General features: G+C 32.4%; 6 protein-coding genes across 13 annotated transcripts in view; 2 read left to right on the forward strand and 4 right to left on the reverse strand.

The window, feature by feature from the left end:
• Nucleotides 1-10,008: 10,008 nt before the first annotated feature.
• LOC119600814 (tyrosine-protein kinase Drl) lies at nt 10,009-66,577 on the reverse strand. Its single transcript, XM_037951370.1, is given in 5 exon segments — nt 10,009-11,160; nt 13,584-13,647; nt 13,650-13,879; nt 14,239-15,652; nt 65,890-66,577. Coding segments are annotated over 5 exon segments (1,932 nt in total). The 5' UTR covers nt 66,002-66,577; the 3' UTR covers nt 10,009-11,048.
• A 28,041-nt stretch (nt 66,578-94,618) lies between these two features.
• On the reverse strand, nt 94,619-100,392 carry LOC119600802 (protein pigeon). Of its 2 annotated transcripts, XM_037951355.1 has the most exons (9): nt 100,187-100,392; nt 99,677-100,117; nt 99,313-99,614; nt 97,988-99,250; nt 97,696-97,928; nt 97,422-97,636; nt 97,114-97,335; nt 95,371-95,524; nt 94,639-95,137 (listed from the first exon to the last, which is right to left on the reverse strand). In XM_037951355.1, exons 1-8 carry the CDS (start codon nt 100,248-100,250, stop codon nt 95,394-95,396), a joined length of 2,871 nt encoding a protein of 956 aa, XP_037807283.1. In that variant the 5' UTR covers nt 100,251-100,392; the 3' UTR covers nt 94,639-95,137; nt 95,371-95,393. The 2 variants fall into 2 exon arrangements, with proteins under 2 accessions (XP_037807282.1, XP_037807283.1); XM_037951354.1 differs by lacking the exon at nt 95,371-95,524 and having other exon boundaries at nt 94,619-95,137; nt 100,187-100,388.
• Nucleotides 100,393-100,692: 300 nt separating this feature from the next.
• Nucleotides 100,693-101,508, reverse strand: LOC119600804 (bis(5'-nucleosyl)-tetraphosphatase [asymmetrical]). The gene is made up of 2 exons (XM_037951358.1): nt 101,216-101,508; nt 100,693-101,005 (listed from the first exon to the last, which is right to left on the reverse strand). The coding sequence occupies exons 1-2, from the start codon at nt 101,386-101,388 to the stop codon at nt 100,750-100,752; spliced, it is 429 nt and encodes a 142-aa protein (XP_037807286.1). The 5' UTR covers nt 101,389-101,508; the 3' UTR covers nt 100,693-100,749.
• Nucleotides 101,509-101,552: 44 nt separating this feature from the next.
• LOC119600803 (alpha-(1,3)-fucosyltransferase B) lies at nt 101,553-103,327 on the forward strand. The gene is made up of 4 exons (XM_037951356.1): nt 101,553-102,032; nt 102,090-102,490; nt 102,549-102,735; nt 102,795-103,327. The coding sequence occupies exons 1-4, from the start codon at nt 101,781-101,783 to the stop codon at nt 103,281-103,283; spliced, it is 1,329 nt and encodes a 442-aa protein (XP_037807284.1). The 5' UTR covers nt 101,553-101,780; the 3' UTR covers nt 103,284-103,327.
• Nucleotides 103,328-109,137: 5,810 nt separating this feature from the next.
• LOC119600805 lies at nt 109,138-111,224 on the forward strand. The gene is made up of 2 exons (XM_037951359.1): nt 109,138-110,941; nt 111,007-111,224. Exons 1-2 carry the CDS (start codon nt 109,277-109,279, stop codon nt 111,115-111,117), a joined length of 1,776 nt encoding a protein of 591 aa, XP_037807287.1. The 5' UTR covers nt 109,138-109,276; the 3' UTR covers nt 111,118-111,224.
• A 1,024-nt stretch (nt 111,225-112,248) lies between these two features.
• LOC119600800 (ATP-binding cassette sub-family G member 4) overlaps nt 112,249-117,500 on the reverse strand; it is a 20,543-nt gene continuing 15,291 nt past the window's right edge. For 6 of the 7 annotated variants that reach the window (XM_037951349.1, XM_037951348.1, XM_037951351.1 and 3 more), the window contains exons 2-10: nt 117,159-117,500; nt 114,698-114,868; nt 114,489-114,625; nt 114,274-114,419; nt 113,971-114,209; nt 113,495-113,905; nt 113,324-113,424; nt 112,896-113,257; nt 112,252-112,825 (exon numbers count right to left, since the gene is read on the reverse strand). The exon at nt 117,159-117,500 is cut by the window's right edge and continues 82 nt beyond it. In XM_037951349.1, the coding sequence (XP_037807277.1) occupies nt 112,684-112,825; nt 112,896-113,257; nt 113,324-113,424; nt 113,495-113,905; nt 113,971-114,209; nt 114,274-114,419; nt 114,489-114,625; nt 114,698-114,868; nt 117,159-117,477 (2,028 nt within the window). In that variant the 5' untranslated portion in view covers nt 117,478-117,500 and the 3' untranslated portion in view covers nt 112,252-112,683. Of the gene's footprint in view, nt 112,826-112,895; nt 113,258-113,323; nt 113,425-113,494; nt 113,906-113,970; nt 114,210-114,273; nt 114,420-114,488; nt 114,626-114,697; nt 114,869-117,158 lie in introns of all 7 variants that reach the window. The other variant, XM_037951347.1, reaches the window with a different exon arrangement.

Consider the following 117,500-nt stretch of genomic DNA (forward strand, 5'->3'; position numbering starts at 1 on the left):
GTTAGTTAGTTAGTTAGTTAGTTAGTTAGTTAGTTAGTTAGTTAGTTAGTTAGTTAGTTAGTTAGTTAGTTAGTTAGTAGTTAGTTAGTTAGTTAGTTAGTTAGTTAGTTAGTTAGTTAGTTAGTTAGTTAGTTAGTTAGTTAGTTAGTTAGTTAGTTAGTTAGTTAGTTAGTTAGTTAGTTAGTTAGTTAGTAGTTAGTTAGTTAGTTAGTTAGTTAGTAGTTAGTTAGTTAGTTAGTTAGTTAGTTAGTTAGTTAGTTAGTTAGTTAGTTAGTTAGTTAGTTAGTTAGTTAGTTAGTTAGTTAGTTAGTTAGTTAGTTAGTTAGTTAGTTAGTTAGTTAGTTAGTTAGTTAGTTAGTTAGTTAGTTAGTTAGTTAGTTAGTTAGTTAGTTAGTTAGTTAGTTAGTTAGTTAGTTAGTTAGTTAGTTAGTTAGTTAGTTAGTTAGTTAGTTAGTTAGTTAGTTAGTTAGTTAGTTAGTTAGTTAGTTAGTTAGTTAGTTAGTTAGTTAGTTAGTTAGTTAGTTAGTTAGTAGTTAGTTAGTTAGTTAGTTAGTTAGTTAGTTAGTTAGTTAGCTAGTTAGTTAGTTAGTTAGTTAGTTAGTTAGTTAGTTAGTTAGTTAGTTAGTTAGTTAGTTAGTTAGTTAGTTAGTTAGTTAGTTAGTTACTTAATTTCTTTTCCGTACAAATGTTCAATCCTTTGTAAGCAAACTTCGGACTATGGATGCTTCTTGTAGCCTGTTTGTAAACATTGTTACACATTATATTCTCAACTGTTGACTAATTAAACACTTTACTTTCAATTTTAATTAATATAGATGACCATTTTGTTGCTTAAATTACATCATTATGGCAAATTTTTTCTTCTAGGAAACTAAATGCATTTCATTTAAAATTACATGTTGTTTATAGTTGCAATTTCAACGAACTGAACGTGTTATTTCTATGACATAAATACGACTCTTTTCTAGAATTGAAACATATAAACGCAAGTAAAAAATCCAGAAATAGAAACTAAAATGCATACAAATATTTGTAACGTGGTTAGGATTTCAACTACGTGCTCTTTCTTACTATATTCCAAATTCTGTTCCACATCAAAACAATTAATTGTAAAATCGTATTATTTTTTTCTACTTTTACAACTTTAAGCTACGTATAATATACATACATACGTCGTATATGACTAAAACGGAGTAACATACTCATCGTACATGGTTGGTATTGTTAAAATATGATGAAAGAATTGAGTTGAATTGAGTTTTCTAATACAAAAACAATACAAAAATTTTAATTAGTTTGTGAACGAAAATTGTACATTCATACTGTCATTGAAAGTCACGTTTCGCAAACAACAACTGAAAAGGAAAAGGAAAAAAAACGAAAACAGAAGGAAACTAAAGTAGAAGGAAGACAGAAAAAGTAAATAAATAGAATAATCCGAACAAAATCAACATTTGTGGTTTAATGAAATGAGACAAAATATGAGGACAATGACTTGACAAATGAAATTGCTCGAGGCATATTAAGTTGTAAAATATTCTGAAATTCATTTAAAACTCTTTCTTGTATTTGCAACGATGAATAATGTTACGAGTTTTATTAAAGCTAATTAATCTTAGTTTTAAAGCATATACTAGAGTACAAACTAAAATATATACACTTGCAATTTGCATCGTTAGCGAGGTCACTTTTAATAACTTACAAACAGACACTCTTATTCAAGCTTTTGATCAGTACAAGGTTGACCTGGCGCTCCGAAAATCAACCATATGTTAACAAATAAGTGGAAAAACAGCGAAATGTACGATAAATAATCTACTAAGGCCTTAACCATTGACTTTTACCTAGAAGCTAGTATTGTGGTTAGGTAAACGGTAGAAAATGTTATTTTGTCTTTCTTGTGAAAAGACATTAGATTAATTAGGTCGATATTATCTCATATAGTTAAATTTAAACTGTATTGGAAATTAGATCCAAATATCAAGAGGGTAGAGAATTACGTAATATAAATAAATATCTGCTTATGTAGAACGTCGGTTCATGGACAGTACTAAAATCTTCCATTCGAACTATAGGTTAGTTGGTTGGTTAGTTCACTGCGAACAAATAGTCAAGTAGAGCTGAAAGGACTTTGTTTTGAAAGAACCACTTCACTCTTCAGATATAGTATTATATAGTATTAGATTCAACCCGCAGCCGTTAGAAATGTAAGAAGTCACTGAGTTTTAATCCAGATAACTCATCGAGGATTTATATGTAGTAATTGCCAAGGAATCTGTTTCTCTTAGCGTCATTCACCGATAAGATGAAATACTGTTTCTTTTCCCAGTTTTTGCATTATTATTAGTTGTTTAGTGCGTTTCACATTGAAAGAAGGCCACATTACCTGGGTTCCTCTACATTATGCCTTGTAAAGAAAGAACCTTGTGATACTACTTTAGAGAAAACCCAATGGATTTGCTACTGAAACGGCTTTGGAGATATTCAAAACGGATCCCCTTCTAGGCCCATCTGCCTGCTGATTGCCAAAATAGTATCATCTTCTTCGTAAAATACACCAACACCACAGTTAATTTTAAAACCCTCTGTAAAGATCCTTGTGGAATATTCATTCGGTAAGTTGCCCATGCACCACTCATTCCTTTAAGGAACTCTGACTTAGAAAACTCTATCAAAGTCCGTATGCAGGATAATATAGTGGTATGATTGGCTTAAGATTGGAGGCAGTAGATTTAGAATCCTGGCATATTCATACGTTTTTGATTTACAGCAGCGATAAATTAAAGCAGCGATAAATTAAAACTCGTTGCATCCTGCGACAGGTGTAGTAGGCAACCAATGCTTTGCTGACTCTGTGTAGGATGTTTAGTTTCTATGAAAATGTTTACTCTAGGAAAATTCCTAAATAAGGAAGTTTATCTGAAATTCTAACCAGGAAGGTGATATTGCTGTTGATTTCTGATTGAGTTCCTCTTTCATTCACTATTTCCGTGACAACATCTGTGCAGATAGGGAAATGTGTATTCAGTAGGATATCAAGAGATTCTGCTGACGATTCCGACCAAGTCTCCAATACAGTTTAAGTTAAATCATAAACTGTATTGGACTTTGGATTTAAAAAGACGATGTCCCGTTAGTTATTCTAAACTGATGATACTAATATCCAAAACCGTTAAGAAATGCCAAGAATAGACATAGATATTGGATACCTAAGTCTTACTAAGCTGATTCTTGCTTGCTGATGTAAGACTGATGCACGATGAAATCTATATTTCGGGATAAGTTCGGTGCTGTTGCCGAATGACAACATGGTGATGGATGAAAGGTATCTTATACAAATGATACTATTGAATTTTCCTTCCTTTTCCAGGTATGTTCAGGGTAAACTATGTTCATACCAAATTTACCACAGTGACAAAAATCACCCAGTGGTTGAAAAAAACCACCGTGAAACAAGGCCGACAAGGCAGGTGTTCACGTAAAGCATTTCGACATTCGTGTCGCTTATGTGTGAACAGTTTTGGATACGTCAAGTTAACTTCCTCGTGCACCCTTTTACCCCTAGTGCCCTTTATCTCCTAGTTCCTATATGATGCCTTGAAGAGTATTCGATTATATTTATCTTACAGTTCAATATGGTTATATATTTAACATATATTTAACATTATCAGCTTATAGCACCTTCATTGCCTTCATACTGTCGGAAAATATGTTAATATCTGTTGTAACCACATTTAATCTAATCCATTTTACAGATTGCAGATCGCATAAACTTCCTCCTGGAAAATAACTAATAGACGATAATGAGTTCTGGGTTGTCAATGTAGATCCCCAATACCCGTTTAATCTCTCAGTTTAGATAGACTTGTGTAACAACAGATATTAGTTTCCGACAATTTCTGTATAGTAACTTAGTAACTCCATATAATATCTTTAACCTTCAATGTACAAAGTGCCTTAGACTTGTATAAAGTGCGGCTAAGACTTTAAATAATAACATATGAAAAAAGTCGAAACCCAGATACTAAAGTGTACATATTTAAGGTATTGAGCAGTGCTGGACTCAGAACTTCTACATCACATCAGGTTTTGGAGATATAATGTCGTTTTTGGTCATATATGAGGGCTTATAACAGGAGTCTTCCCTGTCCAATCTAGCGACTTTAAAATAAAGGTTTAACTTTTGTCATATCTTTATCATTCTTCGAGATATCTGATTTTATATCTTAAAATAACTGTAAATACCAGAAGATTTGGTATTGCCTTGATTTTAAAGAAAAAACTTTATCGGACGATATCTCCACAAATATTATTACAATTATATTTACAATATTTCGGGGATCACAAATAATTTCGTATATATAATCAAAATTTGTAACCACATTACTCAAAATATTAACCTATACCTTTCTAATATTCCAAATTTATTCAAATTTTCAAAAATACGTAAGAAAATAACTTAGTATTCCAAACTGAATTTAATTTCATGTCAATTAAATATTTAGTTCAGTTTTTTTACCCAATCTCTTCCGTTTCCTTTACTTTTTAAATTTCCGCGTGTCTTAAATCCCACGAATTAGTGAAATAAATCACGTACATTAAATTTCTTGACCTCACGTGCCATTGGTGTGCCGCCATACTTTTATTTACAAGCTGCTGCTATTGTTCTTAATATTTATTGTACATTTTGTCCAAAAGTACTGGAGACTGGACAGACTCCTTCTAATACAAGGTCAACTAATAAAATAAAATGTTATAAAAAAAGAAAGAAAGAGAAAACAAATAAAACAAACTTTACGTGGTATGTGTTATAAGTTGACTTAAATTTGCTCTTGATGGGATTAAAAACAAATCCGTGGGTATTAAAGTTATTTTGAAAAACTAAATCTAAACATGAAGATGTTAGTACAACAAGTTTACATATTTAAATACATTTCTATATAAATATTCATATATGTACATACATATGTATGTATTTGCTTAAGGATATACATATGTATTTACACACATATGTTTGTTTGTGTTTGGATTTTGTAAACATTTACACTCACAATGACATCAGCCATTGGAATATTGTTTATGACAGCATTTTAGGTTGAAGGACAAACCACATACACTTAAATATTATTTTATTTTTATGCTTAAAGTAGGAGACAAAAGTATTCCTACAAATTTTGCATAAAATTGTAATAATGGGAATTTGAATTTTTACTGCTGTTCCAAATAAGTTTTGCAAAGTAATGTAATTTAAGGATTTTTACTAATAACTTATACCAAAATGTTTTTGTCAAACGACTTTCTCGTAACACTGTAGTTTATATATATTTACTCATAAACATATTTATTTATTTATCTATCTTTTTATTGTACTTTGTGGTATTTGAAAATGTATATTTGTACTATTTGTCTGTAGATTTCTTTGAATATTGTATGTAAATACATTTTAAATATGTTTATTTATGTAAAATTTATTTTAATAAATTCACTTATTCAAATGTCACAGGATAATAATATAGTAAAGAGGATTGATATTATTCAACCACCTCCAAACGCAATGGAAGCTGGATTATTTTATGTATGTTTATTTTTTTAAATATTTAGTATATGTTTATGAAATTAAATACTTATTTGTCACTATATTATCAATTTCCATTAGTAAATCTGATTTGCTTTTATAAATGATCTCAGAATCGTTTAATTTATCATATACCTAAAGGCTTGAACAGTTGCAATCATTGGTTTAAATTTCAGTCCTAAACATCACTCCAGTCGAGCCGACAGTTTCAACGTTTTTGAGCACAGAACTTACACCCATCAAAAGTAAGCAGATTACCAAAGCTTTAGAAAATTCCCTAAACTTCAATGATCTTCCTTCTCCCTCTAAACTTTTCCAATAAAGAATGAAATTTTTCAAAAGTATAATCGCGCTATTCTCAGCAGCAAGAAGAGCAAACGATCGCATTGGCATCTTACGAAAAAGCTGCAGCAAACGATCGCTTTAATTTCCGTGGTAGAAAAGTTCGAGCTTCGGTCCAACCTGACGAAGATAGATGACGCGTTAAAGTTTGGAAACACCATACCCATTCCACCAGCGAATGATAAGAAGAATAGTTTATCGCAATTTCTCAAACTTTGCATCACAACTCAACACTCCATACTAAAATTAAAACACCTTAGCGAGCAAAATGTCGAAGACTGGACGCAGTCGTTGGAAACCGCCTGAACAAAGGTTGAAATTCATAATGATGGATGATTTGTTAAAGTTAGTAAACACCCACCATTCCACCAGCGAGTGATCGAAAATTTAGCAAACTTCATATCAAAACTCAACACTCCTTCTGAAATCAATGAGATTTAACCAAAAGTATATCGAAACTAAAACAAATTAGCGACCGAAAAGTCGAAGACTAGGCGCAATCTTTGGAAAACGCCTGAACAAAGGAGGAAATTCATAATATTATCTTCGTTGTCGACGAAACTCCATTTCCGACTTCACATTTCATAAAGTCACATTTTAAAGTCACTCTTGATGCAGCGGCAAGAACAGCAAACGAATACTCTGACATCTTGGGAGAAACGTTTGAGTTTCACTACAAACTGACGATGAAGGCGTTAAAGTTTTAAGACACCACCATATCTACCCTGTCAGCTTTTTATTGCGCTATAATAACAGCAATAATTCATCACAAATTTCACAAACTTCATATCAAAACTCAAAACTCCTTCTGAAAGCAACCAGTTTTTCCCAACAGTATATCTACACTAGAGCTAAACACTTTCACGAGGCGGAAATCGCCACCGATCCTCAAGTTGGTAATAACAAGTATTTAACCAGTATGGATAACAGTAAAGCCACAACACCAGCACATTATTAACCGCCATTGGCATACAGATCTCGCATGTCTTTAGAGAGGACGATCATAGAGCTTGGGTGTTTCCTATCCATTTTTCCAGTTTTTTATTGAACTGCCAGCAAGTTATAACAGCAATAATTCATCACAAATTTCACATCAGAACTCAACACTCCCTCTGAAACCAAACAGATTTACCGAACACTATAAAGCTAAAACGCCTTAACGAGCAGAAGGTCGTCTACAGATCCTCGAGTCCAAAGTCACAACACCAGCACAACAGATATCGCAAGTCTTTAGAAAAGACGATCATAGTGACTCTGTTGTTTTCAAAAGCCACCAACGCAGTTAGCCATACCACACTTTACCAAGATATCCTACTGCACAAAATACCCAAAAATATAAAGAGATCTTTAACTATTAGATAAAGAGATCTTTAACTTTAACTATTAGAGCACTTCCAAAACCACATAGAGTTTAAAAAGGTGTTTATTTTTTCCACCGCAAACTCCTATATCCACTTCCATTCAGTTTCTAACTCTCTAAGCTTTCCAGGTATTCATAAAAACTGGATTCAGTCTTTGGATACAATCTTTACTGCCTGAACAAAGAAGGAAAATGTTAATCTTATCATCGCTGTCGATGGAACTCAACTTTCGACTACAAACAACTGCAATCAAACAAAAATTGCAAAGTAGAAAGTTACTAAAGAGTTAGGCAGCTCTTGGGGAGTGGATTAGATATTTAAACTTGAGATTCGGACAAAAAGCGTAATATAACACAATTACAGGAACTCCGTACTAGTTGCTTGGGTATCAGAGGCAGTATTGAACCAAGATCTTGAAACATTGTCGGATGTTCTCCCAATCGAAACGTATGTAAGATATGAGGCGGCTCATGTAAATCGAGGATCATGGTTATAACATTAAAACTAACCTTAATGAGAATCTGCAGCTACATCGACGGCTCTACATTGGAAACTCACGTAACATGACGAGAAGTCTGTTGGTCTAATACAATGTTGCCGAAAATCGCGATTCCCTATCACGCGAGATAGGGCATGAAATTTCTGCTGACGTTGCGTTGACTCACCTACACTATAAGCTTACTTGTGTATTTTCTTATTTGAGCATGTGTTAGTTGATTATCTCTCAACTTGCAAAACAAAATCAACTCAGTTGCTGATCAGCATTTGTCGAAGTAAGATCTGTACGCAACTTTTTTAAAATCCACACAGAAATACAACAACAAAATTTTGAGAAAGCCGAATTTATGTAGATGAATAAGAGAGCACAGCTGATAGTTTTTTATATATGAACTTTAATGTACGCTGTCCGTCAAAATCCATAATATCAATTTGACAGTTAGAATATACTTTTTAGTTTGCAGTCATTTTATTAGTACAGTTTTATTTTGGGTTACATTTTGTTCTCTGCTGCTTTACCAATACAAATTAATGTGTAACAGTATGTGTATGGGCAGCACTGGTCTAATAGTACATATCCTAAAGGAAATACAGGTCTACAAGCGAATGCAGAGCATATTGTGAGGGTAAGCGCGATGTTCGTCTAATAGTGCGTACATACATATGTATCCTAATGTGTATCCTAATAAAAAAATGAAACATTTTTGGGTCGCCACCTATGGTTTTCGATAGATCATTTGCTGATCAAACTTGGTGTCAAAAAAATGCTCATCAAGTTGGTTCACAGTTCAAACAAATAAATGGTGAAATGGATGCGGGTATTTGTGGCCCCAACTTTCAATGAATTAGGCAGACACAACAAACTGGAAACGTTGGATATCTGCCCATGGGGGCTCTTTGTTAAATATGGGAGTTATTTTTCAATTTATTGACCCTGATACCTAAGATATACCAAAGCTAAATGCCAGGGCTCAGACAAACAAAGCGTTTTATAACACTGTCTCAGCGTACTAACGGGATTACTTACTAGACATTGTGGCTCCCCCCGGGGGCATGTTACCTTGATGAATCTTTCCCCATCTTGGTGTTATTGCAATCCCGGGGAAAGTGGTGCTAAAAGTACCTCTAGTCTGCCGGCCTTTCCTTGGAATGATTTGACATGGAGTTGAACCACAGATTCACAAAATCTGGTACCAAGGGAAACCGGCAGCCCAGAGACAGAGTTTCGGACTTTGTATGTGGCTGGACTTTGTATGTCGCGGGAAGAAAATTTTGGTTAAAGAAAGTCTATATGGCCGAGATAACAGATTCCCCGCAGAGGAGTGAATGTGCGACTATGCGTTGGAAATGAGCTTGCGTAAATTGCATATGATACGGGAGTGAGTATGTCGGATGTTTTTATCAATGAGTGTATTGGATGAATGAAAAATGTGCTAGTTTGATGGATGTAAGATATCTTATACAAGCGATACCATTGAATATTCCATCCTTGTATGTTCAGGGTTTACTCTGTTTATACCAGATTTACCACTGTGGGATGGATTCTTGTTTCGAGTACGTTAACACAGGCCATCCCATCGGCGTGGTTGTAAACAGAAGTGATGTTATTGCTTCTCGGAAGTTAATCAACGGGGTAGCAATGGTCAGAGATTATATAGCTCGAGTACTTGAGCAAAGTGCAGAATACATTCTATGTATGTAACTGCCCATTATTAGGGTCCCGCCGAGCTAAGATTTCGGATGCTGCTTACTATCCCCTAAAGACATCTTCAATATCTCACCAACTAAACCAGTTACCTCTTCATGAGTGAACTGAAATTGTTATGGTGAATCAACGGGCCGCACAAAAGATCCAAACATGGGTCGCAATACTTTAATCGGATCTTCTCTGCCAACGCATTAGCAAGCTTTTGTCGATATTAGACCTAAATACTTGACACTACGCCTATAAAGCCGTTTTAAGTCCTTGGCAGACAAAGCCTCGCCGTTTTCCGATTTGACTACTTTAGATTTTTTGTAAGGTTCTCCGATTTTGTTTTATTTAATTAACGAAAGCGTTTTGAATGATTGAAAGATCATTGCCATAGTTTAATACTTACCGCCAAAATTTCCCATCGACTTTAATATAAAGAAAACTCATTAGATGTATTTGTCGGACGTTAAAATGTTTTATTTTTTTATTTTGTTCATTTTAATTATTCTTATTACTTTTTCATATGTATTTATGTGAGTGTGTATTTTAAAGAAGTTTTTTCTTCTTTCTTTTCATCATTAAATACTATTTTTTACAAGAAGGATACACATTCAGTGGGAACTTAATTAACTATTTTAAAGAATTTAAAATTAAACATAAATTAATAAAACAAAAAAAATATATATATATATATATTTATAAAATAATTAAGAAAGAAATAAAGAAAATAAATGCATAAATTATTACAAATATTTACTACTACCGAGGAGGACAGCTACACCTGAGTAGGGGTGGGAGTGGGAAAACATAAAACGTAGGCCCAGCTCTACCTCTAACATTTAATATATGTATGTATGTATGTATATGTATGTATAATTTAACGCTTTAAATTGTCTTTAGGTTGCAGTTGTGTGAAAATGTTTTATAAGACTTTAGGATCTTAAACTACTAAAGTGGAACATAAAAATTTTGTTTTAGAATAGTTAAAATTTTAGGAGAAATTTTTGTATGTACAACTTAATTAAAATTAAATTAAATTTATAGTAATAAATGCAGTTAAATACAAAATTTAATTAAATTTTAAAAATTTATTAGTAGAAATTTTTAAGTTTTTAAGTATGTACGTATGGCAGTTTAAATATAATCTTTCTCTTATACTTTTCACTTCTTAAGGAGTTAATAGGTTTTCTTAAGTTACTTTAAACATAAATCGTTTTCAAGGAAGAGAGGGACGTCAGGGGGGTTTGTTTGAATACTATCTACAAACTACAAAAATAATTTATTTTATTTATTTGTTGCAATTAACCTTATTTCCACAGAACTTTTTCTTTTTTTGCTTTTTCTTACTTTTGTCTTTAATTATTTAAATTTTAACTTTTTTTTTTGATAATTATTTACACAAGTTATTATGCTTAGTTTAAGATTATTTAACTGAAAATGTTTATCGAAATTAACATAATTAAAGAATAAACTTAAAAATTACATATTATTTATATATATATAAACTTTGTATACACAAAAACTGAAATAAATTTAAACATAAAATAGTTTAACAGTAAAGGGCAAAACTGGTGGTGGTTTACACATAACGAGTTATTTGTGTATGGAATTCTGATAGACATACTTGCAGTTGACTGAACGAGGGTCGTTCTGTGGGTAGTGAGGCCCAACAATAAGCCATTATGGTAAATCTGTAAAGAAAGAGAAGAAGGGGAAACAACGATTTAATTAAAAAGAAAATTAAATAAAATTAAAAATTTATTTATTGAAACTACCTTAAAAAGTAAGATTTGTTTTCAAAACCTCTAATTAAACATAAATCAAGTTTGTAGATTGACCTTTTGGTCAACTGCTAAATTAACCTATGCTTTAAACTGTAAAAAAGTTTATTTCTATTACAGTTCTAGTTCAGTTCTAGATCAGTTCTAGTTCTGTTCTAGTTCAGTTCTAGTTCAGTTCTAGTTCAGTTCTAGTTCAGTTCCAGTTCAGTTCTAGTTCAGTTCTAGTTCAGTTCTAGTTCAGTTCTAGTTCAGTTCTAGTTCAGTTCTAGTTCAGTTCTAGTTCAGTTCTAGTTCAGTTCTAGTTCAGTTCTAGTTCAGTTCTAGTTCAGTTCTAGTTCAGTTCTAGTTCAGTTCTAGTTCAGTTCTAGTTCAGTTCTAGTTCAGTTCTAGTTCAGTTCTAGTTCAGTTCTAGTTCAGTTCTAGTTCAGTTCTAGTTCAGTTCTAGTTCAGTTCTAGTTCAGTTCTAGTTCAGTTCTAGTTCAGTTCTAGTCAAGTTCTCGTTCAGTTCTAGTTCAGTTCTAGTTCAGTTCTAGTTCAGTTCTAGTTCAGTTCTAGTTCAGTTCTAGTTCAGTTCTAGTTCAGTTCTAGTTCAGTTCTAGTTCAGTTCTAGTTCAGTTCTAGTTCAGTTCTAGTTCAGTTCTAGTTCAGTTCTAGTTCAGTTCTAGTTCAGTTCTAGTTCAGTTCTAGTCAGTTCTCGTTCAGTTCTAGTTCAGTTCTAGTTCAGTTCTAGTTCAGTTCTAGTTCAGTTCTAGTTCAGTTCTAGTTCAGTTCTAGTTCAGTTCTAGTTCAGTTCTAGTTCAGTTCTAGTTCAGTTCTAGTTCAGTTCTAGTTCAGTTCTAGTTCAGTTCTAGTTCAGTTCTAGTTCAGTTCTAGTTCAGTTCTAGTTCAGTTCTAGTTCAGTTCTAGTTCAGTTCTAGTTCAGTTCTAGTTCAGTTCTAGTTCAGTTCTAGTTCAGTTCTAGTTCAGTTCTACTTCAGTTCTAGTTCAGTTCTAGTTCAGTTCTAGTTCAGTTCTAGTTCAGTTCTAGTTCAGTTCTAGTTCAGTTCTAGTTCAGTTCTAGTTCAGTTCTAGTTCAGTTCTAGTTCAGTTCTAGTTCAGTTCTAGTTCAGTTCTAGTTCAGTTCTAGTTCAGTTCTAGTTCAGTTCTAGTTCAGTTCTAGTTCAGTTAGTTCAGTTCTAGTTCAGTTCTAGTTCAGTTCTAGTTCAGTTCTAGTTCAGTTCTAGTTCAGTTCTAGTTCAGTTTTACTTCAGTTCTACTTCAGTTCTACTTCAGTTCTAGTTCAGTTCTAGTTCAGTTCTAGTTCAGTTCTAGTTCAGTTCTAGTTCAGTTCTAGTTCAGTTCTAGTTCAGTTCTAGTTCAGTTCTAGTTCAGTTCTAGTTCAGTTCTAGTTCAGTTCTAGTTCAGTTCTAGTTCAGTTCTAGTTCAGTTCTAGTTCAGTTCTAGTTCAGTTCTAGTTCAGTTCTAGTTCAGTTCTAGTTCAGTTCTAGTTCAGTTTAGTTCAGTTCTAGTTCAGTTCTAGTTCAGTTCTAGTTCAGTTCTAGTTCAGTTCTAGTTCAGTTCTAGTTCAGTTCTAGTTCAGTTCTAGTTCAGTTCTAGTTCAGTTCTAGTTCAGTTCTAGTTCAGTTCTAGTTCAGTTCTAGTTCAGTTCTAGTTCAGTTCTAGTTCAGTTCTAGTTCAGTTCTAGTTCAGTTCTAGTTCAGTTCTAGTTCAGTTCTAGTTCAGTTCTAGTTCAGTTCTAGTTCAGTTCTAGTTCAGTTCTAGTTCTAGTTCAGTTCTAGTTCAGTTCTAGTTCAGTTCTAGTTCAGTTTAGTAGTTCAGTTCTAGTTCAGTTCTAGTTCAGTTCTAGTTCAGTTTAGTTCAGTTCTAGTTCAGTTCTAGTTCAGTTCTAGTTCAGTTCTAGTTCAGTTCTAGTTCAGTTCTAGTTCAGTTCTAGTTCTAGTTCAGTTATAGTTCAGTTCTAGTTCAGTTCTAGTCAAGTTCTAGTTCAATTCTAGTTCAGTTCTACTTCAGTTCTAGTTCAGTTCTAGTTTAGTTCTAGTTCAGTTCTAGTTCAGTTCTAGTTCAGTTATAGTCAGTTCTAGTTCGTTCTAGTTCAGTCTAGTTCAGGTCTATTTCAGTTCTAGTTTTCAGTTTAGTTCAGTTCTATTTGCAGTTCTATTTCAGTTTCTAGTTCAGTTCTTAGTTCAGTTCTAGTTTCAGTTCTAGTCAGTTCTAGTTCAGTTCTAGTTCAGTTCTAGTTCAGTTCTAGTTCAGTCCTTTCTTGGACTTATCCCTTAGCTTCATTTACAATTAAATTCCCTTAAATTTGTAAAAAAAAAACTTATTCTACTTACAATTCATCGGGACAATTGAAAGGTTGTGCCAATCGATAACCGTCCTTAAGATAATGTTCCATTCATATGGATCAATTTCAGCATAAGGCATTTTTGCTAACGTACACATCTCCCACATAAGAACACCAAACGACCACACATCGCTGCCCTCGTTGAAATGTTTCTTTTGTATCGCTTCGAGTGACATCCATTTAATCGGACGATTTTCACCATCGCCCAGACAATGATAGTCACCGGGGAATAGATCACGGCTCAAGGAACTGTCACACAGTTTAACACGTAGCTGATCATCAATGCTGTAAAGGAAAGAAGATGGAAAAACAAATATTGATTAAGAAAGTCATCAAATTGGGGATGTAGTATGAGGAGAAGTTTAAGGTGGACTTAAATACCCAATTTTTTAAAATTTATTGAAAAATTTAAGTTCCCCCAAAGAAAGAAAACTGATATACAACGCGTCTTCTAATTGGTTCCTTTTGGATAAAAACCCATTTTTAACAAAAATATCTGAGGCGAAATTTCGATTTGAAGAAGTATATATGTACACGGACAGAAAAACCTCTCGTAAACCCACATTCTTGTAAAATATTAATTCCATTTCCGATTACAAAAATCAATAATACACACAAACAAAACAAAACAAATAAATACTTACACACAATTCCTAGCAGCAATATCTTTATGTATCACACCATGATTATGCAAATGTTCCATGGCCATGGCCAATTGCGAAGACATTAAAACCGTCTGTATGGTGGTCACACTGCGCGCATACGTGGGCTCTTGTAAAAACAATTTCAAATTCCTTGTATTATTGCCCGCTGTATACAGGACAAATGGTGTAGTATAATCCTCAATCGAAACACCCAATATGGAGAGAACATTGGGATGTGAAGCCTCATACAACATCATACCCTCTTGCAGTAGTAGAGTAACTTGCATTTGATTGGCATGCTGGGCCACAGTTTTAACTAGAACTTCTTGACAATCATTGTAAGTGCCACGATAAATACGACCATAAGTGCCTTCCTGTACCAGACACGATAAACGGACACGACACTTTTGCACGTTCAGTTCGTTGAGACGGCGATTAAACTCCTCTGGTTCGTGTTCATACTCGCGGAAAGGTCTGGTCAGGGTGGCATAGGTGGGTGTTATGGTGGAAGGACAGGCATATATGGAATTGTGAGCTGTCGATGATATGGTGGGTAGACGCTGGAAACTGGCTGTTTTTATAAGATGTACACCATGATTGGGACGTTTGGTGGGTCCCTTGGCACAGTAGGCAATCAATATGAGTGTAGTGACTAAGATTAAAGCCAAAATGACACCAATTATTAATGTTATCAGGCCACCAGTAGGTGGAGCTATTGTCTCCTTTAACATGGGATCGAATTCATTCATAATACCTACTGCCATTTCTTCTTTATTGTGTCTGTTGTTGTTGTTGTTATTTTGGTTTATGATACTATTCCGGTTACGTGGATGATTATGATTATTTTCTTCAGCCGAGTGTTCTTCAATGCGATTCTGTTCATGTGCTGTGTCAACCACAGATGATGTGTCATGCATAAAACCATTATTGCTAATGCCACCAACACCCATGCCAGCGAATTTCTGTTCATGTTCTCCCGTACTATAGGGTTCATTGTTAACCTGGTGATTGCTGTTGACTGTATTACCATTGCCATCCTCTTGTAAACCGGCTAAACAAATTTTCTTACGTCTAAATACTAAATCTGTAACGTTGTTGGTCTGCTGGTCGAGTATGATTTCAACGGCAATGGTCACCTCTACTTCAGCATCACGCACCCCCGAACACTTCATGCCAATGGCAAATGTCTGCGGTTCCAATGGTATCTCGCCAATACGTGATATGTTCACTGTGGGACGCGGCAATACAGACGGATCCGAAGTGATTACGTTGAGACTGTAAGGCAGGGGATTATGTGCCAGGCTTTGCCATGTAAATGAGATTTCGTTAATGTTTGCCGGCACCGGTACCGCAAAGTTTAAAGCATAATCATTGACTTGTCCTTCTCGTACATAATATAATTCCGCCGAAACACCTGCAAAACAAAATAAACAGACAAAAAACAGAAATGGTTAAAGAAAATGAGACAAACATGAGGAGACGCATAAAAAATGTGTAGTATTAATAAAATGTCAGTCAGCCACTCACTGGCAGTTGGGTTTTGAAAAAATAAAATTCCAAAATATAACTCTAGATGAAAAGGAAGCAAATAACTGTCTACTGTATTTAGTAGACAGTGGATAAATCCTCTGCTGCAGCAACAAAGAAATTGTAGTATTAGTTTAACTAAATTTTTTAGTTCTTTGGGGAGGAAAAAAAGTGGAATTTTCAGACAAGGATTTACATGGTATCCTTTTTTATTTATTTTTTTATAGAACATAAATAAATTAGAAAAACAAAGAAACGGAAAATTTTGTTACACGTAAAGGCAAAAAATTCAATTTTATTTTGTAAAAGTGAAATTAAATTTTAAAAAAATAACGGAAGTTGTAAGAAATAATAGAAAAAATTGGAGCGTTTTTGGAAAGGGAGATTTGATTAAAGATGAAGGTATTTCAACTGAGGAAAATTTGAATTAAAGGACTGAAAGTGTTTGCTTTTAACCATGATAATAAGAAATATTCCTATTTTTAACGGGTTTATATTGATCCGATTGGTTGAATTGAACTAGAACTAAACTAGTACTAGAATAGAACAGAACTAGAACTGAACTACAACTGAACTAGCTCTGAACTAGAAACGAACTTTAACTAAACTAGAACTAAACTACAACTGAACTAGCACTGAACTATAACTGAACTATAACTGAACTAGAACTGAACTAGAACTGAACTAGAACTGACTAGAACTAGAACTGAACTAGAACTGAACTAGAACTGAACTAGAACTGAACTAGAACTGAACTAGAACTGAACTAGAACTGAACTAGAACTGAACTAGAACTGAACTAGAACTGAACTAGAACTGAACTAGAACTGAACTAGAACTGAACTAGAACTGAACTAGAACTGAACTAGAACTGAACTAGAACTGAACTAGAACTGAACTAGAACTGAACTAGAACTGAACTAGAACTGAACTAGAACTGAACTAGAACTGAACTAGAACTGAACTAGAACTGAACTAGAACTGAACTAGAACTGAACTAGAACTGAACTAGAACTGAACTAGAACTGAACTAGAACTGAACTAGAACTGAACTAGAACTGAACTAGAACTGAACTAGAACTGAACTAGAACTGAACTAGAACTGAACTAGAACTGAACTAGAACTGAACTAGAACTGAACTAGAACTGAACTAGAACTGAACTAGAACTGAACTAGAACTGAACTAGAACTGAACTAGAACTGAAGTAGAACTGAACTAGAACTGAACTAGAACTGAACTACAACTGAACTAGAACTGAACTAGAACTGATCTAAAACTGAACTAGAACTGCTTAAGCAGAACTGAACAAGATTTGTTCTAGTTCTGCCTTAAATTTAATAATTTGTAAATTAACATTGTTCTTAAGTGCTTCAGAATCTGAAAAAAACACATTTCATTTGCAACATATTGCTGGTTACATAAATTAAAGTTTAAATTGCTTTTTTCGTCCCTTAATGGGCTTTTCAGATTAACTACCTTAAAATAAACAAAACTTTGGACATTTTCAAGCTTTAGTAATAATTTAAAAAAGTTTGTTAATACTTCAAACGAAATAAAAAGTAACAATACCTGAGACTAGGATAACAACTTCCTTCCTGGTCTTTTATGTTTATTTTTTATAATAAATCTCTAAACATACTTTAATCATTGTCATTCATTAATCGTTGACTTTAAAGTTTTATTATTTTTTCTTTGTTTAAAACTTCCCCCTACCAAATTCAATTAGATCGAAATGGTAAACAAAATAAAAATCTCAAAAAAAGAAAAAACGAAAACTTTACTGGTGTTGAAGCTTTTTTTATAAGGCTGTTATTATTTTTGTTGTTGGTATTATTATCAGCAAACAACAACAAACAAATTTTCAAATAAAAAGAGGAAAAGGAAACAAAACAGAAATTGTAAAAAAGTTTTTTTTATAGAGCAAACGTTTAAACATCCATCATTTTTCCACAACAGTAAAAGAGAAATAAAAGGACATCATGTATCTCTAAAATGGATAATAAAATTGGTAGTAAGCAAAGCATATTTTCCATAACAAATCCCCCCTAAAGACAAATTTAACCATAACTTCCAAAAAGACAGAAATGTATAGAAATTTGTGTGTGTGTGTAAAATTTAGGTGTTTGTTGTTATTGTTTGGTTTTGTTACACTTATTGTAAATGTTTAACCATTGGAAAGACTGTTCGGGTTGTTAACCAAGGAGTGTTAGTAGGGGGGGTGGCGGATACACAATTTTTTTCTTTTACAAGCCGCCTCTTGATAAATTTGATTACACTTCCATTATATGTCTGTATGAAATTTTGTTGTAAAAAAATCTTGCTGGTTTCTTTTGTTGGTTTAGTGGCAAAATTCTTATAGTGGTTAAAGCTTTTGACTGCTTCTGTTTTTTTTTTTATTTTGCTCCTATTGGGCACGCTTGAATGATGGACAAATGTTTGCATTTTAAGGATTTATTACTTTATTTTGCTAACATTTTATTGTGTGTTTATTATATGCCAACATTACAGTTTATTTCTCCGTTTGTCCTCTATTTTTCTCCTTCTACCAGGAAATGTTTACTTTTATAAATTGAAAAACTTTTAAACTGAGTTTACTGTGTTTTTGTTTTCAGTTTAACGTTAAATAAATTATTAAAAAATGATTGTTGTTTTTTTACAGTGTAATAAATACATTTCTAGGGACATTAATAACAGCAAAGGTGTAAGCAATAACAATAAAAATAAGAAAATATATTAAACTGTTATAAGTTAATTTAATTTGTTGTAATAATGGAGGATATTGAAAGAAAAATTTATTTACTTTTTTAAAAGAAATACTAACGGATTACTTTTATTAAATGAAATGAAAGTTGTTAATGACCAGTTCTAGATTAGTTCTAGTTCAGTTCTAGATCAGTTCTAGTTCAGTTCTAGTTCAGTTCTAGTTCAGTTCTAGTTCAGTTCTAGTTCAGTTCTAGTTCAGTTCTAGTTCAGTTCTAGTTCAGTTCTAGTTCAGTTCTAGTTCAGTTCTAGTTCAGTTCTAGTTCAGTTCTAGTTCAGTTCTAGTTCAGTTCTAGTTCAGTTCTAGTTCAGTTCTAGTTCAGTTCTAGTTCAGTTCTAGTTCAGTTCTAGTTCAGTTCTAGTTCAGTTCCAGTCAGTTCTAGTTCAGTTCTAGTTCAGTTCTAGTTTCTAGTTCTAGTTCAGTTCAGTTCTAGTTCAGTTCTAGTTCAGTTCTAGTTCAGTTCCTAGTTCAGTTCTAGTTCAGTTCTAGTTCAGTTCTAGTTCAGTTCTAGTTCAGTTCTAGTTCAGTTCTAGTTCAGTTCTAGTTCAGTTCTAGTTCAGTTCTAGTTCAGTTCTAGTTCAGTTCTAGTTCAGTTTCTAGTTCAGTTCTAGTTCAGTTCTAGTTCAGTTCTAGTTCAGTTCTAGTTCAGTTCTAGTTCAGTTCTAGTTCAGTTCTAGTTCAGTTCTAGTTCATCTAGTCAGTTCTAGTTCAGTTCTAGTTCAGTTCTAGTTCAGTTCTAGTTCTAGTTCAGTTCTAGTTCAGTTCTAGTTCAGTTCTAGTTCAGTTCTAGTTCAGTTCTAGTTCAGTTCTAGTTCAGTTCTAGTTCAGTTCTAGTTCAGTTCTAGTTCAGTTCTAGTTCAGTTCTAGTTCAGTTCTAGTTCAGTTCTAGTTCAGTTCTAGTTCAGTTCTAGTTCAGTTCTAGTTCAGTTCTAGTTCAGTTCTAGTTCAGTTCTAGTTCAGTTCTAGTTCAGTTCTAGTTCAGTTCTAATTCAGTTCTAGTTCAGTTCTAGTTCAGTTCTAGTTTAGTTCTAGTTAGTTCTTCTAGTTCAGTTCTAGTTCAGTTCTAGTTCAGTTCTAGTTCAGTTCTAGTTCAGTTCTAGTTCAGTTCTAGTTCAGTTCTAGTTCAGTTCTAGTTCTAGTTCCAGTTCAGTTCTAGTTCAGTTCTAGTTCAGTTCTAGTTCAGTTCAGTTCAGTTCTAGTTCAGTTCTAGTTCAGTTCTCAGTTAGTTCAGTTCTAGTTCAGTTCTAGTTCAGTTCTAGTTCAGTTCTAGTTCAGTTCTAGTTCAGTTCTAGTTTCAGTTCTAGTTCAGTTCTAGTTCAGTTCTAGTTCAGTTCTAGTTCAGTTCTAGTTCAGTTCTAGTTCAGTTCTAGTTCAGTTCTAGTTCAGTCTAGTTCAGTTCTAGTTCAGTTCTAGTTCAGTTCTAGTTCAGTTCTAGTTCAGTAGTTCTAGTTCAGTTTAGTTCAGTTCTAGTTCAGTTCTAGTTCAGTTCTAGTCAGTTCTAGTTCAGTTCTAGTTCAGTTCTAGTTCAGTTCTAGTTCAGTTTCTAGTTCAGTTCTAGTTCAGTTCTAGTTCAGTTCTAGTTCAGTTCTAGTTCAGTTCTAGTCAGTTCTAGGTTCAGTTCTAGTTCAGTTCTAGTTCAGTTCTAGTTCAGTTCTAGTTCAGTTCTAGTCAGTTCTAGTTCAGTTCTAGTTCAGTTCTAGTTCAGTTCTAGTTCAGTTCTAGTTCAGTTCTAGTTCAGTTCTAGTTCAGTTCTAGTTCAGTTCTAGTTCAGTTCTAGTTCAGTTCTAGTTCAGTTCTAGTTCAGTTCTAGTTCAGTCTAGTTCAGTTCTAGTTCAGTTCTAGTTCAGTTCTAGTCAGTTCTAGTTCAGTTCTAGTTCAGTTCTAGTTCAGTTCTAGTTCAGTTCTAGTTCAGTTCTAGTTCAGTTCTAGTTCAGTTCTAGTTCAGTTCTAGTTCAGTTCTAGTTCAGTTCTAGTTCAGTTCTAGTTCAGTTCTAGTTCAGTTCTAGTTCAGTTCTAGTTCAGTTCTAGTTCAGTTCTAGTTCAGTAGTTCAGTTCTAGTTCAGTTCTAGTTCAGTTTAGTTCAGTTCTAGTTCAGTTTTAGTTCAGTTCTAGTTCTATTTCAAATCTGCTTCAGTTCAAGTTTAATTCTAATTCACTTCACCAAACACTAAACTAATTTATTTTAAATAAATCCAAAGATAAAACCAATAACCATATTGCTTTTTATTAAAATTTTTTTCCTAAGAATTTGTTACATTCCATCAAGCCTTATCAAAAACAAAAGCAAAAAAATCATAGAAAACAAACAATAAGAATTTAATAGATTTATAGAAGACAAAGTTTATTTTTCCAATTAAAAACGCTTCACCTTAAATGACACAAAAAAATCCATAAACAGGGAGACAAACAAACTAAAAGACGAACCAAATACAGACGGACATACAGACATACGGATGAATATGAAAAAAGTAGCTAGAGCTGAGGAAAGAAAGACGACATTGATGCTTTAAGCCTCAACACTTAAATTATTCTACCACATTCAATAGCCAAAAACAACCATACAAGTTCAAACCATATGTAGTCATATGAAAATGCCATGAATGATGATGAGGCTTCATCAATATGTTGGTTTATAGGTTTGGTTGTTTGGATATCTATGATGCTGATGATGATAATAATGTTGATGATGATTATAATGCCATAAGGCTTCTTTCCTTCAATCTTTTTATCTTTGTGCTTTTACAGCACAAACATTGCTGCCAAAGAAAATTTACACTTCAATGGTCATTATGGCTGCAAGAAAAACAACAGCAATAGCAACATAAACATCAACATCAACAACACCCATCATACACCAACACACTCTGTCAAACACTCTTTTGCTAACACCAAGCCCAATGTTTCTAAAAAAAGTAAAACTTTAGGCCAAATATGTTGTATGTGTCTGCCAAGAGAAAAAAACCTCTAGCAAAAGACTAAAATTCCTTTACACATTGACATTAACTTTTGCAACCAATATTTCTTTTTATGGACAAAACCAATGATGTGCTTGCTGCTAGCTGCTCATGTCATGGAAAGTTTTTCTCCTATCGGGTTCTGTTTTGTTTTAGGTTTTGCGTCTAAAAATCATCAATCCATCTATGTGCATAGAACATAGTTTTGATGTGAAAAGTTAACCAAATATTACAACAATAAAAATGGTTTTAATACCCAATATGTCGGAGGAAAAAACTACTTGTGATACTAAGGATTAGTTTAAACATGAACACACATGAAAATGGTAAAATTTTTTTAGCAGAGTTTTGAAAGGATAATGTTTTGTAGGTGAATTTCTTTGAAAAAGTTTAAATTATTATATGGACTGGACTATTATTTGGAGTCTATGAAGTCTATGGTCCAGACTGTTGACTAATATATGGACGAAACTGTTAACGTTTCTTTGTAATAGTTTAAAGTCTAGCTATAGATAAGTTTATGGACCAGGCTAGTCTATTAAGTAGTATATAGAACAGTCTACTGAGCAGTCTATTGAACAGTCTATAACTAGTATATGGACCTATCTATTGACCAGTCGAAAGCAAGAAATCTTATGAAAACTCTTTTCAGTGCGTTCCGTAGAGCTTCAAAGATCAGTCAAAACATAAGCTCTTGTTCCTTATCTAGCGGATGTCCATACGTATTCTGAAGATGTGCAAGTTTATCGGAAATCTTTTAATAAAATGTAATGTTTTTCAATGGTATGGAGTTGTCTACTGACGAGTTGAAAGCAGGAGATCATATAAGACCTCATAAGAGAACTCTTTGCCGTTAACTCTTTTAAATCGTGCGATCCTAAGACTTCATAGATCAGTCAAAACATAAGCACATGTTCCTTATCTAACGGATATCCTAACGAATTCTAATGAAATACAAGTTTATCGGAAACCTTTTACTCATGAGAGAACTTTTTGCCGAGTGCTAGAAATCTTATGAGAACTCATAAGAGAACTCTTTGCCGTTAATTCATTTAAATCGTGCGATCGTACAGTATCATAGTTCAGTCAAAACAAAAACTCATGTTCTTTATCTAACGGTTGTCCATAAGAATTCTAAAGAAATGCTAGTTAATCAGGAAACTTTTTATCAAATAGTTAAGCTATTCGATTGCCGAAAATTTCGGTTCTATTCCAACTATTGATCACATTCCTTTCAACTCCCTATATTGTTCTTTTCCAGTTAGTTTAAACATTTTATTGGCTTATTTCGTTTAATATCAAGTACAAAAACTGAGAAGAAGGTTGGTTGGTTTTCTGTAAATTCCAAAAAAAATAACAACAACAACAACTTTGTAATAATACAGATTTTGAAATTAAAAACAACATCAAGCCAACAACTGATTTCATATGCACACAAATAAGACAACAAATACCACATGCCAACAACACCGATGTTCAAGAATACCCTGAAATACGTGGTGCCAATTCTCAAACTAGTGACTTTATGGTTTAACACCTGCTTATAGAATTAGCTATGGCAACAAATGGTTAAAGCTTTTGTACCTATAGGAAGTCTATTGATCGTAGGTACATAGATAATGATCATCACAGTTTCCTCGATATCTAAAAAGACCCATTTCTAAGATACAGTTCTGAAAGAAAGATTTAAAGTTTCCTCTTCCAGACTTACGTGGGGAATCTAAAGCGCCCAATATCTAGCTCTCTGCATTAAATGGGGAGACTGAAGGAAAGCCTGATTTCCACTCTTCATTTTTTGAAATAACAAAGCGATGGATTGTCTATTTGAGGATTCACTTTCTCGCTGTATTACTACCACGATCGAGTTACTCTTTACATTACTTTGGAACACTAAAGTGGCGATTCATTTCAAAATTTGGGACAATTAGACTTTTGGCCTGATTTCCACTCCACATTTCTTGAGAAAGTAAAGGGATGAATGTGTTCAAAGTTTAACTCTAACATGAGGACTCACTTTCTAGCTGTATTACGGACACTAATATGAAGATTAATTACTGTTTACATTACTTTGGGACACTAAAATAACTACTCATTTTAAAATTTTAGACAACGACTCTTGGCCTTTATACTGCCTAAACGGAATGCAATAACTCCTTGCAAAATTGCGCGTAAAATAATCGACAAACTTAAGAGTAATCTGATTTCAACTCTTCTATTCAGGAGAAACTTTATCGATCCTCTCTATATTTAGGAACTCTAAAGAGAGGATTAATGTTCTCGCTGTATTACTTGCGAACACTAATATAGCACCTCTCTGCATTACTAAGGAGCACAAAAGTGGCGATTCCAGCAGTTCAGCCTGACAGACCTGAGAAAGTCAATCGTCTTTCCATAGTTTACGAAGAGACAGCCAGAAACCTAGTCCAAGGGAGTCTAAGCACGTTTATGAACATTTTTGCTAAAATTTGAGTCCACTCTGTAGATTACTTAGGGATTGTAAAGAAGCGACTGCCTCCGCTCTCGCCTACAAAGAGGACACTGAAGTGATGATTGTCTTCACTCTCATTTACCAAGAGTACTTTCTAAACACGAATTAGAGACAACCAAATGGCTAGAAGTTAGGGGAAATTACTCTTTATGGAAACGGAGAACACATTGACTCCTTTTAAAACTACCGGGAAAACTGCTCAACAACCGTCCAACCAAATTTGTATATGTGGTAAATAGTTATAAGTCTGTATGTAGCAGTAGATTTTGCCTTAAACCAAAAGTCGATAAAAGGCAAACAGAATGCCAACAACAACATCTAACACTCATCGTCAACATCTTCCAAAGAATATGAAATAGACAAGCTGATGCTAAAGCTCACAAAAGCTTAAAATGGTAAATTGCAAAATATGTAGTTTCTACGTAAAACATGGTTGCATATTAAATTCTATGCCACATTGAATTTAAAAAGATGTTGACTGCAGCAGAACCTAAAAGAAAATCCTTAGTAACAACATTACAATAAGAACAACAACAACAAAGATACTGTATGAGGAAAACATCATGATGCATCATGCATAATAATTATTACATATTGTACAATGATGATAATAATGGTTCAATGTTCAGGTAACAAAGCTGTTGAGAGTATGTATCGTTTATAGATAGAGAAGATACACCTATGTTGGTTGGCTTTGTTAAGTGCAACAGAAATCGTAGCAGTTAAGACAACAAATGGTAGTAACAATCAGGTAATAACCAAGAGGTAAATCTTTGATAGACTAACTAAACAGACCAAGGCTTAAATGAATATAAATGTGATCAGTTTTAAGCAGAAGAGAACAAATTATTATTAAGCTTCAGCTGTAATAGAATACACTGAGAGAAATTCTTACAAAAAATCTTAAATATGTGGCACTCTTATTATAATCCCATTGCAGTTACTTTTCTCTTTTACAATAGTCAACATGCGTATGTTTTCCACAAACATGTATTTGTTTCTTTTTGGTTCATTTTAACATTTTTAACTTTATTTGTACAGTTATAGCTTAAACAAAACTGTGGCATGAATTTTAAGCTGCAACAACTATGACTACTCTAACTGCAGTTGTCTTTGCTACCGGAACAACAACAACAAACGATAACAATACATATTTTACAAGTTATATTAAAAGAAGATTCCTAGATGCCACAATATGTGGCATGTTATGTTTTAATGTTGCAACTAGCTATTACTATGCCATTATTACTAACTTTATGTGATTTTACTGTAATATTTTCTTATTATGGAAATTAGTTTTACCGTATTTAGTAAGTTTAACATTTTAGTTTTACTTTACTGCAATGTTGCATAAAGATAATTGTCGTGTGTGTGTGTAAAACATATTTCTGTTGCAAGTGCTACATAGCTACCTTTTGTTGTTTGTTTTAGCTTTAAGCCTCTTATTTATTGTTTAACAATTAATTTAGCAAAAAGGAAATAAATTCATTTAAAACAAAATGTTAAAGCCAATTGAAGGGAATTTCAATATTGCATACTTTTAGGAAAACTAAACAAAGTGTAAATCGGGTTTACATGGCAAGTAGTTTGGAAATGTTCATTAGAATGAAATTTTTTATATTTCGAGAATTATTGGTTATTTAAGGACGTCATTGGTTCTTAAGTTACTCATTCTTTCTTGAACTGTAACAGATAACAATTGCATATCTTGAGGGGAACTTAATAAAGGGTGGCATATTTATTGGAGTATCATTTAGCTAATGTATGGCTGTGTATTTGGTGGCAAGTAGTTCGTTATTAAATGTTTATACTTCGAAAATATTTATTGTTTACCCAAGGATTCTTTTTTGAATCAAATAACAATTACATATCTTTAGGAAAACTAAATAAACGATTGCATATTTATTGGGATATATAAAAATATTGCAAAGGGGTTGGAAATCGATATCAAATCATTATATACTTCATACAATTATTGATTACATAAGGACGTTATAAGACCCCATGCTATCCAGGGATCGTATTACATGTCAATCGATTAATATTCTTTTAGAAAACTTCTCCAAAAAGAATAGGTTGTTGTTGTATATTGGCCGTGACTGGACGTTCTTCCCTGGGGAAAAAACTTCCGGTTGATTCAGCTGTTGCTGACTGGACAATCTTTGGCCGATTGAGAATCGGGTCTTTCCGGAGCGGAGAGCCAATTGTCGTGGGAATGTATAGGTTAACATATGAAATATCAGGAATTAAGAAGTTTACAACTGGGTCGTTGTATCTCTATTTAAAGTAAAAATTCCAGAGATCGCACAATCAAAAACTTGTCTGAATATGTTCCATTGATTTCAACATGCGGGAGATGTTTCGGAAGTGGAGATTTTGTCTTCAGCCAAAAAGTCTGAAGACCAAGAATTTGAAGGCATTAGACCACGAGTATTATTACCAAACTTGACAATCTCGTTTAGAGATACTCAATCAGCAACTGTAAAGGGTTTGCGATCTGCTGGATTGATCCAAAATCAGGGAAATTGAAGTTGAAAGATCTTGAACAACGATTTTGCGACATTTGGATTCAACTCTATAAATGAAAATCACTTTTGCAACGAATAGTTTCTTGCAATGAAAAATGGATCCATTATAATAATTCGAAGCTTAAGAGATCGTATGTGAAGCACGGCTTACCAACTGAATCTACGCTAAAGCCAAATATCTGGGACATTAAGGTTATATTCTGTATTTGGTGGGAACAAAAGGGTCTTCTAATATAAGCTAATGAAATCGGACGGTAACATTACAGGGACTCTGTGCTAGTGCAACTAATCCATTTTGAGGTGAGCAGCGGTCGAAAAACATATATGGAAGCTCGTAGCACACTCGGTCACATGATGCAATACCTATTGAAAACTATATAGAAAGAGGAGATTGTACAAGTTTTATTGTTAACCGATTTATAGTCCACACCTTGCCCCGTCCTACGTAATCTTATGACGGTCAATGAAGAACTCTATCTACCTCTTTCTCTCTCTACCTCTCTGGGGTATGCTTCACTTCAGAATATCCCAGAGAGAGAGAGAAAGATCTTCATCGATCGACACAGACTATAGTCGGAGAAGGAAAGGTTCGAATTACTCCGGAACCTTACCCCGTCTGACTATAGTTTGTGTCGATCTCTGGAACCTTACCCCGTCCGACTATAGTTTGTGTCAATCGATGAGGAACTTTCTCTCTCTTTCTCTGGGATATGCTTCACCATCCGACTTAAGTTTGTGACGATCGGTGAAGAACTTTCTCTCTCCCTCTTTGGGATATTCTGAAGTGAAGCATATCCCAAAGAGATAGAGAGAGATAGAGAGAGAAAAAGAGTGAGCTCTTCATCGATCGACACAAACTATAGTCGGACGGGGAAAGGTTCGAATTACTCTTCAACCTTACCCCGTTCGACTATAGTTTGTGTCGATCGATGAAGAACTTTCTCTCTCTCTCTCTAGGATATGCTTCACCATCTGACTAAAGTTTGAGACGATCGGTGAAGATTTTTCTCTCTCTCTCTCTCTCTCTCTCTCTGGGATATTCTGAAGTGAAGCATATCCTAGAGAGATAGAGAGAGAGAGACAAACAAGTTCTATATGAGTTGTATATCGATCGACACAAACTATAGTCGGACGTCCGAGGATATAGTTTGTGTCGATCGATGAGGAACTTTCTCTCTCTCTCTGGGATATGCTCCACCATCTGACTAAACTTTGTGGCGATCGGTGAAGAACTTTCTCTCTCTCTTTGATATATACTTCACGTCTGAACAGGTTACTCGAAGTGGGCTTAATTATCTCTAGGACTCAAAAAATAAACAGTTCTTCCATTGATGGGAATTTCTTATTTAATTTTCTTTTTCTCAATTTTAATCATCTTTATTTTTTTCTCATAATTAAATTTACACTCTTCTTAATTCCTTTTCATTTATTTTCCAACTTGCCACTCTTTATTAATTAAACATTTTATTTTTGTTCAAATTTTTTTTTTTTTTATTTCTTTTTTCATTTTTTTATTTGAAGTTTTAGTTCATTCATTTAATGCTATTTTATTGTTGTAATTAAGTTTTGTCCATCTTTTTTTTTCAAATAGAAAAAAAAACGAAATAAATGAAATTATGAAATATACTCATAATAATGATTCATATTTTTCAAACATTTATCCGCTGGATGTCTGTTAATTTCGTTAGAGTTTTTTTTTTCATATAATTTCTTCAATTTATTTTGTTGATTAATTTATATTTTTTTAGGCTACATTGTTGGTTTGTATTAAATTTTATATTTTAACAACAACATCATCAAATTGATTTAATTAGATTTGTACGTTTTGGAAAATGGTTAGAAAATGTGTTAAAATACTTTTTTAAATGATTACCCTCATAAAAAAATGTTGTATTTAGTATTTATAGGTTTTGGTTGTTAGTAGTTAGCGTTGAGGAGAGTAGATTGTAGTTTTTATTTTTGAAAGGTCTTATGGGAACAATTAAGTTAAATATTTTTATATAAAAGACTTTGATCGAAGTTGGAAAAAGGAGAAGATAAGAAAATAACAAGTTTATCGTTCACACAGAACAACTAATTTAGTTGTGACAACAGAATTATAACTTTAACAAACGAAACTCTTAGTTGCGCTAGCAAAGTTTTAGGTACAGTGACAAAAATTTGATTGCTGCTAAGGAAATTTGTTTTTTAAAAACAACTTTTCTGTTAGAAATGAATAATTTTTAACTTTAAAATATTTACAGCCTCATAAAGGAGTATGTAAACTTTCCGTAATATTTTTAATAACCTCAATCCTCTTAAAGCAATTTCTGGCTTTAGCCAATAAACATTTTTCCAGGTTTTATTTAATAAACAACAATTAGTTTTAAAAGACCCCATTAAATAAAATTGTTTCAAATAAAAGCAAAATTTGTTAAAACCCTTATCTACACACCCCTAAATTTTAGTTCTGTCCAAATCTTTAAATAGATTTTAAAACTATGGCAAAAAAAGGAAACTGTAGTTTTAAAAATAACAATGACATTCTATATAAAAAAACACTTTTACCCACAAAAAAAAGGATCTTAAGTTATTTTGAAACTATTTTAAAACTCATCTACCGTATGTATACACAAAAAAAAAACTGACCTTAATTGTTTGAGTATGTGTTGGTAAAGAATGAGTATGTGTGTATATTTCTTCAATATCCTGCAGTTTTAAAAGTGACAGTGGATACCTTTATACTGCGCAGAAATGATAACTGTACACTTTATTTATTCCTGGTAATGTATGGTAGAAACAATTCTTTATAACGTGTCTCTTTGTAGTCCGAAATGTAATTTTATTTCGATGAATGTGTTTCATCGGTTTCAACATCGAGAGAGATTTCAAGAGATTGTTCAGAAGTAATGATTTTGACATGGAAGATAAAGTTCCAAGATCCGTCCAAATAAGTTTTAAGACCAAAAATTGAAAGCATTGATTCATGAAGATGATTCACCATAATCAAATAGAAGTTTTAGAATCATTGGGAGCTACTCAAGAAGAAGCTTTAAAACGTTTGCGAGCAACTGGATTCAGTCAAAAGAGTATCATACAGATTGGAGCCGTGAGACCTTGAAAGACGATTTTTAATATCCGAAATGCAGCTTGAATGCTATAAAAGAAATGTATCCATTACGATAACCCGAAGCCTAAGAGATCGTATGAGAAGTCCGACTTAAAAGGCAAATCAGCAACAAAGCCAAATATCTAAGTTGTTAAAGTAATGCTTTGTATTTTTTGGGTCCAAAAGGGTTCTACCTATAATGAGCTGCTGAAATACGGCCAGACCATGACTAGATATAAGCCAGATGTTGCAATTCTAGAACTATTTATAGTCCAGACCTTGTTCCATCTGACTAACGTTTGTTACAATCTATACAGAACGCTCTCTGTCTGGGATAAGCATCACTTCAGAACACAGTATCGGATATTTGCCTCAAAAGAGATACTTTTTCTAATTTCCTAAAGAACGCGTCTCTAGGTTGCTGTTAGGAAGGGATTATGGAAAATGCTTTCACGTCAGGTAAGGGAGGGCTAAATGTACGCAGTATCCGATATTTGTATGATAATACTTGGTCTCAAAAGAGGCACTTTTTCAAATTTCCTAAAGAACGCGTCTCCAGGTTGATGATAGGAAGAGAATATGGAAAATGATTTCACCTCAGGCGAGGGAGGCCAAAATGTCCACCATACATTCCTACAGGATCAAAATTGCATTAAGAATATGTTCCTCTAAAACAAAAACCAATTAAGCAAGTGCTGGTCGACTGGCGGGTATGTATCGTTGGCATTCTGGTTACCCTGGTCTCTGTGGAGGACAGTGCGTCAATGTAGAGCTGATAAAAAGTATGTATTCTTAAGGAGAAAGAGAAGAGGTGAATGACAGCATAGCTATGCCATCGACCATGAAGTTGAAGAAGATGCTTCAGAAGATTATATTGCGAGTTATTCCAGAACACTCCGAAGGGTATATAAGGTACTTCTTCCAGTTCTGAGAAAAAACTCGAGGAGATAATGTGTTTTAGACAACTTTTCCGTAGGAAAAGAATCCTCTACCAACATGGATACGATAGTTATGCCTTTTCAATTTGGTCCTATCACTTATTAGAAGTGAAAAGAAGTGCATAATCTTAAGAACCTCTACCTTTGGTTTGAAGTTCTGACTCTGAATCCTCGAATGATTACAACAACACCATTATACTTAATCCCAATAAGAATGAAGTATAACGAATGGTGGAGAAGGTGAATCGACCAGGAAGTTGAAGAATATGCTTCAGAAGATTGTATCGAGAGTAGTTCCAGAAGACCTCCGAAGGATATATCGAGTTCGCTTTCACCCTCTGAGGCAAAGAGAAAGAAATCTTCCGAGAAGCTTAACACTGAGAAAAACTCAAGGAGTAAAAGTGTTTCAGACAACTTTCCCGAATGAAACATGGATTCATCTTCGATACGATGTTGATGCCTTTTCGTGACCTTTTAGAGGTGAAAATAATTATGTACTCTTAAGGAGCTTCGAGCAACCTCTGACTTTTAATATGGTGGTAGAGATGATGGACACCATAGCTAAACTATCGACCAGGAAATTGGAGAAGTTGCTTTGGATCATATTGCAAGTAACTTCAGAATACTCCGAAGGCTGTCTCTTTCTACCTCAGAGGGAGCTTGCTAGAAGCTACACTTTGAGAATAAGACTCTGAAGACTGCCTCTTTCTACCTCAGAGGGAGCTTCAAACAAGCTAGACACTGAGAATAAGCCCTAAAAGAAGAAGAGAATAAAAGCCTCCACCAACGTGAATACAATACTAATGCCTCTTTATTTCCTTTCGAACCTATTAACCAAACATTATCTACTTTGCACTAACTACTACACTAACCCCTTGTAATCTATATAAAGTCCTATGACTTTGCTTTACTACTTATATAACCGGTTCTTTACCTACGATTACCCTCAAAACTGTTGGGTTTTAATACCAACAACTTTGTAAAACTATGCAAGAGTGAGATTATGTAGTATTTTTTCAGTAAAGAGCCCTTCTTAATTTCTCTTAATTTGACATGTGAAGATAATCAAATTAAAAGTGTGAAATTTTGTTGTTGTTGCTATACTGCTGCTGAGGACAACAACAATGACACTTTAAAATAAAAAGGACGTACCATAATAATAATTAGTTTAATTTTAATCGGATTATATGGTATTTTCACTTCATTCAGTTTTAGACACACACTTAGTTTTTTGTTTTGTTTTGGGGCGGAAAAGGATGATTATAAGGTTTTTGTTTACTTCCGGTTAACTGTCTTTCCCTTTTATATATAACATATTTTCATCACTTAAACACTTATCAATGTTTAATTATAAATGTTAAGTGATTATAAAATGTATTTGTTAATACTTTTATGATTAATAAGGGGTTTATTAAGGGTTTTTATTGCTCTAAATAATTAATTTTCAATATGTTTTGTTTTATTAAAACATGATTGTTTAATTTTCAACACTTTAGTTAAATGATTTTATGGAAAATTTTTATTAAAATGTCATTAACAAATTTGTGTTTATATATTATTTGATGATTTAACAAAGTTTGAAGAGGGTTTTTAAACAAAAAAGTTTTTCTTTTATTTTAAATGAAAAACTAATCAAATTTTGTTTAATTAGGATATTTTTTAAACAAGTTTTTTTTTTTAAAGTTATTGATATGTTTTAATGGACAATTAAGCAAAAAAAACTAAAGTTATATTCATATATTTGTGAACAATTTTTTTATATTTTTTAACTTTGATTAATTAAAATTCTTTTATAAACAATATTCATATATTCTTCTTTAAAATTATTAAAAAAATCTTTTAAAAATCATTAAAATTTAAATTTTTCTTTATCAAAAAATGCTGTAGATACTTTAAAATATTGTCCCTGATATAAGAGCTCAAACAATATTGATTTTCTTTACTACATATAACAATTTATACAATTTCCTACATATTTCTTTATACCACTTCACAAATTTACCCACATTACCAGCCATAAAACAACAACAACAGCAATTGACAACAATATAAAAATATTTTAAAAATATGCATAAAATTTAAATTGTTTTTATTTAGTTTATTGTTAAAGAAAACCTACAATTGCAAATAAAAACATATGAAAAGGACCTCAACTACAACAAAAGAAAGGAAACCCCAACTTATTAACAAGAGGAGTGAGGAGACAATAACAACAATAAGCATTAAATTGCCAAAACAAATTTATTTATGATTATTAAATAGAAAAACAACTGAATTTACTTATAACAACATTTCTTTTTTTTCCAAAGAAATTCTAAATAAATACATAAGAAATAAAATACAAAGTAAGAAATCCAATACCATTACATTATTTAACAAACAAACAAACAAAAAAAATACATAAATAAATAGCAAAAATTCAATTGTTTCTTTTAGGGGTTTTTAAGAAAGGGCGAGAGAGAGAGAGTAAAAGAAATAGTATCACAGGAAAGTAATTTATTATGATGGTATTTGTATGACATAAACAAAATATAAATAATATACAACAACATGTAGTTAGATTGTTGTTAGAGGAGTAGGAAAACTCAACAACATGCTATCTAAACAACAACAACATTAAAATGACAGTTATTCATAAGGTATTTCCTTTTTTCAGTTTTTGTTTTGGCCACAGAATTTCAAAATATTTTTAATAAATTTATGAAAAAGTGCATTAGCCTAGTAGTTCTAATGATACGCATCAAACTATACTGGTTACCCAACTAGTTACCTAAGAACATTTTGACCAAAGTATACGAAGAAGATAGGAGAGTGGGAACATTTCTTTTCTGCTCTAGCTATCTAGATAAATAGATTCCTTAGCAAATACTTTATATCCAAACTAGAAAAAGAAATATACACGCCTGGTACCAAATTGACACCAAACCGTTTATAGTTTTTCAATATCATCCGTTGTCAAAGTATATAAATATGTACGACAACACTATGTAATGTAGACAACATTGCAACAATTCGTTGTCGAAAGCTAAATTTTATACACATCCGTTGTCTAAATGTTAACAAACGTGGTAAGCACACTATTGACAAACAATCCATTGCCAATAGTGAGCTAAACACATTTGTTAACATTTAGACAACGGATGTGTATAAAAATTAGATTTCGAATTGTTGCACATAGTGTTGTCGTACGTATTTATATATTTTGACAACGGATTTTATTGAAACATTATAAACTCTTTGATGTCAATTTGGTACCAGGCGTGTATATTTCCTTTTCCCTCTGTATACTCAACGACAAATTGGGATATCCCGCATAAATATATACAGCTGACAAGGGATGTGCAGCTCTTATGACTCAACTAAGGTTAACTACTACTAAGAATGTTTTTGCGTCCAGTTTTTCAAAATGATTGAAACCTAATTTCTCTGCTTCCAAAATTGGCACTTCTAGAAATATTTTGTGATCCATTGCTGCTTTCTACACTACTCAGGGTCTATGTGGTAATGGGTTCAACTTAATCAAGTTAATGAGTTAGTTTGCTTATTTAACTAGTCTCCGAAATATTTTAAGTTTTTGCAATGTCAAAATTAACACTTCCAAGAACTTTTTGTGATCAATTGTCTCTTTCTGCATTACTAAGGGTCTATGCGGTGATGTGTACATCGTTATAAACTTAAGAAATCAGTTTACTTTCGTGTCAGTTAACTTGTTATTGATCTATGGCCGTTACTCATCTTTCTAGCAACATATGGATTCCACGACAAAAGGCTTGACACTTCTAAGAAATTTTTGTGATCAATTGTCACTTTCTGCATTACTGAGGGCCTATGTAGTGAAGAGTTCAATGTTAAAAACTTCAAGAAACAGTTGACTTATCAATCAGTTAACTAGTTATTGATCTATGATCTTTTCCCATTTTTCTAGCAAGAAATGAAATCAATTTCGGATACCCTGTTCTGAAGTTAAGCTCATCCCAGAAAAAGAGTTCTATATCGATCGAAACAAATAGTAGTCAAACAGGACAAGGTGTGAACTAAAGAGGTAATCACTTATTATTTAATATTCCAACATTTCGCCAAGCGTTGACATGATGAAATATTACGCTTTTATGTCTAGCCGCATATTCCGAACGTTTTACGGCCAATGTTTACTTAAAAGGGAACAATTGCATTCGTTACAGGTTCCCTGTGGTGATCTGATCAGATTTCAGCAGCTAATAAAGATTGAAACCTTTTGGTACCACCAATTATACAGCGTTCGCTAAGCTCCATGGATATCTGGATTTTGGTTTCGTTTCGGCAGGGCTTTCCATACGATCTCTAACGCCTTGAGTTATAGTAATGATTCGGTGGAAAAATAAGTTCCTTTAATAGCGTTCAAGCGGAATTTAGTGAATGGAAAATCGTCTATCAAGGTCTCTCGGCTTCAATTCGTCTAGAATTTGTTTTGGTTGAATCTAATGTTTTGAAATTGCTGTTTGAGTAACTTCTAACGGGTTTGCAAGTTCTTCTTGAGTATTGACAATACTCCCGACTATATTCTTCACTATATTCTGGACTATAATCTTGACTATAATGGTCCCGACTATACATAGTCTTGATTATTGTCTCGACTATGATCTTGACTATAATCCTAACAAAAGTCCAGACTATAGCCCTGACTACTATCTAGATTATAGTCTAATATTTATTGCTGAGTAAACTATAGTCTTAACTATTATCTAGATTATAGTCTAAGCTATAGTGCTGAGTATTGTCTAAACTATAGTCTTGACTATTATCAAGATTATAGTATAAACTACAGTCCTGAGTATTATCTAGACTATAGACCTGACTATTGCCTAGATTATAGTCTAAACTATAGTCCTGAGTATTGTCTAGACTATAGTCCTGACTTTTCTCAAGATTATAGTCTTAACTATAGACCTGAGTATTGTCTAGTTTATACTTTAAACTATTGTACTGACCATCGTCTAGATTATAGTCCAGCCTATTGTTTGTATTATATTCCTGACTATGGTTTAGACTTTAATCCTGACTAATATCTAGACTATAGTTCTGACTATTGTCTAGATTATAGTCTTAACTATAATGCTGAGTATTGTCTAGACCATAGCCCTGTCTAATGTCAAGATTATAGTCTTAACTATAGACCTGAGTATTGTCTAGTTTATAGTCTAAACTATTGTCCTGACCATTGTCTAGATTATAGTCCAGCCTATTGTTTGTATTATATTCCTGACTATGGTCTAGACTTTAATCCTGACTAGTATCTAGACTATAGTTCTGACTATTGTCTAGATTATAGTCTTAACTATAATGCTGAGTATTGTCTAGACCATAGTCCTGTCTAATGTCAAGATTATCGTCTAAACTATAGACCTGAGTATTGTCTAGTCTAGTTTATAGTCCTGACCATTGTCTAGATTATAGTCCAGACTATTGTTTGGACTATATTCATCCTGACTAATAGGTAGACTAGTCTACAGTCCTGACTATTGTGTAGACTATAGCCCTGCCTATTATGTGCACTATTGAAAAGAGTATGTATATATATTTCATCATACCCGAAAGATATACCTAAGCCGGGTCTGTTGTAAACACCTTTTCATTGAAGTAAAAACTTATTATGAAAGGAATTTTGCAGAAAAGCAACATCTTAGTAATATACATACATTATCCTTTCAACCTAACCTTGCCTAAAGAAGAGATATTTAAATTTAAGACTGCCACTGTTATAGGCACAATATTTCACTATAGAAGTCGCCTAATGTAGAGTCTTTTTCGGAAAATTGAAACGATAGCAAACTGTTGGATTTAATTAAGTCAATTAATAATTTTGTTACTACTATGAATTACATATTTGGAACTATTTATGAGGCATTTCAATTTGAATAACAAAAGTACCTATTAGGGAACCAAAACTTTCCCTATAAGGAATTTTTGAAAAAATGTTCAGCTATTATTCTTAAAAATTTCAATGTGAAATGTTTTACAGACTCTTAAGGAAAATAATATAAAAAACAAACAAAATGACAAAATACAATAACAAGAAATTAGATAAATAATACCAGATGTGTCACCATAGATGTCATATACTTACTATATACATACTTAGTATAAATACTTGCAACTGTATGTTGCACAAAAGGGCATACATAGTGTTAGTATATACAAGATGTACAAACATAATAATGACAATCATAATAATGATTGTGCTGTAGTCAAGCAATTGAAGTTGGTTTTCTATTGCTGTTTGCTGCAGTTGCTATGTATTTGTTTTTTTTACCTAAAAATTGTTGTGTTTTTTTATATTATTTACTGCATTTGTTTATTTTGCCAGCTACTATCTATCTATATAACTGTTAGTCCATCTATTTGTTTGTTTTATGCCCCTGATTTCTACTAGATTTCATTTCCTGTAAATTGTAACTGTTTTGTTTACTTTTTTTTTGGAATTTCTTGTTCCTGGTTTTGTGCAGAGTGTGCAACCCATATTAAATTTCTTTTCATGTTTAGCTGTATGTGTGTGTGTGTCCATATGATGATGATGACTTAAGTGCAATTTAGTTCAAGCTGTGACATTTTAGTAGTTAAATGACGTTTGTTTATTAATAATGCGGGTGACATTATGGTTTTTGAAAAATCTTTTCTCTTTTCATTTCTTTGTTTACTGACTATTGTTGTTAAATAAACAACAAATACTATGTTTTTTCTGTATTTTTTGGAACGTGCTGTTCATAAAAATTTCTTTTGTCAATTGAATTTAATTTTTATATAGTTTTAGCAAAAGATACTAACATTTTTAGTCAGGGACCACACATTTATTATGCAAATGTTTTCAGTTCTTTTAAGTCAAGGTAGTTAAGAAGATAAGAATATGGCAACAGAAAGCTAATAACATTAACTAAAGGAAATAGTAACAAAAACTGATCTCTGAGAACTCAGAAAATAATATTCTGAAATCTTAAAGATTTGAAATATCCATTTTCGAAATCAATAAACTGAAAGCTTTACTTCTGCTATATCAATATTTGAAGCTTAACTTTCTTCACTCTCTCCCTCTCTCTTATCTTATAAGATCATTTATAGAAAATAGTCCTACAAATATCCTTTAACTTTCAATCATTAACATATTCCTTTAAAATTTATATTTTCTAATAAACTTTCTACTTTAAATACCTTCAACCAGACTCTATCCACATTTAAATTCCTTAATTTACTTGCCTCCAAAGACACACAACGCAACATGTCATTAGAATTTCAATTTGCAACAAAACTGAAAACTGTATTGTCAACTAAAATGTCTAATCAAATTAACATCTGCATAAATAATTTCACAACAACAACAACTGAAGCAACAAATGAAGATAGACAATATTGCAATTTAAATCAAATTGACACTTATTAAAGTGGAATGTTGCAACAACGTTACGGAATATTAACAAACAAATAAATGAAATTTCGAATCGAATAGAGAAGAGAAGAGTGAATAAAAATGTCGCAGACAGAGGGTTAACAAAGACAGTTTATTACGCTATATCATCACGTTCCTAAGTCATACGATTCAGAATGACTCGATTAACAATCGATCATTGTTGGCAACTTAGCAACAGTCATTTATGAGAGAGTTTTTCGAATGTTAAAGAAATGTTAAGATCTTGATCAATAAACAGACCAAATGTGTAAGAACAGACGGAAGGACAAACTCCAAAGTTCTAGGAGAATCTGACTAGATTTAAGGGAATAAAAACCCCCCTTTTGAATTTCAAATCACAAACATTACCACTCCATTGTGCCTACAGGTTGGTGTAGGGCATAAAATCAAAGTAAGACAGACAGCCACACACACACTGCTATAAAACAACAAAGTGTAAGCAAGTCTGATGGAGGTCAATGCAGAAGGGGGCGTATTGGGGTTATTTAGTCTAATGGCTTCTAAAACACGTATAAGACAGCTAGAGGACAATAGAAAACAAAAAAATATATATAGAATGTGACACGTGCAAGTCGTTTATTTAAAAGCATACGGACGAGAATACATATTGTCCATGAATGTTTAATCAAAAAAAGGTATAAAATGATTATTTTGCAGCATGCAACAATGACAATGTATGTTGTTAAACGAACTCTTGCATATAAGCAATAAATAAGTAGTAGGTGTAGAAGTAGTATGTGGTAGTATGCGGTAGTATGTGGTAGTTGTTGTTGGCAGTGTTTAAACGTAAGTACAAATAATTGTTTTCTAGTGGCAACATATAAACGTATAATTATTAACAGTGATAATATTGCAACACGTATGTATATTTAAATGTTAATAGCCCAACAGTTTTAGAAGGAGTTAATGTGTTCCTTTACGACAGAATTCTTTCCTATAGTCAAAACTATAGTGAAGTCGATAGTCAAAATTAAAGTTAGACTAAATATAGTCAGAACTATAGTCTAGTCTATAGTCAGGACATTAGTCTAGATATTAGTAAGAACAAAAGTCACTAATGTAGTCCAGGAAATATTCAGAACTATAGTCGGGACTATAGACGAAACAATAGTCAGAACTACACATTACATAGGACTATAGTTTAGACTATAGTCAGGACAATAGTCAAGACAATATTTAGGACTATATTCTAGGTAATAGTCTGAATTATAGTCTAGACATTAGTCAGAACTAAAGTCTAGACCTTAGTCAAGAATATAGTTAAGAAAATAATCAGGACTATAGTCTATACTATTGTTAGAATTATAGTCAAGATCATTGTCAGAACAGTCAAGACATTAGTCAGAACTAAAGTCTAGACTCTAGACAATAATCAGGAATATAGTCCAAACCATAGGCTATAGACTTGTGTTAAGATTATAGTTGAGATAATAGTTTGGACTGTAGTCAGGACTGAAGTCTAAACAATAATCAAGACTACAGTCTACACAAGATTCAAGACAATAGTCTTGACATTAGTCAAAACTAAAGTCTAGACAATAGTCAAGAATATAGATCAGAGAATAGTCTAGACAATTGTTAGGATTATAGTCAAGCTCATAGTCGGAACTATAGTCGACGCATTAGTCATTAGTATAGTCTAGACAATAATCAGGACTATAGTCTACACAAGAATCAGGACAATAGTCTAGACGTTATTCAGAACAAAAGTCTAGATACTAGTCTGGAATATAGATCAGACAATAGTCAAGACAATTGTTATGATTATAATCAAGATCATAGTCTGGACTATAGATGGGACTATAGTGTAGACTATAGTTGGGACTATAGTCTGGACTTTAGTTGGGACTTTATTTGGGACTATAGTTGGGACTATAGTTGGGACTATAGTTGAGACTATAGTCTGGACTATAGTAGGGACTTAGTCTGGACTATAGTGGGGATTATAGTCTGGACTATAATTGGGACTATAGTCTGGACTATAGTCAGGACTATAGTTAGGACTATAGTCTGGACTATAGTTGGGGCTATAGTCTGTACTATAGTTGGGGCTATAGTCTGGACTATAGTTGGGACTATAGTCTGGACTATAGTTGGGACTATAGCCTGGACTATAGTTGGGACTATAGCCTGGACTGTAGTCTGGATTATAGTTGGGACTATAGCCTGGACTATAGTTGGGACTATAGTTGGGACTATAGTTGGGACTATAGTCAGGACTATAGTTAGGACTATAGTCTGGACTATAGTTGGGACTAAGTCCAGACTATTGTTAGGATCATAGTCTACACTATAGTAGGGACTATAGTCAAGACCTTAGTCCAATTTGTAGCTAATTACATAGCCAGGATTATAGTTAATACTATAGGCGGGTCTATGATTAACTAGGACTATAGTCAAATCTATTATTAGAATTAAGTCTTACTAAATAATATAATGAAGAACTGCGGGGTTATTCAATTGACCATTTACAAGGGGATAGATATTGCGAATATCTCTGTAGGTAATTTTAACAATTACCAACAAATCTGTAATCATTGATCATCAACATTAATGTAATTGAAACATATGGACTATAAACAACACAATGAAGAGGACTTAGTGAAAAATGCAGAGGGGGAGGTCAGTGCTCTCAAGGTATCAATTACACCGGTCATACTGACAAGGAAAATCTAGTAGAAATCGAACTTGTAGGCCCCTAGATTCAACTAGTCCAGAGATTCTCAGCGGTTTTTGTTTCACGCACTTCATAAGATCTTTTGATAATGTTGGGATAATGTTGCAAGATACCTTCGATATTTAGCTTGAATTTAAGGAACAATTCTTGACTTTCTTTTAAACATAATTTCTTAAGAAAGACGTTTTATTTATTCATATTTAAATATAAATTAATTCTTTACAAAAAAATCTCTACAAAACTTTGTTAATTTATTTCAAGTGTTAGAGAGTTTCAACAGTTTATACATGTATGTATATAAAAGTATTTATGTATGGGTGTTAGCGGAAAAGGAAATGCATTTAAACACATATGCGTCACTTAACGATATATGATGTTAAGTTTTATTATAACAGTATGAGTGTGATATATACATATGTATGTGTGTAATTATTGTTGCTGTATTTTATACAGTGTTTATTTAATGGTTACACCCACCATCCGCCTTCTAAATTAATCACAAACAAAATGCATCATCAGTTGGTTAAAGTGTTTTATAATGCAACAAAAACAACAGCAGTGGCAACAATACCAACACTCATGTGTTTTGTATTTATTCATTTAAGTGTTAAAAAAATTCTCTATGAATGTATGCATGTTATAAAAGTGTTGGTTGGGTGGTAAAGGCGAAGAGTATGAAGAATCTTCACACTAAAAATTGATTCATTTATCCAACAACTACAACAACAAGTTTCGCACTCATGAGTGCAGTTATTTGTTTGTTTGTTGGTATGTTTGTAATTTGTTTACATTTAAGCTTTTAGTTTATTTAAATGTGTGTGGGTGTGTCTATGCGTGTGTCGTTCTCTCTTTCGGTTAGTGTACGTTTAATGGCTGTAATTAAGTTTTTTGTTGTTGTTGTTGTTGCTTTCGCCTGTGCAATTTCATAACAGAGGGGAGTTATTTTTAATGCTCTACTACAAGTTAAATTTCATAAAAATTTGCTTTATTGTTGTGCTGTTAAAAACACACACATACACACTAATGTTTTTGTAGTTGTTAGTTGTTGTTTGTAACAGTTTTTCTCTCATTTATTTTTTAATTTAGCTCTAGAACTTTAAGTGCCTGAAAGTTTTGTGTGTGAGTCCTGTAAATCGTTTTAACAGTCCCAAAGTGTTGATATTTTCTTTAAAAACAAAGCTGTTTACTAAATTAGTTATATGGCAGATTTGAAAACGCTTGCAATTAGCCAATTAACTCTGTTATAGATTACCTATGGTGGGTTAAGTAACTACCTACTTTATAAGGTAAAGTGCAGAAAGTATGGGCAATGAGCTAACTCATGAAGTCGTTTGTTTTCAAATCTTTATCTTAAAACTACTTCTCTGTCTCTCTATCTAACTCATTACTTAGACATTATTTACTGCATTACATGGACACACTAAAGAGGTAATTCAATTCACTCTGCATTACATACTAAGCAAAAGTCACTTCTCTTTCAATTATCTAGGGAAACGTAAGAGATGATATATGTATATACTCTCTGCATTACTTAGAGACACCAAGTGATGATTTCCTTTAGCATTCAAGAAAGAGTTACGTATAGTCCTTCTAAAACTACCGGGTACAGATCATGATGCATCATGTATTTATGTGTAAAGTATCCCATGTTGCACATTTATTTTGTATATGAAAAAGAGAACAGAATTTCGACAAGGATGTTGCTAGTTTGTTTCTGGTTGCCATAGTTGTTATTTAATAGTTTTTTTTTTCTACATTTGCATGGCAATAAATGTAAATGTGTGTTGAAAACATAAAAGAATAATTGAAAAGAAATTTACAAAATTTAAAATGTTTAAAAGTTTCAAACAAAAAACTCGCGATTTATTCGCGAATCAAAAGTTTTGAAGAATGTATTAAAAAGGAACTAAAATTTTGCAAAAGTGTTAAAAATTTTTGCTTCTTAATCTTAAAAAATATTGCAAAATTTTTAATTTTTCCTAAGGAAAAACTCGCGATTCTTTCGCGATATAAATATCATCAAGAAATGTGCTAAGAAAATGTTAATTTAACGAGGATTTGTTTAACTTTTAAAATGTTTTAAAGGAAATATTTAAAGAAATCATAAAGATTTTGGAAAATTTTCATATTAAACTCTCTCTTAACACTCTCTCTTATCGCAAGTTTTGAAAAACTCGCGAATTTATTCACCTTTAACTAAACAATAAGAAAATAATAAGTACTACTACTACTATTAATCTATTATTTCCTATTCAATTTACCCTCGTTAGTGAGTGTTATGGGCATAAACATGCACACTTAAATGTATTTCTGTGGGTGTGTGCGTAAAAAGCGGAAACGGAAAAATTTGTGCTGTGTAGCACTAGTTTTGCACTTTTAAACGAAAGTTTATGCGAATATGTTTGTAATTGCATTTTAATTATTAAATTTAAAACTTTTTTGTTTTGTTTTTGTTTAACTTGATGTCAGCAACAACCAACAACAACAACAGCAACAGAAAATCTGTTACGCTCTAATGTAAGTCAAGAGGTTTATAGGAATTTTAAATGAAAACTTTTTGAAACAAATTGAAGATTAAATTTGATTAATTAATTTTAAATTATAATAAATCATTTTTTATACAAAAAAATTTAAAAACTTTTTTAAAGCAGTCTGTTATTAAACAAATAACAACACAAGGTACATAAACATTAAAAAAAAAAACTATATAAAAAAAACCTGGGAAAAAATCTACTTTAAACCAGGGATAATTAAAAATTTATTAATCCCCGAGCCAGTATAACAATAAAAGATACTGTTGCATTTTTCCTTTAGCAATAGCAGGAGAAAAACCACCCCCTTAAAATACACATTGAAATGCAGTTCTTTTTTAAAGGTTAATTCTATCATAGAGTTGCAATGTTTACAATGTCATTTCTTCCTGACAGTTTTCAAAAGGAAGAAAATAACAACAACAAAAAGGAAATGTGCGTAAGTTCATTGGTATTGGGGTAGAACACTAGCACCCACCACCAACAACCACAGGACAGTAGTGGTAGTAGCTGGTAGCAAAAGTGTGAGTTTGTTTCCGGATTTTGTTTGCATTCCTGCTTGCAATTGTTGTTTTAAATAAATGTTTATTTTTTCTCTTTAATGTCACTGGTACAAAGGTATATTTATATAACCCAGCAAACATTGTGAAACCATTTAGAAACTTTGTGCCTTATAATAGTTTTACTAATAAAAAGAAGTTGATAAATTGTTTTACTTAACAATTTTAGTTTGCTTTCAAACCAAAATGTTTGCTGGGTTTATAATTTATAACATTCTGTTATGTATTTGTTAGCTTGCATATCTACGTATGTATGAATTTGCCAAAGTGTGTATGAGTAATGCAGACATTTTTGTATTATTTGCACACACACCAACATACTTACGAGGCCTGAATCTTAAAGTTTCTTTGTGCCGGAAACTTTTGTTGTGCAACTTTTTCTCTTTATTCTTTTAAAGTTGCCCTAATGTTCACACAGAGAAACTTTTGTTTCAGCAATTCCACATTGATTGCATTGATTTGTTGTTGCCGGTACAAGCAACTCTGTACCGCTAGAGAGAAGAATGATATTTCTATCTCTTTCTCTTTCACATAAAATCAAAAGTTGCACAACAATAATTGCTCAGTTTGAAGAACCACTTTGAAATCAAAAACTTCCGACCAAGATCCTTTAAAATTGTAATTTTTTCTATCAATTTATCTTTTCAAAGTTATCTCTCTCTCTAAGGCAACATTTCTTTATAAGGAAACTCTAGATAAAAGTTGCCCTTTTTAAAGAAACTTTCTATTGAAAAGTTGTCCAGTTTTAAGGCAACTTTCTGTAGAAAAGTTGTCTCGTTTTAAGGCAACTTTCCATTGAAAAGTTGTCTCATATAGTTGTCTTTTTAATGGCAACTATTCTATGGAATGGTAGAGTTCTTTTAATGGCAACTTTTGTATAGAAAAGTTTCCTTCTTTTGATGGCAATTTTTCGATAGAAAAGTTTCTTTCTTTGAATGGCAACTTTTCTATAGAAAAGTTTTCTTCTTTTCGTAGAAAACTGCCTTCTTCTAAAGGCAACTTTTCTATAAAAAAGTTGTCTTAATTTAAAGCATCTTTTCTATAAAAAATTTTTCTTATTTAAAGCATCTTTTCTATAAAAAATTTTTCTTATTTTAAGGCAACTTTTCTCTAGAAAATTTGACTTATTTTAAGGCAACTTCTCTACAAAAAAGTTGTCTTCATTTAAACAACATTTCCATAGAAACTTTTTGTTATTCTAAGAGCACTTTTTTATAAAGTTATATCATATTAAGGCAACTTTCCTGTCTCATTATGGAAAAGTTGTCTTTAAAATAAAGTTGTCTTGTTTTAAAGCAACTTTTTCATATAAAATTGTTCTTACTTTAAGGCAACTTTTCTATAAAAAATTTTTCCTATTTAAAGGAAACTAGCCTAACAGAAAAGTTGTCCTGTTTTCAAGCAACTTTACTATAGAATGAATGTCTTATTTTAGGGCAATAAGCTTTTAAAAGTAACGGTCTTACCCTAAGGCAACTTTTGTCTTTTTCTAAGCAACTTTTCTCTAGAAAAGTTATCTTTTTCTAAGACAACCTTTCTAAAGAAAATCTGTTTAATTTCAAGACGACTTTTCTTTCTAAGCTGCTTATCAATGTAAATTGTTACCAGCAGGGCAACTTTTCAAAGTAAGAATTCAAGGCAACTTTTCAAATCTTTCAACAACTGCTTTTTCCTAAAAGAAAGTTGTCTCTTTTCACGGCAACTCTCTCGGAAAGTAGCCTCTTTTCTAAGACAACTTTTTATTCTAAGCTGCTTTTTTAAAGTAAATTGTCACCAGCAACACAACTTTTCAAAGTGACAATTCAAGGCAACTTTTCATCTCTTTCAAAAACAAATTTTTCCTTCAAAAAAGTTGTTTTTTTTCACGGCAACTCTCTGAGAAAATAGCCTCTTATCAAAACAACTTTTCTGCAAGTAAATTGTTTCTTTAACGGGCAACTTTCTGTAAAAATGTTATCTCTAGAAAAGTATTCATCGGAAAGTAACAGATTTCTCTATTGAAAACGCTCTTCTAAAAGACTTTTCCGTTGAACCTCGTACAAAATACATGTGTTTATTTACGTACTTTTGTATCAATATTCATTTTATCTAGTGTTCGTTTCAAGTCTGCCAGTATATTTGTAACACTCTGTGCTATAACTGTCTGTCTGACTGACATTCTCTGTATTTTTCCGTTTCTGTTTACACTGGGTATTCTGCTCGATTAAGCAGAGTAAGATTGGCAAAAATGTTGTCAAAGTTGTCAGACCATAGACAACTTTTCTCACTTTATTGTTAGAAAAAAAACATCATTTACATATGTACATATGTATGCATATAAGAACATACGAGTACATAAAAAGTACTTTAAAAGGAAGGATTTTGTTATAAGAAAAAATATAATAAATACTTTAATTTACTTAAAACTCATACTCTCTCCCTGTATTTGTTTTATTGCTTATCGAGAGTAAATCTTATATTGAGCTTAAATGAAATTTAGAAAAAAAGAGAAAAATTCTATTTAAAATCTTGTGACAACTTGTCACATATTATTTGTCAACTCAAATGACACATTTTGCAATTGTAGTCACTTTTTTGTTTGTTTGTTTTCTAAGCTTTTAGGAAAGGTTAGTTGTTTTTGGCAAAATACTAATTGAAATGGAAAGATGTTGTATGTGTGTTAGTAAGTGGAGGCGTTGACTTTAATTGGTGTTATTGAAAAGATTGAATTAAAATTGCCTTAGAAGGAGGCAAAAGTTGCCTTAGAAAGAGTCAAAGTTTTTTAGGCAAAAACTATTTTTGAAATGTTGCTTAAAAATAAAATAGCTTTTGACAACTTTTTGGAAAAAAAGTAGCTTTGGAAAAGTTACAACTTTGCTTTGTATAAAGACAGCGTTTCTAGATGAAAGTTGCTTTGAAGAACAGTCAACGTTTTTAGAGAAAAATTGCTTTGAAAATGCTAAAATTTTCTAGAGAAAATGCTTTCAAAGAAAAGAACTTTTTTAAAGAAAATAGAGGAGTTGTCTTTCGCAAACTCTTTTAGAGAAAAGTTGCTTTGTGAAAACTAAACTTTTTCCAGAGAAGAGTTCTCTTTGGTAGAGAAAAGTTGCTTTGAGAAAGTAACTTTTGTTGCTTTGGAAATGCAACTGTTTTAGAGACAATTTACGTGGAAAATACAACTTATTTTAAAAGAAAAGTTGTCTTTTAGGCAGAGAAAATGAAACTTTCCCAGAGAAATGTTGCTTTAAGAAGGCAACTTTTGTTGCTTAGTAAAGTTGCTTAGGAAAAAACTAATGCAACTTAGAAAATACAATTTTTTTAATAAAAGTTGTCTTGAAGGTAGAGAAAACAAAACTTTCCCAGAGAAATGTTGCTTTGAGAAGGCAACTTTTGTTGCTTAGGAAAAAACTAATGCAACTTGAAAAATACATTTTTTTTAATAAAAGTTGTCTTTAAGGTAGAGAAAACGAAACTTTCCCAGAGAAATGTTGCTTTGATAAGGCAATTTTTGTTGCTTAGTAAAGTTGTTTAGGAAAAAACTAATGCAACTTGGAAAATACAATTTTTTGAAAGAAATGATGTCTTTAAGGCAGAGAAAACGAAACTTTCGCAGAGAAATGTTACTTTGAGAAGGCAACTTTTGTTGCTTAGTAAAGTTGCTTAGGAAAAAACTAATGCAACTTGGAAAATACAATTTTTTTTAAAGAAAAGTTGTCTTTTAGGCATAGAAAACGAAACTTTCTCAGAGAAATGTTGCTTTGAGAAAGCAACTTTTGTTGCTTAATAAAGTTGCTTAGGAAAAAACTAATGCAACTTGGAAAATACAATTTTTTTAAATAAAAGTTGTCTTAATAGCAGATAAGACGAAACTTTCCCAGGGAAATGTTGCTTTAAGAAAGCAACTTTTGTTGCTTAGGAAATGCAACTTTTTTAGATGCAATTTAATTGGAAAATACATTTTTTTAAATAAAAGTTGTCTTTAGGGCAGAGAAAACGAAACATTCTCAGAGAAATGTTGCTTTGAGAAGGCAACTTTTGTTGCTTAGGAAAAACCTAATGCAACTAGGAAAATACAACTTTTTTGAAAGAAAAGTTGTGTATAAAGCAGAGAAAACGAAACTTTCCCAGGGAAATGTTGCTTTGAGAATGCAACCTTTGTTGCTTAGGAAAAAACTAATGAAACTTGGAAAATACAACTTTTTTTGAAAGAAAAGTTGTCTCTTAGACAGAGAAAAGAGTTCTTTTCGAAAATGTAAACTTTTCTAAACAAAAGTTGCCTTGAAAAAACACTGTTCAAGAGAAAAATTGCCTTGGGAAATGAATATTTTCCTATTCGTTTAAAAGTTATATATATTTCTTTTAACACAATTTGTCTGCCAAAACTTAATTATAGAAAATAAATCTGTTATTTCCCAAAGCATTTGCCCCATTATTATATAATAAACTAAAAAAAAACAATCAATTTAATTTAAATTGATTTATAATTATATTACTCTACACACTTAATATTTCACTAAATAATCTGATTACATTATCATTTATTTCATTTATTACTATTTTCAATTTTAGTATTTCTTTCCCTATTTTTTTTTTAATTTATTTTAAAAGCTTTTTATATTTCTAATAAATAACAATAATAAGTTAAAAAGAAATAAATATATAATTTAATATAGGTCGGGCATATACTTTAAATAAATTCATTTTAATTAAATTCAATTGCTTGTGTCCACTCAATGTGATTTATGGCCATTACTCACGGACAAAATAGAGAAGAAATAAAACTGGGAAGGAAAAAAAATGAACAGAAACAAAATTCACCCAGTGAAAAGAAAACTACACAAGAAGATAATGGCACATACAATGGGTCACCAGAGGCTAAAATGTACTATACATTATTATTATTATTACTTTTTTTTCGTAATTTTCTTTTATTATATTTACATTTCTTTTACTTTTTATAGAATAAAGTATTTATTTAAAATTTACTACTGTAATAAAATAAATTTAAAACCTATTAAACATTTGACAGGAATATGTCATAAAATTTAAGAAAAATTTTTTTACAGACAAATAAATAAATAATAATTTAAATGAATTTACAATAAAAAGTTTAAAATAAATATTTAACAATATTCCGTAAAGTAACAAATAATTTTGCCATCATATTTAATTAGTTGTTTGTGTAATATTTTATTAAACAATTTGTATAAAGAATAGTTTTTCATTAGACAAGCTATTTAAATATAATTATTACAAATTATATTCAAAACATAATAATGGTAATAATATAAAATAGAAAATATTTATATTTTTGTATTTACATTTGATATTTATTAAATGTTTAAATAGTGGTTTAAAAAAGTAATGGAACAAATCAGAAATTTATTCATAAAAAGTCAACTTTTCTAAAAGCTACCTTGTCTTTAGAAAATTTTTCCCTATAAAAAGGCAAATTTTGCTCCGCAAAAGGGTATAATTTTCTATAAAAAATTTGCCCTGGAAAATAACAATATTTCTATGTTAAATTCGCTAAGCGGGCAACATTTTTAATATAAATTTACTCCAAAAAGGGGCAAATAATTGTCTTTAGAAAGGGCAACATTTCTGGAGAAAAATGTTCCCATAAAATGCAACATTTTCTACAAAAATGCCGCAAAAGGGGTAACATTTTCAAGAAAAAATTAACTTAGAAAGTGGCAACATTTTTAAAGAAAATCTGCCCTCAAGAAGGCATAATTTTCTACAGAAAATTTGCTCTAAAAAAGTCCAACATTTCAAAGAAACATTTTCAAAGAAAATTTGCTTGCAAAAAGGTTAAATTTACTATAAAAAGGCAAAATTTTCAGAGAGAACTTATTTTTAACCAGCCACCATTTTCTATAGAATTCATGGCCTATAAAAAGGTAACATTTCTAAGAAGCATTTGCTTGCAAAAGATCTACATTTTCTGTAAAAAGGCATCATTTTCAGAGAAAATGTCTTTTTTTACCCACAAGAGGGCAACATTTCTACCAAAAATTTACTTCAAAAAGGTAACATTTGAAAAAAATTTCATTTTCAAGGAAAAATTATCTTAGAAAGGGGCAAAATTTTTTTGCCCTCAAAAAGGTTTTCTGTAAAAAATTTTGCTCTACAAAAGACCAAATTTCTAGAGAAAGTTTATTCTAAAATAGGCTACAATTTTTAATAGAATTTTTGGCCTATAAAAGGGCAACATTTCTAAGGAACAATTGCTTGCAAAAGATCAATATTTACTCTAAAAAGGCAACATTTTTAATGAAATTTTCTTTTTTAACCCACAAGAGGGCAACATTTCAACCGAAAATTTACATCAAAAAGCAACATTTCAAAAGAAAATTTTCCCCGCAAAAGGATAACATTTTCTAGAAGATATTATCTTAGAAAGAGGGCAACATTTTTAAAGAAAATTTGCCCTTAAAAAGGCATAATATTCTGTAGATAATTTATCCTAAAAAAGACAAAATTTCTAAATAAAATGCGCTATAAATAGTGCACATTTCTTAAAATTTTTGGCCCACAAAAGGTCTACATATTCTAGAAAGATAATATAGAAAAAGGCAACATTTTCAGAGAATTTTTTTTTAACCCACAAGAGGTCAAGATTTCTACCGAAAATTTACATCAAAAAGGCAACATTTCAAAAGAAAATTTGCCCCGCAAAAAGGCAATTTGCCCTGAAAAAGGCATAATTTTTAAAGAAAATTTGCCCTCAAAATGGCATAATTTTCTAAAGACAATTTATCTTACAAAAGGATAAATCTAAAGCAAATTTATCTTAAAGGGGCAACATTTTTTATAGGATATTTTGTCCTATTAATAGGCAACAATTTCAAAGATCATTTGTTTTGCAAAAATGCAACATTTTAAATAAAATTTGATCTATAAAAGTACACTTTTATTAAGAAAATTTTCCATAAAAAGGCGCAATATTTTGAGAGAAAATTTGTTCTAAGAAAGGTCTTCTCTATAGAATTTTTGCCCTATAAATAGGTAACATTTAAAGAGAACATCTGTTTTGCAAAAAGGCAACATTTCCACAGAAAATTTTCACTAAAAATAGTACACTTTTATTAAGAAAATTTGCCCTAACAAAGGGCAACATTTCAAAAGAAAATTTACATCAAAAAGAGAGAAAATTTGCCCCACAAAAAGAGCTACATATTCTAGAAAGACAATCTAGAAAAGGGCAACATTTATAACGAAAATTTGTCCTCAAATGGGCAAAGAGAAAAAAGGAAGCAATTGCTTATAAAAGGGACAACATTTCCCTTTTTCCCATTAAATAAGGAACATTTCCAGAAAACTTTTGTTTTCCGAAAATGCATTATTTCTAGAGAAAATTTGCTCTATAAAGTGTACACTTTTGCCATAAAAAAGTCATAATTTTCTGTAGAAAATTTAAATATTAAAAGGGCAACGTTTCTACAGATATTTGCCCTAAAAAGGGTATCATTTTCTATAGAATATTTGCCCTATAAATGGAGAATATTTCTAAATAAAATTTGCGGCACAAATAGTGCACATCTCTTTAAAAGAAATCTCTACAAAAAGGCAACATTTCAGGAGAAAGTTTACATCAATATTTGCCCCACAAAAGGGCAACATATTCCAGAAAGAAAATCTAGAAAAGGGCAACATTTATAGCGAAAATTTGTGCTCTAATAGGCAAAGAGAAAAGGGCAACATTTCTAAAGAAAATTTGTTCAAAAAAGGGGCACCATTTTCTATAGAACATTTGCCCTATAAATAAAGAACATTTCCATAGAATATTTCACTCTCAAGAGATAATTTGCGCATTTTTATTTAGAAAATTTGCCCTATGGAAAGGCAAAATTTCTAGAAACAATTTGATTTACAAAAAAGGCAACATTTTCACAGACAATTGCCTTACAAAAAATCTACAATTTTAAAATGTTGCTTAATAAATAGGTTTCTTTTGCGAAAACTTTTACCTTAAACTGTTATTGAAAAACTTATATTCACATCACATTTTAAGTAAATATGAACATCTGTTTAATAATTTATTTAGCATAAACCATCATAAAAATTTAGCAAATATATAATATTTTAATAGAAACAAAAAAAAGAGAAAAACTTTTGTGTACATGTTTTTCCTGCTAGGTTTTGCATATAATTTGGTTATTCAAAATAATAATAATAATAATAATAAATATGAAATGTGTGCCTGCAGCAAAAATTTACACAGAATTTAATGCGTTCACATGAGCAAATTTAGTTTTAACCGCAGACAGACAAACTAAACCACACTATAAAATTAAAGCAAAACATTAATGCTACAGAAAAAAACAACAACAACAACGACAACCTGAGAGAAAAATTGTTAAATTGTGAATAAAATTTATACAATTATAAACTAAAATGTTGTAGCTAAGGACGTTATTAGCTTAAATTAAAGGGACAGTTGCAAAGGTAAAAGTTAAGTTCATTAAGCTGGAGTTTAAATTTAAAAGTTAGGTCGAGTTTAAAGTAAAGAAAAGCTAAATTAAACAAACCTAAAGATTAACTTACTTACTTACCATCTACTTTAATATAACTTTCCTTACATCTTCTACAAGTTTAAACTGAGTTTATTTATAATCCATTTATGTTAAACACCTTAAACTTTACTTTAAAAACTTATTTTCTTAACTTGGTTTATGAACTTAATCCCTATATAAACTATTATTCACAAAACTGTCACTGTTTTCCGTTTTTTTATTAAAAGCTTTAAAAACCATAAAACTTTAAAATTGCTAAACAAGCTTTATTTTCGCTTCCCTCTCTTTTAACTGCCACAAACACATGCTTTTTTGTTTTTACTAATACAAGTATGCAAATATCCTTCCTGTTAATATAAAAATTCATATTTTTTTATTCATATTTTCTTTTGGTTCGTTTTTATTATAAGATTATTCGTTTGTTGTTGTTGTTGTATGAGTTCGTTTAAATTTTTAACACGTCTAATATAAAACAATGTATGATTGTCACAATGAGATCAACTAAATATACAATGCAAAATAATATGGGGGGATAGGGAAGTAAAAGGAAATAAAATAGAAGAAAGCAACTCCTGGCAGGAGAGTTAATATAAATAAATGTGTTTTTGTAGATACAGTTATGAGAACAAAAAGAGCGGTCTTTGCTTATAAACAGAGAGAAAATTGCAATATTTACATAGGGTCGGTTCACACAGGAAACTTTTGATTTTGTGCGTGAGAGAAAGATATGGTTGATATTTCTTTCTCTTTCTCTCACACACATAATAAAAGTTTCCCTGTGTAAGCCGGCACACAGATCCAACATTTGATTGACATAATGAAAACATTGCCTCAAATGAAGGCAACTTGAAAGCAACTCTTCCATAGAAAACTTTCTTAAATAGTGGTAACTTCTCTAAAGTAAAATTTACTTTTAATTTACAACTTTTCTAACGTAAAAGAGCTTTTTCCATGTAAAAAGTTGCCCTAAGTGAATATACTTTTCAATGCATGTTTTCTAACAAAGAATTGCTGTAACTAAAGGCAATATCCTAGCGAATACTTATTTCTAAACAAGGGAACTTTCCAAATGAAAAAATTTTTAAAAGGAAGGGAACTTTCCTAAAGAATGCTTGTTCGGCAAACTTTCCGAATGAAAACTTGTTTCGAAGGTAGGCGACTTTCTTAAACGCAGGCAACTTTCCTAAAGAAAACTTATTCAGTATGAAACTCTCTCCTAAAAAGGCAAACTTTCCAAATGAAAACATGTTTAAAAGGAAGGCGACTTTCTTAACTAAAACTTTTCTTAAACGAAAGTATTTCATCATAAAAACTTGTCTTAAATAAAGGAAAATTTCCTTAGAAAAACCTGTTTAGAATCAAGGCAACTTTTCTAATGAAAATTTGCATAAATTGTAAGCAAATTTTCTAAAAAGAACTGTTTCTTTCCTTAGTAACTTGTGTTTAAAATCCAACGCAACTTTCCTTATGAAATCTTTCCTAATGAAAACTTGTTTGATAAAGGCAACTTGCCTAATAAGAACTTGTTCAAAATTAAGGCAACTTGCCTAATAAGAACTTGTTCAAAATTAAGGCAACTTGCCTAATAAGAACTTGTTCAAAATTAAGGCAACTTTCTTAATGTCATCCTGTATAAAAAGAAGGCAACTTTCCTAACATAAACTTTACTTAAACGAAAGCAACTTTCGTTATAAAAACTTGTCTTAAATGAAGGCAACATTCTTTAGTAAAACTTTAAAATCAAGGCAACTTTCCTAACATAAACTTTACTTAAACCAAAGCAACTGAAATGAAGGCAATAATCTTTTTTTAAAATTAAGGCAACTATTCCTTTAAAAACTTGCTTAAAGTGAAGGCAACTTTCATAAAGAAAACTTTTCTTAAATGAAAGCAACTTTCCTAATGAACTTTCTTAGTAAAATTTTAAAACCAAGGCAACTATTCTAATGAAAACTTGCTTAAAGTGAAGGAAACTTTCTTTACGTAAACTTTTCTTAAATAAAGGCAACTTTCCTAACGAAAACTTGCTTAAAATGAAGGCAACTTTTCTAATGAAAGTTTAACAAAAACTTGCTCAAAATGAAGGCAACTTACCTAACGAAAACTTGCCTAAAGTGAAGACAACTTTTCTAAAGAAAACATTTTTCAAATGAAGTCAATTTTCCTAACGAAAACTTGCTTAAAGTAAAGCAACTTTTCTTAAACGACAGCAACTTTCCCAAAGAAATTCTGTTTCAAATCATGGCAACTTTCCCAATGAAAAGTTGTTTTCATTGATGACAACTTTCGTAATGAAAACTTGTTTAAAATCAAGTTGCCTTGATTCCTAAAGAAACGAAGGCAACTTTGCTAATGAAAACGTATCTTAAATGATGGCAACTTTTGTTAAGGAAAGGCGACTTTCGCAAATGAAAACTTGCCTAATAAAAAAACAAATAACATAACTATGTTTTAAAAACTTTGTCAAATAAAACACTGCTCTTATTCCTTACACAGCTGTAACTGCAAGTAAAGAGCTACATATTGAAATATTGTTTTTCTCACAACTCCTGCAAAAAAAACATCGTGTGAAGAAAATCTGTTACAAGTTAATTTTGTTATTTCTGCTAAATATTAAGTTGTCATATGTTGCGATGTATTACTCGGTGTATGAGTTAAATAAGTACGTGATTTACTATAATCAAAATGTTTATATAAACTTTATATGTAAATATAATAATGTATCTTACCCCAGCCAAATGTAACTGTGTGTGTGTGTGCTTAAGTGACAAAATATAAATGTATAAGTATAAACGTTGAAAATACCATATCTTATAGATCTCAATTAAAAGTTTTCAAATCATTACAACAATCACGTTTTAAACTTTTAGTGACATCTTCTTTTCCCCCTTTTACACACTCTTCATATATGGAAAACTCTTAGATACTATATAGAAATGGATGTAGAAAAAGTGAGTGTGTGTGTGTGAGTATGAACCAACATACAAAAAAACTTTTAACCTCGTATAATAAAGTTTATTATCGAGAAAAGTAAATCTAATTTAAATGTATAAAAGGAAATAGGATTTTGATTAAGTGACAGTTTGTCTATATGAATATGAATAAAAGTATTGTAGTTATATTTACATATATATTTATTATAGTATACGCCCATATGTTAAAAGTTTAATTTACATATTGATTAAATTTTGAAATGTGGTTAAAATTTAAATATATATTTGAAATTTTTTAAGGATTTAACACTTAAAAAATAGAAGACTTATTTAAGTAAAATATTGAAAAGGATACAAATTTTCTACAGAAAACTTATTTTAAATGAAGAAAACTTTTTAACAAAAACTTGCTGTCACAAACTTATCAGGCAACTTTTCTATCAAAGAATTGTCTTAAATTATGGAAACTTTTCTATGGAAAACATATTGCCTTAAATAAAGTTAAATTTTTTATAGAAAATTGGTCCTAAATAAAAGTAGCTTTACTAAGGAAAAGTTGACTGAAATGGCGGTAACTTTTTTATATAAAACTGGTCTTAATTCAAGGCAACTTTTCTCTAGAAACTTGGTCTTAAAAGAAATCCACTTTTCACTAGAAAACTTGTCTTAATTCAAGGCAACTTTTCTATAGACAACTGTCCATGACTGTCCATGACTGTCCATGACTTTTTTTTATAGAAAAGTGGTCTTGAATGAATTCAACTTTTCTATAGAAAACTGACCTTAAATGAAGGCAACTTTTCAATTGAAAACTGGTTTTAAATGAAGGCAACTTTTCTATGGAAACTTGGTCTTAAAAGGAAGCGACTTTTCTGTAGAAAACTCGCCTTAAATGAAGGCAACTTTTATACAGAAAACTGGCCTTGACTGTTGGCAACTATTTTATAAAAAAGTGGTCTTGAATGAAGGCAACTTTTCTATAGAAAACAGACCTTAATTGAAGGCAACTTTAAAATTGAAAACTGATTTTAAATAAAGGCAACTTTTTTATAGAAAACTTGTCTTTAATGAAGGCAACTTTTCTTCAGAAACTTGGGCTTGAGTTGAGGCAACTTTTCTATAGAAAACTGGTCTTGGGTGTAAGCAACTTTCCTATAGAAAACTGGTCTTGAGTGTAGGCAACTTTTTTATAGAAAACTGGTCTTGAATGTAAGCAACTTTTCAATAGAAAACTGGCTTTAAATTATGGCAACTTTTCCATGGAAATCTAGTCTTAATTGAAAGCAACTTTTCTACAGAAACTTGGCTTTGAGTTTAGGCAACTTTTTTACAGAAAACTGGTATTAAATTAAAAGCAACTTTTCTATAGAAAAATGGCCTTAAATGTAGGCAACTTTTCTATAGAAAAAACTGTTTATGAATGAAAGCAACTTTTCTGTAGAAAACTGGTCTTGAATTAAGACAGATTTTCTATAAAAACTAGTCTTTAATGAAGATAACCTTTCTATGGAAGACTAGTCTTAAATAAAGGCAAATTTTCTATAAAAACTTAGTAGGTAGTGTAGGCAACTGTACTATGGAAAACTGGTCTTGAATGAAGTCTACTTTTCTATAGAAATATGGCCTTGAGTGTAGTTAACTTTTCTGTGGAAAATCGGCCTTGAGTGTTGGCAACTTTTCTATAGAAAAGTGGTATTGAATGAAGGCAACTTTTCTATGGAAAACTGGTCTTAAATGAAAGCAACTTTTCTATAGAAATATGGCCTTGAGTGTAGTTAACTTTTCTGTGGAAAACTGACCTTGAGTTTACCAACTTTGACTTTATTCAAGACCACTTTTCTATAGAAAACTGACCTTAAATGAAAGCAACTATTCTTCCAATAAATCTATGACTCAATAGGGGCTTTCCCCCTGTTTAATAAACAGACATTAATAAAAATTTAAATTTGTCTGTCTGCACCTGCAGACGCCAAACTGTGCTACTTACAAAGCGTATTATTTCATTGTCATTAAAGGGGATTTGAAATAATTGTTGAAATCTAAATAATAAATAAGTTGTATTGTTATGCATTTTAATAAAAACTGACATTTTTTCATAATCCATCATAAATTAATGTGAGTGTGTGTGTGTGTCAAAATCATAAAAATATCAAAATATTTAATAATAGGCTTGATAAAAGCAGCCAATATAAATAGATACTAAATGATAAATAAAAACCCTATAATAGAGAAAAAAAAAATAAGGAAGAAATGGTAAACAGAACTGACAACACACACAAACATAATGACTGAATGATTGATCGATGATGGACGGTAATGATTGAATGGAAAGTATGAAGAAAGAAAATAAGAGTCACTGTTTTGACGGTTTAACTGTGACTGAATGGTTGATAAAAAAAAAAGAAGAAGAACATTATGAATGAGTGACATAAATATTTATACACATGACAGCTATGATGTTGACGACTACAACGTTGATGTTGATGATGATATTGTTAAGAGATATGTGTGATATAAACATAAATACTGTACATAAAGTTATTTTCTTTTCTTTTTAATATATAATAACTTTTATGATTTTTATCACTATTTAATCATAAGAAATGAAAAGTTAACCACACACATTATAACATACATAATTATATTCACTACTAGAAATATTCATCGCATTTATAAATGTTTAGACATTAGTAACTAACTGATGACATATTAACGATAATGTTTAGATTGTTTCATTATTTTATGAAATATGATAAAAGGAAAGAATAAAAATAAAAACGATAAATTAGCACTGGCGCTTATTACAACAATAGTTATCATTGTTTTTTGGTTATAAAGGGGCGAGTGTTGTTGTTGCTTTTTGAGGTATTGGATTGCATTTGTTTGTTTTAGGAACCACTAAGTAGTAGACCAACAAGACGCCACCGATAACATTTGTTACAAACTACTGCATTCTACCAACATGTATGAGTAAACACTTGGTGTGGAGTTAAAGTGTAAACGTTTTTTGTTTATTTAATATTTATTACACTCATACGCTATACAAAGTTTATAGGGTGTCTTAGGTTCGTAAGGTTTTTTGTAACATATGTCATGCCAGGATTGCAAGCAACTTTTCTATAGAATAGTTGCAAGTTTCTTTACTCTACAAAAGTTGACTTGATTGCAAGCAACTTGTGCATAGAATAGTTGTCTTAATTGCAAGCAACTTTTCTATAGAAAACTTGTCTTGATTGCAAGCAACTTTTTAATAGAAAACGTGACTCGATTGTAAGCAACTTTTCCAAAGAAAACTTGTCTTGATTGTAAGCAACTTTTCTATAGCAACATTTTTTTGATTGCAAGCAACTTTTTAATAGAAAACGTGACGCGATTGTAAGCAACTTTTCCAAAGAAAACTTGTCTTGATTGTAAGCAACTTTTCTATAGCAAAATTTTCTTGATTGCAAGCAACTTTTCTATAGAAAACCTGACTCGATTGTAATGAATATTTTCAAAGAAAACTTGTCTTGATTGTAAGCAACATTTTTATAGAAAACTTGACTTGATTGCAAGCAACTTTTCTATAGAAAACTTGTTTTGATAGCAAGCAACTTTTCCATGGAAACATGTATTGATTGCAAGCTACTTTTATACGGAAAACATAACTTGATTGCAAGCAACTTTTATATATAAATCTTGACTTGATTGCAAGCTACTTTTCTACATAAAACTTGTTTTGATAGCAAGCAACTTTTCCATGGAAACATGTATTGATTGCAAGCTACTTTTCCATGGAAAACATGACTTGATTGCAAGCAACTTTTCTATAGAAGACTTGTCCCGATTGCAAGTAACTTTTCTAAGGAAAACTTGTATTGATTGCAAGCAACTTTTCTATGGAAAACATGTATTGATTGCAAGCAACTTTTCTATAAAAAACTTGTCTTCATTTCAAGCAACTTTTCTATGAAAAACATGTCCTGATTGCAAGCAACTTTTCTATAGAAAACTAGTCCTGATTGCAAGCAACTTTTCTATGGAAAACATAACTTGATTGCAAACAACTTATCTGTAGATATTGCAAACAACTTTTCTATGGAAAACTTGTCTTGATTGCAATTTACTTTTCTACTTAAAACTAGTTTTGATTTCAAGCAACGTTTCTATACAAAACTTAACTTGATTGCAAACCACTTTTCTATAGAAAACTAGTCTTGATTGCAAGCAACTTTTCTATGAAAAACTTAACTTGATTGCAAGCCACTTTTCTAAAGAAAACATACCCTGCTTTTCTATGGAAAACTTGTGTTGTTTGCAAGCAACTTTTTACTATAAAACGTTTATAGAAAGCTTAACTGAATTGCAAGCTACTTTTCTATTGAAACCCTAACTTGAATGCAAGCAACTTTACCTATAGTGTATCTCTTTGTCATTTTATACATTCAACTATAAACCACCTTTATTAGATTTGTGTTAAAATTTAACTTTTTGATAAATCTGACACTAACGTTTAGCCGGTTGTTATCTTTCGTTGGAAAGTGTAAATAAAAATACCAGCAGCAAATATTATAAATAAATCAAAATGTTTTTCTTTTCCAGGTAAATAAATAATAAATTTTAAATAACATATGTTGACAACCAACATTATTAATATAAGATAAAGTTTACTACTAGCTCTGCTAGTTGTTAGTTGCAACCTAAAGTCTGCTACTTTAAAAAAAATGCAGTAAAAGCAATTACTAAGTAAATAGTGTAAATGGTAAGTGTTTCGAATACCGATTTGGGTTAACGCCGATAACATTATAACTAGAAAATAAACATTAATACTAGCACAACCATCATCACAGAGCAGGTAGTTTTCCAAATATGACACACGAGCATAAACATAAATATAAAACATTTTTCAACAAGATAAACTAACATAAGGTGTTAATATAGTGCATGGCATAGGTTTTGTATTTAAATTATTGTTGCTTATAAGTGGTTCAGGTTGCGCCACCAGTTACTAAATAAACACTCAATGTGTTAGATTTGTAATTCTATCACTAGCAAATAGTTTTAATACTTTTATATTATAAAATAGATCTTTTATCACTTTAAATAACTTGGCAGCCCTTCAATCGTTTAATCGATCGATCAATCACTTATTTTGTTTATTTAATGCAATTGTAAGTTTATCTATCGGCTACTAATTTCATAAATATAGTTTTTTGTAGATTCCATAAAATTCCTTAGGTCTTCTACATACATATGTGGGTATGTGTGCGGTTGTAGGTCAAAGTGTAAATGATTTATGATTTTAGTTTAGGCATAGGTGGTATTGGTTCTGTGGTATATAGTGTTAAATACTTGGTAAAAATAGTACTTTCTTTTTGTTTAAAGTATCCGTTTTTGCCCTTTTGCTTTAAATTTTGACATTTTAAAAGTTGTCTTGATATCAAGCAACTTGTCATTCAGTTGTTATGATTACAAGAAAAGTGTCCTTGATTACAAGCAACTTTTTTCTAAAAAGTTGTCTTAAATGTAAACAAATGTTCTGTAAAATAGTTGACTCCATTGTAAACAACTTTTCTATATAATAGTTAACTCTATTGCAAGCTAATTTTCTATAGAAAAGATGCCTTGATTGCAAGCAACTTTTCTATAGAAAAGATATGTTCATTGAACGCAACTTTTCTGTAGAAAAGAGGATTTGAAGTTAAGCAACTTTCTATAGAAAAGACCACTTGACTGCAAGCAAAGTTGACTTGACTTCAAGCCACTTTTCTGTAGAAAAGTTTACTTGACTGCAAGCAACTTTTCTGTAGAAAAGTGGACTTGACTGCAAACAACTTTTCTATAAAAGAGATGACTTAACTTCAAGCAACATTTCTATAGAAAAGATGACTTGAATGCAAGCAATTTTTCTATAGGAAAGATGACTTGACTGCAAGCAACTTTTCTATGGAAAAGATGTGTTCATTATTTCAAGCAACTTTTCTATAGAAAAGATGTGATCATTGCAAGCACCTTTTCTATAGATAAGATGACCTGATTGCAAGAGAATTTTCTATAGAAAAGATAACTTGATTGCAAGCAACTTTTCTATAGAATAGATAACTTGATTGCAAGCAACTTTTCTATGGAAAAGATGACTTGACTGCAAGCAAGTTTTCTATGGAAAAGATGACTTGACTGCAAGCTACTTTTCTATAGAAAAGATTACTTGACTGCAAGCAACTTTTCTATAGAAAAGATCACTTGACTGCAAGCAACTTTTCTATAGAAAAGATCACTTGACTGCAAGCAACTTTTCTATAGAAAAGATCACTTGACTGCAAGCAACTTTTCTATAGAAAAGATAACTTGATTGCAAGCAACTTTTCTATAGAAAAGCTGACTTGATTGCAAGCAACTTTTCTATAGAAAAGATCACTTGACTGCAAGCAACTTTTCTATAGAAAAGATAACATGATTGCAAGCAACTTTTCTATAGAAAAGATCACTTGACTGCAAGCAACTTTTCTATAGAAAAGATAACTTGATTGCAAGCAACTTTTTTATAGAATAAATAACTTGATTGAAAGTAACATTTCTATAGAAAAGATAACTTGATTGCAAGCAACTTTTCTATAGAAAAGCTGACTTGATTGTAAGCAACTTTTCTGTAGAAAAGCTGACTCGACTGCAAGCAACTTTTCTATAGAAAAGATAACTTGATTGCAAGCAACTTTTCTATAGAAACAATGACTTGTTTACAAGCAACTTTTCTATGGAAAAGATGACTTGACTGCAAGCAACTTTTCTATAGAAACAATGACTTGTTTACAAGCAACTTTTCTATGGAAAAGATGACTTGACTCTACAAGAAACTTTTCTATAGAAAAGATTACTTGACTGCAAGCAACTTTTCTATAGAAAAGATTACTTGACTGCAAGCAACTTTTCTATAGAAAAGATTACTTGACTGCAAGCAACTTTTCTATACAAAAGATGACTTGACTGCAAGCAACTTTTCTATAGAAAAGATGACTTGACTGCAAGCAACTTTTCTATAGAAAAGATGACTTGACTGCAAGCAACTTTTCTATAGAAAAGATGACTTGACTGCAAGCAACTTTTCTATAGAAAAGATGACTTGACTGCAAGCAACTTTTCTATAGAAAAGATGACTTGACTGCAAGCAACTTTTCTATAGAAAAGATAACTTGATTGCAACCAACTTTTTTATAGAATAAATAACTTAATTGAAAGCAACTTTTCTATAGAAAAGCTGACTTGTTTGCAAGCAACTTTTCTATAGAAATGATGACTTAATTGCAAACAACTTTTCCACTTGATTGCAAGCTACTTTTTTTTAAAAAAGTTGTCGTGATGACAATGAACAGTCAACTTTCTATAAAAAAGTTGACTGTTTTTTATTAAAGCCAACAATTAGCTAAAATTCATTAAATTTTAAAAACATCAATATTTTAGCATGAGTTTTGTGTATTATTTTTAACACCATACTGCTTTTAACAATATGTAAACTGTTAGTTAAGTTTACCCTTATTTATTTTAACATAAAACTAATATATTATTTCTAAATGTTTATTTGCCAGCAGATGTCTGCATATTTTTTTCTATCCTAAACCAACATGCAATCCAACATATTTTAGTTGGAATTTTTTGTAACATTATTTGGTTTAAAAATTGACTTGTGATGATGATATTTAACAAAATTTATTTTATTTTAAACATATCTCTCGAGATTTACGAGTGCAATACTCTGGTTTGTAGTCAAATTTGAAATAAACTTATTTTTAACATATACAATATTAAAATACTTTGATATTTGTTAACTAACAATGTGCCTTATTGGTCTAATTTTAAATATACAACAAGTTATTTTATTAAATAATCAAAATAATAAGGAATAACCAAAAATCAATTATTACATTATTTATTTAGATATTTTATAAGTATCTAGGTCTATGTGGGAATACTTATGTATTTCTATAATTGTATTTGAATATGTATGTATTTGTGTATATTTGTGTAATTTGCGGTTGTTGTTTAAATGCAAATCACGCACACAAATAACAACAATAATAACATCATCATCTAACCAATAACATACAATATTGACCATTATAAACAACTTCATCATTATCAACATCATTATCGTCATTATCAAATATAATCATATTTACATCAATAAATATCATCATGATTATTATTATATTTGGTTTATAATATTTTAAAATCATTATAAATACTTGATTTAAGATTTTCTTTACACTCAAATATTAAAGTTTGTAAAAATTAAAAAAAAAACTTTTGATATAAGATAAATTTTATATACAAAAGTTAACACAATTTAAAGCGTCTTTGATGCAGAAAAGTTGCCGCAATTTGAAACCGTAATTTGTCTCAAGTTGAAGCAACTTTTATGCAGATAGGTTGTCTCAAGTTGAAGCAACTTTTATGCAGAAAAGTTGCCTAAAGTTGAAACAACTTTTATACAGAAAAGTTGTAAATTTTATATTACAAAATTGCCTTAATTTGAAGCAAATTTTGTAAAAAAATTGTCTCAATATGAAGCAACTTTTATACAGAAACTTTATACAGAAAAGTTGTCTCAATTCGAAGCAACTTTTATAAAGAAAAGTTGTCTCAAGTTGAAAGCACTTTTCTTAAAAAAAATTTTCTCATTTTGAAGCACATTTTGTAAACAAAAGTTGTCTCAATTTTAAGCAACTTTCATACAAAAAAGTTGTCTCAATTTGAAACGATTTTTTTATAAAAAACTTATCTCAATTGAAGCAACTTTTATACAGAAAAATTATCTCAAGTTTTTTTAAAGTTATCGAAATTTGAAACAACTTTTATGCAGAAAAGTTGTCTCAAGTTGAAGCAACGTTTATACAGAAAAGTTTTAAATTTTATATTATAAAATTTGTCTCAATTTAAAGCACATTTTGTAAAGAAAACAATTTTCAATTTGAATCAACTTTTATACAGAAAAGTTGTCTCAATCTGAAGCAACTTATTTATAGAAAACTTGTCTCAATTGAAGCAACTTTTTTTATAGAAAACTTGTCTCAAATGAAGCAACTTTTATGCAATAAAGTTGTATCAATTTGAAGCACTTTTTTTAAGTTGTCGCAATTTGAAACAACTTTTATGCAGAAAAGTTGTCTCAAGTTGAAGCAACTTTTATACAGAACTTTTTTTTAACGAAAACTTGTTTCAATTGAAGCAACTTTCATGCAGCTAAGTTGTCTTATGTTGAAGAACTTTTTTAAAGAAAAGTTGTCTCGTTTTGAAGCACATTTTGTAAAAAAGCTGTCTCAATTTCAAGCAACTTTTTTTTATAGAAAATTTATCTAAATTGAAGCAACTTTTATACAGAAAAGTTGTCTCAAGTTGAAGCACCTTTTTTAATGAAAGTTTGTCTCTTTTTGAGGCATTTTGTCTAAAGAAAAATTGTACTGATTGCCAGCAACATTTCTATAAAACTCTCAGCAACTTTTGCATAGAAGTGTTGTCTGGATTTTAAGCAACTTTTAGGTGAAATATTATTTTGTTTCACATATTAAATACTTTTAACAGTTTAATTTATATAGAATTGTAGTGATCTAAAGCAATTTTTTTTTTTTTTTGGATTATTTATGAATTTTTAAAACATCAAAAAAAGTTGGAAATTATTTGTATAAATCAAAAAGTTTTATTGACACTAAATTATAAATAAAATCATTAGTTAAGCATGGATTTTTAAAAATTAAATTTTGTTTTATTTATAACATGTTTATCTCTAAGTTTCCTTAAAAGAATTATATTATGCAGATCCTTTGATTTTTAAAAAATTTTTAAATATTTGATAATTTTTTTTTTTTAATTTTCATTTTCTTCAAAAAATTTGGCTTTACTTAATTATAAATAAAATCCTTATTTAGGCTTCGATTTTCTTTAAATAAATTTTATTTAATTTTTAAATCCTTTAACTTTAAGTTGTCACAAAAGAATCTCTTTATAAAATGTTTTAAATTTTTTATGAATTTTTAAAAAATTTTAAAATTTAAAAATAAAATATGAATAAAATTTGATTTTTAAAAATTTTTTAAAAATTTAAAATAATCTAGAAGACGATATTTTTTCAGAGATGATAAAGTTGAAGAAATTATAAATAAAATAAGATTTATTTTGTTAAAATTTATGCATAAATAACAATTTTATTCAAAATTTTGTAATGTTAACTTTTTTCGAAGGAAATGAATACTTTCAAATGTTTGAAAAATTGTTTTAAATTATTTTAAAATCGATTTGGATTCTTTTCCAAGGACGTAAAGTTAAATAGTTAAAAATATAAAACAAAAATTTATTTTTTATAAATTTTAACACTAAATTTCAAAACAATTTTGAAAAATTTTTACTGCATATCTATTTAATTTTATTGTTATATAAAAAATTTAACTATTTCCCAACATTTTCCTAACATTTAAAATCCAATTATGTTGGGTTATTGCCTTTTAACAAATAAAATTTAACAACATAACATTTAAACCCCCCAAAAGTATGTTAAACATTTTGCACACATATTCCTAGCACCCATGCAAATAACAAGAAATTCTTACGTTCTTTAATCCTTTTGCTACAGTAAGGAATTAAAATGACTTTTAGTTTTTAAGTTTTAAATAAAAACACAAAAGTTTTAAATAGTTCATTTAATAGTTTGTTTGGAAATAGAAATCCCTGTTAGAATAGTTGTTAAGGAAGTAAACTTACCTATAAGACGCATAACCTCATGCAGATTAAGATATACATTGAGGTGACTTTGGGTAAGTGAGCATAAAGCTAGGAAAAGTAATCCAATTGTAAAGCAGGCTGTGGTATACATTGTGGCTGTTTTTTTGCTTTTCAAGAACTTAAAAAAACTTTTTTTAAACACAAATTTTTTGTTAAATATTTTTTTAAAATTTTAAACGGAAATTTAATAACAACTATTTCCTCATGCTAAAAAAATTGTTTAATTTTTAATATATTTAACACTTTTTTTATAATTTTTAAATATTTCTTATTAATAACACTGTAATCCGTTTAATTGTTATCCATTCTTAAAAAATTTTGTTAATTTTTTTTCTCAATCAATTCCTTAAATTTTTAATATTTTTTTCAAAATTTAACTGCTGTTAATCCTTTAAAAATCATCAATACTTGATGGCCTAAGTATTGACACTGTTGTTGTTATTGAGTATGGAATGACTTTGTAGTCGTTGTAGTATTACTACGAGTTGTTTTATTACAACTGCATTAAATACGTTCATACGTTTTTCTTTTCTTCACTAAATTTTTTTTTCGAAATTTCTCTCGTTTTGAAATATTTTCGTTAATTTTTTTTTTTGGAAAAAGAATTTCTCTAAATTTTCGTCTCTGCGAGCATCCGAGTTTTTAATGTGCACACCGTGACGAGTTTCCAAGAACTGTCAACTGTATAAATAAACAAATCGCATCTGAGCCAAAGGCAGGCAGAACAGTCAGTCGACGACCAGCCACCACAAACTGAAGCAAAAGAAGAAAACGAGAAAGAAACTATCAACTTCAATTTCAGCTCTATAGCGCCAGCCAACACACAGGAAAATACAACAACTGTATGTTGTTGTTGGCCATGGAGATGCATTCTAAAGCCCAATTACTCTCCCCCTCTCTAGGTTACAATCATGTAAAAATTACTCTCTCAATTGGATTTTCTTTTGAGTTACATGTAATTTTAAGTCAAATAATGTAATACTCTTAACGCCATCTAGTGTAAAAATTTGACATGAAAAACATAAATTTATTTTTCTAATAAAGTACATCGTTTCTCCTTTATATCCTCTAAAGGGGAGTATTGTGGAACCTGTTAGCCCCTCTCTTTATAACAATTCCAAAAAGGAGAAATCATTTGTGGTATATAAGAGAGCGTGGGTTTTTCTTCTTTCCCCTTTTTATACCCTCCACCACCATCAGTGGTGATAGAGGGTATATATAACTTTGTCATTCCGTGTGTAACACCAAGAAATATTCATCTGAGACCCAAATAAGTATATATATTCTGGGTCCTTATGAAATTCTGAGTCGATTTAGCTATGTCCGTCTGTCCGTCCGTCCGTCCGTCCGTCTGTCTGTCTGTCTGTCTGTGTAAAACACGCTCACGTTAAAACGAAGCAATATAATTTAACCAAATTCACCCAAAACATTCATTATTATCCGGTACAATTTGGTATTGAAAATGAGCAAAATCGGTTCACATTGGGAAAAGTTATGAATCAAAATTTAAAACAACCTCGAAAAAATAAGCATTTTTTACACATTCTGATGTAATTTTCTCGAAAACTATGCAAGATAATTTCATGAAAGTCATCATACATTCGTTTCTACACAAGATATTTATTTCTGCTGAAAATTGCCAGCATCGGTCCATAATTTCATATACCTCCCATACAAAAGTGCATATTCCCGGAAAATGAGTTTTTTGTTAATAACTTCTGTCATAATGTTGATATCTTCACAAAATTTTACAAATTAAAATCTTATGTTAATAGAATTCATTGAGAGAAAAAATTTTCTGGATCGGTCCGTAATTGGACATAGCTCCCATACAAGGTCCCCTCCCGAAAATCACCTAAACGCGCATAACTCATTACTAAATTAAGATATCCATATAAAATTTGGAATAAGTATTGTTCATATGCACAGAAATATTACTGTGAAAGTTTTTTCCGATCGGTCCATAATTGGTCATAGCTCCCATACAAGGACCCTTCCCGAAAATCACTTAAACGTGCATAACTCATTACGAAAATAAGATATCCATATAAAATTTGGAATAAGTATTACTCATATGCACAGAAATATTACTGTGAAATTTTTTTCCGATCGGTCCATAACTGGTCATAGCTCCCATACAAGGTCCCCTCCCGAAAATCACTTAAACGCACATAACTCATTACTAAATCAAGATATCCAAATAAAATTTTGTACAAGTATTGCTCACATATACAGAAATATTACTATGAAATTTTTTTCCGATCGGTGCATAATTGGTCATAGCTCCCATACGAGGTCCTCTCCTGAAAATCACTTAAACACACATAACTCATTACTAAATTAAAATATCCATATAAAGTTTGGTACAATAATTGCTCATATGCACAGAAATATTACTGTGAATTTTTTTTCCGATCGGTCCATAATTGGTCATAGCTCCCTTCCCGAAAATCACTTAAACACACATAACTCATTACTAAATTAAAATATCCATATAAAATTTGGTACATGTTTTGTTCTCACATATATAAATATTACTATGAAATTTTCGGTCCATAATTGGTCATAGCTCCGTACAAGGTCCAATCCCGAAAATCACTTTAACACACATAACTCATTACTAAATTAAAATATCCATATAAAGTTTGGTACAAGTATTGCTCTCACATATAGAAATATTACTATGGAATTTTTTTCCGATCGGTCCATAATTTGTCATAGCTCCCGTACAAGGTCCCCTTCCGAAAATCACTTAAACGCACATAACTCATTACTAAATTAAGATATCCGTATAAAATTTGGTACAAGTATTGTTCACATATACAAAAATATTATTATGGAAGTTTTTTTCGGATCGGTCCATAATTGGTCATAGCTCCCATACAAGGTCCCCTCCCGAAAATCACTTAAACGTACATAACTCATTACAAAATATTGATATATAAACATTTAGCACAAATATTGCTCTTATATACATAAATTACACTATAAAATTGTTTTGCAATCGGTCCATATTTGGTCATAGCTCTCATACTAGGACCCCTCCAGAAAATCACTTAAATGCACAATATTCATTACCAAATAATGATATAGATACAGAATTTTGAAATTTTGTCTTTATATACATAATTGGTCATAGCTCACATACAAGGTCCTTTTACGAAAATCTCTTAAACTCACATTACTCATTACCAAATAAAGCTATTGATACAAAATTTGGCACAAATATTAGTTTTGTATACAAAAATTCTATTTCAAGATTTTTTCACGATCGGTTCATAACATGGGTGCGGTCCTATACATGTTTCCCTTCAGAAAATCACATTAATACTCATAACTTATTACAAAATTAAATAAATCTTGGGATTTTTTCTATTTAAGACATGAGAAAACTTATTTCTACAAATATTTGATCAATTAGAAAAGTATTAATATAAAAGTAGCTGGTGGAGGGTATTTAAGATTCGGCTCAGCCGAATATAGCACTCTAACTTGTTACATATTCAAGGGGTAGTTTTTGTAGCAAGTCCAATTCTATATAACAGTTTTAAAGAGGAGAAATGTTAAATATAACAATTAACATCGTATTAAAAGAAGGAATAAAAAAGAAGATTTGTCACATTGCTTAAGAAATATCCTAATTTCAAACAAGTAAGAATTTATAGACGGTCTTGGCCGATCACCAGTGATTATGTCACAAATTTTGATTTTTTTCAGTAATAAAGTATTTAATTTTTACCTTAATTCAGGAATATTTTAATAATTTGTTGACAAAAAACGGATTTTCTAAAAGAGGGGTTATATGGGGGGTTAATATGGCCCTATCCATATTAACCCATAAAGGATTTACCTATACATCAGTTACTTATGCAGAATATCATCCTGACATTAGTGTTGGGGACTTTATATTGGGGATAGGGTCAAATGAGGCTCGAACATTACGAAAATCAGCAGTATCGTTAAGACTCATATAAAACCAGACCTGGGCGATTTCCATTAATTTTGCATTAACATTAAATTAAAAAAAATTAATTTAATGTAAAAAATATTGCATTAACATTAAATTTGTAAAATTTAATGCATTAAATTTCCATTAACATTAAATATTTTTGAATTTAATGCATTAATTTTACATTAACATTAAATATTTATGAAGTTAATGCATTAATTTTGCATTAACATTAAATATATCTGAATTTAGTGCATTAATTTTACATTAACATTAAATAAGCAATAAAATTAATGCATTAATATTCCATTAACATTAATATATATAAAAATTGATACTAAACATAAATAAAACTACAGCACAAAAGACCTCGATCTAACTAAATACAACTAAAATTAAATAGGTTAAAGTCCTTTATAATAACTCCTATATTCCATTCAAACTTCTGTGTTTTAAATATGATATTTATATAAGATTCCACAGACAAAATAAACTAAAAAAGGAATATCGGGGAAGTGATACTATTCTTCTAATATGTATTATCGAGTATAGGACTTATTAGAAAGGACTTTAACAAAATAAACTAAAAAAGGAATATCTGGGAGGTGATACTAATCTTCTAATATGTATTATCGAGTATAGGACTTATTAGAAAGGACTTGAACACATTCAATTTTACTTGAATTTAGTTAGACCGAGGTCTTTAGCGCTGTATTCTTATTTTTATAAATTATTTTATACATTAATGTTAATGGAAAATTAATGCATTAATTTTATTATTTATTATTTAATGTTAATGGAAAATTAATGCATTAAATTCAAAAATATTTAATGTTAATGCAAAATTAATGCATTAATTTCACAAATATTTAATGTTAATGTAAAATTAATGCATTAAATTTAAAAATATTTAATGTTAATGCAAATTTAATGCATTAAATGTACCCATGTTAATGTTAATGCAATAAACTTGCATTAACATTAATTTTTTTTAATGTAGAAAAAATTGTTAATGCATTAACACATTTAATGCATTTATCCCAGGTCTGTATAAAACTAAGTTCTGCCTATTTTTGAAGTGATACAAGTACATTTAACCTATTTATGAGCTCAAAAGCGATTGTATGGGGGCTATGCGAAATAACCGATTTTAACCATTTTCAATAGGCTTCGTGTGTCAAAAGGTTAGGTTTTAGGTTCAGCAGACTGCTTACTACCATGAGTAAAGCTTTACTTGGGTCCTATTGGGTCCGTTTGTAACGTTTGGAAAGAATCACGAGAAGGAAGGAAAAAAGTTAATATAGCAATGGAGTGAAGAATAGAGATGTAAACGCGTCCATAGAGGAGTCGAAATCATATTGTATAATTAATCTCATACCCACTTTGACAATTTTAATGAGAAAATGAGTAATTGTCTCCTTCTCCTCCTCTTCGTTTGACAGCTCCTACAGAAGTCATTGTATGCAAGACCAATGCGTCTTGCATGGTTTCCAAACTTGGAATGAGCAGTAAGAACTGATAACAGATAACAGATGTTTTATAAGGATCCATATAAGGCCATAGCAATCGAGCAAGTATGCTCCTGAGACCACCGGTCTTGAGCTGAGTTAAAATAAAAGTCGTTTATTTGTATCTTAAAGCCCGCTAGGGTGACGCCACAGAACTGGTCTATATCCAGTGCGGCCAATCTTGTGCCAGCTTTCGCTTAGATATCAGCAGTAATGTTGCCAATTATCTCCCCGTGTCCTTTGACCCAAACTAAGGTAATTCTTGAATGTCTCGCCATCTCATTTCTGGAAAAGTTTTGATGAATAGTATACATCTATCAGGGATTTGATAGCGGCTTGACTGTCAGTATAAATTCTGATATCCCTGTTGGATATCCGATAGTACCTTAGCCGATTGGATGCCCTTTTTATCGCTGAAATTTCAGCTTGTAGGATAGAGCAATCGTCATTGAGCCGGAAAGAGATTCTTCAATGAAGATACCACGACAGCGTGAGAACCTCGCCTTTTAGACGTGGAAGAGAGAATTGAAGAATTTTGTATTTGTCCGAAAACAATACAAGTTCCGTTTGTCCTTCATTAACACTGAGACCGCAATTTACGCTCTTCTAATCTTTAACAAAGTCTCAAAATACGTACCAGTTACTGCTACTGCAACAGCGTATGCAACCGTTTTAAATCCTAGTGAATCAAGTCTGAGTAGGAGTCCGTTTATGGTCATGTTCCATAGGAGAGGAGATAACACCCCACCTTAAGGAGTGCCCCGCATGGCTCTTTTGCAAAATGTCGTATCACCAAGTGAGTATACAATAATCTTTTGGGATTTTGCGACCTGTAAAGTGCGCACAAGGTTTACATGGACACACAGACGGACATAGCTAAATCAGCTCAGAAAGAAGATAAAATCGATTTAAGTATTTGAACTCACACTGGGCCCTTCTTGTTTAGTTTCGCAGTAATCACATAATTCATTCCATAGTTATTTCTTAAATGTTCAAGTGAAAGTCCATTTTTGCTTTGACGGGGTGCAAGGGTGTTTTTTTTTCTGGGATCATTTCCAAAGCTATTGATTTTCAGGCCCTAAATAACTGACAACTGCAATAGCCGCAAAGCCAATTTTGTGCAGTCTCAATGTCTAAACTTGGATTTCCACAGTATACTATCCAATTTTCCGACACTATATCTACTTTCTGGATCCTTATAGATAACAGAGTTGATTATGAGATGTTTCCTATTTCAGAGATGTTTCCTATTTCAGAGATGTTTCCTATTTAAAATTAACAAAAATCTGCTCAAATATAACGGAGATATGAGCAAAATTTTGTCACTTTTCTCCATTCAGAGATAAGGTCCACCTCCAAATCAGTTAAATGACCAAATTATTTAAGATTCAGCATAGCCGAATATAGCAATTAAACTTGTTAATTCTTAATTAGTACATTTATAATAATAAAAGTTTGTTATTGTTTTTATTTTTATACCCACCATCAAAAAATATGGGGGGTATATTGATTTTGTCATTCCGTTTGTAACACATCGAAATATTGGTCATAGACATCGAAATATTGGTCCACTTTTTCGGATAGCCCCCATACAAGTGGACCTCCAAAAAGCAGCTTTAAAGGACATAACAGCTTTAGAAGTATGAGTATAGTTATGAAACTCGACATTAATAAGTTTCATATGAGCTAAAATCTTTCTACCAAATTTTTTGAGGATCGGTCCATAATTGACCCAACCCCCCATATAAGGTCCACTTCAGAAAATGACCTACCCCCCCCATATAAGATCCCCTTCTGAAAATGACTTTAATACTCATTACTCGCCCAAAAATGCGAGTATAGCGATGAAATTATATAAGTAAGTTTCTTACGAACCAAAATCGTTCTACCAATTTTTTTTATGATCGGCCTATAAATGACCCTACCCCCCATATAAGGTCCCCTTCTGAAAATGACTTTAACGCTCATTACTGGTTAAAATATACATATCGTCACCTAAAACGCAAACTATCTAACAATTTTAAAATTTTACAAGAGAAGCAAAAAACCATTTAAATTGAAAAGTTTGTTTCTATCAACGCGATTTATTTGTAGTAAATAAAGAAATTATTTAATAGTGAAACCTATCATTTGTTATCACGGTTGACAGTGGCGTATATAAAAATGGATAAATTGGACTTTTTACCTTCAATATTGAAATGTTTTTGTAGATAGGGCCTTTTGTTTTTTGTCAATAAAATCGATAATGTTGGTCGTAGGAGTCCAATTTTTGGTGCGAACATTTGTTTTGATGCAATACATTAGAATCAGCAATAAAATCGATTTTGAATTTTTGGTTAGTTAGGGCCGTTTGCGTTTCAGGTGACGATATATAGAAATAAAATTATACACAATTAAGTTCCTCGCGATCCAAAATCTCTTTACCAACTTTTATGTGGATAGGTCCATAATTGACCCTACTCCACCTATTGGGTCCACTTCAGGAAATGGCTTTAACGCTCGTTACTGTCTTAAAAATACGAGTAAAGCGATGAAATGAGACACACGTAAGTTTCTTACGAGCCAAAATCTCTGTACCAATTTTTTTCTGGATGGGCCATAAATGACCCTTCCCCCATATAAGGCCCCCCTCTGCAAATGACTATAATGCTCATTGCTGGCTTAAAAATATGAATGTAGTGACGAAATTTGACACACATAAGTTTAATGCGAGCCAAAATCTCTCCACCAAATTTAGGGAGGATCGGTCCATAATTTACCCTGCCACCCATACAAGGTCCCCTTCAGAAAATTACTTTAACGCTCATTACTGGTTAAAAAATATGAGTATAGCGATAAAATGCGATACAAATATGTAAGTTCCTCGCGAACCAAAATCTCTCTACCAAATTGTATGTGGATTGGCCCCTTCAGAAAATAACTTAAACGATCATTACTGGCTTAAAAATATGAGTTATGAAATACGAATTTCATGCGGAATGTGTCGGTAATTCAATGTGATGAAGAAAATTCAGAAAATTAGAGGTTCCCTTCAGAAAAGAGTTTTGGTTATTAAAAAACGAGTTTTCCTTATTTAAAATACGAGTATAACGCTGAAATTCGGCATAAACTAGTTCTATACAAACGAGATCTATGTACAAAATTTTATGAGTATCGGTTCATAATTGACACATATAAAGGTCCTCTTCAGAAAATTACTCATACGCTCACGGTTTAAAAATTGAACTAAAATATTTGGTTTATAAAAATTAATATTTTGTTAGTTCAAAAGAGCTCGGTCCATAATTGACTTAAGCCATATTCCAAATATTACCCTGATGTATATAGGGGAGCATTTATTTTACGGTATGCGGTTTGATTGTGGGTATATGAGATTCGGCACAGCCGAATATAACACTCTTACTTGTTTTTATACCCTCCACCACCATCAGTGGTGATAGAGGGTATATATAACTTTGTTATTCCGTGTGTAACACCAAGAAATATTCATCTGAGACCCAACAAAATATATATATTCTGTGTCCTTATCAAATTCTGAGTCGATTTAGCTATGTCCGTCTGTCCGTCTGTCTGTGTAAAACACGGTCACGATAAAACGAAGCAATATAATTTAACCAAATTCACCCAAAATGTTCTTCATTTTCCTAAGTTGTTTGGTATTGAAAATGGGCAAAATCGGTTCACACCGGGAAAAGTTCTGAATCAAAATTTAAAACAACCTCGAAAAAAATAAGCAATTTTTACACATTCTGATTTTCCCGAAAACTATGCAAGATAATTCCATGAAAATCACCATACATTCGTTTCTACACAAGATCTTGATCACTGCTGAAAATTGCTAGAATCGGTCCACAATTTCATATACCTCCCATACAAAAGTACATATTCCCGGAAAATGGGTTTTTTGTTAATAACAATGAAGATATCTTCACAAAAATTTAAAAATTAAAATTTTATGTCAATTGAATTCATTCAGAGGAAAAATTTTCTGGATCGGTCCATAACTGGACATAGCTCCCATAGGTCCCTTCCCGAAAATCACTTAAACGCGCTTAACTCATTACTAAATTAAGATATCCATATAAAATTTGGTACAAGTATTGCCCATATGCATAGAAATATTGCTGTGAAAGTTTTTTCCGATCGGTCCATAATTGGTCATAGCTCCCATACAAGGTCCCCTCCCGAAAATCACTTAAACGTGCATAACTCATTACTAAATTAAGATATCCATACAAAATTTGGTATAAGTATTGCCCGTATGCATAAAAATATAACTGTGAAAGTTTTTTCCGATCGGTCTAAAATTGGTCATAGCTCCCATACAAGGTCCCATCCCAAAAATCACTTAAACGCACATAACTCATTACTAAAGTAGGATATCCATATAAAATTTGGTACAAGTATTGCCCATATGCATAGAAATATTGCTGTGAAAGTTTTTTCCGATCGGTCCAAAATTGGTCATAGCTCCCATACAAGGTCCCCTCCCGAAAATCACTTAAACTCGCATAACTCATTACTAAATTAAGATATCCATATAAAATTTGGTATAAGTATTGCCCATATGCATAGAAATATTGCTGTGAAAGTTTTTTTCGATCGGTCCAAAATTGGTCATAGCTCCCATACAAGGTCCCGTCCCGAAAATCACTTAAACGCGCATAACTCATTACAAAATTAAGATATCCATACAAAATTTGGTATAAGTATTGCCCGTATGCATAAAAATATTACTGTGAAAGTTTTTTCCGATCGGTCCAAAATTGGTCATAGCTCCCATACAAGGTCCCCTCCCGAAAATCACTTAAACGCGCATAACTCATTACTAAATTAAGATATCTCTACCAAATTTGGTATAAGTATTGCACATATGCATAAAAATATTATTTCGAAAGTTTTTTTCCGATCGGTCCATAATTGGTCATAGCTCCCATACAAGGTCTCCTCTCGAAAATCACTTAAACGCGCATAACTCATTACTAAATTAAGATATCCATATAAAATTTGGTACAAGTATTGCTTATATGCACAGAGAAATTTTTTTCGATCGGTCCATTACTGGTCATAGCTCCCATACAAGGTCCCCCCCGAAACTCACTTAAACGCACATAACTCATTACTAAATTAAGATATCTATATAAAGTTTGGCAGAAGTATTGCTCATATACAGAGAAATATTACTGTGAATTTGTTTCCTATCGGTCCATAATTGATCACAGCTGCTATACAGGTCCCTTTCAGAAAAACACTTAAAGGCACATAACTCATTACCAAATAGTGATATAAATAAATACTATTTTTGTACACTTAAATGTTATTTCAAAATTTTTTCACAATCGGTCCATCCTTGGTCATAGCTCCCATACAAGGTTCCCTCCCGAAAATCACTTAAATGCACATAACTCATTACCAAATATTGATATCCATACATTTAGCAAAATCATTGCTCTGATATACACAAATTACATTATAAAATTGTTTTACGATCGGTCCATATTTGTCATAGCTCTCATACTAGGTCCTCTCCAGAAAATCACTTAAAAGCACAATATTCGTTACCAAATAATGATATAGATACAGAATTTAAAAATTTTGTATTTATATACATAATTGGTCATAGCTCCCATACAAGGTCCTTTTACGAAAATCTCTTAAACGCACATTACTCATTACCAAATAAAGCTATTGATACAAAATTTGGCACAAATATTAGTTTTGTATACAAAAATTCTATTTCAAGATTTTTTCACGATCGGTTCATAACATGGGTGCGGTCGGTCCCATACGAGGTTCCCTTCAGAAAATCACTTAAACAGACATTACTTATTACTAAATTACGATATAGATACAAAATTTGACTGTAATTTAGCATTTATGTACAGAAATTCTGCTTAAAGAATTTTGTACGATCGGTCTATAATTGGTCATATTTCCAATACTAGGTTCTGCCCTTAAAAGCGCTTTAACCGTATTTAACTAGTTACCATTATCAATTTGTGTAGAACAAAATTATATATGTATTTTAAAAATCCTTAAATCTTTCACATAAATGCAAATTACTAAATATCGCTAAGCGCTATTAAAATATAAAGAAAATGGCGTTTGTCAATAAATCTTGGAATTGTAATAGATTTAAGCTGTTTAAATCTTGGGATGTTTTCTATTTAAGACATGAGAAAACTTATTTATACAAATATTTGATCAATTAGAAAAGTATTAATATAAAAGTAGCTGGTGGAGGGTATTTAAGATTCGGCTCAGCCGAATATAGCACTCTAACTTGTTTTTATACCCTCCACCACCATCAGTGGTGATAGAGGGTATATATAACTTTGTCATTCCGTGTGTAACACCAAGAAATATTCATCTGAGACCCAACAAAATATATATATTCCGGGTCCTTATGAAATTCTGAGTCGATTTAGCTATGTCCGTCTGTCCGTCCGTCCGTCCGTCTGTCTGTCTGTGTAAAACACGCTCACGTTAAAACGAAGCAATATAATTTAACCAAATTCACCCAAAATATTCATTATTATCCGGTACAGTTTGGTATTGAAAATGAGCAAAATCGGTTCACATCGGGAAAAGTTATGAATCAAAATTTAAAACAACCTCGAAAAAAATAAGCATTTTTTACACATTCTAATGTAATTTTCTCCAAAACTATGCAAGATAATTCCATGAAAATCACCATACATTCGTTTCTACATAAGATCTTGAACCGTGCAGATAATTTCCAGAATCGGTCCACAATTTCATATACCTCCCATACAAAAGTACATATTCCCGGAAAACGGGTTTTTCGTTAATAACTGCCATCACAATCTAGATATCTTCACAAAATTTTACATATTAAAATCTTATGTCAATAGAATTCTTTCAGAGAAAAATTTTCTGGATCGGTCCATAATTGGACATAGCTCCCATACAAGGTCCCCTCCCGAAAATCACTTAAACGCGCATAGGTAGGTAGGTAGGTAGGTTGATAGGAGGATGTATACTACATCAAATCCGAAGAAATACACCTAGGCCACTATCGGGCCTGTTGTGCGCTCCAATTCAAGAAAAAAAAAAAAAAAAAAATTGTTCACTGAATGTATTATTTTTCCATGTTCAGAAACTCAGTTTCCTGGACGTAATTCCTAAGAATCTTCCAATCGGTGTTGGTTAAGAATGTTATTTCTGGAATAACATCACTTCCAAGATACTTGGATCTAACTTCGACGAATGCCTGACAATGGCAAAGAAAGTGCTCCAGAGTTTCACTGTCCTCTCCACATGCTCTACATTCGTCTGAATTCGCACGTCCAATTTTGTATAGATGTGCTCGTAATCCTGTGTGTCCACTGAGAATACGTACCATCATACTAACCTCAGACTTGCTCATTTTGAGAAGATTTCTCGTCTTGCTCTCATCAGGGTCACCCCATAGAATCTTTGTGGTTCTACCCACCGTTTCATTATTCCAAGAGGCCTTATGGGATTCTCTCATCCATATTTTTAATTCAGCTTTTGTTGCGTCGAATGGTTTTGCGTTTGTCAGGTTAACTACATCGAGCTCCCTTCCCTTTAAAGCTATTACATTCGCCCTTTCGTTCCCGACTACTCCCGAGTGGCCTGGTACCCATATGATGTGAACCTTACCTCTGGGAGAGTATTCAGTTAAAGCTTTCTTACAATCCAATACGGTCTTAGATTTAATTCTATCACCTGATATCGCACAAATTGCCTTCTGGCTGTCGGTAAATATATTAAGCCCTGTGGGCGCCATATTTATTCTAATCCAATTTACACATTCCGTTATTGCTCGTACTTCTGCCTGGAAGCTTGTGTTATGATTAGGTAAACGGTGGTATATTTCTGTTTCTGGGTCTTCAATATAGAACCCCAGACCCACTTTGTCCCCTAATTTAGAGCCATCCGTGTAGCAACGGATTCCTACTGGTATTTGCTCTAATGTTCCGCTTGACCAAGACATTCTATCTGGGATTAGCGTTTCAAAGTTTCCGACATATTCAGTGTCTGGTATGCGATCAGGCACGTCCGATGAATGTGTATAACCTTCCAATGTGTCCAGTATACACTGATGACGTGTCCTATAACCGTTTTTGGCCAGTTCGCCTAAAGTAAAGAGCCGTTCGGCTGTAAGCGCCGCCTCATATCTTATATATGTTTCAATGGGTGGAATATCTAGCAACGTTTCCAGAGCCTTGGTTGAAGTAGTACACATGGCACCACTTATACCCAAGCAGCATGTACGCTGAACTCCCTGTAGTAGTTTGATATTACACTTTTTGTCCAAAGCACTCCACCAAATTATTGAAGCATAAGCTAGAATTGGTCTAATTACACTTTTATAAAGCCAATTTGTCATAGTAGGACTAAGACCCCATTTCATGCCTATGGTTCTCCTACATATCGCCCAGCACCAATGTGCCTTGTTGATCCTATCCTCTATGTGGTGTCTCCATTTTAATTTCCGGTCAAGTATTACACCTAAGTACTTAACTTTGTCTGTCACCGGTATCTTCTTGCCCAAGAAGCAAGGTTCAGTATATGTAGAAATTTTTGTCTTTCTTGTGAAAAGACAGATTTCCGTCTTCGCCGGGTTAACATTGAGGCCTCTCGGTTGAGCCCAGCTCAAGGCCGTATTCAGAGCCTCCTCAGCTCTTCTACACAAGTAATTTGGATCCTTTCCCTTTAAAAGTATTACGACATCGTCTGCATAGCAGACAGGTCTAAGTCCTTTCTCGGTTAGGGTCCTTAGGAGGCTATTAATCGTGGTGACCCAGAGTAAAGGTGACAAAATGCCACCCTGTGGTATACCGCGAAATACCTTTTTCCTGATAGTTATATCGTACATCTCGCAGCTTATCCATCTGTTCCTTAGCATGTAGTTGATCCAGTTACGGAGCACCCGGTCAACATAAAACTGGTCTAGGGATTGGATAAGGGTATCAGTGTGCACGTTATTGAAAGCGCCTTCGATGTCAATGCATACTGCCAGTGTATACAGTTTGCTATCGAAAGATTCACTTATGTAGTGGACAACTTCATTTAAAGCGGTTTCCACCGATCGTCCCTTTACATAAGCATGCTGCTTATATTTAAGGTCATTGTATGGTATGCTGCTTTTAACCATGCTATCGACTATCCGTTTCAAGGTTTTAAGTAGGAAGGACGTAAGACTTATCGGTCGATAGGACTTAGGTGTCGCATAGCTAGGTTTCCCTGGTTTGGGTATAAATATTACCCTTGCATCCTGCCATTTAACTGGGGTATATGCCAATTTTAAGCATGCAGTCCCGCCTCCATCTGCAAAAGTGCCGGGAAAATTCCATCCGGCCCTGCAGCTTTATAGGGAGCAAAGCTCTTGATTGCCCCTTTAACCATGTCAGTTGTAATAACTATTTCCGTGTTACCCTCCCCTTCCTCCAATATCGGTTCATTTATGTTATTCGATATACCGGGTGGGAAATGAGAATCCATTAGGAGTTTCATTGTCTCCTCCATATCCTCAAGCCTCCTGCCCGTGTCATCGATCATAGATTCCGGTTGGACATGAGTTTTGGATAGGAATTTTTTTATCTTCGATACGTCATTTACGCTATCTACCTGTTCACAGAAAAGTTTCCAGGAGTCTCGTTTGGCTTTTCGAACGATTTTCTTATATTCACCAAGTTTATTACGATACTCATCCCAGTATACTGCGGTCTTTTTACGCCGTGCCCGGTTAAATAGTTTGCGAAGAGTCTTCCCAAGGTTCCGGATCTCCCCAGTTACCCAGGGTTTTTCCTGGGCAGATCTCCGCTCTCGCAGAGGGCAGCTGTCCTCGAACGATTCAACCAGGGCACTTGTGAACGTTTCCACTTTGGCATCTATATCCTCTTTATTTCGACATTGAAAAGTGTCCTGACCTAAACGGTTCTTTAGTAAGGCCCCGAACATTGTCCAATTAGTTTTAGACTTATTCCGAAACTTTATCGGCTTTGGTGGTGGCCTTAGTATTTTGAATCTTATGTACCGATGATCAGAAAAGGAGTGCTCGTCCGAAACTCTCCAATCCTGAATTTCGTTTATAAGCTCTTCTGAACATATAGTTATATCTAATACTTCTTCTCTGATTCTATTGACGAAGGTAGCTTTATTACCTAAGTTCAATGTTATCAAGTCTTTAGTATTAAAGAAATCCATGAGGGCTTGTCCCCTGCGATTGGTGTTTGTACTACCCCAAGCTACATGATGCGAGTTGGCATCACAACCTATTACAATTTTCTTATTTTTCCTTTGTGCCTCTTCAACCAGTTTCATCAGATCCGACGTTGGTGGTAGGGTCGGAGAATCGAAAGGCAGGTAAATAGATGCAAGGAATATGTTGCCTCGACCTTGCTTCAGCACCGTTGCATCCGATGTTGATAATCCTGTTGAGAGGAGAAAACATAAGTTCTTGTGACATAAGATACATGTTCTCGGGCGAGATCCTGTATCAGCGTAGAAAAGTTGGAAATTTACGTGATTTAATCCAGAAACCTTGTTGCGAATCGTCCAAGGTTCCTGGATTAAAGCTATATGTATTTTACCTGTGTTGATTTTAGCCATCAGAGCGTTGGTAGCTGTCTCGCTCCGATGGAGGTTTATTTGGATAACCTCAATCATGGTCATCCATTAAACTGTCTTCCAGCGAGTTGGTGGTCACCTCCTCGCTCTTTGGATTTGACTCCTCCGGATAGCCTGAAGTGGCTATTAATGCAGTGAGTACTGTTGATGGCACTGCGGTGTCCTTATCAGGCATAGGAATAGCAGTATTTTTAATAGACACATTCCCAATTCTGGAGAGCATTGCTGTTCTGTCTTCTGGCGGGTGAGTGATTTCCTCCTCGCTTTTAGGATTTGACTCCTCAACATTGCTAGTACTTGCTAATGATGCTTTGGGTACTGTCTCAAGTGTTTTAGTGTCCTTGTCGGGGCCGGTTTTGACAGCCCTTTCAATCGGCGCCTTCCCAATTTTGGAAAGGGCAACTACACTTTCTTCTGGCGAGTTAATGGTAAATTCCTCGATTTTAGGATTTGACTCCTCAACGTTATCAGTAGTGGATACTGTGGTCTTAGGTTTTTTAGTGTCCTTTTCGAGGCTTGTTGTAACAGCCCTTCCAATCGGCACCTTCCCAATTTTGAATATGACAGATTTAGAGGCGAAGTAAGCCCTACCTTTATTCTTGGCAAGACTAGCCATGGATTTCTGGTCGATACCTATTACAAATAAAGTTCCCTCAGGTTCTTCTTTCCTGTAAAAGACATCCCATTTTTCCACGGCCAGCTCAGCATTTTGACCTCCAAGAATTTCCAGTATACGTTCATTAGCCAGTTTACTGCCCCATCCTTTTATGTAGACAGTGGACTTTAGGAGCACCGGAAGCTCGCTCTTCTTTGCCAGTCCCAGCCTAGCGCCGTCCCAGGGAGGAGGGATACTTTCCACCAAGTTCTTTAGGGTGCTAACACATTGGTGAGATGCCAACCTCATCAACATCACGCCCATGCTGAACTCGCAGCTCTCGCTCTCTATTGGTTGTTTGCCCTTTGAAGCTATTGCATGGTCCACTATCTTATTGTTGACCAGGTCTTCTATTTTACTCTGTTGGTCTATTGGAATTTTGCCTGTCGGATTACCGGCATCGTAAACTGCATAGCAGAGATCGTCCCGGTGCCTACTTCTGGCAACTTTGGCGTAAGATGGCGGCTCTTTACCTTTTCCTCCGTCTAGCTTCTCCTTCCTCGTTTTTCGGGGCTTCTTTTGAGATTCCCTTACCTTCGAGGTTGATTTCGCCGACGTGTTCGTCTTCGGAATATCTGGCTTGGCGTTGTCACCCTTACTCGCAGGATTCTCACTTGAGATTCCTTTGAGTGAAGTATGGCTTGGCTTCGACTGTGTATTAGAAGACGGGGAGCTCTTTTTCTTCTTAGGCTTATTCTCAGTTGTCAACTCCTCGGGAGACCTGATCCTTTTTGCCTCAGATCTTGTGAGAGAGTCCGATTTTTCCTTTGGAGTGTCGTGGGATTGACTAACTATGATTTCCTGAAGCATCTTTTTCAACTTCCTCCTCTGTGCTCCAGAAAGTCTTTTCTTAGTAATAGGTAGTTTAGCTATGCTATCACTCACCTCTTTCACCATTTGCTCTACTTCATCCTTTTTGGGATTTGCTATAATGGTATTATTATTATTATCATCTGAGGATTCAGAGTCGGAACCCTCACCTATATTTAAAGGCTGAGGTAGCTTAGAGCTCTCTCCGAGTACATCCTTCTCTTTCACCCCTATATTTTTGCCAGCGGCATGCTGTACACTTGACGCATTGTCCGCCACGGAGGCCAAGGTACCCACCTCCGTAGTAGTATTCTGCTCACGATTGCAGGATGACGACGACACGTGACTCGCGAGTAGATCAACACTTGCCGCCGGTACTGGGTTATTTAGGCCCTGCACCGTAACTCATTACTAAATTAAGATATCCATATAAACTTTGGTATAAGTATTGCCCATATGCATAGAAATATTACTGTGAAAGCTTTTTCCGATCGGTCCATAATTGGTCATAGCTCCCATACAAGGTCCCCTCCCGAAAATCACTTAAACGCGCATAACTCATTACTAAATTAAGATATCCATATAAAATTTGGTACAAGTATTGCCCATATGCACAGAAATATTACTGTGAAAGTTTTTTCCGATCGGTCCATAATTGGTCATAGCTCCCATACAAGGTCCCCTCCCGAAAATCACTTAAACGCGCATAACTCATTACTAAATTAAGATATCCATATAAAATTTGGTATAAGTATTGCCCATATGCATAGAAATATAACTGTGAAAGTTTTTTCCGATCGGTCCATAATTGGTCATAGCTCCCATACAAGGTCCCCTCCCGAAAATCACTTAAACGCGCATAAATCACTTCTTAATTAAGATATCCATATAAAATTTGGTATAAAAATTGCCCACATGCATAGAAATATTACTGCGAAAATTTTTTTGGATCGGTTCAAAATTGGTCATAGCTCCCATACAAGGTCCCCTCCCGAAAATCACTTAAACGCGCATAACTCATTACTAAATTAAGATATCCATACAAAATTTGGTATAAGTATTGACCATATGCATAAAAATATTACTGTGAAAGTTTTTTCCGATCGGTTCATAATTGATCATAGCTCCCATACAAGGTCCCCTCCCGAAAATCACTTAAACGCGCATAACTCATTACTAAATTAAGATATCCATATAAAATTTGGTACAAGTATTACTCATATTCACAGAAATATTACTATGACATTTTTTTCCGATCGGTCCATAATTGGTCATAGCTCCCATACAAGTTCCCCTCCGGAAAATCACTTAAACGCGCATAATTCATTACTAAATTAAGATATACATATAAAATTTGGTATAAGTATTGCCCATATGCATAGAAATATTACTGTGAAAGTTTTTTCCGATCGGTTCATAATTGGTCATAGCTCCCATACAAGGTCCCCTCCCGAAAATCACTTAAACGCGTATAACTCATTACTAAATTAAGATATCCATATAAAGTTTGGCAGAAATATTGCTCATATACAGAGAAATATTACTGTGAAATTGTTTTCCTATCGATCCATAATTGATCATAGCTCCCATACATGGTCCCTTTCAGAAAAACACTTAAAGGAACATAACTCATTACCAAATAATGATATTAATAAATATTATTTTTGTTCATAGATATTATTTTGTAATGCAAAAAACACTTAATGTTATTTCAAAATTTTTTCACGATCGGTCCATCCTTGGTCATAGCTCCCATACAAGGTTCCTTCCCGAAAATCACTTAAACGCACATAACCCATTACCAAATCTTGATATCCATACATTTAGCAAAAATATTGCTCTTATATACATAAATTACACTATAAAATTGTTTTACGATCGGTCCATATTTGGTCATAGCTCTCATAGTAGGTCCCCTCCAGAAAATCATTTAAATGCACAATATTCATTATATAAATACAAAATTTTGAAATTTTGTCTTTTTATACATAATTGGTCATAGCTCCCATACAAGGTCCTTTTACGAAAATCTCTCACATTTCTCATTACCAAATAAAGCCATTGATACAACATTTGGCACAAATAATAGTTTTGTATACAAAAATTATATTTCAAGATTTTTTCTCGATAGGTTCATAACATGGTTGCGGTGGGTCCCATGCAAGTGTCCCTTCAGAAAATCACTTGAACACACATTACTTATTACTAAATTACGATATAGATACAAAATTTTACTGAAATATAGTTTTTATGTACAGAAATTTTGCTTAAAGAATTTTTACGATCGGTCTATATTTGGTCATATCTCTCATACTAGGTCCTGCCCCTAAAAGCGCTTTAACCGTATTTAACTATTTGCATTATGAATTTGTGTAGAACAAAATTATATATATGTATGTATTTTGAAAATCCTTAAATCTTTCACACACATGCATACATGCAAATACTAAATATCGCTAAAGCATATCTTATGGCGCTATAAAAATTTAAAAGAAAGTGGCGTTTCTAATGTTCAATAAATCTTGGAATTGTAATAGATTTAAGCTGTTTAAATCTTGGGATTTTTCTATTTAAGACATGAGAAAACTTATTTCTACAAATATTTTATTAATTAATACAAAAGTTGCTGGTGGAGGGTATTTAAGATTCGGCTCAGCCGAATATAGCACTCTAACTTGTTTTTTTTTTTTTTTGAAGTGACAGTTATAATAAATTAATTTCAATTTAAATTTTTTAAAAATGCTGCAAATTTCGGATATTGTGAAGTATTTGAAGTTAGATAAAATCTAATAGATATACAGAAATATTTATAACCAAGGTTGTGTATCAAATTTAAAATGGTTGTACCTTTTTTAAAAAGGAACAGTCTGGAAATGGAGCGCTTTTTAACATTACCAACAAGGAAAAGTAAACGTTTGAAGATGGATGAAATCTGCAAAAAGACAAGATTTGGCATATGTGTAGATCATTTCGAAGCTTTTTGAACAATAGCAGCAAGGCGTAGGCTGTTTCAAATGGCAAATGCGAAACCAATAGTTTCGTTGCCAATTTCACAACAAGTGTTTGTTTGAAAGAAAAGGGTTTCTATTAAAAGTTAAATTTTCTTTAAAAATTGTATTATTGATATAATCCAATTATGCATCTAGTGCTGACCCAACGTATTTACACATCGCTGGACCAAGAGCTTATAACCACCTGTATAAGGAAGCATTTCCTGTACTTCACTTCATCGCTGGTGTAAGAAATCCGATGCGCATGAAGGCTTACTTACAACGTCAATAGGATTTATGGAAAAAACAACAGATTTTTCACAAGAAGACAAAATCTGGGTGCTAGTCTTTGACGAAATTAAGGTAGTGGGAACTTTCGAGTAGGACTCTTATAATGATGCCGATGATGTTGGCTCTTGGTCTTAAGAAATCCTAAAGGCAATCAGTTTTTTATGGTTTTGACAGCAGAATGTCAAAACAAATTTTAAACATACAATTTCTGATGAAGAAGAATTAGCATTTATTATATGTATATCCGCACCTAAAGCAAGACACGAAAGAGCCTATTTGGAAATGCATTACTGCGCAACATATGATGCACTGTGAAAAACACGCATCATAAAAATGGCTGATACGATAAAGGATTAGGAATACATACATTACTAATCATCAAATGCAGTGATGCATTTCCCAACAGGCCCAAAATAAAACTTTATTGGGAATAAAAAGTAATAGACCATATGGAATCAGTGTAAGTGACAAAATTTGTAAGTGACATTTTTGCAGTAGTACCTGTCAATATCAATTTAAACAAACTTTTTTAGAACCAACGGACCATTCGTTACATGCAACATCACTTAAGATTCAAAAATAGCGCTGGAAGGCCAATATAGTGGTGAACCAGAACTCCACAAGATTTATCCGTTAAAGCTAGAGTTCATAAAACAATGGATGACATTTTAAACGAAAACACAGATTTAGACAAATAGATAAAGAAACTAGAATGCTTGATAATACCAATTGAAAAGTCAAAGATAATTCCAATAGATTTTAAGTTGCATTTAAAATGTTGAAAGTCCTGAACAAACTCAACGCAGGCGTGTCCGATATGTAGTGCTACACCAATAGATTTTATTAAAATTATAGAAAGTAAACTATGGCATAAGTCCACTGCATTGCCAAATTCGATACGAGAAGAATACCGTTGCTTTCATCTCAATACATTGGTTGTCCTCGACTTAATATAGAGGCATGTAATGGATGAACTAATCGATCTGATTTAAAATTATGAAGAACTTAAAGCTAAATTTATTCAAGATTATTATATTTAAGAAAACTAAATAGAGAGATGGCATAGAGTTAATAACAATTAGTAATGCCAGATGGAATTCAAGAGCTATTTTTGCTATTTTAGCAGTATGATTTGAATGCTGAGTTGGTTAAATCCAATAATAGTTGATGCAATAAATCGTAAAGATTTGCAATGTCAAAGGCATTGAGAGCTGTGGTAACAATTGAATGAAATACATGAAATACATACGACTTTTATTTCCATATTCGGAATCAGCACACTGGGATTAGTGAAAATTATTTAAAACGTTTTTTTCATAGTCGGCCTATGTAATTTTTTTTTAATTGTAGGATCCGCTGAGGGGCCTGTTTGGAAATGCATCACTGCGCTGCATCAGATGCGAAAAGAGTTCAGAAATGCATCACAAACAAGCATCACGTAAACATCTGATTCTGTACATAAGTATTTTTTCTTTTTGTTTTAATTGACGGTTTATATCGAGCAACTTTTTCTCAATTCTCTTTTAAAGTTGCCTTAATGACCCCACGAAGTAGCTTTTGTTTCGGAATATATGCATTGGTTGCATTGATTTGTTTTAGTACGAATAAGAAAATAAAATCGCCGGTCCAAACAACTCCGTACTGCAAAATAGAAGAATGATATTCCTTTTTTCTTTCCCTGAAATTTATTTTAACTTTATGGACAAGTCTTTCAGATTTGTAAAAAAAATTCTCGATATTAAATTGTGTAATACATTTAACATTTAAAATAAAATCTATTACAAATTACTCCGTCAGTATTTTATAATTTTTTTCACAAATTTATTTTTAATTTACAAGTTTATTATTAATATTTATACCCAAAACAGAAAACCTAGCTATGCGACACCTAAGTCCTATCGACCGATAAGTCTTACATCCTTCCTACTTAAAACCTTGGAACGAATAGTCGATAGTATGGTTAAAAGCAGTTATATAAAGGGACGATCGGTAAAAACGACGTTGAATGAAGTTGTCCACTATATAGGTGAATCCTTCGAAGGCAAACTGTATACACTAGCGTTATGTATTAACATCGAAGGCGCCTTCAATAATGTACACACTGATACTCTTAGCCAATTCTTAGACAGGTTTTATGTTGACCGAGTGCTCCGTAACTGAATCAACTACATGCTAAGGACCAGATTGATAAGCTGCGAGATATACGATATCAGGAAAAGGCTATTTCGCGGTATTCTGGGTAACCACGATAGCCTCCTAAGGACCTTACCGAGAATGGACTTAGCAGACGATGTCGTAATACTTCTAAGGGGAAAGGATCCAAATTATTTGTGTAGAGGGGCTGAGGAGGATCTGTACAGCCTTGAGCTGTGCTCAACCTAGAGGCCTCAATGTTAACCCGGCGAAGACAGAAATATGTCATTTCACAAGAAAGACAAACATTTCTGAGTATATTGAACCCTGTTTCCTGGGCAAGAATATACCGGTGATAGACAGAGTTAAGTACTTACTTGTAATACTAGACTGGAAATTAAGATGGAGGCACCACATAAAGGAAAGGATTAACAAAGCACATCGGTGCTGGGCGCTATGAAGAAGAACCATAGGCATGAAATGGGGCCTTAGTCCTACTATGAAACATTGGCTCTATAAAAGTGTAATTAGACCAAGCCTAAGTTATGCTTCAATAATCTGGTGGACTTCTTTGGAAAAAAGTGTAATATCAATCTACTACAGGTAGTTCAGCGTACATGCTGCTTGGGTATAAGTGGAGCCATGAGCACTACATCAACCAAGGCTCTGAAAACAATGCAAGATATTCCACCCATTGAAAAATACATACATATGAGATATGAGGCGGCACTTATAGACGAACGGCTCATAACCTTAGGCGTACTGGCCAAAAGCGGTTATAGGACACGTCATCAATGTATACTGGACACATTGGAAGGTTATACACAATCATCGGACGTGCCCGATCGCATACCAGGGACAAAATATGTCGGAAACTTTGAAACGCTGATACCAGATAGAATGTATTGGTCAAGCGGAACATTAGAGCAAATACCAGTAGGAATCCGGTGTTATACGGATGGCTCTAAATTGGGAGATAAAGTGGGTCTATTGAAGACCCAAAAACAGAAATATACCACCGTTTACCTAATCATAACACAAGCTTCCAGGCAGAAGTCCGAGCAATAACGGAATGTGTAAATTGGATTAGAATAAATATGGCGCCCAGGGCCCTTAATATATTCACCGACAGCCAGAAGACAAATAGGGCGATATCAGGTGATAGAATTAAAACCGTATTGGATTGTAAGAAAGCTTTAACTGAATACTCTCCCAGAGGTAAGGTTTACATCATATGGGTACCAGGACACTCGGGAGTAGTCGGTAACGAAAGGGCGAATGAATAGCTTTAAGGGGAAGGGAGCTCGAGGTAGTAAACCTGACAAACGCAAAACCATTTGACGCAACAAAAGCTGAATTAAAAATATGAATGATAGAATCCCATAAGGCCTCTTGGAATAATGAATCGGTGGGTAGAAACACAAAGATCCTAGGGGTGACCCTGATGAGAACAAGACGAGAAATCTCCTCAAAATGAGCAAGTCTGAAGTTAGTATGATGGTACGTATTCTGAGTGGACACACAGTATTACGTGCACATCTATACAAAATTGGACGTGCGGATTCAGACGAATGTAGAGCATGTGGAGAGGACAGTGAAACTCTGGAGCACACTCTTTGCCACTGTCAAGCATTCGTCGAAGTTAGATTTTATCTTGGAAGTGCTAAAGTGCCATAAAACTATATGAAAGTTTGAGCAAATTTCCACAATTATTTTAGGCGATTTATTGAACATTTTACCTTTTTTACCAAAAATGTACAAAAATATGATGGAACCTAGAATTCATTCACAAATTAGAATAAATTTTAATTCACTTTTTGCAAAAAAAAGCGAGGTAGTAGAGGTAGATGAAATTAAAGGTAGTTGAAGACCATTTCCGTAAATTTTACCATTACCTTGTTTTTACTCAAAATGTACCTTTTTATGAATGAATGATCTATCTTATAAAGAAGTATGTATGTCTGAAATGCACAAAATTCGTATTCATTGCGATACTGTAATAAAACAAGCAATTTTGCCAATTGGACAATTGCCAGAAGAAGCTTCCGAGGCCAGAAATAAGCACTTTAGATTATATCGTACCAATTATGCGAGGAAATTCAGCAGATGCGATACCAATCGAAATGTCCTGAATATGATACTTTTAAGCAGTGACCCTTTTATAAGCTTTAGTACACGAAAACCGCATAAGAATAGAAGAGCATTTTAATCGGATACTATTGAATTCTTTCTTCCTGACGTGGATGATGAAAATGATAACGATTGTAGTTGGTTTCACTTTCTAAGTATTTTTAAGTTAAGTATTAAATAATGTAAAATAAACAATTGTTAAACTGATTTTTAAACGGGCCTTATTCCGGACCTAGGGTAAATTATGGACCGATCTTAAAAAAATTTGGCCATATGATTAAGATTTACGTAAAACCGAAATTCATCACGATATCAATGTTTTTAAGCCATTTATGGGCGTTAAGGTGAAAGGGGAAATTATATGGGGATTAGGGTCAAATGTGATCCTATTTTTACCAAACTTTACACCATGATTTCTAAGTACACAATTGTCATGATTGTTTCATAACTGCCAAAGTTATGGGTAAACAAGTTAGAGTGCTATATTCGGCTGAGCCGAATCTTAAATACCCTCCACCAGCTACTTTTATGTTAATACTTTTCTAATTGATCAAATATTTGTATAAATAAGTTTTCTCATGTCTTAAATAGAAAAAATCCCAAGATTTAAACAGCTTAAATCTATTACAATTCCAAGATTTATTGAACATTACAAACGCCATTTTCTTTACATTTTAATAGCGCTTAGCGATATTTAGTAATTTGCATGTATGCGTGTGTGTGAAAGATTTAAGGATTTTCAAAATACATATATATATAATTTTGTTCTACACAAATTGATATTGCAACTAGTTAAATACGGTTAAATCGCTTTTAAAGGCAGGACCTAGTATTGGAGATATGACCAATTATAGACCGATCGTAAAAAAATCTTTAAGCAAAATTTCTGTACATAAAAGCTATATTTCAGTCAAATTTTGTATCTATATCGTAATTTTGTAATAAGTTATGAGTGTTTATGTGATTTTCTGAAGGAAAACTTGTACCATGTTATGAACCGATCGTGAAAAAATCTTGAAATAGAATTTTTGTATACAAAACTAATATTTGTGCCAAATTTTGTATCAACAGCTTTATTTGGTAATGAGTAATGTGCGTTTAAAAGATTTTCGTAAAAGGACCTTGTATGGGAGCTATGACCAATTATGTATATAAAGAAAATTTCAAAATTCTGTATCTATATCATTTTTGGTAATGAATATTGTGCATTTAAGTGATTTTCTGGAAGGGACCTAGTATGAGAGCTATGACCAAATATGGACCGATCGTAAAACAATTTTATAGTATAATTTATGTATATAAGATCAACATTTTTGCTAAATGTATGGATACCAATATTTGGTAATGAGTTATGTGCGTTTAAGTGATTTTCGGGAGGAAACCTTGTGTGAGAGCTATGACCAAGGATGGACCGATCGTGAAAAAATTTTGAAATAACATTTATATGTACAAAAATAGTATTTATGCCAAATATTTTATGGGCATCACTATTAGGTAATAAGCTATGTGCCTTTGAGTGTTTTTTTGAAAGGGACCTTGTTGGGAGCTATGATCAATTATGGACCGATAGGAAAACATTTTCAAAGTAACATTTCTGTGCATATAAGCAATACTTGTACCAAATTGTATATGGATATCTTCATTAACTTATGAGTTATGTGGTTTTAAGTGATTTTCGGGAGGGGACCTTGTATGGGAGCTATGGCCAATTATGGACCGATCGGAAAAGCTTTTCACAGTAATATTTTTGTGCATATGAGCAATACTTGTACCAAATTTTATATTGATATCTTAATTTTGTAATGAGTTATGTGCGTTTAAGTGATTTTCGGGAGGGGACCTTGTGTGGGAGCTATGACCAATTATGGACCGATCGGAGAAAACTTTCAAAGTAATATTTATTTTTATATGAGCAATACTTGTGACAAATTTTATATGGATATCTTAATTTAGTAATGAGTTATGTGCGTTTAAGTGATTTTCGGGAGGGGACCTTGTATGGGAGCCATGACCAATTATGGACCGATCCGAAAAAAATTTCTCAGTAATATTTCTGTGCATATAAGCAATACTTGTACAAACTTTTATATGGATATCTTACTTTAGTAATGAGTTATGTGCGTTTAAGTGATTTTCGGGAGGGGACCTTGTATGGGAGTTATCACCAATTATGGACCGATCGGAAAAAACTTTCAAAGTAATATTTCTGTATATAAGAGCAATACTTGCACCAAATTTTATATGGATATCTTCACTTACTAATGAGTTATGTGGTTTTAAGTGAATTTCGGGAGGGGACCTTGTATGGGAGTTATGACCAATTATGGACCGATCCAAAAAAAACTTTCATAGTAATATTTCTGTATATAAGAGCAATACTTGCACCAAATTTTATATGGATATCTTCATTTACTAATGAGTTATGTGGTTTTAAGTGATTTTCGGGAGGGGACCTTGTATGGAAGCTATGATCAATTATGGACCGATCGGAAAATAATTTAAGAATAATATTTCCGTGCATATGAGAAATACTTATTCCAAATTTTATATGGATATCTTTATTTAGTAATGAGTTATGCGCGTTTAAGTGATTTTCGGGAGGAGACCTTGTATGGGAGCTATGTCCAATTATGGTCCGATCCAGAAAATTTTTTCTCTGAATGAATTCAATTGACATAAGATTTTAATTTGTAAAATTTTGTGAAGATATAGATATTGTGACGGAAGTTATTAACAAAAAACCCATTTTCCGGGAATATGTACTTTTGTATGGGAGGTATATGAAATTGTGGACCGATTCTGGCAATTTTCAGCAGGAGTCAAGATCTTGTGCAGAAACGAATGTTTGCTGACTTTCATGAAATTATCTTCCATAGTGTTCGAGAAAATTAGATCAGAATGTGTAAAAAATGCTTATTTTTTTCGAGGTTGTTTTAAATTTTGATTCATAACTTTTCCCGGTGTGAACGGATTTTGCTCATTTTCAATACCAAACTGCTTAGGACAACAATGAATATTTTCGGTGAATTTGGTTTACTTCCTTTGCTTCGTTTTAACGTGAGCGTGTTTTAGGCAGACAGACGGACAGACGGACATAGCTAAATCGACTCAGAATTTGATAAGGACCCAGAATATATATACTTTGTTGGGTCTCAGATGAATATTTCTTGGTGTTACACACGGAATGACAAAGTTATATATACCCTCTATCACCACTGATGGTGGTGGAGGGTATAAAAACAGCAATTTTGAGGGGAATTTGTATGGGGGCTAGGCGATATCAGGGACCGATTTTCACCAAAATCACTTGGGTTCATCCTTAAACACTGACACTATTCAAAAAGTTCAGCCATTAACTGTAAAAACATTTCTAATAATTTTGGCCAGGTTTTCAGGCCAAATGCCCCTCTGTGAGACGGCAGTTTTAAGCACTAGTTTAAAACTTTTTGACAATTTTGTTAAGAAAATCAAAAAATTTTAAGAAAATCTCCATGTGACTTAGGAAAAATAAGATTGAAACTGATAAATCTTTCGAAAAAGACAAGTTTATTAAAAAGGCATTACTAATTGTTATTTAATGCTTTAATTCTGATAAATAATACAAAATTTCTTACTGAGATTATTAGTTTTTTTTTTATTTAAATATGTATCAAAACAAATTTTAAAATTTCTAAGGAAAAAGTAAATATTACAAAAAGTAATATATTGCTTAAAAATAATACATATAAACTAGGAAAAACATTAAACAGCTGCAAAGGAAAAAGTTTAAGGGAATGTAGTTATTGTTGTAAATCTTAATTTTAAAAAAAATTAAATATAACACAATTAAATAGCCTCAAAAGTAGATGAAAATAAATAAATAACTAATTATATTTAATACCCGACAAATACTTTAACTAATACGTTAAATGCTAATGAATTTTACACCTACAGATTAAATTTTAATAATTATTATTTTTAGCACATTAAGTAAAATTTGAAGAAATGGCACATTGAATCATTAATTAATTAACATTTAAATGATCCATGGATGACACGGTAGTTTCAATAAGTAAATTGTAATCCAATTCATTAAGACTAGCTTTGGCAGTTAAAAGATCCAAAAATGAATCCAATGGTGAGAGTTTTTCAGCAGCAATACCTTAAGTTGTGAAAATATAAAAATAATCAATTTAGTATAGAATTATTAAAATTCATTCTAATTTACATAAAAAATGAAAATGTTGGACCATGAAGATATCACATAACACTCAAATATAACTAAAACATACACAAATTGACAAGACAAGCTAATTTAAAGTTTGAGTATAATTTAATTTCAAACTTTAAATTTAAACACTGCAGTTAGGACATTTTACTTATATCTCTTCTTACCCATTTGCAGTCATTTGTTTTATTTAAGTACTAAATATAACCGGTTGTTCATATTTGAGTATAACGGATACTATGGCAAATCCTAATGAAACTAAAAATGCAACTACCACTACAAGTAGTATTAAATGACATAGTGAAGGTGTTTTTTTAATATCTAAATGAAAATAATTAAAAAATTATGCGTGAAAGGAACAAATGAAATGTGTGATGTAGTGTACTAAGGAACAATTTGTTATAATAAATTTGTATTTGAAATATCAAGTAAAAATTTGATTAGTTTTCTACTTGAGAATGTTTTGGTCTGAGTATTAAAGTCCTCTAGGAAGTTTTTAAGAAGCATGCCGGCAATCCTGGCATCATTCGTATTTTTAATAGATGGAACACTAATCTATCCTCCAAATACTAAGATTTAGAATAACATTGAGCAGTGATTGATCAGACAGAATCTTCTTGGAATTCCATCATAGTAGTCGTGCCAACATATCACATTGGATTAGTGGTTAGTGTTCTAGTCTGTTATACCGGAAGGTTCGATTCACACCAGAGACACTGGTAAAGAAGCGCACAACAGTCCGGATAGAGACTTAGGTTGTTGTAACAGCTAAAAACTATACAATAAATTAGTTGGGGGGGTTCTACATCAATGTCCAGACCTAAAAATTGTTCTACTTCAACTGGATGGATCCATAAATTCATTGGAAAAAGTGAAGTAAGGTTGGCTGAGGAGTTGAATATGTGGTGGGTATCATGGAGACATGCTGGACATTCGTTGTGTACGGCAAGGTCTGTGCGTGACCAGTATGTATTAAGCCTATTGCTACATCCTGATCTTAGTTATAACAGAACTACTCTTGTTTACCGCGGCAGGTTTTCTTCTGTGTCTGCTATGAGCGGTGGAATTGATGGCGCCTCTATGAATGTCGTTCAAAGATGGCATCTACGATGACTGATCTATTGGATCCTGTATATAACTACATATGACATTAATATGACGATTTAGCCAACATGACATTATATTCCTTGACTGGGAGGATGCCGGCTGCCGGCTAGCGCTTTTTGTACTTCGCAATTTGTGCGTATTTACAGTGGCATGAGCTTCAAAAAAACATCTAATTGTTGCGGGAATGATATGACGCCTTGGATGTAGCAGCGAAAGCGCCGAAAGTTCAATCGGATGTGTTCAAATGGCAATCCTAAGTAAGCAAGAACTGTCTTGTCAACAATACATTACGTTGTCTAACCTACAATACCCTGGTCTCCTCATGTAGATTATTCACATTTGTCGTCTTGACTATTTTGTTGCGATTTGAAGTGCATTGTTTTAGGCCGTTTGTTAACTTTGTCATGGGTGTTGCTGAGTATTGATATCCATACTGGGGCTGCATAATTGAGAAAAGTGCTTTGAACATCGCTATTATAGTCTTCGTATCCATGCTTAATACTATTGTGTTGCATTTTACATAAGATTTGTGGATTCCTAAATTGAAAATGAGCCATTATTGCCGCTTACAAAATTCGATTAGCTCTAAGTAGGAATGATCAATGTCGAAATATTGTCACATCTGTAGTTTAAAATAGTTAGACAGACAATTCTTCGATGAATTAAAGAGTTAAAATAGACCTACAGACTTCATATTTCCAAGATATTTCCTAATACAAATTTACTATCACAATGTTGAATGGATATTTCTTATAAATATTTTATGATATTTTCCTATACTAAATAGTTTATGATCTACTTACCACTTCTTATATTTGAACGAACTTGAGTATTAGCATTACAAACACTACCCTTACGTTGCTGCACCGGATTGCCTGACAATATATTGGCAGCATGTTCACGTCCACGTATCATTAAACTTTCCGGATGATGCCAATTCTTTAATAAACGTTGAGCACGCTGTTTGGGCAGAGCAGACAGCAGTGAGAGTTTCTTTTCAATACCTTCTTTGGAGTCATCGATATCTGTTTAAAGTATTAGAAATTAACACATTATTAAAGGTGATTTAAATACTTGGAATAGTTGGTGACTGATACAGTTAATAACCTACCATTAATTATAGTTTTCATGACATCAACTTGCAATTCAAAAACATGATTTTGAACATATTGTAAAAACATATCGAATGATAGAGCACGATAACCCAAATAGGTGAAGAATGAAGCAAAACCTTGAGGCAAGGGAAATGCTATAGAATCTACCGCTAAGCAATAACGTTCCAATATAAGAAATAGCGAATACTGTTGGCCGTTACTCATTTGATCACTAAAATGTTAAAATAAATTTAAACAACATTTCATTTAAAGATATCTCTTTTTACTTACATCAATTGAAAGCCTCTAGCCGTTTCGTGGCGAGCATCTAAACCAGCTGCCCTACAAACTAGAGAGCAGAGAGAACGTGAAAGATCCAACTGTGAGGTAACATACTGAGAGGCCACAGCATGAACATGAGCCGGAGCTTGAGAACGCTCAAAGAAAGTTTCTTTTAACCAACGAAAACCAGTATTGGGTTTAGAGGAGTTTTTAACCAAATGCACACTTAATTCACGCAGAGTCTGAAAACCAACATGTTTTTTAGAAACAAAAGTATATTTTTTAAAAAAGTTCTACTTACCACTGACATAACATGCTCTTGCTTGGTAGCCGTACATGATTCCATTTCAATAAAAGGCATTACTTCATTGCAAATACGACGACTAGCCGAGGAAAAATCATTTAAATTATTACCAGCAGTACTGGGTGTTTGTGGTGTAGTGCAACGTGAAAGAGCTTCCGGCTGATAGCAGGCCAAAGAGAACATTAGTTTTTCACTAACTTGTTCTACGGTAAAACGTCGAGTAGCACAATTTGTATTCTCTTTTTGTCCAGCTTCATTTAAATGCTCCCACAAACGTGTCCAAATATCAGCTTTGTAAGGCGATAGCCTTTGTTGTGGAGATAACAACATCATGCTGGTATTGTATAAGCTTTCATGCGATATACCCACACTTATATCGGCTACACGAGCTTGTATAGGTTTCGTGGCATCTGCGGTAGTGAGTGGAAGAAATTTGCACATGGTAAGGGCCTCAGTAGGTAGACCACGTAAAGCCGCTGCATAACTACCGGCAACTAGAGACTCTTTTAACAAGGCCACTGTATCCAACGATAGAGGGCGTTCCATTATAATACTTAATAGTTCCGATAAAACATCTAATTGATCATTGGATGAATGCACCAAAAAATGATGTATAATACTGAGACGATTATCTACCGAAGTATCATTGCGAAAAGCTTCAATTAAATGCGAACGTGGTACCGACAGGGATACCAAATCCAAAGTGGCGGTATCATAAGCCAATGAACCCCATTTGCGGCAGGGTACAAGTTGGGTTAGAGGATTACGATTATGAGCCGGACATACTATATGGCAACAGGGTTCATGAGTCAAGCCTACATCCAAAAGATGTACAAATAGATCCGGTTGAAAAACTAACAAATTGTGAGCACCATGTAAAGCGAAAGTAGGCTTAAGTAGACGAGCCTTTTCCCAGGGCACCCCAGGCATAACACAATGCACTACACAACCATGATGTAGCAATGTCACCGAATAAGCAAAATGTACATCAACTTTACGAGCATTAGTGGCTGAAGAAGCTGATGAACCAGCAGTAGAACTACCCGCCGAAGGAGTTTCACTTTCATCCACGTTCTTTGGCTGTATGGGTTGATACAAATAATAATGACACACAAACAACATGCCACTAGGTTCAGCTAATATTATAAGATTTAAAGAAGTATCGTGTACTCTTAGTGGCATAACATCATCCTCATAGGTAGGATCATCATCATTAAAAGATCCTGTAGGAAGCTTGGGTAGATTTAAAGGAATATTAAGCTGAAACAAAAGGTTTATTTTAAAATCTTGATTATTTTTGAATTCCCCAAATATGTACTTACCACAGTTTCAGTGGGTAATTTATCATTAAATTGAAATGCCGACAAAGTGGGACTCATAACATTTTCGGTAATCTCATTTTCATTGTCAGGATCTAGTAGACTAATACTTTTTGCTTTTGGTTTCATGTGTATATAATACAGAGCTTGATTGTCACTATCCCACTGGGCCCAAGTGAAACTTTTTGCTAAACATTCTGATACCAAAATGGAGGTATCCAAATACCAGGTATCTTCTTGTGTAAAATCTAAATTTAATGCTGTGGGATCCTTGGATTTTATGGTGCAAGTAAATTGTAGAATATCTGTAAAGAAATAAATTTTACATTTGTATCAATCATTCAGTTCTAGTAAAAAATTGACATACTTTGTCCATGTGTCATCACCAATAGCTTATCCTGCCACACTTTATCAAAACGATTTTCGGAGCGCCATAAAAATTGTGTCATTACTTGACGACGACTCGGTTGTTTAAGTAAAAATGTATCTATAGCATTATCACCTCCACGTATTTCCACTATATAAGGGAAATAATGTAATACTGATGGTTTAGCCTCCCCAGTTTCATTATCCTCAGACCAGGGCTTTTTGGCTACATATGTTAGCAAACTCAAAGAACTATTGACAGTGGCTTGCACCACATCCACTTGCTCCTTGAGGCGATGTAGAATTCTTAATGTTTTCTTAACAGCATTAAAATGACCTATACAAGATTCCCGCACATTAGTCTCCAAGTGTTCAAACTGCCAAGAGGCTAACATGGAGCCATCTTGTTCTTGGCCTAATACACGCCATTCAATGGCTTTGTCTGTGAAAGAAGATAAAATTTGTTTACATTAGTTTAGTTTTGATGAAATTGTGGATTTTACAAACTTACCCGTATAACCCTGACTGGCTAATAAGCCACAAAAGTTAGCTGCCAAATTTTCTTGTCGTAACATGTTTAGTAGTTTTATAATTTTAATATTTTATAGATTTTTTATAAATTTTAGCATTTTGATGCAGACAGAAATTTTTATTTTACACAAAATCAATAATTTTACATTGTCACAGAGCCCAGCGCCAACAAACATAAACGGCGGCGGCGGCGGCTTAAAATCGACACTAAGCCGGCTAAATTTTCAGCTGTGTTTTTACAATTCACAATTACTTAAATGTTGACACTTGTTCACAGTCAGCTGTTAAGGTAACCATGCTTAAAGTTTATTAATAAATAAATATTAGGGCGCAGGGGATTATTAAAATTTTCCACAAACATAAAATGCTATATTTATAACTTTATTTTTTCTTCTCATAGTAAACCAATTTGATTAATTTTTAAATAAACAAAAAATTTTAAAGTTTATTTTATAAAAGTAAAAAAATTAGTATGAACATAAGAAATTTGTATTAAAAATTTATAGTTTATTTTTAAAGTTTATTTAATTTCGTAAAATATATCTAATTATTGGACTTGCTCAATATAAATTCATGGAATCTGTCTATCATTTCCTGATTGTCTTTGAAGCCTACAATTTCTTTAGCTGCATCTTTAGTCAACCATTTTAGTTCAGTATGTTCCTCAGATAATATGGCCTCCTGTGAGGGATTTTTCAATTCGGCTAGCCAATATATTACAACTTTAGGTTTACCTTTAACCTCGTAGTTGAGGGAAATTGGGTTGTCTTTATATATGATCAAATCATTCTCTGTATATCTGGAAAAACATTTAAGTTAAAATTAGTTAAAAATTTGTTCGTAATTATTAGAAATCATTTGCATTTCACTTATCGCTGATCAAATCGAAAGTTGCTTAAGATACTTAAGCCAAGAATCCTTTGGTTTTGATAACGTTGTCTTACTAGTTTTGCGAGTAAACGTTTTATGTATATTATAACAACTTAATAGCAAAACTGCCAACACTCACCCGGCTTCTTCCCTAGTCTCACGAGCAGCAGTAGTATAATCATCTTCACCTGGGTCAACATGACCTTTCGGTGAACTCCAATGATGATCACCGTAGGATGCTTTTAATAGTAAGTATTCTATTTCATCACGTAAACGACGAAATATAACAAATCCAGCAGCTCTTTTAACCATTTTAGATTTAAATAAACAAATTAACTCCAATATTAAGAAAAAAACCAAATCCAATTATAAACAACAGCTGACAACATTTATTAAAAACAAGAATAAATAACAGCTGTTTGGCTATTGTGAATTGTATATATTAGAGATGACACTTTTAAGGAAACGAAAAGAAAAGTAAAAAATAAAACCAAGAAAAAAACACGAATTTTTCAATCAAAACAAACATAATTATGATAAATAAATAAATTACTAATCCAAGATTGTGATAAGAATTCTAGCTTATTTTGTTAAAAAATAGCACAAACCATAGAAATGAGTAATTAAGAAAAAACTCATCTTAAGCACAAGACATAATGTAGTTTAGTGTATTTGAAACCCACCTAGAAATTTTGTGTACAAAAATGTTAAATCTCAGTCTTAATAAATGGAAAAAGTTATTAATTTTAATCATACTAATTGCCTTGTTTGTGCTTATACTGGGACAATTATGGCAAGATCATGATGAAAAGAAATTACAAGTTAAGGGAAGAGCAGATGGTGTTCCCTTAGTAATATGGTGGACACCTTTGATGAGCGGCTATACGGAAACACGAATGTGTGACAAATACATTTGTAAATTTACAGCGCTAAGAGATGAAGCGGACAAAGCTAAGGTATGTTAGTGGGAACTACATTCTTTAAAAAACTTATAAACTTTTTTCAATTTTAAGGCCTTTCTTTACTATGGTTCCGATATAAAGATTGATGATTTTCCCTTACCACGTCAGTCTCATCAATTGTGGGGTTTAATGCACGAAGAATCTCCACGTAATGTGGCATTTATGCCATACAATGATTGGCTGCAACACTTTAATCTTACCTCCACCTTTAGCCGTCACAGTGATTTACCCATGACCACTTATTATTTGCCACATTCCGATAATTTAACTACACCCACCTTTACTATTCCTATTGGAGAGAAATCTAGACATAAAAACCAAGCACTTGTTTTATTTATGCAATCCGATTGTGACACTATGTCCGGGCGTGATGATTATGTTAAGGAATTGATGAACTACATCAGTGTGGATTCGTATGGAGCCTGTTTAAATAATAAGGAATTACCAGAAAGGTAGAGTGAGTTCTTTTTTAGATTTTGTAAAAATTAAGAACATTTCATTCTCTTTCAGTTTACAAAAGATACAACAAGATTATCTTAATCATTTGTATGCTCCGGAACTTTTAAAATTCATGGCTCGTTATAAGTTTATCATTGCGTATGAGAATGGTGTTTGTGAGGATTATATTACTGAGAAGTTTTGGCGTCCTCTCATTGCCGGTTCCATACCCATTTACTTTGGTTCTCCTAGCATTAAAGTAAGTACATATTAATTACTAAACTTTAATATATTCATTCAATTTATCAAATTTTTTAGGATTGGTCACCAAATGAAAAATCATTTATTGACATTTCAAACTTTAGCAGTCCCGAAGCATTAGCTACCTATTTAAAGGAATTGGATGCAAATGATAGAGCTTATAATTCCTATTTAAATCATAAATATAATATGCTCCAACCGATAACCAATAAGCGACTCTTAAATGAACTTGGACGTCGTAAATCTGCCATGTACACAGACAATCAATTTCAAAGTTTTGAATGTGCCGTTTGTTCCTATCTGCATGAACATGATGACACTACACAAAAACACTTTGCCAATGAACAGCACTATCAGTGTCCCCATGAACCTGTATATCCACCCATGTCGAATAAGGCCTCAAATTATGATGATTGGCATTCGGTGATGTCGATTGGTAAATGTAAAGCTGCTCTATTGGATAAGCTATTTAAACGTAACAAAAATTATACCAAAGACGAATTTATGGATTTATTGACTAAGGAAGTAACATTGGGCAAATGTTAAATATATATTATATAAATGTCTGTAGTATTTATGTGTAAAGGAAATGGTGTTTTAATTGGGTGGGTGATGGTTTGAAATGGAAAGTCGAATAGTCGACATTTCTTCATTAAAAAGTCGAAAAACCGACTTTTCAATTTTTTAGTCTGTGATACCCTGATTCTACAAGACAACTGACAGTCAGCTGATTAGGCACATGTCACCAGAGACTTGCGCCGATTCGGCTTAAGCCGACTAAGCCTAGCCGCCGAACAAAATGTCAAAGCCGCCGCCGCCGAAAATTTTTCAGCTTAATACGGCTTGAAAATTTCGCCATATTTTGTACAATTTACAGAACACTTTCGCTAAATTTATGGAATTTTGCAATATAAAATTAATTTGTTTTTATTTGAGCAAGTTTTCTTTTATCTAATAATAAGCCGCTCATTGAAATTTGGCCGGTGTAGAACTTTGCTCAACGTTCGATGTATATGCTTCGCCTCAGATATTTTCGTGTTTTACGCGCCTAATTCGAGTCGCTGCTTTTACTTCAAACCAGCTTCGTTGACGTCAACGGAGCTACACCTTTTTACACTGCTGGTATGTCATACCGTAATAAAGGGTATCGAACATGTGTATTTTAAATGGGAAGTGCAGTTGATGTCAATTCTGCCGACTGCGAAAAGAAATTCTGCTAGAATTTTTCGCGCCAAACTGTTTTTATTTGCAAAAAAAATCTGTTGTTGTGTGTGTGCAAAAATCTAAAATGACAGAAATGATATTCTTTAAATAATTTTACTAACAATTGAAATTAATAAGATTGTATGCTATACTACTATACCGAGGGTCTTTGTGCAAAGAAACAGCAAGTGTTGAGTTATTTAGTTAAATGGTTAATAACTATGATGAAAATGTTTTTTAAGGCGGGGTTTGTTTTCGTTTAATACCCAAAAGTGTTTATTAAAATCTACCGGAAAGATTTGGCATATTTGTGAGATCTAGAAGATTAAAAAACGTAAGTAATGGTGTTAATTAATTAATTGTCTATAAAGAACGTCTTTCTTTTCAAGAAAGAGGAGGCATCGTGATGCTCTCCTGGAAGAATGCCCACAAGAGAGTGGCAATTGTATACCTCCCTAGTCACCTAGGCGGGTGGTGGTCGGTCGGCTAGTGGTGACATGGTATATTATCACCTAGAGGCAATGGACACAAGCTGATTGCCGTATTCAGGGGGTATCCAGAGCGCGATGTCTGTCTGATGTGCCTTTCAGTGAAGCTCTTGTTGTCTCCAAACACTATGGTGGCCGAATATTTACAAGAAACAATTGTTAAGCCGCCTTTTATACAAATTTATAGCTTTGTAGAGAATGTCTTCACGGACTTATAGGATATAACCTGGCTAGGTATGTAGATGTTGTTTGGGCAAAATATTGGTACTAACCATTGTGGGCTTTATGTCGACTTTAGATCCCTTATAATTGTCACACTACACCCAATCAGCATTCTTGCTGGAATTAAAGTTTAAAACAAGTTTAATTCCAGTCAAACATTCCAATTTCAAGTGTTGAAATACACTTTCATTACAGTTTAATTCAATAGCATTCTCCAGTGAAAAGGAAACTTGAATTGAAGTCGAACATTACAATGTTTTTACAATATAATTCAATGCACGAAATCTATATACATACGTACAGTGAATCAACAAAGTTTTTTGCCTACATTTTTTTTAAGAGAATTTTATTTTTTGTTCATAAATAAAATTCGAAAAAACAGGTAAAAAGCATGATACAACCATAGAAAGGTAGAATCAGTAGGGAGAGTTGTCAATTCTCTGCCTTGTTAAGTCAAACAAAAAAGAACTATAAAGAGAAAAACTTAAAAATCTTCAAATGAAAACCACGAAAAATACCATGAAATGATTCTTGAATGGCACACGCAAACAGCATTCCACACTTCTGTATCCTGTTTTTAATTTTTATTGGTTTTACAATCTTTTTGATTCAAATTATTCAATTTTATTTTCTTAACAAAAATTTTTCAATAATTTTTATTTGATGTTTTTTTTATATTTTTTAATTTTCTTTTTTGTGACAATTCAAGGCATGTAAAATTGAGAACGTACTTTTCTACTGATTCTACCTTATTATTGTTTTATTATGGGTAAAAAGTAGATTTATGTTTTCCAATTAAAAATAGAATTTGTGTAAAATGGGAAAACCATGAAAAATATTAAAATACTAATTTTGGTGCATTTGTTGTTGCATTTTATTATTTTTCATTAGAATTTGCAGGTCAATAAAGTATTTTGCATTTAGAGTTAATTTCGTTGGGTTTTTCAAATTATTTTTTAATTACTTTTTGGAATTTTCTGTTTTATTGTTAAAAGAACGCGTGTTAAGTATTTTTCAATTGCAATTTGCAAAAATCATATCCTCATTGTGTGAAACTGTGATGTTATTTGCCTTAAAAATGTTTAAAGGAAAATGATGCAATTTCAATATAAAAAAATAGTTTATATTTCTAGAACAAGTGTAAATCAATGAAATATAATTATGAGATGTTTAATCAATAACATAAAAATAAAATAGATATAAAATAGAGTAATTGATGAAATGATCCAAAGAATTATTAGAAAAAACGCACTGAATGGTCTTTCAAAATCTTTAACTGCCAAAGGGAGGCGACTTGTATCCAAGGAAAACCATTGGACTCCTGATTTATCTTTTCCAAAATCCATATACGAACTAGGAGGAACACTATGTTTAAATTTTAGACCTCTAAACAGACCGTAGGTTGCTTGGAATCAATGTAAAGTGAACTGTCGTGTAGTACAGGAAAATACCTAATTTAGATATTTTAAAATAGAGGTGGTTATCATCACCTAAGGTCAACAAAAGTAATATTTTTCAGCTAATACATACACTTATATATATTTAGAACCCAAATCAAGAATAACTCTCCAGATCCAAATTCGACTACTGTATATTATTCATAAAATAAAGCATTTAAAATATGAGGTTGAAAATCAAGATTTTAGCATGTAATAGTTCTATAGTGGTATATGGTGATGTCCCCATACTAAGAGTGGCTAGGATGGTACTTAGTGTTAGATTTATTGAATAAGAATCAATATTCTACAATTCTAAATAAAAGTTACACAGTACTCCCCAAATAGATGGGGTTTCCGTAATGTAGTTTATGTTTATCAATACAAAATGACCAAAAACCCAGATTATTTTTGTTATAATATATAGATTTATATAACACTAAACATTTCTTATAGGTCCAAATCCATTGATTATCTAATATATCATGTATCCAATTCAAAATTACTTATTATTTTCGAAATTTAATCAAAGAAACGATAGATTTCATGTTAAGTCAAATATTTATAAATTCTTATAGATATATAGGATAATAAATCGGTTAAGAAATGTCCAAACTTATTCGTTCCACTACTAAAATATCTAAAAAATGTTATTCTAATATATATGAGTAATAAAAATATTAAATTTTATAAAATAATGCAGCAATATTTAAAAAATTAACAAAAAACCTAAAAAGCAAAATACTTTATTGACCTAAAAAATTAACAATACGTTCACATTTTATCAAAAATCTCGCTAATTAATATCACGATATTACTTTTTATGGTAGAAAATTAAAATATAAGATATTCTTTAAAAAATACAACAATATTTTTTGCTAAAAATAATTGTTCAGATAAAGTTTTTTCTTAAAATGTATAAAATTTTACATAGGCAAATTGACTAACTGACTGATTCATCATCATAGAGCATAAACGGTTGAAGCTAAAGAGCTGAAATTTGGGCAGGATGTTAGTCTCCCACCAAATGTATCCAATAATACGGGATTTTTGGAAATTCGAATTTTTGGTTAAAAAAGGGTAAAAATGGGTAAAAACGTAAATTCGGTAACCTCAAATCTCCTAAACAAGAAAAGTTACAAAAACAGTTAAAGCTTATCGTCGTTCATTAAAAAAAAAAGCGGACAGGTGTCCGGTACTTTTTTCAAATTCGGCCCCTTTGGGGAATAAACGGGTAAAAACTCTAATTTGGTACTTCTTTTGTACCCCATGTATTTTTTAAACCAGAGAACATTCAAAAAATATTTTTGAATCCTTCATAACTTGACATAACGGACGTTTAAGGGGTGAAAATTGTACTTTTTTTTTTTGTACTTTTTTATAAAACATTGTTTTTGGTTTATTAACTTATACATATGAATACATAATAACGGGCTTCCAATGCGATGTTGCAACTTTTGGGAACAGAATTTTTATTTCGTTAATGGGTAGAAAAAAAGTGCCAAAAGGGGTAAAAACGGGAAATTTGATTTTATTCAAACACAATGATCCAGTTTAGATAAAATTTTTAGATTTAGAAACACTAAATATGGTAATGAGGTGTTATTTGGAACACCGGTACCAAGTGATATTTTTTGGTACTTTTTCATTCTCCAACTGGTACTTTTTGAGTTTTATATGATATTGAAATCGAAACATGAAATTAATAATTAAGGGACTTTTTGGAACTTTTTCGTTCTACAAAGGTACTTTTTGAGTTTTCTATAAAATTTAACCTAAAAAAATGAAATTAAGCAAGCAGAGTACGGAGTAAATGAGAATCTATAAAATGGGACTTATTGGTACTTTATCGTACTTCGACTGGTACTTTTTTGACTTAGAACTTAGAAACATGTAATTAAGCACTTGAGAATCTATAAAAATGGACTTTTTGGTACTTTTTCGTTCTTCAATTGAATTTTCTATAATATTAAACCTAAAAACATGAAAACATAAGTGAGAACCTATAAAAGGGGACTTTTTGGTTCTTCAAAAGGTACATTTTAAGTTTTTGTATAATAATGAACTTAGAAACGTGAAATTAAGCATGTAGAGCCCGGATTAAGTGAGGTCCTATAAAAGGGGACTTTTTGGTACTTCGTTCTTTGACTGGTACTTTTTGAGCTTGCTACGAAATTTGAACATAGAAACATGAAATTAAGCACTTAGAGCCTGGAGTAAAAGGGGAACTTTATCGTACTTCGACTGGTACTTTTCGCGTTTTCTATAAAATTAAACCTAGAAACATGAAAATAAACATGTAGAGCCCGGAGTAAATTATAATCTATAAAAAGGGACTTTTCGTTCTTCGAATTTTTTATAATATTGAACCTAGAAACATGAAATTAAGAATGTACAGCCCGGATTAAGTGATAACATATAAAAGGGAACTTTTGGTACTTTTTCGTTCTTCGACTGGTACTTTTTGAATTTTTCATAATATTGAACCTAGAAACATGAAATTAGGAATGTACAGCCCGGATTAAGTGATAACATATAGAAGGGGACTTTTTGTACTTTTTCGTTCTTCAAAAGGTACTTTTTGAATTTTCTTTAATATTGAACCTATAGACATGGAGTAAGTGAGAACATATAAAACGGGACTTTTTGGTACTTTTTCATTCTTCAACTGGTACTATTTGAATTTTCTATTATAATGAACCTAAAAACATAAAACTAAGCAATCAGGGACTTGAGTGAATGAAAATTTAAACTGGAGTATTTCTGGTACTTTTTCGTTCTTTCACTGGCACTTTTTGAATTTTCTAAATATTTTCTATAATATTGAACTTAGAAACATGAAATTAAATAAAAGAGGTCTTTTGGTACTTTTTCGTACTTTATGACGATCGAAGCATAATTCACCCTAAACCCATATGAAATCTTCTTCAGAAAATGACTGAACGCACATAAATGGCTTTCATATGTCGATGTCGACGAAAAAAACACTTTTAGGAACCGAAACATACATTTATGAAAAATAAAATTATGAGGATCGGTCCGCCGTCGTTAATATTTGTCGGCGCAGGGCTCTGCATGTCACCGTTGTTTTTTTGTTTTGGCAGCTAGACTAGCTGCTGCACATACATTCCTCATATTTTAATAGTTTACGAAAAATTACATAAAACGATAATTTTTAAATAAAAAAGTCATGTTAAATATTTTTGCCAAAACTTTGTGGAGATGTCAGCCCTTAAAACAAACATGCCGAATATTAGCGGCCCAAAATTACGCATCATTTACGGTAAAAGATATTCTTTATGAAACATCGGATGAAGCCGGTACTCTTATAACACGTTTTGCCAAACATGTTGCCCAGGAACGTCAAAAGATTTGTGAACAAGTTCCCAGCGATGTGAAATATTCCGATTATTTTCCAGTAAGTGATATGAGGTATTTTGAAAAGGAACTAAGAAAAACACCCAAGGAACAATTAGCGGCTGTCATCATTTATGCTTTTACCTATCGTTCCAATGCTGATCCGAACAAATTCGCCACCATACTTAATTTACTGGACAGTCATGCTTTGCATCATGTTGAAGACATGAGTGCTGATACCATATTGAGAACATTGTATGCATTTTTGTTTCTCATGCCGAATTGGATGACACGTTTGGATTTCTATGGTCGCGCTATGCAACGTTTGTATGAAGAGTTCGAAAAGGATACCAAGAAATCCAAGGAACAGTTTGTTCAATTGTGTTTCTACATGGGTCTAAGTAAGAAACAAACAAAATACAATGTTAATAAGTTGTTAAAATCTCTCATGGAGTCTCATCTAAGTGATTTTATGAAGGAAATGAGTACCGTAGATTTGGCCTTGGTTAGTAATGCTGCCTATAAGACCTCCAACGTAATAAAATGTGACGAGTTCAATCAGCGTTTATTAAAAGAAGTGCTGGACATTTCAAACACCTCGAATGGCAATGATGCTTTACTAGTTAGTTTCATTAAATCCATGCGTCTACAACGTCTGCGTTCACCCATAGTGTGTGAATATATTGCTAATATTTGTCAGGATACACAGAAATTGCAACAATTACAAGCCAGGGGTCAAGTACATCTATTTGCTTATCTGGCTGAAAATCTATGGGACAGTAAGGAATGCACTCAACCTCTAATAGAAACAATTACCGAACAAATTACACTTTCTCGCAGAAAAACTGCAGGCTATAGCGCTACAATTAGAGGCAAAGATATTGCTACATTTTTATGGTCTTGTGCCCAATTGAATTGCAGTTTGTCTTCTATACAATTTAGAACTATAGAAAACAGCCTTCTAGATAAACTTAACACCAAGGAATTTAATTATTTCACTGACCAATTAGTAGAATGTTGTTTGTGTCTCTGGACTTTGGGCTACAAAACGAAAGAACTTTTACAGGCGGCTGTACAATTGAAATCCGAATCTAACATTAAACGTCAACAACCAAAAGTAGAAAGTCGTCTTACCGTTCTATTGTCGGCGGCTCAAATAGAAGAACCAGACTGGTGTGCAACTGTGATCAAAGGCTTTGAAGCGTTTAATGTTAAAGCTAAAGTTCCCTCATATCTTTTAAACAACCAAGATATACCTTATCAAGAGATTATAGGGCAGCTATTAAAAGAGGAAAGTGTAACATCGGCCAATCTGTCGTGTCCCATCAATGGTATTAATATACCCGGTATTCATGTGAAATTAGCTGCACCCTCCCATCAGCAAGTATTTCTAGAGTTTATGACTCCAACACAAACCTTACATTTTTCTAAGGAACCTGTAGCTATTCTAAGATTAAAATTACGCCTTTTGGAATCTTTGGGTCATAAAGTTAAATTGGTAAGTTTGTATATTAGATGTCACTTTATATTATTTTCTTAATCTGTTTTTAATTTCTGTTTTAGCTCTCTTCGTCAAGTGCTCTTGATCCTGAATCGTTAAAGAATGCTTTAATGGAGTGCTCTGAATCTGATGGAGATCTTAAGCAACCTTCAAAGAGTAGTATTAAGGCCTAAATTTAAATAGCTATTAGTATTTCGAAATTTTGTTTTTATGTTATATTTTGTATTGAGTACCTGGTAAAATAAACTTAATATAACGATCTTATATTTTTAACATCCTACAAGTATTTTGTTTTTTTTTTATTATCTTTTATTTATATTGAAATTATTAACTTCAAACTTCGAAATTAACGTTAAATATTCTATAACGAATATCTTAATACTTAACAAGAAAAATCACAATTAACTCGGCCCAATTGTATATCCACTATCAAAAAATTCTTTAGAGTTTAGCTTATGAGTCATGACCCAAAACCTCACTAAATGTTTTATAACGAAAATCACATTGATGTTCATCCTAGATTTAGATTAGAGAGAGACCTAAGCGGCCTATGGGTTCACCATAACAGGTTTAATTCACGTATGAAAATAACAGGTTTGATTGGTGAAAGGTTTAATATATCCTTCGGGGCAAGTGTTGTAGCATCTAAGATTCTTTCTCGACGAGTACTTAGTGTTGGACAATTGCACAATATGTGTTTTGAAGTTTCCTCCTGACAGCCACAAAATCTGCATAGCTTCGATATGGCGTTTCCTAGGATGAATTGATGATATCTGAGACCTCAGTGTCCCGTGAGTAGTCCCGTTAGTATTCTGAGATCACTTTTGTTCATTCTAATATCGATACGATAATAAAACCAGTAAATGATTAAATAGTGGTAGCAAATAACAAAAGGTTCCTTCCGGAATTCACTTTAAATTGATAGCATATGTTTCATTCTTCTTGTAGGTTAGGTTGTTGAAGCAGCCGGACAGTGACCGACCCGCTTGGGTCCGTAAATGCAACTACAACTACAAACTTGGTACACTATTGGATTGATATAAGATTCGGCTCTGCCGAATATAGAACACTTGTTTACGAATCAATTTAAAAAAAAAAACTTCACTGTAACAGTGACTTAACTAGAATAAAATTCAACCTTAATTTTAAAAAATCATTTATGAATAAAGGTAAACAAACCTTAATACAGTCATACATTGTTTGAAGATTCATGCTTGATTAACAATTTGTTTATTAAACACGTTAGAACACAAATATAAACAAAGTAAAACTTTTATGACGTTAACAAAAAATGTGTGCAAAAATTCAAATTTAAACAAAAAAATGTTAATTATTTTTTTGTAATTTTATTTAAAAAATAATACAAACATAATTACATACAGTTTTTATTTAATTACACGTTCACAAAACATTTGTTAAAACTCTGTCAGTCTTAATGAACGTATTGGTATATGACAAGTACATATAAATTTAATTATGTTTAATAGTTTTAATTTAATAAAAAACAAATTTCGTAATTAAAATAATTATAATAATGACTAATAAAAAGATTAATTATTAAAATTAAAAATACAAATAAAATACACAAAATAAAAACAAAAAATTTAATTTAAAAAAAATGAAATAAAATTAAAATAATTATAAAAAATTTAAACTACATACATAATTACATATGTACACTTTAACATTGCATTAATTATTTTATTGCACACAACAATTTAATTGTAAAAAAGAATTATTTACTTAACCGACTTAATTTTGGCCCTAAGTATAACAAATGAAGCTATTCTAAATATCAGAACAATTATGCACAAAGCAATAATATCATTCCAGAACTGATCGCCACGCATGGTAATTTCTTCCAAAAATTTACGGGGATAACTGAGAAAAAAAAAAAGAAAAATATAATTAATTACTTTACCATCATTAAGAATCTATAATGAACACTTACCGATAATGGCAATAGGGGGCTTCTTCACACTCCAATGTACCACGATTTTCGCCCCAAATGGCACCCACAAAACCCTCTAAACCATAGCGCAGATATGAAATATGACTGCCCCATTGTAAGTAGCCGGGCATATCATGTAGTGTTACACCAAAACCAGCAAACATCATCATGGGTATGGTTAGGACGGGAGCCAAGAAAGTACCATTCACTACATCGAACCAGGCACCAATCATTAGACCAAAACTTTGACCCACAAACACGGTAAGAACACTAATGGCAAAGAACATCCAAAATCTAAACCATTCCATGGGCTGATAACTCCATAGATAGATAATAATGGTAAACAATAAACTGCCAACAATCTATAAATAAAAGGCAAATAGTTTTGAATAAAAAATGTTTAAGAAAAAGTGCTTTAAAGTTCTTACCGATATGGGAAGATCTAGCAAAGTGATTGATGTATAATAGGCTTTCAAAGAATACCAACGATTAAAGTGTTCCTTTAGTAATATAGACATTTCTATGGGGACTGTAAATAAATTAAAAAAATTAACATAAAACCAAACTTTAGAATCAAATTTCTTCCCCCCAAAACTTACATGTTAAGACCGTCAACATCATAGTTGTCATGGAATGATGAATTAAAATCGCAAATAATAAATTATAATTGTCTATAACACGAGAACCCTCTTTACCCGAATTGGCATAGACGGCACCCAATATAATGGCCACAAAAACATTAACACCAATTCGTAAATGTGTTAAAGTAGTATCACGTTTAGCTTTGATATAACCACGATGCATAAGAACCGATAATTGATTGAAAAAACTAGTATCTTCCAAAGAACGTTTCTTTGTCTTTTTCGGTATGGGATATTTACGCATTAGTTCCTCCGATTTTAATATACTCTCGGGATTATTGAACCACGTTAAACAATTGCCATTTTCCGAGGCAGATATTAAGGTTTCCACCTTATCCTGGCCATATTCACCGCAGGCTAATTCTATTACTAAAATTGTAATAAAATTTATTTATTAAAATAACTTCTATCTATTAAAATTTCCCTAAACTTACTATAATCGGCTGGATTGTGATACATGGGACAAGGTAAATCGACAGTTTGTAAAAATGGCACCAATCTTTCGGTACTGCCCTGGTAGACACAATTACCAGCAGCTAAAACATAGACTTGATCGAAAATCTGGAATAATTTGGCAGTGGGTTGATGGATGGTACAAATAATGGTACGTCCTTGTTGGGCAAGTTTTTTACATAATTCTAAAACTTTGGTACAAGAGCTACTGTCAAGACCTCTGTTTAAAAAAGAAAATAAATTTCAGTTCGGAAATTTTATTTGTTAAAAATTTCTACACTTACGTTGTGGGTTCATCCAAAAACATCACAGTTGGATTATTAATAAGTTCCATTGCTATAGAAAGCCTCTTCTTTTGACCGCCCGATAAACGTTTTGTCATGGTTTGATCGTGTTCATATAAGCCCAGCAATAGCAAAATATCTTCTATCTAAAAACCCAAATACATAAATTCTCTTAAACTTCTCATAAAGTAACCCTCAAAAGCTGTGAAACTTACTCTGGATTCCTTTTCCTCATAGGAAACATTGGGTCCCAATTTAAGATCAGCTGCTATATGCATATTTTCATTAACTGTCAGCAATGGCTGTAAACGATCATCTTGCGTTATATAGCAGGACATGCGTCTAAAGGTGGCTAAAATTATTTTAATTTAAATTAATTGTTTTCTTGAGATGTATTCATTAGTTAAATTTTTATTGGACCTACCCAAATCTCTACGTCTTCCATTCACCAATAAGGAACCATTTACTCCGGTTGTCTTAAAACCGGATAGCGCATCTAACAGTGTAGATTTACCAGCTCCCGAAGGTCCCATAATGGCAATTAATTGACTACCGGGAAACTTTCCCGAAACATTGTGTAAAATTTCTTTGTTTCCTGCAAGAAATAGAAGAAAATGCTCAGTTCTATAAGATCTTCAAATAGGCGTTAATTATCTAAAAAAATATCAGAATCAAAATATGAGAAACGGTGGTAGATTGGGGGAGAAGGAAGGGCAGGAAAGGAACTGTCCACCCTGGGGAATAGAGTATTTCCCACAAACCATAATCGTCTGCAGAGATGTTTCCCTAAAACAAAAAACAATCAATGGGAAGATTAATTAAAAACCGACGGCAGGTGTTGATCTGATTGTCATGCAATCTTCGACATCAATAAAAGACTACTACGGAGATGGGTACCTTTGCTTCCCTAGCGGACAATGCGCTAACTGTAAATATATAAAATGTAGAGGTGAAAGAGAAGGATATACTCGGAGAGAGCTCTAACCAACTTCAGCCTTTTAAGATGAGTGAGGGTTCAGAATCTGTATCCTTAAATGGTAATAACAACACCATCATACCTTATTCCAACAACAATGCAGTAGATTAAATAGCGGAAAACAGATCTATCAGATTCTCTCTCAACCTGTGAGACAAATAGGGACAGAACACTCCCCCAAAAGAAAAAAAAAAACAGCTCCACGTTTTCAAACATACTGGCAAAGTCAAACCATACCTTTCTCAAAGGTGCCTCCAGTCAGAATCCTACAAGTGAAAAGGCCTAAACAGCTATTGGAAATAAAAGAACATGAGAAAAATCAACCTCGAAGGAAAGGATGTTTAGAAGCTAGACGTTGAAAAGGGAAATAACGAAAAAGCAGCCAAGAGAGGACCCCAGTATGATCTAAGTACATCGGTGATCCGATGGGCAAAATATCCCTCTACATTATGGAAAATATCCCTCCACACTGCGAAGCCACTAAGCAGAACTGTCCTTTGCTCTCAAAGTCCACTGTCTACATATTATTGGCGGCCATAATTCTAAAAAGGCCGTGGAGAAATGGGAGGTATTTTACAGAGAAGAGTACTCTAAGAGAATTCTTTTTGTGGTAGGCATCTATCTGCATTCCAGGGCTAACCTTGCCAGGAACAAAGTTATGGGCTTTTTCGCTTCTTAAGATGCTTCCTTCAAAAATGGGAAGGTTTCCATTACGCAACGAAGTACTTCCAACGGGGTGATGACAGTGGAGAAGTGGTAGGTCTTTCACAGAGAAACTGACCATGAGGGAATTCTTCTTGTGGTAGGTACCGACCTGGACTCCAAGACTAGACATGTCATGAACAAACGTATAGGTTACTTAGCCTCTGAAGATGTCTCCTTCAAAATTGGGAAGTTGCCCAGTGGAAAGGCTTTTACCACTTGCTTTGACTACGACATTGAAGTACCAACAACAGAGTCTGCACGGCATCATTAGACACTACAGGTTATCTGGAGAAGTTAAAACCTAAGAACGAGCTGGTAATCACCAACTCACAAGATGACATTTTAATAGAGGAACTTGATTGATTGAGGGAAGAGTAAATATTCGACAAGATCTCAAAAATATTTGGATTACAAATTCAACTAATCCCAATTAATAAAACGTGAAAAAATAGTTTATATTGAGAAATATATTGCATAATTTAAACATAAATATTTAACAGTTGCAATTTTTCCTAATACGAGTAGCCATAAACGTTTTTTTATGAACAAGAACTATTTTATTATATCCGTCATTAATTTCATACCAACTCGTGTTTATCATTTTAAATTTTACAATATTCTTTGAAGTTAACATTTTTATTTTCATTTTTTTTTTTTTCGAAAATAAAACACCGAAATTATGATCGTCATTCACCTGCCATTTGGTTAATTATGGATGATGGAATTTCTTAACAGTACAAACGATAAGATAACATTTTGTTGTTAAATTAATTTAAAGGTAGAACTAGAAGTATTTAATTATACATTAATTATGTTATTTGAAAAAAAGTAGGCGAAATAAAGTAAACAATTTTTAGGTACTATGTGCCTAAGTTATAAACGATAAGGTCGAATTATTTCTCTATACATTGTAAACCCCTTCGACTTTAATATTAAATTTCTATAATTTCTTAAATGTGAAATTATTTTTTATATAATTACTAAAATAATAGAAAAGGGCTAAAAGTTAATGAAATGATTTTAAAGTTCAAGGTTTTGCAATTGAATTAATCTCTAAACGCTTTAAATGATTAGATATAATATGTTCATATTTACTATATATATTGTCGTTTGATTTTAAAACTAGATAAGATTGAAACATATGGCAATCGTAATTGCATTAAATTAAAGTTAAATTTTAGTTTAAAAACATTTATTTACATACCTCTTCTAAATCCCAAATTAACTGTTAACGATAGATTTTTAAATTCCATATCGATCGGTTCACGAGAGGGTAAATTCGAAAAACGTCCTCCATCTTTGGCCATTTCTGATTTGAGTGTTGGTGCCTGTGTTTCGACGGGTGAATTTGCGGGTGTACGTCCGCCATTCTTATAATCGAGATGACCATTCGATGTTAACAAAGGCATTGTTGTGGTGTTATAAACTGGAGGCTGGGATTCACTGACAACTTCAAGACCCAAGCCCATAGCGGCTGTTGAAGGCGCCGTAGCGGAAAAAAATTGATCTCTGGCTGATAACATGTGTATATGTAAAAAAATACTTT

This window comes from Lucilia sericata, unplaced genomic scaffold, assembly GCF_015586225.1.
Source record: "Lucilia sericata isolate MDLA Ls3-8-SP2 unplaced genomic scaffold, ASM1558622v1 Contig000122F_arrow, whole genome shotgun sequence".
NCBI lineage: Eukaryota > Metazoa > Arthropoda > Insecta > Diptera > Calliphoridae > Lucilia > Lucilia sericata.

Excerpts from the sequence above, each read along its gene's own strand:
- LOC119600802 (XM_037951354.1), bottom strand. The coding sequence starts at position 100,250 with ATGTTACGACAAGAAAATTTGGCAGCTAACTTTTGTGGCTTATTAGCC. Across the intron at positions 99,615-99,676 it reads GGTGATGACACATGGACAAA|ATATTCTACAATTTACTTGC; the intron begins GTATGTCAATTT and ends ATTTCTTTACAG. Across the intron at positions 97,637-97,695 it reads GCTAGAGGCTTTCAATTGAT|TGATCAAATGAGTAACGGCC; the intron begins GTAAGTAAAAAG and ends TTAACATTTTAG.
- LOC119600803 (XM_037951356.1), top strand. The coding sequence starts at position 101,781 with ATGTTAAATCTCAGTCTTAATAAATGGAAAAAGTTATTAATTTTAATC. Across the intron at positions 102,491-102,548 it reads AATAAGGAATTACCAGAAAG|TTTACAAAAGATACAACAAG; the intron begins GTAGAGTGAGTT and ends ATTCTCTTTCAG. Across the intron at positions 102,736-102,794 it reads TTGGTTCTCCTAGCATTAAA|GATTGGTCACCAAATGAAAA; the intron begins GTAAGTACATAT and ends CAAATTTTTTAG.
- LOC119600804 (XM_037951358.1), bottom strand. The coding sequence starts at position 101,388 with ATGGTTAAAAGAGCTGCTGGATTTGTTATATTTCGTCGTTTACGTGAT. Across the intron at positions 101,006-101,215 it reads GAGACTAGGGAAGAAGCCGG|ATATACAGAGAATGATTTGA; the intron begins GTGAGTGTTGGC and ends ATGTTTTTCCAG.
- LOC119600805 (XM_037951359.1), top strand. The coding sequence starts at position 109,277 with ATGTTAAATATTTTTGCCAAAACTTTGTGGAGATGTCAGCCCTTAAAA. Across the intron at positions 110,942-111,006 it reads TGGGTCATAAAGTTAAATTG|CTCTCTTCGTCAAGTGCTCT; the intron begins GTAAGTTTGTAT and ends TTTCTGTTTTAG.